This window comes from Lissotriton vulgaris, chromosome 12, assembly GCF_964263255.1.
Source record: "Lissotriton vulgaris chromosome 12, aLisVul1.2, whole genome shotgun sequence".
NCBI lineage: Eukaryota > Metazoa > Chordata > Amphibia > Caudata > Salamandridae > Lissotriton > Lissotriton vulgaris.
In genome coordinates this window covers 80,732,525-80,854,420 of record NC_141700.1, presented here as the reverse complement: position 1 = coordinate 80,854,420, position 121,896 = coordinate 80,732,525, and the positions used below count along the sequence as shown (strand labels likewise).

Genomic DNA, 121,896 nt, shown 5'->3' with positions numbered 1-121,896 from the left:
CAGGCTTCCCCAGAAGGTTTTCCCACGGTTGAATTAGACTTTGTTCTTCTTCTGCTTCTCATAAACACTTACCCACATTATGCTGACAGGAGAAAATACATTCTAGAGGCATACGTGTTGCAGCTCTTTATCTGGCAGATTTCTCCATAGTTTCTCAACCCTTTTTCACATTATGTTACACTGTAACTGTTATAATCAAAGCTTCTTGACGGAGATCTATCTCAGAGTGCACACGATTTTAGTGGGTTCTCTTGCGAATCCATGGAACAGGCGCATCAGAACTTCAGGTCTGAGCATTTCTAACAAAATTATACTATGCACAGAAAAGTACAACAAAATGTGACCCTGCAGTGGAAAAACCATCTACCTTTATTTTTCAGCATGGAAATATATTGCAGTTTATGTGAATTTCTCACGTGTGTTTGCCTTAGTTGGGTTCAGTTGGCATTAAAATCTTCTTTCTGTGCAGTAAAACACTATTCACAGTGAAGGTGAAAAAAATTTGAAAAACATCACAAGGTTTGTGAAAACTGAATAATTATCTAAATGTTATTGGAGAATAAAAACACTGATGTATTCCATAAAGTATACTGGCAACGCAGAAATTTTACATGTGTTGCAGAGTCTAGTTATCACCTCCCTCCTAGCTGTGCTGGTTCCCCATTCTATAAATATAAATTCTCTATTTGTCACAAAAAGTTGAAATGTGCTCCTTTATGTAACTTTTATGAAATTCTTTTTTTTTTAAATATCTTTATTATTCAACAAGTCAGCAAGTACAAGAAAAAAAATGTTTTTCAATCATAGGCAGGATTACATATATCTTATAACAAAAAAAAAGAAATATGAGAGAAAGGAAAAAAGGAAACACAGAGATTGTATAAAGCAGGAATAAGACAAAACAAGAGACAATAGATATTTAAGTAATTATGCCAAATTGCTAATCAAAAACATTCCAATATGAGTCCCCATATAGATTCAAGTTTATTCTGGGCTTGTAAACCCCTAGCATTCGCCAACATGTGTTCCATTGAGTATATCTCCTTCAGCACCATCCACCAGTCGCTGATACTTGGAGAGTATAAGCTACTACGAGCAAGATCAATAATAGCTGATTTTGTTGATGACTAAACATATCAGGTCCCAACATAATATCCGTCGCTGTAGGGGAGAAGTCAATCCCTAATTTCTGGCAGCAAATTTGACCTATCTGTTGCCAAAAATCTTTCAATTTAGGGCACTCCACAAACATATGTATCAAGTATCGCATTTGGGAGATTTTGTGCGTGTGCTAACTGTCCCAATATTGACCTGTGTAGCTATTCTCTCTGGTGTATAATACGGGGTACAGATAGTACGAAACTGCTGCATTTGTAGATTAGTGGCATGTACTGATTTCTTTACTGCACATGAACTTTGCTCTATATCGTTTTCCGAGACCTCCTCCCCAAGTATCGTGCTCCATTTATGGGCTAATTTATTGCCATCCCCCTTTCTAAAACTGGCAAGAATCTTATACATACGACTAATCTTGAATTTGGCGCTATCTTGATATAATAAGTCCCATAAATCTGACTCAGCTACATTGGTCAGTTTTAGATGCGTTACCAGAAAGCTCTTAATTTGCAGATATTTAAAAAACATATGACCTGGTAGATTAAACAAAATTTGCAGTTTCTCAAATAAGACAAACCCCCCGTGATCAAATAAATCCCCAAGTGAAAAAATCCCCAAATCCGCCCATTGTCGTAGTACAGCATTGTGCAAAATCTCAGGGAAAATTGGATTCCCCCACAGAGGGAGTTTGTCATGATAGTAAGATTGGTCGCGACTGGTGAGAATAGCTTTCCAGATGGAGATAGTGTTCAGTAGGGTTTTGAATTTTACCCGTTTAAAGTAGTTAGGATCAGTGGTTTTGTAAATATTCATCGTACTATTTTCTGCCAATAGAAGTTGATGAAAAAAGGTGGTACAAGAAGGATTTATTAGGCTCTGGAAGCGAGCTGTAAAAGCAGACCAAAAGTACATTTTAAAGTCTGGGAAGTCTATACCCCACTGTTCAAAAGGACACTTCAATAGATCCATCGCTCTGCGTGCCTTCATTTAGCCCCATAGGAAGCTACTGAAAAGGCCATCTAATCTTTTTTTAAAAACTATTGGGGACCCGTAGAGGAATAGATCTGAAGAGATACAAACGTTTTGGGAGTATTTTCATTTTGATTATGTTAGCGCAGCCGATAATACCAATTGGGAGTTTGTGCCATTCATTTTAGCTGGATAGCTGTTTCTTTAATCAATAGTTCATAGTTTAATTAAATTATTTCTCTGATCTGTGAAGATATTCTGACCCCCAGATACGCAGCAACAGTACACAACCCTCTTAGACAATCCCCGGTAGTGAAGTTTACCAACACCTGCGTTTTATGTGTATTAAGCTTGTAGCCGGCTACTACTCCAAATCTATCTGCTTCTTTTTCTATTTCTGCCATTGTACCAATTGGTTTGGGTGGGAATATAGCTAAATCATCTGCATAGGCCGTTACCTTTAATGAGTTTATACCCTGCCTTAATGGGATGATTTAAGGATTAGATTGTAATGAAAAAATAAATGGTTCAATAAAAAGGGCAAATAAAAGTGGAGAGAGTGGGCATCCTTGTTGAGTGCCACGGAAGATTGAAAATATTTCCGATTGTGCTCCTAAATTCATTAGTTTTGCTTGAGGATTACCATATAAAGCCTGAATCCACTGTTTAAATCTTTCCCCTATACCCACCTTCTCCAGTACAACCCATAAAAACTTCAAATCCACCCTTTCAAACGCCTTTTGTGCCTCCAAAAGCAACATACCCAGTTGAATCCCTCTTTTTTCCGCGAAATCAAAGGCAGTGATAGCAGTATTTATATAAGTCGTAGTCTCCCTACCTTAAATAAAACCATGTTGGTGGACTGAGACAAGCTCAGTCATTGCTGGTGCTAATCGAGTAGCCAAGATTTTAGCGAATATTTTGCCATCTGAATTGATAAGCGAGATGGGCCTATAAGAGCCACACTCAGTAGGGGGTTTATTTTTCTTTAAAAAGAAGACTATTCGTGTCAAATTCCAAGATTCTGGTACCACTCCATTGTAACCAATATATTGAGTTACCTCTCTAAATAGTTTGATTAAGTGCTCATTGATAACTTTATAAAATTCCAGAGGTATTGAATCTTCCCCTCTAGCTTTTCCCAAAGGGAGCACAGATATTGCTAATAATATTTCCTCATTGCTGATGTCATTACCCATAATTGCAGTATCTTCTTCTTTTAATTTTGGCAGGTGTATATTCTGAAAATAGTGTTGTATATCTAAATCATTAGGAGTAGTTTCAGAAGTATGTAGCTTCTGATAAAAAACAAAAAAATGTTCGAAAATCCCTTTTGGTTCTGTATATGTAGTCCCATTTGCTGATTTGATTGCTTTAATATGGGTTTTAGCCTGATCGTCGGCTACCTTATGAGCAAGGACTTTTCCCATATGCTCACCAAACTAATATTGTATAGCACAGTATTTATTAAGTCTATTGATCATTCTTTCCCTAAATACCTTTTTAGCTGCTACCCTTCGATCTATTAAATCTCGTAACAACTCCTGTTGGTTAGATGAAGCGGATGAACCTTTTCAGCCTGCCTCATAAGCAAAATACCCTGCTGTGCTTGGTCTTGCTTTTTTTTATTTAGTTGTAGTATGTATTGTAATGTCAGACCTCGAACCACTGCTTTCCAAGTATCCCATATTATAATAGGTGTAGATGTATCCTTATTTTCCTGAAAAAAGAGTTTGAGCTGCTTGCTAATAGTCTCTACATAAGTCTTGTCTGTAAGTAAATATTTTGGGAAAGTAAAAGTTTTGCAAATCATTTCTGCTGGTGCTGCTTGAAATTTTAACATAAGGGGATTGTAGTCAGAGGTTATACGTGGGCATATCGTCATCTCAGCTGTTGTAGCAATACAGTTGGAAACCCATACCATGTCGATTCTTGAATATGACTGATGCAGAGATGAATAATAAGTGTATCCTGCAGTGTTAGGGTGTAAGTATCTCCACAGATCCATCATCCGCCTGCCCCGACCCCCGCCTGCCCCGACATTGTCCCCCGGAGCCTTAGAAAGGCGACATGTGGTAGTCACAGCAGTGCACTATAATGTAAAACCGTCTCACGGTATTGCAGGGCAGCTATTACTCCAGCCTTCGCCTGGAAATTACCATTTCCATGTGTTTAGAGTGGGGATAAACCGAACCAGATTTCCTGGCTTTCCTTCGGGCTGCTTGCTTTCCCCGGCCCGCCCGCCCCGTCCGCCGCCTGCCCCGACCTCCGCCTGCACCGACATTGTCCCCCGGAGCCATAAAAAGACGACATTTGATAGTCACAGCAGTGCGCTTCAGGCTGTTTGCTTTCCCCGTCCACATGAAAAGTACCACGAAAAGAGGGCACATTTAAACACGGTTCCGAGGTTGACGGATCACTTTCGCCTGTGGGGTCTCTTTGAGCGGGGTTTACCCTTGACGGGGCTCGGCGTGCCGAGATTCCAACATGGTAACATAATGCCCGCGTGTCAACCTAATGACCCTTAAAGCTGAAACGCTGGCGCTCTGCAGTTCAACTTCCTGAGCTGTGTTTGAGGTAAAACTAATGAGCATGATCGTGGTAGTTTGGAGCCTTACATCACCCCATCCCCCGCCTGCCCCGACCCCCGCTGCCTTACCTCAGCTGCCGCTCCTCGCCGCGCCATGTCTGCCCCGTGCTCCTGACGTCAGCACGCAGGTCGCGGCCGGCGCTACTTCGAGGGGACTACTTTTTTTATAATGTACATTTTTGAACTAGAACGCATTTTTTTAACTGTTTAACTTTTAAATGGCCTATGTCCATCTGCACACCCTGAGGATTCCAACGATGTATCGGGTGTGTGGATTGGCGCTGTGGTTCCCGAGTTTACCTGCCTCAAAGCCTCTCCTTTATAATAAATGTACAGGAATTTATACAGCAGCCCAGCAGGAGTATAGATAGCTTGGGACCATAATTGTATGTTACAATATTGTCATGGCACTGTTTATAGAAGACATGCTGCCCATGATGGCAGACTTTGTGTCTTCTCTAGCAACGCGTAACGTTAGCAAATTGCAATAGCAAGCATCATGCAGATCTGGTGTGAAGCGTCAGTCGCACGTTGGCTGCGAAATTGTGGTTCTGTCTAACTTCCCTTTTGATACTTTGCGGAAGTCTCAGCCCTGGGACTACTTCATCCCAAGCCATAATCAATGCATTCTGTAGAGCTGGTTCCTCAGCCGTGCACGAACTATGCGCTTCGTTGCTTGCCACCTGCACTATGTGAAAATAGAGGGACTGACTTACCAGGGGGTACCGAGCTGCTGGCGAAGAGACCCACTCACCACGCTGATTTGTAAGTAAAGAATGATGAATGGTCACCAGTGCAGGCAACACTAAGGTCACCATGGCTTGCTTCAGTGGTGTAACACAAGATCATAGGGGGTCCCCTGCGGAATATGAAGCGGTGTCCGTTAGTCTCCTATTTCCTACCTCTATTCATTGGCCTGTTGCTGAAGGGTTGGGAGCTTCTGATTGGGGGACACCTTGCACCAGATGTGCTGCATGGGCTTGCGTACGCCTCTGGCTTGCCTCCGTACCGTACAAATGACGCGCAAGAGTAACTCTGCCCTCTTAGTGCAAATATACTGAGTCTAAGGGTAACAGATTTTAGTGTGAGGAGATAATTAGTGGAATAATCTTTCAATAGAGCTACTGTTTAAACATTAGAACATTCAAATTAAGAAAAAACAATCAGCATCCATGCTCACAACCTAGACAGAAAAAACAATCAGCATCCATGCTCACAACCTAGACAGAAAAAACAATCAGCATCCATGCTCACAACCTAGACAGCAGTGTAAATTTGCTTTCTATTTTTAATAACTTTTTTTCGGTAATTGTCTTTACTTATCTCTCCTCTTTTACTTGGTTCTCTTAAGATATTAGAATAATTTATATTTGTATATTTTGATTTCTTTTCAACTACTTCAAGGATTTCCGCAGGACACGTTTCAGCTAAGTTCTGTGTTTTTTTATATTTTAGAAAAAAAGTTTACAACTAGAAGAAAATCTCATTTTTGTTCTCTCAAAGTTTCATTGCTATCTAAAGAGCAAAGGAAACCTTATAGAAATGTATGACCGGCACTATATTTTCTATGTGTTCTTCTACGTCTTTCTCTCTAACCTCTGACCTCACGTTCTGGGTTTTTAAATACTTATTGTTCGTCCGGGTCTACATTTGGCCTCAGATTTGACACCGGAAGAAGAGAGAGAGATAAGGGCTCCTCTACATTCTCTTGGGGACCACTGTTTTTCCAGCTTTCAAACTTCAAAATAATGGAAGGACGTCCAGATTTTTAGGCTTGGAATTGTATAACTTCCACAGCTACAAATATATGCCCCCTCATTGTAGGCGACCAGGCTTCCATGCATGATTTATCGTTTTTTCAAATACATAAATAATTAAGAAAATAATACAATAAGAAGGCAGCTTACCACACCAGGTTGTGTCCATGGTACGAATCCATGCCAGATTTTCAGGATTACCATTGGCCATTTAAAAGAGTCCATTCATTGTATTTAAAATTATTTTCGTCTTTTATTCTAGCATGAGACCGTTTTCCTGGTCCTAATTTGGACACCCTGGTTTATATTCTCCGCCACCGCTAGCTTCCATTCCTTGTACTCCTGCCCTCAAGTTTCTTCCCTAATCCTCAATTTGTGTTTACGGACTCTGTGGACCCCCGCCCCCTTACCGTAACATACCTAATACCCATACCCAAATCTGCCCCTACAGTTCTCCCTCCTCCCCCCACAGCTGCCTTTCGTCGCCTCAGCAGTCTTCTTGGCACCAGAGGGTGGTTTCTTTTTGCCGCACGACACTCTCTGCACCCACTTCCTTCCTCTTTTACTAGTGTTAGAATTGTGGAAGTGACATTACTGACTCTACCCCAGCTCAGTTAACTTTTCAAATGTTCTTGGAGAATTCTTCCTGCCTTTCTATAGGCTGTCCACCTATGTGTACGACCCTTAGGTAACATGCCAACATTACATATGATACGCACACATGCTACATGCTGCATACATTTCAGATTTCAACAAAAAGAATTGTTTCAAGCACAGAGATCAAAAATGAATTTAAAAAACGCCACTATTGGTGCAGTGCAACGCCAATATAATTTAAAATGGTAAAATAGAAAAAGTATCCTGCCACAGTGTGTTACTAATCATGGTGCATAATTTGCCTTTACTTGGTGCATAATTTAGTAAACCCAGGTGCATAATTTGATCCTCCTTTGCTGAAAAATTACTCTGACTCCTTGTATATGTAGCCATTCTTATGGCCAGTTGTAGAGAACTCTATCTAGATGCTTAAGCAATAGGATTATAGTTGCAAAAATTGATGCTACTCTTTGCAGCATTCACAGAAGGATGGATGGCTAAGTTGGCCCTGCTCAGATTCATACCAGTTTTTTGGGCAAGCATTTAGGGTGTGAATTACTGAAGATTTTCAATGCCTTAACCGTTTCACTTTCAGGATTTCTAATATTTTCCTAAACATGTTATGACAATTTGTACAGTGTAAGGGTAGTACTTTATTGAAAATAGTCCAAGCATGCTTGTAGAATGTTTGCACTGTATAATAAAGGATTTAATTGAAATAAAAATTAATAAACCGCTCCATTTACCCGTGGATAGTAAGTATATGAGAGCCCTCGACTCTAACAACTTGAAAATGTCCCCCAAGGAAAGCAATGTACCTCAGCCAAAAATGTCAGTCGCCATGTTCTGATCGGGTAGAGCCTCCTATCCTGGTCTTAAAGAGACAGAAACAGGATTTTCATAATTGTTTTTGGGTCTCAAGTCAAAATATGATCCATGGCCCTTCTCTGGTTTTATCGCATCCCCAGTGAAGTATAAGGTTACCTGTCCTACCAGGTAGTGCTTTTGTGATATGTAAATTGATTTAGCAAGTGGCAGTGAGAGCCCTACAATAACCCTGACTGCTCCCCCTTGTGGATGTAGCCTGCCACATATTCAGGCTATCCATCAGAGAAAAAAGTTCATGCAATTTGTATAACGGAAATCATGTGTATGTATGTTAACCTGAAAAACTTCCACAATAGCAACTATTGAGGGCCGGTGTTGTGATTCCAACTTAGAACCTCCATCGTTCATCGGGTGAAACTGTTTATTTATTTGTTTTGTAACAGAACAGTCAATCTTCAAATGTGCCATTCTTGTCTCCTTCTTACTTCTCCAAAAGTATTTTTCTAGTATATGTTGTCTTTACCCTCTCTAGCATCTCTGAGAAGCTGGCAAAAATGAATCTCCACTAAACCGCACCGCGGCTGAGGAGGCGGAGTCTTACAAAAATGGAACCGGATGTTACCTATGCGGAGGTGAAATTTCGTGATGGAGCTAATAAAAAAGCAGTGATAAAAACAGGTATGATAGCTTGGTAGGTTTATCCAATGCGATTTAAGTAAATGAGTGAGCCCCTTTTACTGATACGCCGACAATGAGCCTAAGTCGCAAAGTTTTCTACCATGACCATGTATTTCTTATGCCTCAAAATTCAAGAGGTAGAACAAAATTCTCCAAACAACTGATAAAATGCCTCCAAGCGATAAATGGATGCATTCAGGTGAGGTAATCCATCCCCCCACTAACAGGATATATATTGGTGATGGAAGGCCTCCATGAATTTACTCAATTATCATGGCATACAGAAGTAAATAGTGCACAAGTCTGGGATTAGACTAACAATTACTGATAGGATATCACCAAATGTATATAATCATGTATAGATATAATTTTATGCATTAACAGTATGTATTATGGTGAGAAATTGCCATCCAGCATTAACCAGATATATCCTCATGAGCACATGCCTCTCAGCCATCTCTAGATCTGCTAATTATTATTATGTTTCTTATATAGCGCCAGAATCGACTCCCGAAGGGGTATCTCCGCGCTTGCCTTGGGAACCCGTCCTACCTTTTCCCTGTGAGATAGCCCCTACAGGTCATCCCCAAGGTGAAAGCCAGGCATCCCGCCGCGGGGGGCCGTTGTGGAGATTAAGCAAGCTTAATGCCCAGAGTTGCAGAGTGTGAACCCGTGATTAGAGTGGGCACCGAAGCGAGAATTATCGAGTCCGTGGACATTTGAGCTCAAGACCCTGCCGCGTCGGGAATCGAACCCTGGTCCCGGGTCTGACCTCTGCTTCAGGGTCTGCCTGCTCTAACCAGTGAGCCACACTTCTCCACAGTTCTAATGCCTTTCTGGATTAACTGGAAGATATTCGGGGGAGGAATGCCTGTCGGTATGAATTTGAGATTGTTTTTTTTTTTTTAACTCCATCAGAGATGATTAACACCGGATATGATCTAGATAGTTTCTGGTTAGAGACTGAGGACTTTCATTTTTTTTTTTTACGAAGCTTTATATAGCACGAACTTGACCCGAATCAGGTATCAGAGCGCTTTACGTAGCACCAGTTGCATTACACAAGGACACATAAATACATATATATATTTTTTTTGTTAGGCACAGGGAGATTAAGTGATTTGGCCAGAATCACAGGATGTTCAGAGTCGTTGCCGAGGCTCGAGCCCAGTTCCCCAGAATCGAGGAAAACCACCCCAGCCGTCAGGCCAACTCCTCTCCCCCATTTATTAACTGGATATATTCAGGCAACTGATTAACCACCAGCATTAACCAGATATATTCTAATGAAGAAATGCCTCTACAATATCCTGATATTTTCTGTTCAACAAATGCCCATGTGGGTTTGTTTACTTGAATATATTGGGCTGACGATTGCCTCTCTGCATCAACTGTACATTGTCTGGTGAGGGTCCCCCTCTATGCATAAACAGTATATGTTTTGGTGATTAACTCCTGCATGCGTGATCTAGATATTTTCTGGTTAGAAATGGACTACTGATTAGAGAATGCCTCCATGCATTAACTAAATATATTCTGATAAAGTTATGTATGTGAGTGTGTGTGCATTAACTTGATACATTTTGTTGAGTGAAGCCTTAGTTGGTCTTACTTGGTCAGAGATAGCTACACTCAATAATTGGATATATTCTGCTGAAAGAAAGCCACTATGAATGAACCAGAGGTATTATGGTAAATGACCACATAATAAATTAATTAATTAGATACATTTGAGGAAGGAACGTCTTCCGACATTAACTGGATCCACCCTGGTGATGTTCAGGAATTTCTAATGACTTGAGAAAAATAGTAAAGCTTCATGAAAGTAAATTAAAAAGATGTTCACCATTGTTTTACCTGTTGCTTTTAAAGTTAGCATATTTTACTATTAATCTTGATTAGTGACTTTACACTATTATCAATTGTATACCATTGATTTTTAATTTCCTGCTTTTTGCAATGAACTTTCATCATTGACATTTTTTTCACATTTTGTTTTTAATACATAACTGTTAAGATTTATTTTTGCGGGAGACAGCTTTAATAATTTGGGTTTATCATGGATTTTGAGACTGACCTCTCTCTCCACTGAATATTTATATGCAATGCTCTTCCTTTTCGCATAACTTTTGAACACCCTTTCTGTTTGTCTTAATTTTTGCATTATTCTTGGAAAAAAAAACATTTATTTTATTTAAACTTGGCTTAGGTATTGAAGTTCCTAATATCTTAATGTGTGTTGTATTGGATGGCTTATTAAGCACCACACGGACTGCACATTCAATGTCTCATTTCCTAATGTAAGCTTTTTGCCAACTCTATTGATTTTGAACCAAGGTTGCACTCAGTGAAACCCCTTTATCTGTGAGGACTGCCTATTTGACATACCCAAATAGATCAGTTTTTCAGAGTAACGAGTATATGGCTCAGTAAAACGTTTTACTGGGTGAAGGGTCCTCACATTTCTATTACAAATTGTGTTGAATCTACTTTTTGATTTGCAAAACAATTCATTGTCTAGACCCTGGCTACCCAATCCCTGCATGCCTTAGAATTTCAAATCAAGAGGAACAAGAAACCCAAGATTGCTTTTTCTTGTATTTTCCTGCATTTCAAGATAAGGGGAAAGGCATTAAAGAGACATGCCACCACTACTTTACCGCTCTTTGCTGCTCTATAGCATGAATAAAACATAGCATTTGACACAATACCTAACCACTACATCTCATAATAAGTTTTGATAAGCATATGTGGAGTATGAGTAGTAAATATATACCTCCCTTGTCCATGTAGTAGTAGGCAATTTGATTGATTTTGTAGGCCAATATTATAGTCCTTGATAGTGTGTCATACAACTGTTAAAAGGTGCCACAATTGTATATATTAACAAGCAAATTGGATACTGGTGAATAAAAGTGGGAATAGGAAAAGTAATCAAAAAATATGTATTTAGTGGTGAAATGAAGAGGGCTTTTCCACTTAGAAAAAAGGAGGAAGATGTGAAGGAAAAACATCCGCTTCTAAAATTGCATAAGAAAATATTAGTTTTCTTAATGGTTTTAACCTAGGTGCTTTTTCAAACATATGGTCAACATCCTCTTAACAATCAAATGAATGGTCTTTGTGTTTTTAGATGCCAAGACAGACTCCCAGGCTCAGGCCGAGAAAAAGACATCACCAAAGATCTTGATAGTGTTATTGCTGGTGATCCTCATTCTGCTAGCAGGAGTGTGTGTTCTGATAACTCTCTGTAAGTACCTTGTGTTTTATGATCATCCTAATCTAGAGGTCAGGCATTGTTTCTTGATTCTGACAAGGTCACCAGAAATGTATTTCTTCCAAATCATGGGTATACCAAGTCTTTTTTTAAACCTCTGTTTATTAGTATCATGGATAGGTAGAGAGTATACATCGCGATATACGACAGACAAAACTGTTCGTTTTGCATGTAGGAACGTATTAGAGTCGAGGTTCATTGTCTCCAAGTAACCAATTATAGTAGAGTAACAATAATAGACACATGGGTAGGTTCTCTTCTAAAGTGGCAGTATACAATGTGTGTAGTGGCGCATAGTGTTCATTGACATGCATATGGATAAAGATAATACATTTCTTTCTAGTGTCCTTTTGGGTCAGGGGTATTCCGATCTGCTCCATTGTGGCAGTTTCCATCAGCATTACCAGGTTCGTTTGTCTTGGTGTTGGGGGGTAAATCCTGGGCCCCGGCGAGTTTGCGTACTCTACAAAAATGTGGGTGAATTCCCTCCAAACATCTGAGATTGTTCTTCTTTGCGAGCAACAGGCTTCTTCCTGCAGTAGAGCTTCTTCTTCCGCCCTGGCCCTGCATTCGACCTCAATAACCCATTTAATAGTTTGGTGGCTGCATTTAGGATTATACAAAAAAACTAACGGCACTGTCCTATGGCCCTTTATTAAAGATCATATCAGCTAAATTATTACCAACCTTGACATATGGCTCTGAAGTTTTAAATGGTAAGTATGCGGAGATAATTAATAATGCAGTTGCTAAAACTTACAAGATTTTATTCCATCTACCATATAATGCCTCGCAAGCACAGGTGAGGTTGGAGTTTGGGATAAATAATCAGCAACACGCACGAAAAGGTCAAATCCTAAAAGTATGGAATCGTATAAAAAATGACCGTGACAATCAAATGTCCCGGATACTATGGCAAGAAGTGAAAGACAACCGGAAACTGCACGTTTGGGCATATTTAAAGGAAGCGAAGGAAGAATTCGGAGTAATATCAATTTGGGAGAATACAATTACCCAGGAAAGTTTCAAAAGAACAATTAATAAACTGACTAATCATCTTTCACTGATAAAAGACAAAGAGGTACTTGTAAAAAGAAGACACGCATGGCCAATTATAAATGGATTTAAAAACAAGCATTAGAAATGCAATTGGGCTCAGATTTATTTGAGTTTGAGCTAATGGCATTGTAAATGCCAATGTATTGTTGCTATGTGTTATGGAGTGTGTTCATGTGGTGTGTACTGCCAGTGATCTCCTTGTGAGTGTGAGAATATTGCACCGTTACTGCCTGTGATGTCCTTCTTGTGAGTGTGAGAAGCTTGCACCTCTGCTGCCTGTGGTCTCCTTGTGAGTGTAAGAAGCTTGCACTGCTGCTGCCTGTGATGTCGTTCTTGTGAGTGGGAGAAGATTGCACCTCAGCTGCCTGTGGTCTCCTTGTGAGTGTAAGAAGCTTGCACAGCTGCTGCCTGTGATGTCCTACTCACTACTCTACTCTACTCACTACTCTACTCACTACTCTGCACTCACTACTCTACTCACTACTCTACTCACTACTCTGCACTCACTACTCTGCACTCACTACTCAACTCACTACTCTACTCACTACTCACTACTCTGCACTCACTACTCACTACTCTACTCACTAGTCTACTCACTACTCTACTCACTACTCTACTCACTACTCTACTCACTACTCACTACTCTACTCACTACTCACTACTCTACTCACTACTCTACTCACTACTCTGCACTCACTACTCACTACTCTGCTCACTACTCACTACTCTACTCACTACTCTCCACTCACTACTCTACTCACTACTCACTACTCTACTCACTACTTTCTACTCACTACTCTACTCACTACTCACTACTCTACTCACTATGCTACTAACTACTCACTACTCACTTCTCTACTTACTACTCTGCACTCACTACTTTACTCACTACTCTACTCTACTCACCTCACTACTCTAATCACTACTCTACTCACTACTCTACTCACTGCTCACTACTCTGCACTCACTACTCACCTCACTACTCTACTCACTACTCACTACTCTACTCACTACTCTACTCACTACTCCACTCACTACTCACTCACTACTCACTACTCACTACTCTACTCACTACTCACTACTCTACTCACTACTCACTACTCTGCACTCACTACTCACTACTCTACTCACTACTCTACTCACTACTCACTACTCACTTCTCTACTCACTACTCTGCCCTCACTACTTTACTCACTACTCTACTCACTACTCACTACTCTCCACTCACTACTCTACTCACCTCACTACTTTCTACTCACTACTCTACTCACTACTCACTACTCTACTCACTACTCACTACTCTACTCACTACTCTACTCACTACTCACTACTCTACTCACTACTCTGCACTCACTACTCACTACTCTGCACTCACTACTCACTAATCTGCACTCACTACTCTACTCACTACTCTACTCACTACTCTACTCACTACTCTGCACTCACTACTCACTACTCTACTCACTACTCTGCACTCACTACTCACCACTCTGCACTCACTACTCTGCACTCACTACTCACTACTCTGCACTCACTACTCTGCACTCACTACTCACTACTCTACTCACTACTCTACTCACTACTCTACTCACTACTCACTCACTACTCTACTCACTACTCTACTCACTACTCACTACTCTACTCACTACTCACTACTCTTCTCACTACTCACTACTCTGCACTCACTACTCACTACTCTACTCACTACTCTACTCACTACTCCACTCACTACTCACTCACTACTCACTACTCCACTCACTACTCTACTCACTACTCACTACTCTACTCACTACTCACTACTCTACTCACTTCTCATTACTCTGCACTCACTACTCACTATTATGCTCACTACTCACTACTCTACTCACTACTCTCTACTCACTACTCTACTCACCTCACTACTTTCTACTCACTACTCTACTCACTACTCACTACTCTACTCACTACTCACTACTCTACTCACTACTCTACTCACTACTCTGCACTCACTACGCACTACTCACTACTCTGCACTCACTACTCACTACTCTACTCATTACTCACTACTCTACACTCACTACTCACTAATCTGTACTCACTACTCTACTCACTACTCTACTCACCACTCACTACTCTGCACTCATTACTCACTACTCTACTCACTACTCTGCACTCACTACTCACTCTGCACTCACTACTCACTACTCTACTCACTACTCTGCACTCACTACTCACTACTCTGCACACTCACTCTGCACTCACTACTCACTACTCTGCACACTCACTCTGCACTCACTACTCACTACTCTGCACACTCACTCTGCACTCACATTGTTGTGTGGTACCGAGTAACAGCGCTTTCCAACACAATGTCTTGACCCACGCAAGGCAAAATCCCAGGAACCTCTTTGTTCCCTGTCAATCTGAGAAAATCTATTTTTAAAATTGGATGCTTTCAGGGACCCACTGTGTTGGGGTGAAAACGGTGGGGAACTATTTCACACACAGCTGAAATTGAGGTTTCAGATGTGCAATCACTTCGGAATCAATCAGGTTCCCGACGAAATTGTGAATCAGGAGTTCAAAAGTTCAAGAGCGGCCCTCTTTCTGAGACACAATGGCAAAAGCACTGATTTCCGAACTACACGGGCAGAATACCAACAAGTAAATCATTTCTCTGTGAAATGTGTAAATCTCCAAAACACCTTCACCTGCGGCTCCTATCTCCACGAGACGACCACCGGGGTGTTCTGCCAGCGCCATGCTCGGCTGAGCCCATTCATGCAGACCAGAGAGCTGCTTACCGCGCACAAAGGGCCCCTTGGTGCTGGCAACCTCCAGCAGCCGCTCCATCGGTGGCAATTTGCTTCGTGCCAGGAAATCCCAAATCCCAAAGTGATGACTTTCGAGTTTCTTGGGATGCGTGCGAGCTCTGCTCACAAGCGCTGCTAATTAGGATGTGCAACGTTGCGTGCACGCATGGGGCGCGAGGAGCTGTGGTGTGCCAGGCGGGGAATCGAACCCGTTGCACAAAAACACGCTCCTGTGAAAGCCTCCTGCTGAGACGGCCCGGGGTGCACCTCTCGCGCCCGTCTCGCGCTCAGTGTTTCTCATCTTCGCGGATCTACCCTGCTCCTAGTCTGGAAGCACTTGCACCGCTTAGACCATCTGGATTGCATTACACGGGCACTCTGACAGCTCGTAATTAAGATTAATAAGTCTGCCGTGCGCGTAACCACACAGAAAATGCCATGAAAATGAAAAAAATGGCGGACGAAAAGTAAATATAGCCTATCACGTCAAGGCTACTAAATAGACAGCACAGTGAAGACGAATCACTAGGCAGATGACATAAAAAAAGCGCGCGCACTAAAGAATGTTGCAGCCCGGACCCCTAAAGAAACTTTTTTTTTTCCTAATACATAAGAGCTCGGAGCTCCGCCCCACTTCGTGTTGACGTACGCCGAGCCCTAAAAAGCAAGTCCAAGAATATCTTGAAACATCATGCTCACAGCAAAGTAAGCACATTTTTATAAAAGCACGTTTTGGACTTTGGCCAGGTTTGTGTCATCTGCCGTCATGGAAGATTAGTGAGGACAATACTATATGTAGGCTATGTAAATGTGGCCAAGAGGATATTATACACCTACTATGTCTTTGTCCTGCAATAGAAGCTGAAAGGAAAATTATCCTTAAGAGACTATTTAATGCTCGTGGAGTAAGGACATGTAGACAAGCGTTAATGGCATGCCTAAACCCGAATGACGTATTTATGAATTCTGCATTTAAAAAACTTTTATCTGTGATTGGCAAAAAACGTGAAGAAAATATTTTTTAATTTTACAAATTATGCGACATTAGAATAATTATGTACATGGTGTTTTAAACTTTTTATTCTCTGGTGATATTTTAAAAGCATTTTTGTAAGATTTTAATTAATCAAACAAATAAACTTGACTTTGACTTTGAATAACCCATTTAATATAGAGTGGCCCCTGATTTCGACTTGCAGGTCCTATCAACTTCCTGACCAATGCAAGCACGAGATCAACTAGTCTGTTACCCACTTACTTGGGTTCGAACAGGGGAACCCTCCCAACAGGCATGTTTGAGGCGACATATCACTTTCTCATTCAAAGGATTTGCTCAAGTGTTTGACAACCCGTGTCCAGTATCCCCGTATAATCAGGCACATCCATCCCATATGGATAAAGTCTGGTGATAAGGTTGAGCATCTAGGTCACAGTCCCCGGTCAACCCCACACATATCACCCACTTTCTTAGGCGAGAGATAGGTATATGTAGATAATTAAATTGAGTGAACTTCAGTCTATTGTTTCGGGATAACGATTGTACATAGGCCATATTTTATCCCTTTCTCTATCCAGTATATGGTGACCTAGGGTCATTTCCCAACTGTGTTTGAGTCCTCAGAGGTCTGTCTGGATCATATCATTTAGGAATTTACATGTCAAAGTTATTTGTTTGCTACTGCCCAGAGCCATAAGTGAATGTAGGTCTGTGTATTGGGCCGGCTCATTGTTCCCGAAGCCCAAGCCATGGAACTGTATAGAGTAGTGCCCCTTATGTCAGAAACTGTCCAGGTGGCAGGTCATAGTCTGCAATCAACTGTTCTAAGGATAGGACTTCTCCATTCTTGTAGCAATTCCCGACCGCAATGAGACCCACGTCCATTGTGTCATCTGGTGGGAAGTTAAGAAGGCTCGTTTAGATGCTCCACGATAGGTATTGCCGGGGAGTACAGTGGGCTTTGCGACTTCATTTTTGCACATGTCCTCCAATACCTCAAGGCCATCAATAATAGCCTGGGCGCCGCATGGGGTTTGGCTGTTTTATCTAGTAGAAGACATGTTAAGACACCTTGGTTGGGTACCTCACCCACGTTACCCGTCTCTTTGACCCCCTCACCATCTAGTTGAGTTATCCACTGCAATTGTGCAGCCAATGAGTATAATTCGAGATCTGGGACATCCAGGCCCCGGTAGTGATTGTATTTTTAAGAGAGTTAAGAGCCACCCTCTGCCTACCTCTGCCTCAAATCAAAGCTCAATTTATGACAATCCAATCAGTGAAAGTTACTTAGATCTATGTCATCTTTATTTGAATGTTGATCATATCATATTTCATCATATGATGGAATATTTAGTGATAAATGCAAAATCAGACGTCCGAATTATTCAAATGTATATAAAAACACCGGTACACTGAGACATCTGTCCCTGATGCATTTCGAGCCAGTGGCTCTTCTTCAGGGGCAATGTTCTAGAAAAAAAACATGTAAAGAGATACTACGGTCCTTGTCCATGGGCCAGACATGAAAATAAAGCAAGTGACTTATATTACAGTGTAAAATGGAAAACATGGAAGGAAATGCTCGAAATAAACCCAAGATGAATTTGTGATAAATTCGTGTGCATTGTGTCACCAAGTGTCAAAGGGCAAATAATAGAGGAGTGCCAAGTTAAAAAAGCCGCGCTCCAACTGAGTATCCAAAGATGCAGTGATGATTAATCAGCGATTTAGAACGTGCAATACGATGTGAACCAACTTCAAGTGCAAGACACAAATTCATCTTGGGTTTATTTCGAGCATTTCCTTCCATTTTACTCTGTAATATAAGTAACTTGCTTTATTTTCATGTCTGGCCCATGGACAAGGACCTTAGTATCTCTTTACATGTTTTTTTTCTAGAACATTACTCCTGAAGAAGAGCCACTGGCTCGAAATGCATCGGGGACAGATGCTTCAGTGTACTGCTGTTTTGATATACATTTGAATAATTTGGACGTCTGATTTTGCATTTATCACTAAATATTCTATCATATGATGAAATATGATATGATTAACATTCAAATAAATATGACATAGATCTAAGTAACTTTCACTGATTGGATTGTCATAAATTGAACTACTTATCTGGCGATTTTGCGCCGCAGGTGTGCTGTCGAATTTACCCTTACACGGAGTAAGGTCTTCTAGACATTATCTATAGCACCTCTAGGACCAGGAGGTGAACATTCCCAGCACCCTAAGAAACAAGAACATCTATAAACTGATTACACTAGGTTTACTTTGGAGTGCAGTGGTTTTCTTCCTCTTTTCAAATCAAAGCTCAACAGAGCGCAATGTTCATACCATCTCCAAGAAAACTGGCTCCTTCCACAAGTAAAAATCTGACCGCTGATATTCAAGTGGACAATCACACAACTTATAATGGTTTTAAATGGGTTAAAACTTGAAATTCCCAATCTTAAATTCTCTTTAGGTTCAAAAACCAATTCAGATGTGTACTTGTTATGGACATTTTGGAGTGGCTTTCGCTCCTTTGAAATGTTTTGGGAGTAGAAATTTTAATTTTCTTAGTTAGAATTAAATATTATTTAATGAGAATGGAGCAATTTGCTTGCTTATGAACTCATGGGTAAGTGACTTCACCAGCAGAAAGATATTGTAGAGGATGGACGGGCTTGGTGCTTGCAAAGTGGCTTCAAGGATCAGTCTAGAACTTTGCAAACTTTTCAAACTAGCTAAAGACCATGATATCTATTTGTACTATGCATGCTCAATAATCATTAATCCCTTTTTATATCACATTACGCCAATTCCGTCCCATCTCCAAACGTGTTAACAAAAGAGTACAATATTTTGTAGGTCAGTGATCCTTGGCTCAGAGGGCTACATAATAGCTTAATTGGTGGTCAGTAATAACACTTTTAAAACACAATTCAAGCTTTGTTTCAAATCCTTTTAAATCAATCTGTGTTTTCTTTCATGTATTTCTCAATTAGTAAAGTCCCTCCACAGTAACTTCCTCCATCTCATATTCCTATGGTTACCTCTGCAATTTAGAGCAGTTAATTGCTCAATTTTATCTTTTTGTTGCTATGTTATGTTGCACTGTTTGCAATCTAAGATTGGTAATTGTCCTATTCCCTTACATACATTACTCCATTTGTATTTCATATCCGTAGGACTTGGATTTCTTGCCCCCTATGTATATTAAGATCCTAGCCAGAATGTTATACTTTAAATGTCTTGTCTAATTATTGAAAACTACTTAATGTTTATTAAGGCCACAGATTTAAAGTCACTTTATGTCCTCTTTATTCTATTGGTTTGTGATATTCTCCTCCTCTCAGTTGGATATACCTCTCCTTTATTTTAATCTGAATCTCTGATTCAAGATGAAACCTAATTGTCCTCTGGAATTGTGATGACAAGCCTTTCCTCGGTCTTTATATTCATATCATAGAACCTATATAGTATTGTGGCAAACAGCAAAGTCAGTAGGTAGCTCTACTAAAAGTCTCTTCTACTTCGAAAGAGAAGTAATGATCTACATCATCTAGAATGTTGACACCCCCCTTCCACACATTCCAAACCCCAAGTTACTTCTTTCAGCAAGAGGCCTTTGACAGTTAAGTGCTGATCGGATGTTATCTGAACCAAGCCCAGTCTGACAGCAGGCCGGTAGCATTTTCTATGGTGTTCCTCATGCCTCCTATTTTCTCAGATTAAATTATTTTCTTTTCCTTTCAGTGGCTTGACAGTTTTACCCTCTGTGGATGATGCAACACTTTTACTGAAATTCTCACATTGTTGTTTTCCCATAGTTCCTTGCATACTGTTGAACTAATCTTTTTTAGGGATTTACTTGGTAACCCTAAAGTTATCTGAAATGTGGGTGATAACCTACCAATGTAGATCACAGGAGTATCTGTGGGACTTTTGAAACAGCTTCAGGACTCCCTGATTGACTTTGCACTAGACAGCACTATTGCACCCCAAACATTCAATGACTCCTGTGACCTGCTCTGCCAGTGGTGTTGCTGTTTGTATCTGTTTTTGGTCTGTTAATAAATAAAATGATTGTATGCCAAATTCTAAGCAGTGAACTGCAAGACACCTATATTGTTTTTTGCTGGTTAACAATTCACCTTTACAATAAGGGCCAATTATTAGTTTTTTAGTAATCAGAGATGCAGTAAGTAGCAGATTTATTTTTAGTATTTTTAAATAAATTCATATGAGATGAGTTTGTGAAGCCGCCAAAAGATGTATAGTTATTGGTCTTGTATGCCGGACAGCGAGCATTGGCTGCTTCACGACCAGTAGAGTGTGGTTTCTTTAAAATTCAACCAGCAATTGCAAAATAACCTAGCCGTGGCTATAAGCTGTGGGAGACAGCTGTGGTCACAAATACAAGTGCCATAGGCAACTCAGTTTCGGAGAAAAATTCTCCAAACTACACCATTTCATTTGAGCAATTCAGATACTTAATTCAGGTATCTCTTTTCGAGGAGTTTTAGCATATGCCCTATTAAGATGCGACACTAGCAGGTAAGATCCAGATTTTATTGATTAACAGCAGGACAACTGAACAGCCTCCGCCACTCGCCAAACTCCCGGTTCAACTGCAACTCCAACCTCCTGTTCCAGAATCCCCCCCCAACATTCCATTATCACATGACAGTCATGCCCCACTTTCAATGATCTAATCAGAGTAGGAGTGAGGAAGACTACTTTTCACAGTGAGGATACCTGTGGACATCTGTCCCACTTTTCTCTAGAGGATTTGTCTGAAATTTACAAAATGGGGTTGAATCACAATACAGATAGCCCATACCTTCCTCGTTACCTTTAGTCTTATTAGTTCATAGCTAAAAGTCTTTTATCCTATTAAACACATCTGGCTTCTGTATGATGTACATATTTGACTATTTGTTTTCAGAGATACCTAGAGTGACAATTATTCTCCAAAATTTGGTCCAATCCCATTCAATATTTACTTAGCATATCTCTTTGAGGGACTCTATTTTTCATAGTTGTCTCCATTTTGTGATGAAAAGACTTAATGTTACTTTTGAAATTTGCTATCATCACAAGTCATGTATATTTTTGGTGTTAATGCATTACTGAAAACATGTTGTACCTACTTCCCATTTTGCAAAATTGATACTAATATCTGCAGATACTTTGGAGCTCATGGAGCACAAAGTAAAACTACAGAATTCACCTACAAACATTAATGACCGTCACTTAGCTGCTAGGTTCTTGCTTCTTTTTGGGATTTACAGTGTAAACCCAGAATATTTTTAAGAGATTTGATTCGCAGAACCAACTTTCTTCTCTGAATGCAATATTGCTCAATACATGAGTTCTCATTCCGTCCATAATAAAGTGAAAATAAATATTCAAACTACCATAGTTATTAGAGTACTTAAATATTCTTTGTCAATGGAATACTTTTGATGGAATGTCCAGATATTCTGAATTCTCCCAACAGATGTGATTCAAGGATCATCCATAGATAACAGCATTACTTGCACTGTTTATAGATTTCCAGGCATATTCAAGGGTCCCTGAGTTGGAGAAGCAAATGGCACAACTGCGACAGAATCACACCAAAGTGCTTGAGTACATTGGATGCAAAAAAAGAACTGATCAGAACTGTAGTGGTGAGTGTTCTTCATAGTCATCCCCGGCTGTCACTTGCATTTATTACATTTTGCTGCAATATATCCCCATCAGTCTAATCTTTTTGAGTAGCATCAGAGGCACATCCTATTTCAGTGCGATAATTAAACTGATGCCTACTTAACTGTTAGGCCATGTGCCCAGGTACTAGGAGTTGTAATGAATTCATATGTTCCAAGTGAGTCTTTGACTAACGTAGTACACATAATCAGCATAGGAAACAAACAACATCCCACTCCATGCCTGAACAGATCAGTAAAAACAATACCAGTACAAATGTGCTTGGTTTTGCAGATTGAGCTGGAATTCCAATCCATTTGTTGAATGTTGCAATATCAAACCATAAAATATCAACCTACACAGATGTGGGAGCATAATATTGACTCTTGAAATATTGTCAATGTAAGTGTAGATTTTCTCTTATTAACTCTTATGTGATGATATGTTGGGTGTCGATATTATGATTCTGATACATGTGCAGATTGATGTTTTAACGCTATCCATACACTCATAAATGGTTTTAGCTGACTGCTTGTTTTTTTTGTAAAACATACTACTGGTATAGCAGCATGGGGTGGGATTAAGTTATTTCTGTGGCAGAAAATCATACACCATCTTACACACACACACAAACACATGTGCATACATACATACACACACACACACACACACACACACACACACGCACACACACACACACACAACTACCACACTATGATCCTACACAAAACAAACTTAGACAGACCATTTGTGGGGAACAACTAACAAACCATAAGGCCTATCTTTGTAATGGGCTAGACTGAACTTTAAGATACATGAGGGTGTTGCGGTAGATGGTGGCAGCAAATTCATTGAACTTTACTAGTATGTTTCTCCCAAAAAAATCCTTGGCATCCTGCACCTATTTTCCTTAGAAATAAAATACGGATAGCCAGCTGACCACGTGCGCTTTTTAGGTCTTTGAATGGTTCTTGTCCCTGTTATGTCACTTTTTACAAAAGAACACGATAGTAAGTTAAAACAAGTTACTTTGATGCAGAATGTTTGTTGTAGCTGTTCTCTCTGGAGTGCTCTATCTGCTTGTGAGACTTGATAACATGCTTTATCTACTATTTTCAATACTTATTTTCAGAAAATTAATCCCATGATGTAAGCGAAGAATAGAAGCGTGTTGATACCCTTGTATATTCATTCAAAGCCATCATGCTTTTCTCTAAATGTCATTCTACATGAATATATAACATTTGAGCTAGAAATACACTATCAAAGAATATTAAAGCATTGTTATAATGTACATGCAAATACATGAAATAGCAGTGATACATCATAAAATGTTTATGAAGTCTTAGGTAAGGCATAAGAAGCCAATAAACAACACATAAGACAAAACATACAACAGTCATGAACAGATATGTATGCATTGCTATATGGAATATTGGTCAATATAATGGTTGCTATGGAGTAGATTGCACCACCCTAGTGGGCTGAGGACGTCTGATGTTGCAGGTTCCTTTAAGATGTTACTAGTGAAATGCTAGACACAGATTATTTTCCTCTTTGAGTGATTTGTCTGTGGTCTTTGGTTGTGGTTCAATAGGTCAGTTGAAGCAGACTTCTCCCAGTTAAGCTTTTGCATATCTAAGACCTCTCCTCTCCACCCTATCAAACGCCTTTTGTGCCTCCAAAAACAACATACCCAGTTGAATCCCTCTTTTTTCCGCGGGATCAAAGGCAGTGATAGCAGTATTTATATAAGTCGTAGTCTCCCTACCTTGAATAAAACCATGTTGGTAGACTGAGACAAGCTCAGTCATTGCTAGTGCTAATCGAGTAGCCAAGATGTTAGCGAATATTTTGCCATCTGAATTGATAAGCGAGATGGGCCTATAAGAGCCACACTCAGTAGGGGGTTTATTTTTCTTTAAAAAGAAGACTATTCGTGTCAAATTCCAATGAGCCTAAGTCGCAAAGTTTTCTACCATGACCATGTATTTCTTATGCCTCAAAATTCAAGAGGTAGAACAAAATTCTCCAAACAACTGATAAAATGCCTCCAAGCGATAAATGGATGCATTCAGGTGAGGTAATCCATCCCCCCACTAACAGGATATATATTGGTGATGGAAGGCCTCCATGAATTTACTCAATTATCATGGCATACAGAAGTAAATAGTGCACAAGTCTGGGATTAGACTAACAATTACTGATAGGATATCACCAAATGTATATAATCATGTATAGATATAATTTTATGCATTAACAGTATGTATTATGGTGAGAAATTGCCATCCAGCATTAACCAGATATATCCTCATGAGCACATGCCTCTCAGCCATCTCTAGATCTGCTAATTATTGGATTGGGTGGTAAAATACCGATTCTGTAAGGCCTGTGGGACTCAGAAGAGTCCCACCTACATCTCAAATTTACCAAATCGGTAAAATAGGGCCCCTACATGCCAAATACTGAATACCGGTCGGTAACGGCCGAAATCGGCCGTTACCGACCAGTATTTTGGCTCCTACATCTGGCCCTTAATCTTGTTAAAAAACTATTGGGGACCCATAGAGGAATAGATCTTAAGAGATACAAACATTTTGGGAGTATTTTCATTTTGATTATGTTAGCGCGGCCGATAATACCAATTGGGAGTTTGTGCCATTTTTTTTAGCTGGATAGCTGTTTCTTTAATCAATAGTTCATAGTTAATGAAATTATTTGGCTGATCTGTGAAGATATTCTGACCCCCAGATACGCAGCAACAGTACATACCCCTCTTAGACAATCCCCGGTAGTGAAGTTTACCAACACCTGCGTTTTATGTGTATTAAGCTTGTAGCCTGCTACTACTCCAAATCTATCTGCTTCTTTTTCTATTTCTGCCATTGCACCAATTGGTTCGGGTGAGAATATAGCTAAATCATCTGCATAGGCCGTTACCTTTAATGAGTTTATACCCTGCCTTAATGGGATGATTGGAGGATTAGATTGTAATGAAAAAATAAATGGTTCAATAAAAAGGGCAAATAAAAGTGGAGAGAGTGGGCATCCTTGTTGAGTGCCACGGAATATTGAAAATATTTCCGATTGTGCTCCTAAATTTATTAGTTTTGCTTGAGGATTACCATATAAAGCCTGAATCCACTGTTTAAATCTTTCCCCTATACCCACCTTCTCCAGTACAACCCATAAAAACTTCCAATCCACCCTATCAAACGCCTTTTGTGCCTCCAAAAACAACATACCCAGTTGAATCCCTCTTTTTTCCGTGGGATCAAAGGCAGTGATAGCAGTATTTATATAAGTCGTAGTCTCCCTACCTTGAATAAAACCATGTTGGTAGACTGAGACAAGCTCAGTCATTGCTAGTGCTAATCGAGTAGCCAAGATGTTAGCGAATATTTTGCCATCTGAATTGATAAGCGAGATGGGCCTATAAGAGCCACACTCAGTAGGGGGTTTATTTTTCTTTAAAAAGAAGACTATTCGTGTCAAATTCCAAGATTCTGGTACCACTCCATTGTAACCAATATATTGAGTTACCTCTCTAAATAGTTTGATTAAGTGCTCATTGATAACTTTATAAAACTCCAGAGGTATTGAATCTTCCCCTCTAGCTTTTCCCAAAGGGAGCGCAGATATTGCTAATAATATTTCCTCATTGCTGATGTCATTACCCATAATAGCAGTATCTTCTTCTTTTAATTTTGGCAGGTGTATATTCTGAAAATAGTGTTGTATATCTAAATCATTAGGAGTAGTTTCAGAAGTATATAGCTTCTGATAAAAAACAAAAAAATGTTCTAAAATCCCTTTTGGTTCTGTATATGTAGTCCCATTTGCTGATTTGATTGCTTTAATATGGGTTTTAGCCTGATCGTCGGCTACCTTATGAGCAAGGACTTTTCCCATATGCTCACCAAACTAATATTGTATAGCACAGTATTTATTAAGTCTATTGATCATTCTTTCCCTAAATACCTTTTTAGCTGCTACCCTTCGATCTATTAAATCTCGTGACAACTCCTGTTGGTTAGATGAAGCGGATGAACCTTTTCAGCCTGTCTCATAAGCAAAATACCCTGCTGTGTTTGGTCTTGCTTTTTTTTATTTAGCTGTAGTATGTATTGTAATGTCAGACCTCGAACCACTGCTTTCCAAGTATCCCATATTATAATAGGTGTAGATGTATCCTTATTTTCCTGAAAAAAGAGTTTGAGCTGCTTGCTAATAGTCTCTACATAAGTCTTGTCTGTAAGTAAATATTTTGGGAAAGTAAAAGTTTTGCAAATCATTTCTGCTGGTGCTGCTTGAAATTTTAACATAAGGGGATTGTAGTCAGAGGTCATACGTGGGCATATCGTCATCTCAGCTGTTGTAGCAATACAGTTGGAAACCCATACCATGTCGATTCTTGAATATGACTGATGCAGAGATGAATAATAAGTGTATCCTGCAGTGTTAGGGTGTAAGTATCTCCACAGATCCATCATCCGCCTGCCCCGACCCCCGCCTGCCCCGACATTGTCCCCCGGAGCCTTAGAAAGGCGACATGTGGTAGTCACAGCAGTGCACTATAATGTAAAACCGTCTCACGGTATTGCAGGGCAGCTATTACTCCAGCCTTCGCCTGGAAATTACCATTTCCATGTGTTTAGAGTGGGGATAAACCGAACCAGATTTCCTGGCTTTCCTTCGGGCTGCTTGCTTTCCCCGGCCCCGCCCGCCCCGTCCGCCGCCTGCCCCGACCTCCGCCTGCACCGACATTGTCCCCGGAGCCATAAAAAGACGACATTTGATAGTCACAGCAGTGCGCTTCGGGCTGTTTGCTTTCCCCGTCCACATGAAAAGTACCACGAAAAGAGGGCACATTTAAACACGGTTCCGAGGTTGACGGATCACTTTCGCCTGTGGGGTCTCTTTGAGCGGGTTTTACCCTTGACGGGGCTCGGCGTGCCGAGATTCCAGCATGGTAACATAATGCCCGCGTGTCAACCTAATGACCCTTAAAGCTGAAACGCTGGCGCTCTGCAGTTCAACTTCCTGAGCTGTGTTTGAGGTAAAACTAATGAGCATGATCGTGGTAGTTTGGAGCCTTACATCACCCCGTCCCCCGCCTGCCCCGACCCCCGCTGCCTTACCTCAGCTGCCGCCCCTCGCCGCGCCATGTCCGCCCCGTGCTCCTGACGTCAGCACGCAGGTCGCGGCCGGCGCTACTTCGAGGGGACTACTTTTTTTATAATGTACATTTTTGAACTAGAACGCATTTTTTTAACTGTTTAACTTTTAAATGGCCTATGTCCATCTGCACACCCTGAGGATTCCAACGATGTATCGGGTGTGTGGATTGGCGCTGTGGTTCCCGAGTTTACCTGCCTTTATAATAAATGTACAGGAATTTATACAGCAGCCCAGCAGGAGTATAGATAGCTTGGGACCTTAATTGTATGTTACAATATTGTCATGGCACTGTTTATAGAAGACATGCTGCCCATGATGGCAGACTTTGTGTCTTCTCTAGCAACGCGTAACGTTAGCAAATTGCAATAGCAAGCATCATGCAGATCTGACGTGAAGCGCCAGTCGCACGTTGGCTGCGAAATTGTGGTTCTGTCTAACTTCCCTTTTGATACTTTGCGGAAGTCTCTGCCCTGGGACTACTTCATCCCAAGCCATAATCAATGCATTCTGTAGAGCTGGTTCCTCAACCGTGCACGAACTATGCGCTTCGTTGCTTGCCACCTGCACTATGTGAAAATAGAGGGACTGACTTACCAGGAGGTGCCGGGCTGCTGGCGAAGAGACCCACTCACCACGCTGATTTGTAAGTAAAGAATGATGAATGGTCACCAGTGCAGGCAACACTAAGGTCACCATGGCTTGCTTCAGTGGTGTAACACAAGATCATAGGGGCCCCCCTGCAGAATATGAAGCGTGTCCGTTAGTCTCCTATTTCTCACATCTATTCATTGGCCTGTTGCTGAAGGGTTGGGAGCTTCTGATTGGGGGACACCTTGCACCAGATGTGCTGCATGGGCTTGCGTACGCCTCTGGCTTGCCTCCGTACCGTACAAATGACGCGCAAGAGTAACTCTGCCCTCTTAGTGCAAATATACTGAGTCTAAGGGTAACAGATTTTAGTGTGAGGAGATAATTAGTGGAATAATCTTTCAATAGAGCTACTGTTTAAACATTAGAACATTCAAATTAAGAAAAAACAATCAGCATCCATGCTCACAACCTAGACAGAAAAAACAATCAGCATCCATGCTCACAACCTAGACAGAAAAAACAATCAGCATCCATGCTCACAACCTAGACAGAAAAAACAATCAGCATCCATGCTCACAACCTAGACAGAAAAAACAATCAGCATCCATGCTCACAACCTAGACAGAAAAAACAATCAGCATCCATGCTCACAACCTAGACAGCAGTGTAAATTTGCTTTCTATTTTTAATAACTTTTTTTCGGTAATTGTCTTTACTTATCTCTCCTCTTTTACTTGGTTCTCTTAAGATATTAGAATAATTTATATTTGTATATTTTGATTTCTTTTCAACTACTTCAAGGATTTCCGCAGGGCACGTTTCAGCTAAGTTCTGTGTTTTTTTTATATTTTAGAAAAAAAGTTTACAACTAGAAGAAAATCTCATTTTTGTTCTCTCAAAGTTTCATTGCTATCTAAAGAGCAAAGGAAACCTTATAGAAATGTATGACCGGCACTATATTTTCTATGTGTTCTTCTACGTCTTTCTCTCTAACCTCTGACCTCACGTTCTGGGTTTTTAAATACTTATTGTTCGTCCGGGTCTACGTTTGGCCTCAGATTTGACACCGGAAGAAGAGAGAGAGATAAGGGCTCCTCTACATTCTCTTGGGGACCACTGTTTTTCCAGCTTTCAAACTTCAAAATAATGGAAGGACGTCCAGATTTTTAGGCTTGGAATTGTATAACTTCCACAGCTACAAATATATGCCCCCTCATTGTAGGCGACCAGGCTTCCATGCATGATTTATCGTTTTTTCAAATACATAAATAATTAAGAAAATAATACAATAAGAAGGCAGCTTACCACACCAGGTTGTGTCCATGGTACGAATCCATGCCAGATTTTCAGGATTACCATTGGCCATTTAAAAGAGTCCATTCATTGTATTTAAAATTATTTTCGTCTTTTATTCTAGCATGAGACCGTTTTCCTGGTCCTAATTTGGACACCCTGGTTTATATTCTCCGCCACCGCTAGCTTCCATTCCTTGTACTCCTGCCCTCAAGTTTCTTCCCTAATCCTCAATTTGTGTTTACGGACTCTGTGGACCCCCGCCCCCTTACCGTAACATACCTAATACCCATACCCAAATCTGCCCCTACAGTTCTCCCTCCTCCCCCCACAGCTGCCTTTCGTCGCCTCAGCAGTCTTCTTGGCACCAGAGGGTGGTTTCTTTTTGTCGCACGACACTCTCTGCACCCACTTCCTTCCTCTTTCACTAGTGTTAGAATTGTGGAAGTGACATTACTGACTCTACCCCAGCTCAGTTAACTTTTCAAATGTTCTTGGAGAATTCTTCCTGCCTTTCTATAGGCTGTCCACCTATGTGTACGACCCTTAGGTAACATGCCAACATTACATATGATACGCACACATGCTACATGCTGCATACATTTCAGATTTCAACAAAAAGAATTGTTTCAAGCACAGAGATCAAAAATGAATTTAAAAAACGCCACTATTGGTGCAGTGCAACGCCAATATAATTTAAAATGGTAAAATAGAAAAAGTATCCTGCCACAGTGTGTTACTAATCATGGTGCATAATTTGCCTTTACTTGGTGCATAATTTAGTAAACCCAGGTGCATAATTTGATCCTCCTTTGCTGAAAAATTACTCTGACTCCTTGTATATGTAGCCATTCTTATGGCCAGTTGTAGAGAACTCTATCTAGATGCTTAAGCAATAGGATTATAGTTGCAAAAATTGATGCTACTCTTTGCAGCATTCACAGAAGGATGGATGGCTAAGTTGGCCCTGCTCAGATTCATACCAGTTCTTTGGGCAAGCATTTAGGGTGTGAATTACTGAAGATTTTCAATGCCTTAACCGTTTCACTTTCAGGATTTCTAATATTTTCCTAAACATGTTATGACAATTTGTACAGTGTAAGGGTAGTACTTTATTGAAAATAGTCCAAGCATGCTTGTAGAATGTTTGCACTGTATAATAAAGGATTTAATTGAAATAAAAATTAATAAACCGCTCCATTTACCCGTGGATAGTAAGTATATGAGAGCCCTCGACTCTAACAACTTGAAAATGTCCCCCAAGGAAAGCAATGTACCTCAGCCAAAAATGTCAGTCGCCATGTTCTGATCGGGTAGAGCCTCCTATCCTGGTCTTAAAGAGACAGAAACAGGATTTTCATAATTGTTTTTGGGTCTCAAGTCAAAATATGATCCATGGCCCTTCTCTGGTTTTATCGCAGCCCCAGTGAAGTATAAGGTTACCTGTCCTACCAGGTAGTGCTTTTGTGATATGTAAATTGATTTAGCAAGTGGCAGTGACAGCCCTACAATAACCCTGACTGCTCCCCCTTGTGGATGTAGCCTGCCACATATTCAGGCTATCCATCAGAGAAAAAAGTTCATGCAATTTGTATAACGGAAATCATGTGTATGTATGTTAACCTGAAAAACTTCCACAATAGCAACTATTGAGGGCCGGTGTTGTGATTCCAACTTAGAACCTCCATCGTTCATCGGGTGAAACTGTTTATTTATTTGTTTTGTAACAGAACAGTCAATCTTCAAATGTGCCATTCTTGTCTCCTTCTTACTTCTCCAAAAGTATTTTTCTAGTATATGTTGTCTTTACCCTCTCTAGCATCTCTGAGAAGCTGGCAAAAATGAATCTCCACTAAACCGCACCGCGGCTGAGGAGGCGGAGTCTTACAAAAATGGAACCGGATGTTACCTATGCGGAGGTGAAATTTCGTGATGGAGCTAATAAAAAAGCAGTGATAAAAACAGGTATGATAGCTTGGTAGGTTTATCCAATGCGATTTAAGTAAATGAGTGAGCCCCTTTTACTGATACGCCGACAATGAGCCTAAGTCGCAAAGTTTTCTACCATGACCATGTATTTCTTATGCCTCAAAATTCAAGAGGTAGAACAAAATTCTCCAAACAACTGATAAAATGCCTCCAAGCGATAAATGGATGCATTCAGGTGAGGTAATCCATCCCCCCACTAACAGGATATATATTGGTGATGGAAGGCCTCCATGAATTTACTCAATTATCATGGCATACAGAAGTAAATAGTGCACAAGTCTGGGATTAGACTAACAATTACTGATAGGATATCACCAAATGTATATAATCATGTATAGATATAATTTTATGCATTAACAGTATGTATTATGGTGAGAAATTGCCATCCAGCATTAACCAGATATATCCTCATGAGCACATGCCTCTCAGCCATCTCTAGATCTGCTAATTATTATTATGTTTCTTATATAGCGCCAGAATCGACTCCCGAAGGGGTATCTCCGCGCTTGCCTTGGGAACCCGTCCTACCTTTTCCCTGTGAGATAGCCCCTACAGGTCATCCCCAAGGTGAAAGCCAGGCATCCCGCCGCGGGGGGCCGTTGTGGAGATTAAGCAAGCTTAATGCCCAGAGTTGCAGAGTGTGAACCCGTGATTAGAGTGGGCACCGAAGCGAGAATTATCGAGTCCGTGGACATTTGAGCTCAAGACCCTGCCGCGTCGGGAATCGAACCCTGGTCCCGGGTCTGACCTCTGCTTCAGGGTCTGCCTGCTCTAACCAGTGAGCCACACTTCTCCACAGTTCTAATGCCTTTCTGGATTAACTGGAAGATATTCGGGGGAGGAATGCCTGTCGGTATGAATTTGAGATTGTTTTTTTTTTTTTAACTCCATCAGAGATGATTAACACCGGATATGATCTAGATAGTTTCTGGTTAGAGACTGAGGACTTTCATTTTTTTTTTTTACGAAGCTTTATATAGCACGAACTTGACCCGAATCAGGTATCAGAGCGCTTTACGTAGCACCAGTTGCATTACACAAGGACACATAAATACATATATATATTTTTTTTGTTAGGCACAGGGAGATTAAGTGATTTGGCCAGAATCACAGGATGTTCAGAGTCGTTGCCGAGGCTCGAGCCCAGTTCCCCAGAATCGAGGAAAACCACCCCAGCCGTCAGGCCAACTCCTCTCCCCCATTTATTAACTGGATATATTCAGGCAACTGATTAACCACCAGCATTAACCAGATATATTCTAATGAAGAAATGCCTCTACAATATCCTGATATTTTCTGTTCAACAAATGCCCATGTGGGTTTGTTTACTTGAATATATTGGGCTGACGATTGCCTCTCTGCATCAACTGTACATTGTCTGGTGAGGGTCCCCCTCTATGCATAAACAGTATATGTTTTGGTGATTAACTCCTGCATGCGTGATCTAGATATTTTCTGGTTAGAAATGGACTACTGATTAGAGAATGCCTCCATGCATTAACTAAATATATTCTGATAAAGTTATGTATGTGAGTGTGTGTGCATTAACTTGATACATTTTGTTGAGTGAAGCCTTAGTTGGTCTTACTTGGTCAGAGATAGCTACACTCAATAATTGGATATATTCTGCTGAAAGAAAGCCACTATGAATGAACCAGAGGTATTATGGTAAATGACCACATAATAAATTAATTAATTAGATACATTTGAGGAAGGAACGTCTTCCGACATTAACTGGATCCACCCTGGTGATGTTCAGGAATTTCTAATGACTTGAGAAAAATAGTAAAGCTTCATGAAAGTAAATTAAAAAGATGTTCACCATTGTTTTACCTGTTGCTTTTAAAGTTAGCATATTTTACTATTAATCTTGATTAGTGACTTTACACTATTATCAATTGTATACCATTGATTTTTAATTTCCTGCTTTTTGCAATGAACTTTCATCATTGACATTTTTTTCACATTTTGTTTTTAATACATAACTGTTAAGATTTATTTTTGCGGGAGACAGCTTTAATAATTTGGGTTTATCATGGATTTTGAGACTGACCTCTCTCTCCACTGAATATTTATATGCAATGCTCTTCCTTTTCGCATAACTTTTGAACACCCTTTCTGTTTGTCTTAATTTTTGCATTATTCTTGGAAAAAAAAACATTTATTTTATTTAAACTTGGCTTAGGTATTGAAGTTCCTAATATCTTAATGTGTGTTGTATTGGATGGCTTATTAAGCACCACACGGACTGCACATTCAATGTCTCATTTCCTAATGTAAGCTTTTTGCCAACTCTATTGATTTTGAACCAAGGTTGCACTCAGTGAAACCCCTTTATCTGTGAGGACTGCCTATTTGACATACCCAAATAGATCAGTTTTTCAGAGTAACGAGTATATGGCTCAGTAAAACGTTTTACTGGGTGAAGGGTCCTCACATTTCTATTACAAATTGTGTTGAATCTACTTTTTGATTTGCAAAACAATTCATTGTCTAGACCCTGGCTACCCAATCCCTGCATGCCTTAGAATTTCAAATCAAGAGGAACAAGAAACCCAAGATTGCTTTTTCTTGTATTTTCCTGCATTTCAAGATAAGGGGAAAGGCATTAAAGAGACATGCCACCACTACTTTACCGCTCTTTGCTGCTCTATAGCATGAATAAAACATAGCATTTGACACAATACCTAACCACTACATCTCATAATAAGTTTTGATAAGCATATGTGGAGTATGAGTAGTAAATATATACCTCCCTTGTCCATGTAGTAGTAGGCAATTTGATTGATTTTGTAGGCCAATATTATAGTCCTTGATAGTGTGTCATACAACTGTTAAAAGGTGCCACAATTGTATATATTAACAAGCAAATTGGATACTGGTGAATAAAAGTGGGAATAGGAAAAGTAATCAAAAAATATGTATTTAGTGGTGAAATGAAGAGGGCTTTTCCACTTAGAAAAAAGGAGGAAGATGTGAAGGAAAAACATCCGCTTCTAAAATTGCATAAGAAAATATTAGTTTTCTTAATGGTTTTAACCTAGGTGCTTTTTCAAACATATGGTCAACATCCTCTTAACAATCAAATGAATGGTCTTTGTGTTTTTAGATGCCAAGACAGACTCCCAGGCTCAGGCCGAGAAAAAGACATCACCAAAGATCTTGATAGTGTTATTGCTGGTGATCCTCATTCTGCTAGCAGGAGTGTGTGTTCTGATAACTCTCTGTAAGTACCTTGTGTTTTATGATCATCCTAATCTAGAGGTCAGGCATTGTTTCTTGATTCTGACAAGGTCACCAGAAATGTATTTCTTCCAAATCATGGGTATACCAAGTCTTTTTTTAAACCTCTGTTTATTAGTATCATGGATAGGTAGAGAGTATACATCGCGATATACGACAGACAAAACTGTTCGTTTTGCATGTAGGAACGTATTAGAGTCGAGGTTCATTGTCTCCAAGTAACCAATTATAGTAGAGTAACAATAATAGACACATGGGTAGGTTCTCTTCTAAAGTGGCAGTATACAATGTGTGTAGTGGCGCATAGTGTTCATTGACATGCATATGGATAAAGATAATACATTTCTTTCTAGTGTCCTTTTGGGTCAGGGGTATTCCGATCTGCTCCATTGTGGCAGTTTCCATCAGCATTACCAGGTTCGTTTGTCTTGGTGTTGGGGGGTAAATCCTGGGCCCCGGCGAGTTTGCGTACTCTACAAAAATGTGGGTGAATTCCCTCCAAACATCTGAGATTGTTCTTCTTTGCGAGCAACAGGCTTCTTCCTGCAGTAGAGCTTCTTCTTCCGCCCTGGCCCTGCATTCGACCTCAATAACCCATTTAATAGTTTGGTGGCTGCATTTAGGATTATACAAAAAAACTAACGGCACTGTCCTATGGCCCTTTATTAAAGATCATATCAGCTAAATTATTACCAACCTTGACATATGGCTCTGAAGTTTTAAATGGTAAGTATGCGGAGATAATTAATAATGCAGTTGCTAAAACTTACAAGATTTTATTCCATCTACCATATAATGCCTCGCAAGCACAGGTGAGGTTGGAGTTTGGGATAAATAATCAGCAACACGCACGAAAAGGTCAAATCCTAAAAGTATGGAATCGTATAAAAAATGACCGTGACAATCAAATGTCCCGGATACTATGGCAAGAAGTGAAAGACAACCGGAAACTGCACGTTTGGGCATATTTAAAGGAAGCGAAGGAAGAATTCGGAGTAATATCAATTTGGGAGAATACAATTACCCAGGAAAGTTTCAAAAGAACAATTAATAAACTGACTAATCATCTTTCACTGATAAAAGACAAAGAGGTACTTGTAAAAAGAAGACACGCATGGCCAATTATAAATGGATTTAAAAACAAGCATTAGAAATGCAATTGGGCTCAGATTTATTTGAGTTTGAGCTAATGGCATTGTAAATGCCAATGTATTGTTGCTATGTGTTATGGAGTGTGTTCATGTGGTGTGTACTGCCAGTGATCTCCTTGTGAGTGTGAGAATATTGCACCGTTACTGCCTGTGATGTCCTTCTTGTGAGTGTGAGAAGCTTGCACCTCTGCTGCCTGTGGTCTCCTTGTGAGTGTAAGAAGCTTGCACTGCTGCTGCCTGTGATGTCGTTCTTGTGAGTGGGAGAAGATTGCACCTCAGCTGCCTGTGGTCTCCTTGTGAGTGTAAGAAGCTTGCACAGCTGCTGCCTGTGATGTCCTACTCACTACTCTACTCTACTCACTACTCTACTCACTACTCTGCACTCACTACTCTACTCACTACTCTACTCACTACTCTACTCACTACTCTGCACTCACTACTCTGCACTCACTACTCAACTCACTACTCTACTCACTACTCACTACTCTGCACTCACTACTCACTACTCTACTCACTAGTCTACTCACTACTCTACTCACTACTCTACTCACTACTCTACTCACTACTCACTACTCTACTCACTACTCACTACTCTACTCACTACTCTACTCACTACTCTGCACTCACTACTCACTACTCTGCTCACTACTCACTACTCTACTCACTACTCTCCACTCACTACTCTACTCACTACTCACTACTCTACTCACTACTTTCTACTCACTACTCTACTCACTACTCACTACTCTACTCACTATGCTACTAACTACTCACTACTCACTTCTCTACTTACTACTCTGCACTCACTACTTTACTCACTACTCTACTCTACTCACCTCACTACTCTAATCACTACTCTACTCACTACTCTACTCACTGCTCACTACTCTGCACTCACTACTCACCTCACTACTCTACTCACTACTCACTACTCTACTCACTACTCTACTCACTACTCCACTCACTACTCACTCACTACTCACTACTCACTACTCTACTCACTACTCACTACTCTACTCACTACTCACTACTCTGCACTCACTACTCACTACTCTACTCACTACTCTACTCACTACTCACTACTCACTTCTCTACTCACTACTCTGCCCTCACTACTTTACTCACTACTCTACTCACTACTCACTACTCTCCACTCACTACTCTACTCACCTCACTACTTTCTACTCACTACTCTACTCACTACTCACTACTCTACTCACTACTCACTACTCTACTCACTACTCTACTCACTACTCACTACTCTACTCACTACTCTGCACTCACTACTCACTACTCTGCACTCACTACTCACTAATCTGCACTCACTACTCTACTCACTACTCTACTCACTACTCTACTCACTACTCTGCACTCACTACTCACTACTCTACTCACTACTCTGCACTCACTACTCACCACTCTGCACTCACTACTCTGCACTCACTACTCACTACTCTGCACTCACTACTCTGCACTCACTACTCACTACTCTACTCACTACTCTACTCACTACTCTACTCACTACTCACTCACTACTCTACTCACTACTCTACTCACTACTCACTACTCTACTCACTACTCACTACTCTTCTCACTACTCACTACTCTGCACTCACTACTCACTACTCTACTCACTACTCTACTCACTACTCCACTCACTACTCACTCACTACTCACTACTCCACTCACTACTCTACTCACTACTCACTACTCTACTCACTACTCACTACTCTACTCACTTCTCATTACTCTGCACTCACTACTCACTATTATGCTCACTACTCACTACTCTACTCACTACTCTCTACTCACTACTCTACTCACCTCACTACTTTCTACTCACTACTCTACTCACTACTCACTACTCTACTCACTACTCACTACTCTACTCACTACTCTACTCACTACTCTGCACTCACTACGCACTACTCACTACTCTGCACTCACTACTCACTACTCTACTCATTACTCACTACTCTACACTCACTACTCACTAATCTGTACTCACTACTCTACTCACTACTCTACTCACCACTCACTACTCTGCACTCATTACTCACTACTCTACTCACTACTCTGCACTCACTACTCACTCTGCACTCACTACTCACTACTCTACTCACTACTCTGCACTCACTACTCACTACTCTGCACACTCACTCTGCACTCACTACTCACTACTCTGCACACTCACTCTGCACTCACTACTCACTACTCTGCACACTCACTCTGCACTCACATTGTTGTGTGGTACCGAGTAACAGCGCTTTCCAACACAATGTCTTGACCCACGCAAGGCAAAATCCCAGGAACCTCTTTGTTCCCTGTCAATCTGAGAAAATCTATTTTTAAAATTGGATGCTTTCAGGGACCCACTGTGTTGGGGTGAAAACGGTGGGGAACTATTTCACACACAGCTGAAATTGAGGTTTCAGATGTGCAATCACTTCGGAATCAATCAGGTTCCCGACGAAATTGTGAATCAGGAGTTCAAAAGTTCAAGAGCGGCCCTCTTTCTGAGACACAATGGCAAAAGCACTGATTTCCGAACTACACGGGCAGAATACCAACAAGTAAATCATTTCTCTGTGAAATGTGTAAATCTCCAAAACACCTTCACCTGCGGCTCCTATCTCCACGAGACGACCACCGGGGTGTTCTGCCAGCGCCATGCTCGGCTGAGCCCATTCATGCAGACCAGAGAGCTGCTTACCGCGCACAAAGGGCCCCTTGGTGCTGGCAACCTCCAGCAGCCGCTCCATCGGTGGCAATTTGCTTCGTGCCAGGAAATCCCAAATCCCAAAGTGATGACTTTCGAGTTTCTTGGGATGCGTGCGAGCTCTGCTCACAAGCGCTGCTAATTAGGATGTGCAACGTTGCGTGCACGCATGGGGCGCGAGGAGCTGTGGTGTGCCAGGCGGGGAATCGAACCCGTTGCACAAAAACACGCTCCTGTGAAAGCCTCCTGCTGAGACGGCCCGGGGTGCACCTCTCGCGCCCGTCTCGCGCTCAGTGTTTCTCATCTTCGCGGATCTACCCTGCTCCTAGTCTGGAAGCACTTGCACCGCTTAGACCATCTGGATTGCATTACACGGGCACTCTGACAGCTCGTAATTAAGATTAATAAGTCTGCCGTGCGCGTAACCACACAGAAAATGCCATGAAAATGAAAAAAATGGCGGACGAAAAGTAAATATAGCCTATCACGTCAAGGCTACTAAATAGACAGCACAGTGAAGACGAATCACTAGGCAGATGACATAAAAAAAGCGCGCGCACTAAAGAATGTTGCAGCCCGGACCCCTAAAGAAACTTTTTTTTTTCCTAATACATAAGAGCTCGGAGCTCCGCCCCACTTCGTGTTGACGTACGCCGAGCCCTAAAAAGCAAGTCCAAGAATATCTTGAAACATCATGCTCACAGCAAAGTAAGCACATTTTTATAAAAGCACGTTTTGGACTTTGGCCAGGTTTGTGTCATCTGCCGTCATGGAAGATTAGTGAGGACAATACTATATGTAGGCTATGTAAATGTGGCCAAGAGGATATTATACACCTACTATGTCTTTGTCCTGCAATAGAAGCTGAAAGGAAAATTATCCTTAAGAGACTATTTAATGCTCGTGGAGTAAGGACATGTAGACAAGCGTTAATGGCATGCCTAAACCCGAATGACGTATTTATGAATTCTGCATTTAAAAAACTTTTATCTGTGATTGGCAAAAAACGTGAAGAAAATATTTTTTAATTTTACAAATTATGCGACATTAGAATAATTATGTACATGGTGTTTTAAACTTTTTATTCTCTGGTGATATTTTAAAAGCATTTTTGTAAGATTTTAATTAATCAAACAAATAAACTTGACTTTGACTTTGAATAACCCATTTAATATAGAGTGGCCCCTGATTTCGACTTGCAGGTCCTATCAACTTCCTGACCAATGCAAGCACGAGATCAACTAGTCTGTTACCCACTTACTTGGGTTCGAACAGGGGAACCCTCCCAACAGGCATGTTTGAGGCGACATATCACTTTCTCATTCAAAGGATTTGCTCAAGTGTTTGACAACCCGTGTCCAGTATCCCCGTATAATCAGGCACATCCATCCCATATGGATAAAGTCTGGTGATAAGGTTGAGCATCTAGGTCACAGTCCCCGGTCAACCCCACACATATCACCCACTTTCTTAGGCGAGAGATAGGTATATGTAGATAATTAAATTGAGTGAACTTCAGTCTATTGTTTCGGGATAACGATTGTACATAGGCCATATTTTATCCCTTTCTCTATCCAGTATATGGTGACCTAGGGTCATTTCCCAACTGTGTTTGAGTCCTCAGAGGTCTGTCTGGATCATATCATTTAGGAATTTACATGTCAAAGTTATTTGTTTGCTACTGCCCAGAGCCATAAGTGAATGTAGGTCTGTGTATTGGGCCGGCTCATTGTTCCCGAAGCCCAAGCCATGGAACTGTATAGAGTAGTGCCCCTTATGTCAGAAACTGTCCAGGTGGCAGGTCATAGTCTGCAATCAACTGTTCTAAGGATAGGACTTCTCCATTCTTGTAGCAATTCCCGACCGCAATGAGACCCACGTCCATTGTGTCATCTGGTGGGAAGTTAAGAAGGCTCGTTTAGATGCTCCACGATAGGTATTGCCGGGGAGTACAGTGGGCTTTGCGACTTCATTTTTGCACATGTCCTCCAATACCTCAAGGCCATCAATAATAGCCTGGGCGCCGCATGGGGTTTGGCTGTTTTATCTAGTAGAAGACATGTTAAGACACCTTGGTTGGGTACCTCACCCACGTTACCCGTCTCTTTGACCCCCTCACCATCTAGTTGAGTTATCCACTGCAATTGTGCAGCCAATGAGTATAATTCGAGATCTGGGACATCCAGGCCCCGGTAGTGATTGTATTTTTAAGAGAGTTAAGAGCCACCCTCTGCCTACCTCTGCCTCAAATCAAAGCTCAATTTATGACAATCCAATCAGTGAAAGTTACTTAGATCTATGTCATCTTTATTTGAATGTTGATCATATCATATTTCATCATATGATGGAATATTTAGTGATAAATGCAAAATCAGACGTCCGAATTATTCAAATGTATATAAAAACACCGGTACACTGAGACATCTGTCCCTGATGCATTTCGAGCCAGTGGCTCTTCTTCAGGGGCAATGTTCTAGAAAAAAAACATGTAAAGAGATACTACGGTCCTTGTCCATGGGCCAGACATGAAAATAAAGCAAGTGACTTATATTACAGTGTAAAATGGAAAACATGGAAGGAAATGCTCGAAATAAACCCAAGATGAATTTGTGATAAATTCGTGTGCATTGTGTCACCAAGTGTCAAAGGGCAAATAATAGAGGAGTGCCAAGTTAAAAAAGCCGCGCTCCAACTGAGTATCCAAAGATGCAGTGATGATTAATCAGCGATTTAGAACGTGCAATACGATGTGAACCAACTTCAAGTGCAAGACACAAATTCATCTTGGGTTTATTTCGAGCATTTCCTTCCATTTTACTCTGTAATATAAGTAACTTGCTTTATTTTCATGTCTGGCCCATGGACAAGGACCTTAGTATCTCTTTACATGTTTTTTTTCTAGAACATTACTCCTGAAGAAGAGCCACTGGCTCGAAATGCATCGGGGACAGATGCTTCAGTGTACTGCTGTTTTGATATACATTTGAATAATTTGGACGTCTGATTTTGCATTTATCACTAAATATTCTATCATATGATGAAATATGATATGATTAACATTCAAATAAATATGACATAGATCTAAGTAACTTTCACTGATTGGATTGTCATAAATTGAACTACTTATCTGGCGATTTTGCGCCGCAGGTGTGCTGTCGAATTTACCCTTACACGGAGTAAGGTCTTCTAGACATTATCTATAGCACCTCTAGGACCAGGAGGTGAACATTCCCAGCACCCTAAGAAACAAGAACATCTATAAACTGATTACACTAGGTTTACTTTGGAGTGCAGTGGTTTTCTTCCTCTTTTCAAATCAAAGCTCAACAGAGCGCAATGTTCATACCATCTCCAAGAAAACTGGCTCCTTCCACAAGTAAAAATCTGACCGCTGATATTCAAGTGGACAATCACACAACTTATAATGGTTTTAAATGGGTTAAAACTTGAAATTCCCAATCTTAAATTCTCTTTAGGTTCAAAAACCAATTCAGATGTGTACTTGTTATGGACATTTTGGAGTGGCTTTCGCTCCTTTGAAATGTTTTGGGAGTAGAAATTTTAATTTTCTTAGTTAGAATTAAATATTATTTAATGAGAATGGAGCAATTTGCTTGCTTATGAACTCATGGGTAAGTGACTTCACCAGCAGAAAGATATTGTAGAGGATGGACGGGCTTGGTGCTTGCAAAGTGGCTTCAAGGATCAGTCTAGAACTTTGCAAACTTTTCAAACTAGCTAAAGACCATGATATCTATTTGTACTATGCATGCTCAATAATCATTAATCCCTTTTTATATCACATTACGCCAATTCCGTCCCATCTCCAAACGTGTTAACAAAAGAGTACAATATTTTGTAGGTCAGTGATCCTTGGCTCAGAGGGCTACATAATAGCTTAATTGGTGGTCAGTAATAACACTTTTAAAACACAATTCAAGCTTTGTTTCAAATCCTTTTAAATCAATCTGTGTTTTCTTTCATGTATTTCTCAATTAGTAAAGTCCCTCCACAGTAACTTCCTCCATCTCATATTCCTATGGTTACCTCTGCAATTTAGAGCAGTTAATTGCTCAATTTTATCTTTTTGTTGCTATGTTATGTTGCACTGTTTGCAATCTAAGATTGGTAATTGTCCTATTCCCTTACATACATTACTCCATTTGTATTTCATATCCGTAGGACTTGGATTTCTTGCCCCCTATGTATATTAAGATCCTAGCCAGAATGTTATACTTTAAATGTCTTGTCTAATTATTGAAAACTACTTAATGTTTATTAAGGCCACAGATTTAAAGTCACTTTATGTCCTCTTTATTCTATTGGTTTGTGATATTCTCCTCCTCTCAGTTGGATATACCTCTCCTTTATTTTAATCTGAATCTCTGATTCAAGATGAAACCTAATTGTCCTCTGGAATTGTGATGACAAGCCTTTCCTCGGTCTTTATATTCATATCATAGAACCTATATAGTATTGTGGCAAACAGCAAAGTCAGTAGGTAGCTCTACTAAAAGTCTCTTCTACTTCGAAAGAGAAGTAATGATCTACATCATCTAGAATGTTGACACCCCCCTTCCACACATTCCAAACCCCAAGTTACTTCTTTCAGCAAGAGGCCTTTGACAGTTAAGTGCTGATCGGATGTTATCTGAACCAAGCCCAGTCTGACAGCAGGCCGGTAGCATTTTCTATGGTGTTCCTCATGCCTCCTATTTTCTCAGATTAAATTATTTTCTTTTCCTTTCAGTGGCTTGACAGTTTTACCCTCTGTGGATGATGCAACACTTTTACTGAAATTCTCACATTGTTGTTTTCCCATAGTTCCTTGCATACTGTTGAACTAATCTTTTTTAGGGATTTACTTGGTAACCCTAAAGTTATCTGAAATGTGGGTGATAACCTACCAATGTAGATCACAGGAGTATCTGTGGGACTTTTGAAACAGCTTCAGGACTCCCTGATTGACTTTGCACTAGACAGCACTATTGCACCCCAAACATTCAATGACTCCTGTGACCTGCTCTGCCAGTGGTGTTGCTGTTTGTATCTGTTTTTGGTCTGTTAATAAATAAAATGATTGTATGCCAAATTCTAAGCAGTGAACTGCAAGACACCTATATTGTTTTTTGCTGGTTAACAATTCACCTTTACAATAAGGGCCAATTATTAGTTTTTTAGTAATCAGAGATGCAGTAAGTAGCAGATTTATTTTTAGTATTTTTAAATAAATTCATATGAGATGAGTTTGTGAAGCCGCCAAAAGATGTATAGTTATTGGTCTTGTATGCCGGACAGCGAGCATTGGCTGCTTCACGACCAGTAGAGTGTGGTTTCTTTAAAATTCAACCAGCAATTGCAAAATAACCTAGCCGTGGCTATAAGCTGTGGGAGACAGCTGTGGTCACAAATACAAGTGCCATAGGCAACTCAGTTTCGGAGAAAAATTCTCCAAACTACACCATTTCATTTGAGCAATTCAGATACTTAATTCAGGTATCTCTTTTCGAGGAGTTTTAGCATATGCCCTATTAAGATGCGACACTAGCAGGTAAGATCCAGATTTTATTGATTAACAGCAGGACAACTGAACAGCCTCCGCCACTCGCCAAACTCCCGGTTCAACTGCAACTCCAACCTCCTGTTCCAGAATCCCCCCCCAACATTCCATTATCACATGACAGTCATGCCCCACTTTCAATGATCTAATCAGAGTAGGAGTGAGGAAGACTACTTTTCACAGTGAGGATACCTGTGGACATCTGTCCCACTTTTCTCTAGAGGATTTGTCTGAAATTTACAAAATGGGGTTGAATCACAATACAGATAGCCCATACCTTCCTCGTTACCTTTAGTCTTATTAGTTCATAGCTAAAAGTCTTTTATCCTATTAAACACATCTGGCTTCTGTATGATGTACATATTTGACTATTTGTTTTCAGAGATACCTAGAGTGACAATTATTCTCCAAAATTTGGTCCAATCCCATTCAATATTTACTTAGCATATCTCTTTGAGGGACTCTATTTTTCATAGTTGTCTCCATTTTGTGATGAAAAGACTTAATGTTACTTTTGAAATTTGCTATCATCACAAGTCATGTATATTTTTGGTGTTAATGCATTACTGAAAACATGTTGTACCTACTTCCCATTTTGCAAAATTGATACTAATATCTGCAGATACTTTGGAGCTCATGGAGCACAAAGTAAAACTACAGAATTCACCTACAAACATTAATGACCGTCACTTAGCTGCTAGGTTCTTGCTTCTTTTTGGGATTTACAGTGTAAACCCAGAATATTTTTAAGAGATTTGATTCGCAGAACCAACTTTCTTCTCTGAATGCAATATTGCTCAATACATGAGTTCTCATTCCGTCCATAATAAAGTGAAAATAAATATTCAAACTACCATAGTTATTAGAGTACTTAAATATTCTTTGTCAATGGAATACTTTTGATGGAATGTCCAGATATTCTGAATTCTCCCAACAGATGTGATTCAAGGATCATCCATAGATAACAGCATTACTTGCACTGTTTATAGATTTCCAGGCATATTCAAGGGTCCCTGAGTTGGAGAAGCAAATGGCACAACTGCGACAGAATCACACCAAAGTGCTTGAGTACATTGGATGCAAAAAAAGAACTGATCAGAACTGTAGTGGTGAGTGTTCTTCATAGTCATCCCCGGCTGTCACTTGCATTTATTACATTTTGCTGCAATATATCCCCATCAGTCTAATCTTTTTGAGTAGCATCAGAGGCACATCCTATTTCAGTGCGATAATTAAACTGATGCCTACTTAACTGTTAGGCCATGTGCCCAGGTACTAGGAGTTGTAATGAATTCATATGTTCCAAGTGAGTCTTTGACTAACGTAGTACACATAATCAGCATAGGAAACAAACAACATCCCACTCCATGCCTGAACAGATCAGTAAAAACAATACCAGTACAAATGTGCTTGGTTTTGCAGATTGAGCTGGAATTCCAATCCATTTGTTGAATGTTGCAATATCAAACCATAAAATATCAACCTACACAGATGTGGGAGCATAATATTGACTCTTGAAATATTGTCAATGTAAGTGTAGATTTTCTCTTATTAACTCTTATGTGATGATATGTTGGGTGTCGATATTATGATTCTGATACATGTGCAGATTGATGTTTTAACGCTATCCATACACTCATAAATGGTTTTAGCTGACTGCTTGTTTTTTTTGTAAAACATACTACTGGTATAGCAGCATGGGGTGGGATTAAGTTATTTCTGTGGCAGAAAATCATACACCATCTTACACACACACACAAACACATGTGCATACATACATACACACACACACACACACACACACACACACACGCACACACACACACACACAACTACCACACTATGATCCTACACAAAACAAACTTAGACAGACCATTTGTGGGGAACAACTAACAAACCATAAGGCCTATCTTTGTAATGGGCTAGACTGAACTTTAAGATACATGAGGGTGTTGCGGTAGATGGTGGCAGCAAATTCATTGAACTTTACTAGTATGTTTCTCCCAAAAAAATCCTTGGCATCCTGCACCTATTTTCCTTAGAAATAAAATACGGATAGCCAGCTGACCACGTGCGCTTTTTAGGTCTTTGAATGGTTCTTGTCCCTGTTATGTCACTTTTTACAAAAGAACACGATAGTAAGTTAAAACAAGTTACTTTGATGCAGAATGTTTGTTGTAGCTGTTCTCTCTGGAGTGCTCTATCTGCTTGTGAGACTTGATAACATGCTTTATCTACTATTTTCAATACTTATTTTCAGAAAATTAATCCCATGATGTAAGCGAAGAATAGAAGCGTGTTGATACCCTTGTATATTCATTCAAAGCCATCATGCTTTTCTCTAAATGTCATTCTACATGAATATATAACATTTGAGCTAGAAATACACTATCAAAGAATATTAAAGCATTGTTATAATGTACATGCAAATACATGAAATAGCAGTGATACATCATAAAATGTTTATGAAGTCTTAGGTAAGGCATAAGAAGCCAATAAACAACACATAAGACAAAACATACAACAGTCATGAACAGATATGTATGCATTGCTATATGGAATATTGGTCAATATAATGGTTGCTATGGAGTAGATTGCACCACCCTAGTGGGCTGAGGACGTCTGATGTTGCAGGTTCCTTTAAGATGTTACTAGTGAAATGCTAGACACAGATTATTTTCCTCTTTGAGTGATTTGTCTGTGGTCTTTGGTTGTGGTTCAATAGGTCAGTTGAAGCAGACTTCTCCCAGTTAAGCTTTTGCATATCTAAGACCTCTCCTCACCAGGTAGTTTGCTTCTTATATTAATGTCAGATCAAAGCAGCGTGTTGGCTAGAGCGGTAGAGGCATAGCAAAGGTGCCTAATGCAAAAATCGCAAATTGCCACCGTTAAACCTTTGTCGGTGTTAAAAAATAGTCTTAATTCGTGTGCAATGGGCCCCTCACGTTTTTGGATACTGATGCTATTGCAGCTGCAGCACTAATGATAGCTCTGCCCAGGGCCACAGGACTCTGAGCTCCTTACTCTACCTCTTTATTCTTTTTTCCCTTTCTCCATCCCTCTTTCATCTCCTGTGCTTTCGCTTTCCCACCTCATTATCCAACATATTGTAGAAATACATTATTTCTCAAGAAGAGTGACTGCAGGAACTAACAGTGAAAAGGAAAAATTGTGTTTTTGTGTTTTGTACAGCTTTCTATCAGACTATAATTACATCCCTGTCACATAGTAATGGCCACTTTTTGAATGCTACACATGATGTTGGTTGCCTGCCTCAGGTAATGCTCTCCACTGCTAGATTCCAGAGTTGGGTGATTAATGGAGGAGACTCTTCCCATTCCCCTCTTCCTTTCTAGTCCTTTGGTGAAACCCACTCTTCTCCTTTTGCTGTGTGTCTGGATGACGCCCAGAAACCAGTATTCTTCTGGCTGAAATCCACTTTTATATACAAAAAAGGGGGGAGGAGGTAGAAGTAGCGGCTAGGTTTACCCTCCTCCTTTTTTAGAATATATCACACAAACATTTGAATACTTTGAAAGAAAACCTGCCCAAGGTAAATGATAATCAGATACAAAGAGAATCCACTGCATTTGCTTACTAGAAAAAAGGCTTTTTTTGCTAGAGACCCCTCACCCATCAGGGTTGCCCCTAGGTTGAATGTTTCATCATTGGGGTTCATCCCAATCCTCTACGGATTGAAGCGTGCTGTTACTCGGCGATTACGCAGAAGCACTTACTTGTTGTATTTAAAAAAAATAGAAGGGAGTGGAAAAAGTGAAGTTAACAATGCCTAACCAGTGGGACCCAGTTTTATTCCTGTCCCTAGTTGGCAAGGTTAAAATCAGGGGTGAATACTGGAAAAAAGACCTTAATGAGTCTAGTTATCTCAGTAATGTAGGGTCAACATGTTTTGAGCCGTTCCCTTATTGGCTCTTCTTCAGGACCACAAGGGAACCAACTTTCTGTGGCCCCGTGGCAGAAAGTAGGTTCATTGAGCTAGGCGGCTTTGACAAACGTTTCACTACAGGCCCCTCGACCCTAATTTTGGCCATGACGCTATAGTAAATACAGGATAATCCTTTGTACCATATGTATTTGAAGTGCATGCACATTACGTATGTACGAGTGTGTCCTTATTAAAGATTCTGTTAGGAGTGGTACTAACCGGGCTGGTTCCCGTGTAGTCCAGGAGAGGATCTTAAATGACAATGTGCAGGATATGAATAGAAATGATGATTAGAGGGAAGTGGAAAAGAGAAAAAAAAGGGAAAGAAGAAGCAGAGTGGCTATTGTTTTGACTGTAGACTCATTTGACAAAGAAGTAATAAGTGATTGGATAAAAAACTCCAAAATACATCAGGCAATGCGGAATATGACCTTGTAGTGTCTGCTTTATAACTTCACATTATCTCCAAAGTAAATCAAGGTTACGAATGGTTTGTTCTTTGCCAATCGTAGCGACATGAAGGAGAATACATTGACGCTTTCTATGCCTTCGTTTGAATTGGTAGTTTGCAAAGGGTGTCGTGATTGTTAAGCGCATATTCAAGTTGAATCCATTATTTAGTTTAGTACCAAGGGTTTTTACCTTGGAAACTGTCTGGAACATGGTCCAGTTTCAATTATTTTGAACTGTAAGTTCTTTGCAATTACATTTCTTGACCCACAAGTGAGAAATACTAACACCGTCATAATCTGGTTTATCTTGAGTTGCCTTGTGGAAAAATTGTTTTTTATTTTAGATATAGTTATTATTGTTGTCAATAGATAAGTAATTGAATATTACACATATTATTGTATTATTAGCGTATTGTTGATATGACAGGCCAAGGGCGTTTTGGAAGTCCACTTAATGGCGCAGTTACAGTTCAGAAAGGTTGGGATCCAAAACTGAGCCCAGTGAGATAACAAAAGTTCTCAAAGTTTGTGAGAAAATGTTAATCCTCACAACCTGGATGTGTTCCTTTAATTACCATCAGAACCACCTTACATTTTTCCACCAATATTGGAGAGGGAGGATGAAGTGTTGAGAAGTAAAGCACTGCATCTACTATGGTTGGCCAGTCCAGGATTACATAAATCTTTACTACTGCCATGCATTGATGGGCATCATCAGTAATGATAAACACAGGAGTTTCTGCACAGGGCCTTGATTTGAAACCCACCTGAAATGTGTTCATTTTACCATTTCCATCAACATAGTGGGTTAATTATTTTGTTACACATTCTTCCATATTTTTTGGCAATGAAAGCTAGAGCCTTGATGGGACTATAGCTTTTATTGTGGCCTGGATCAACTTTAAGGTTTTACAGGCTGGGCCTTGTGGTGCCTTTATTTAAGGAGGTGTGAGTTAGGCTCGGCTTTGGAAGGGGTTAATGATGTTTTACCTGAGTACCGGGAGAAAGGAGCTGGTATTGTTGGCTATGGCAGAACGTATTTTGATCAGAACCAATCCTAAAAAGCCAAGCAAGTCAGGACAGAACAGGCAGCTGAGTTTGTGGGGCCATTTTAAAGAGTAACTGCACTAATATACATTCAGGGCAGTGGATGGTGAAGTTAGAAGCTCTCATGCTTTTAAGCTCAGGGTCCTAGAGCCACCTCCATAAAAACAGAATGTGGTTTGAGTTCCCCATTAGAGCACCCTGAGGCCTCACGTCTGACACAACAGAAGTATTGTTGTTGGTTGTTCTCACTGTACCTTTGTCTTTCAGAGTTCTTCTACTGGGCCTGCCCCACAGATTGGCTGCCATACAATGGAAAATGCTATTTCTTTTCTCAAACTACACTCTCATGGGAAGAAAGCAGATCAAAATGTCTGACAAGGCAGGCAGATCTGGTCATCATCAATGACGAGATGGAGCAGGTGAGCTAAGGATTTGTGTATAGCTGTGTTGTGATTGCTAAAAACATCAGAGCAACTCCAGTATTAAAGACGGAAAATATATCAGTTCTTATACAAGCAGTGCACACTACTGAATCGTTGACATTGTTGCACTTTGTAATAAAGTAGGCACTGTTTACATGGCTTCAGGGGTGCAACATGCTTTTGATAAGGTTAAAACCCTCATTTCTGTTTTTACGCAACAACTCCAATCATAAAGGAATTGCATTTAAGGCACATCCTAGTGAAAGCAGTTGCTGCAGCACAGGTCAAAAGCCCTGTTACTCCCAGCAAGATTTTGGCCTTAGAAAGATGATGGTCAATTGATTTGCAGAACCCCTCTCTGCACCCATCTCCTGCATATCTATTAGATGTCTGGCATGAAAACAGACTACATGAGTCTGAGACACGTCATAAAATCCCTACGCACTCAGATCTTTGTAATTTTGTACTGAACTGTTCTCTTTGATCTCCTACAGCACTTTATCACAAAGACGACTGAAAAAGATATCTACTGGATTGGCCTGACGGATAAGGATCAAGAGGGTACCTGGAAGTGGGTGGACGGTCTCAGTTTGCAAACAGAAAAGTAAGCCACCTTTCAAAGAAAAAGTTCAATATTTATGTTTCTGTATATTATAGTTTTCTTTTTTTTAACCTTATTTTACTTACCAAAGCACCAAATCTAGAACAGTGACGTGTTAACAAAAGATAACAACCATTGGCAAAGCCAGTAGGTCTTGCTAATAATGGGCCCCTTCAGTCCTTGGTGAGTTTGTGTAAGCATTAACGCTTATCTTATATGCTTTGGGATTTATCTTGAACTGATACATCCAATTATCTATCACATGACTCATTCTTGTATTGCTAAATTTGTTAAAACTGGTGTTTTCAGTACAGTTAGAGGGAAGGTAAAAAGGAATACTTCACATTAAAGAAATGTGTTCAACTTACAATCCAGAATTGATAGTTTTAGACAATTGGTGCAACAGAAAATGTGGGAAATTGCATCTAAATAGAGAAGGCTGCTCAAAAACAAGTGATCAGTGATATAATTTTATAGGCAAAACAGAAACAGAAACAAAGTCTAAGGACCATTGTTATATTCTTTGTACTTTGTTCTGCATGTGTTGGCACATTCTTTGTCTTCTCTTGTTGTGCATGTGACAAGTGTACTTTCAGTATAGGTTCCAAGTTCCATTCCTTTCCAATGTTGAAGCTATTGTTAATTCTCCAGCTCCAAATAATGAGGAGCAATTACTGTCATTTGCCAGAACGTGTGAATACTATAGCAAATTTGTAGGAAATGTTGCCACCAAAATGGAACCGTTAAGGAAATTATTGAGACACAATACACCCTATGAGTGGTTGGGGGAACAACAGAAGGTATTTGAGGCAATCAAGAATGAAATTGTTAGGGCCCCAACTTTAAAACCATTTTGGAATGAAGAAGGAGTGTATAATCACGGAGGATGCAAGTTTGTATGGTGTTGGGGGAGTGTTGTCTCAGTGGAGTGGCAAAGAGGAAAAGAATGCAAAGTTTTCCTCTCGTACTCTTAATAAGACCAAACGTAGGTATGTGGTGATTGAGAAAGAATTACTTGCATGTGTTTGGGCAATTGAACACTATCACAATTCTGTGTGGGGCAATAAATTCACCTTAAGGACTGATCATATACCGCTGGTGAACATTCTATCATCAGGAGGAGGTTGGAATTCCACAGCACGGATTGCCAGATTAACATCTAGCCTTCAGGAATATGAATATAGTTTTAAAACTGAATACGTACCTGGAAATCTTTTTTTACTGCTTAATTTCTATCATGTTAACCGTGCAAACAGAATGACTTGGGAATTAACCATGAATGCGAAATAGTGGCTAATATCAAAGATATAGTTGCTGGTGAATTTGAGGAAATTTCATAAAAAGTGTGGAAAGAAAGTGAAGGTGAAGATGATCTCTGGCAAACTGTAAAGAATTATATATGGCATGGTTGGCCAAGGAAGAGGGATATAAATCCAGAAATTTGGTCCATGTTAAATGTCACAGATGAGTTAGAAATGGAGGGTGTTATAATGTACAAAGGGAGCAAATGCATTCCTCCCAAGGGGAGAAAAGAATTGATTCTCAAACTAGTTCATAAAATCCGCCCAGGAATGTCTGCTATGAAACGTCTTGTGAGGAACTATCTCTGGTGGCCGGGCATGGATAAGAGTATTGATTGCACTGTTAAAGTGTCTGCTATGAAACGTCTTGTGAGGAACTATCTCTGGTGGCCGGGCATGGATAAGAGTATTGATTGCACTGTTAAAGAATGTGAGGTATGTTCTTCTAGTGAAAAGATGTTGAAAGTCAATATTCCTCCTTTAAAACGTGTTGAATGGCCAAAGAACCCTGGAAAAAAAATTGCTTTTGACATATCGGGGACATTTGGTTGTCTACCTATTGGTTCACGATTAAGTATGGGCGGAAAATCCGTTCCGCTCGCGGATTTTGCGGATTTTCGGGAAATTCGCAATCCGCGAGATTCGCGAATCTCCCGCAAAATCCGCAAAATCCGCGAGCAGCGGATTTTGCTCGCACTGCTCGCACTGTTCGCGTGAGTTCGCGCCCCGCGAATAAGTGCAAAATTGCAGAAATACGATCTTAGCAAAACTGAAAGTAACTACTTACCAGGTTCAAAAGTTCAGGCTCATCATTAGTAGCCATTTCCTGTAGTGCTTCCTGAGGGGCCCCTCCAGAGTTCAGTTGTAAGTTGAAACTATTATGTGACCCTGCTCTGAACCTCAGAATAGTTACACATATGCCACAAAGGTCCTGAATTACAGCTAAGGGAGACAAGCAGGAGCCAGGCTGGAAGTTAAAATCCATTAATCAGCCCCTAATTCATTATTGTCAGTTGGGGCAGGGCAGGTGTTGTAACTAATTTTGCAACAATGAAAGCACTTAGCAAGTGCAAAAGATCACTAATCAGGGCGCACTAAGGAAGCAGGTGCCAGCTAAAAAAATATTCTGTGACACATTAATCAGCCCCAAATTAATTCAGGTCACTTGAGGCAGGGAAGGTGTGCTTTGCTTTGCCGAAAATAATGTACACTGGACAACCAGAGGGTGTGGTAATGAAACAGGGGGTGGCATGGGTGGGCCAGAGGGTGGCATGAGTAGTCAGAGAGTGGCAGTGGTGACAGAGAGTGGCAGTGATGAAGAAGAGTGTCCCAAACAGGCTGGACACGTAGAAACAACAAGTTCGCAAAACTTGCGACCCGGCAGGTAAGTTCGCAAATTGCGAAATTGTAAAAACCCTCGCGAACTGGCAGAAACACGGGCGAACACAAAAAAAAAAAATCCGCAAATTCGCGGGAATTCGCGGATTTTGCGGATTGCGAATCCGCAAATCCGCAAAATTCGCGAACGCGAGATCCGCAAAATTCGCCCATGCTTATTCACGATAAGCCTTGGTGTGAGTTGACTATCACTCTCAATGGCCAGAGGTAACATTTGTTCCTCAAGCCACTACAAGTGCAGTGATAGAGTTTTTCAAAGACGTTTTTGCATGAGAAGGGTGTCTTTTAACATTGATTACAGACAAAGGTGTGCAACTCACGTTGACAGAAATTGAGCCTTTTCTTAGGCATTGTAGTACAAAACATGTGATGACCTCATTGTACGAACCACAGGAAAATGGTCAGGTTGAGAGCTTCAATCGTGTGTTAAAAGGGTATGTTACAGAAGCTACTAAACAAGAAAATGATTGGAAGAATTCCCTGAGGGAAAAGTTGTGGGCCTATCGTATTACACCGCACACAGTTACTGCGATTTGCCCTTTTAAATTACTAAAAGGAAGAGATCCAGCTTCTAAATTATGTCCTTGGTGGTTCAAGGAAAAGTGCAGAAATGTAGGAGGTGATGAAGGGATTGTCGAGAGAATTGCAGAAAAATTGAGGATGAAGCAATACAAGACTAAAATATGGTATGATGACAATTGGAAAGCGAAACCCATACATTCAAAGTGGGGGATTGTGTAAGGATATAAAGGCCAGGGTTCATTAGTAAGTGTTCTGGTAGGCTTAGAAAGGCAATGAAAATAATTAAAATTTTCACCAATAGTGTTATCACTTAAGATGGTAGAACATGGAACGTCAGGAGAGTAGCAAAGTGTCCTGGCGGAAGGCTACATATGGTGAATGAGGATGAAATACAAGGAGATTCCCTGGTAAGAATTACCAACCATGCTCACTGGGGTGTTCATAATTATAACTGCACTAATGGGTCAGATGTGGTGAGTAACAGTGAAGGCACCGTAGCTTCTAGAGTGTAAGGTGTCAGTCGTTTGAGACACCCTCCCAGAAGGTTGCTGGACTTTGTGAGTTAATGCATATCCTCTGATTATATTTTGTCCACTGGTTGGGTAATCCTAACTTTTATTTCTTGTTACTTTATTTGTGTGCCCTCTTGTGAAAAGTGGGGGATATGTAATGTTCTTTGCACATAGTTCTGCATGTGTTAGCACATTCCTTGTCTTCTCTTGTTGTGCATGTGACAAGTGTTCTTTCAGTATAGGTTCCAAATTCCAGCATGGAACCATCACATGTTATGACAAGACCTTCGGTTGCATCTGGATCTTTCTTGTGCTCAGATGTATTGCTGTGCTGCTGCATTAAAATTAACTTAAACATCTTGATTGATTGGATTTAGTTTCAAAATTCACCTACAATTGGGCTGCATTTTGTGCTTGTTCACAGATTCAGATCCTCCATGTAAACACACAGAGAATACTGACTGCGAATGGGTCATTAGTTACCTGATGTGCAATGAGGGGCTGTTTTCCATTGAAGCATGTTGGGATTGAGGATGACGCACTACTAGGGGAAGTGTTTTCCAATTCTGAGGTCACCAAAGAGCACATGTACCCTTTTTGGCCGCCCTAATTTCAACAGGTTGTACAAAACCCTGAAGAGCACACATTTTTCCCAGGTTGAAATCCTGAATTTGGCTGCATTGGGAGATTGTGCTCAAAACAGAATTGTGAATGGAATGAAAGCGTAAACAGTAAGTGGCAGACCATTAAGGGGAAGAGAAGGAGTGGAGCTTTGGATTTTTGTGAAAGACTTGTTAAAATACTCCAGCTCAGGAAAAAATGTGCTGTGGTAAATCGAGGAAGGATAAAAATAGGGGAAAGAAAATGGTCAATACCAGAGACGAGTGAATATGACTGAGAAGAAGAGAACTACATAGAGGAAACAAGTAGAGCAAAGTCATGAGACATCAGTGGGACTGGCAGACAGATAAATCAATGAGATAGGACAATTTTGTCCAGGCTTTATATAGCTTGACAAGACCGCAGGCAAAGAATCACTCAGAAGGAAGCCAAAATTGGGGAGATGTCCTTACGGACACAAGGCAAGAAAGAAATTGAATCAATGAAGTCCAGAGTTCTGGCCAGAAGGAGCAGAAGGTGTGTAGACAAAGTCATGCCAGGTTCAAGAACATGGACGAGGGAGGGCTGCAGGAAAAGAAGAACAAAAATTGGTGGTCTCTGAAATAAATCAAATTAGTGGAAAGGGAGAGAAGGGATAGAGCTCTGTGGTGATGGATATGGCTGTTCTGAACAATCTGTGAAGGAAGGTTTTCTGTGTAGTGTAAAAGTAACATTATGATGAAGATCACTCTATCAACCGGGCTCCTTTCTTGATTTCCTCCATCTTACCTCCTCATTCTCTCTCTCTATTGCTCAGTCCTTTTCATATTTAGCACTTTGAGACATCCTAGAGCTGTAGACAGTCGATGTAAAGCCCATTGCAGCTGAAATCATGCTCATATGCGGTCAAATCTGGTGGCTCTGTGGACAAATGCATTCACTGCAGAGATCTTTGTTTCTCCTTATAGCCGCAGGCTTGAATCCTGTTGGGTTCACTCAGCTCTTCATTCTTCTAAGATCGATGAAATGGGTTACCATTGGGCTGGGTAATATTAAGCACAGGTTACTCAGCCCCAAGTTTTACAAATACACATTATATTCTGAAGCTATCAGGCAGATACACAAACGTTTCTGTTAATTGAAACATTTTTCTTGATCCTTATCTTTTAGATTTTGGGACAATGGTCAGCCTGATGACCATAACACAGAGGATTGTGCCACAGTGGGCTCTGTGAGAGACAGTGGAGCTACAAGTCGCTGGAATGATGCCAGATGTGAAAGAAAGCATAAATCCATCTGCGAAAAGGGGATGGAGGACAGGAAGATGGATTTCACCCAGTGAAATGCCCTTTTATGTTAAAAAACAATAGGCCACATTTACCTAATGTAAATGACAGAACAATTCTCATGGGGCAACAGGGGTTAGTTTGTAAAAATCTGAATGTTAATAGTGAAACCTAACTCCCATGTCTATGAGGAAGATTTCTTTAACTATATTTCTAAAATGCTTTCAGATGATTTGTATGTTTTCACAAACTAATAAAAATGCAAATGGATGAAAAATGTTTTAAATGAAAAAAGAAAAGTATTTTGAAGTCTCGAACAGGTGATTGTGTAAACTATGAAGAAAAGGGGTGGGAGAAAACGAAAACAGGCCCACAGTAAGTTAAATTGTAAGTTAAATTGTTGGAAAATTCGTAATAGGAAAGTGTTCTTCACAATGAGATATTCAAAACAATACCATTCAAGAGAGGTTTTAAACCTTGGATTGGCATTCTCAATGGACATCAAAAAATGTTGTACTTGGACCCACATAAGAAATAATTTCACATTCAAATAACTAAAAATTACTTTGGTATTACTAACTTTTTCTCCTTTGTAATGGTGAAGGTTTGTGGGCGTTGACCTCTACATGTGTTTTCTGTGATAAATTCCAGGTTTTACCTCTTCTAGTATTAGAGCATGGAAAACCACTGCAATTCTTGTAACATCGATACAAGCAGAACTCCTGTTGTTACCCATATCGACCTTACAGTGAAACTTAGAACAAAGGCCTGAGTACTTGGCAGTGTGAATTAATTGTTTACATTGGTACATTTACGCATTGTCAGCAGTATGGCCGTATACCAGCCATCTTAGTTTGGCCTGTAACTGGGCTGCATTGCACGCAAAAAGATATAGGTTATAAACTGGAATAGATTTATATAGTCATTTGTAGATACTAAACACCTCTGACAATTTCTAAGTAACTGTTATCCAAAACAAAAACAAATACACTTACATACTTATAATATTCTCGCTCTAAGATAGCACCTTTGGAAAAGAGAAGAACTTCATAGGTTCGAAAGTCTCTATGGCAGCAATGAGAACATTCGCAAAAACATGCCCGACTATTTCATCAACTGGTTATTCAGCAATCAAATATATCATATTTTTGCTGAAGGGACATTGCTTCCATGTCTCTCAAGCGATAAGGACAGAACACGCTAGGTATGTCTTCCCTTTCAGTAATACTAAGGTGTGGGAACTTAGTACTACGGGGGACTGAGGGAATAGAGCCAGATTATAGTGTTGCGGGGTAACCAAATGGTAGGGTATAAGAGGTAAAATGTAAATAAATCAATGTGCAATTGTTAGATCAAATATTGGACCTAATGGAAGCACCCCACTGCTTCTTGCAGCCCCATGTGGCAATTGGAGAGGACTCTGGCTACTTTGATGGGCCAAATGAGGAGCCACTATTTTTAAATCTTAGAAGAGCAGCCCTGGCCCAGATACTTACTCACCCTAGACAATAGAAACTGCAGCCACATTGGTATCCCTGTAGTCCACCAAATAGCTGTGCTCAGAAAGGACTGATGCAGTCTGTGTAGCTAACAAAGTTTTTATGGAATTTATAAAGTTAGCCCTGTCTACATCCTAGCCGCTCCGGTGTATGGGTCTCCATTCTTCAGGCACAGGAATGCGGGTAAAATACTTCCACTGTCTGCTGAAGCTATCCTCACCCATATCAGGTGCCATCCAAAATGGAGCCCATTTTACCTTTGTAACTAATACTGTGAGCCAAACTTTAAGAGTGAACATCAGAAACCAATTACTCCAGCATTTGAAGAATCTTCTTTTTGACATTTCCTTTATTTACCCTGAACAGTCGCTTACGTTGCTATGATATTGAAGTCACTGCTTCCTTTGAGTGACGCCTAAAGCTCTCAATATTTCCCTCTGTGAGCCCAGCCTTCAGCCTAGATTTCAACCCCTGACTTGATTGCCTGTACTTGCTGAAACGGTGGTCTAGCAGGAGCTTAGCAATGGATGGACTGCCAGGCAGATTCTGGTACTTATTAAAAGTCCAAAATATAGCACTATCTCACAGCAATTCATTTTGTTTCTATATACAGGATTGAATCGTCAGATCTCATGTAATCTCAAAACACCTCCTCTGTATTCTTAAAACTCTGCAAACTAACATTGACTATGACTTCAGATTGTTGCCTCACGTAGGAAATAAGTCAGTTCTGATGAGTCACCTGACCTTTGTGTCAATTATTCAATTCCCATTTCCTTCTGTATATTTTTAATCATGTCTAAAAAACACCAAAGGCAATAAAATATGGACATTTCCAAGGCAATTTCATCTCCAATGACACAGTTATTTCAGTTTCTTAATGCAAAATTGTAAGTGCTATCATAGGAATGGTTGAACCCATCCCAACAAAAACATTGTTCAGATTTAGAGCTCGACGACGACACATGCCACTATGTGTGGTGAGGATTGGTATTTTTAACAACCAATGCTTCATGCCTCATAAAAATGTCAATTATACCGAAGCTTACATTTATATTTAACAGCATTCCATTAGCTTTTGACTCAAAACAAATCATGAAGTGTCAACAGGACATCAATTCGTTTGTGTGGAATTATAAGGCAACTCGGATAGCATGGAAGAAACTGAGGAGGAGGAGGGAAAAGGGTGGGCTCTCCCTTCCAGACATACAATACTACGCCTGGGCCTTTCAGTTATCATTCTCAAGAATGCTACTGAAGACCCCAACAGACTCAACAGTAGGGAGAATGTTTAAGGCCATATTAACTGGAACGGGCCTGCCAATGGACGGGTTTTTATTCAAATTTGGAGAACAGAAATTTTTCAAGAAGGTGAGGTTGAAGGTCTTGCAATCGTTAGCCAGAGCCTGGACAAGGATTAAGAGGTCAACAAGGCTGGCCTACTATTCAAATTGGGCTCCAATGTGGGGTTCCCCGGGGCTCCCATCGTGTTTGGGTGACAACCTCTCGACGCCATTAAGAGAAGGGGGGATCACGAGATGGGGAGACTTGTTAGCTGGTGGGGCATTAATATCATGGGGTAATCTGCTTGAAAAGGTAGGCCCAGGGCTATCAAGGTTTAAATACATGCAACTAGTAAGCTGGTCTAGAGAGCTCTTCAAAAAGAACGCCTTGGTGGGGAGGTGTAGCATGTTAGAACAACAACTGGTGGAGAAACCACAGGGAAGCAAAGAAGTGGCACATTGGTACTGGGCAATTGCGGAGGAGGTGGACGGAGACTTTGACCTTCCTGACGAAATATGGGCGGAGGATATGCTCCTTCAAGGAGAAGATTGGTGGATAAAATCATTCACTCTTTTATATAAAACTGTCAAACCGGCATGGTTGAGGCGAAACCACCTCTTCACACTACACCGAGCCTATTGGTCACCACAAAAGCTGGCAAAGTTTCAAGCTGGTAAATGTTGTAATAAGTGCAGTCTTCAGGGCGCATCAGACGTTCACATGTTTATGGTCTGCCCACTAATCAAGACTTTCTGGGCGGAAGTCCTGGATACACTGGGCTCGATACTTAAAGTATCCTTAACCTGTTCATTAACACTGATAATTTCTGGAATGGCTGATAATGTGACTGGTACAGCAAGGCAGTTACTGTTTTATGCAATTTTACTCGCCAGACGTCAGATATGTAAATTTTGGGCTGACTCAAAGGCGCCAACACATGCCAGCTGGCTATCATCTTTAATTGAAACATCAAAGGTAGACCTGGCTAGATCTTGCAGCAGACAAAACCTCTCTTTTTGGAATCTGTTATCTTCTTGGTGTTAGAGTACCGGGGTTTTTTTTTTTTTTTTTTTTCCCGGTCCTATGATTATGCCTTCAAACTTCAGAGTCCACTGTGGCGGTTCCGTTAGACAAGAAAAGGACTTCGTGGTAGTCCCTACCTTGATGGAGTCTGTGTCGGGTATGGCTGGTCGTCACTCGTCACAAAATACCTCAGTAAACCCAGATTTGGTCTCCCGCCAGAATGTTCCCCAAAGAGGTGGAGATTGTGAGTGCGTTCTATCCCGAGTCGCACGAACAGGTGGTTGGCTATATAGTCTGCGGGCAAGAGGTACAGGCAAATGAGGACAAAAAAAAAAAAAAAAAAAACAACCAATGGTTGTGTTCTAAAGAAACACTCATAACAAGCCTTACCATGGAGCTGTGGAAGCTTAGTTATACTGGTGTGTGGTGATTGTTTTGTAGGGAGGAAGTATTAGCAATCTGGTGTTTTGCCATACATTAGACAGACCAGTTTTCTCTCCAGTTCGCTATTTGAGATTGTAGACACAGACACTGGCTTGCAAAATGCGTCTCTCGCAAGTGACTGACTACAATTCTAGCACTCCCCTCAGCAGGAAATTACAGGAAACACCATGACCGCTGTTTGAGACATGCCTTAGGTGAGAGTTGAGAAGTAGATGGTGAAAGATTTCAGACGTAGTTGGCATGGGGTAGTTGAGAAATAGGGAGTTGGCTGGTTCAGAAGCCATGAGACAATTACATTTGAAAATTTCAGAATGTGCAAGTACACATGTACACGTACAAAATGCTAACACTTTTTAAACTTTGCCCCAATGTAAACTAAAGTACATAAAAAAGAATGAGCCAGGTCCTTCCTGAACCGGAATACAAGCAACCTGAGGTCCGTTTCACGCTAGGTTTGGGTCTTTGTCTGCTTGTGTTCTGGTTGGAAAGGACCTGCCGTGGCCGTTCGGGCTGGGCTGTTCCTATTGGAGTAGGATCAAGGCTGATTTGAATATGGCTGGGTCTCATCTGATCTGGCATGGTGAGCAAAATAATGATGGACTGCGATGCCACCCAGAGTAATTTCCAATGGCTGAGAATATTTCATGCATTCTAATCATCACTTTTTTGTATTTTCATTGTGACCTCTTCAGTTTGATGAGTCTGCCCAGACATGAGTCCCTTGCCCCTTATTCCACTGGAATCCCACTGAAGATGCCAAATTATGTATATCCAGGCATGAGTCCCGTGCTCACTATCTGACTTTAATAGATCTTAACCCCACTGAAGGATCCAATTTAGATTTGGATTTGAAAAAGGGAGTGATTTTATTATCAATTCCTGGAGCAATAAAGAATACTGATGAACAATTCGAAGTGAGTTGTACATTTTATTCCTCTGGGTACAGTGGCCAAATGGTAACTGTTCTTTCTAACAGAATGACCAACTGCATAAGATGTTTCTTTTGTGTTTATTGTCATGATGGGAATGGTCTTTCTTGACTGTTCGCTTCACATATGAACCAGGCATTTGATGGAGCACGTGGGCCTTCTTCTTCTTATCAGCCAGCACGGTCTACTTTTATATGTCTGTCATTATCATTTCAAGTCAATTAAAAAAATGTTGGGTTGACATTATTTAGTTAAGATACAAAAAGCTATTTTTTCACTAGTTAAAAATACTAGCAGTGAGTAACACTATCTTAATAAAATTAAAACTCCTAATAGTGGGTAAGGAACCCATATTCATAACTCATATCTATTAACAAGTATGCCATGTAGTGAAATATAAATGTGTCCTGGAAATCACAATTTTCAGCCAGTCTTGTAATAATTGTATGTTCACCCATTTATTACTACAGTGAGATATCAGACCATAATACAGTACAAGCAATGAGAGAAAACATGCTTATGGAATAACAGATTGTATGAATGAATGACTTCACAGAGAAAACAACTCTACTATCACCAACAAAGTATTTTATTGTGATTTTACTACTACATTTAATTTTTTTAACCACCTGAATTCTGCTTCTGAATAAATACCTGTATTTATAACTGATACACGTGATAAATAATGCGGTCTAAACCTTGCATGCAGATCCACTGCGGGTAACATGCTATTGATCACTGTTGCTGGCAGAAAAGAGGGGCTCCTGGATCCAATGGAGGATTTACTTTACCTGAGTCAGTGCCCCTCCCCCACACTCAACAAAGGCCAGTCATATCACATTAGACTTTACAAAGAAAACTTAGCAGGCAAACAGTGAAAGGGCACCCGATGTAAGTGTAAGGAAGAGTTCTGAATTGGATGCAAGGAAACAAATGCAAAGTATCTTTTTTGGGTATTTGACGTATAGTGACCAACTAATAGACACATAGTTTTGTTTTCTAGCCATGGCAAAGACCTAGCAGACAGAGGACAAGAAAATGCTGTCAACAAAGAATGTGGTAGACGTAGGGCTGGGGATCGGCCTACTGCTGCTCGCAACATTGATTGCCCGTGTAATACTCTGTAAGTAAGATTTACTATCTTTAAACTCTTTCAAAGAGATGTAATGAATGACCAGGAAATTAGTCTTTCCCAAAGTCTCCTCTGATTCTACGATTGGACAAAATTGTGATCAAACTAACATCCTCAAATGGCATTTTCTGTCCATTTTGTCACTGCACTCACTGGACTATTTTCAATGCCATTCCATGTGTAAGAGAACAACGTGGAACTTTTTTTGAAAAATACTATTTTCACCCCTTTCCCAAGTCAATAAATGAGACAGTGTGTGCCTGTACTTCCTTTTTATGTACCAGAGGCTATTTGACATGAAGTAATTTCCCTTTAAATAAAATTTAGTTCAAGTCACTCATACTCCTTTCTCCAATCTTCTTAGATTCAACAGTTACTGCCAGAGCTCAGCTTACCAAGGAAACATTGGCACAACTGGAGAGCAATCTCAGCCTGGCAAGGAAGTACATCGGGTGCAAAGAGAGAACTTCTGGCACTGATTGTAGGCGTAAGTACTCTAGCGTGGACCAGTGTTGGTACTGTGCTACTGGCAGACGAGAGTCACAAGCAGGCCTGGAAAAGTCTAATGCCAGATCCATATTGAATGAGCAAGAGAGCATCATGGGGACTCTCTGATAAAGAATCTTCTTTATAAAATGGGCCACTTGTTATTTTTTTATATCACATATTCCATAAATATTGAACAACATACCAAAGTTTTTTTTAGGTAGGTTTGAAAAGGAATTCATGAAATACCCAATGTTGTTTCCCAAAAGCTTTAAAAATGTCTCCAAATTAATGTTTGTCAGGGGTAATAGTCTGATTGTTATGCATCCTATAGATCCAAGATACCTTTAGGTGAATGTGGTTCTCTGTAAATCCCATTACAAATAACAAGCATTTACAATGCAACGGTTTCGCCTTTCCAAAAGTTAGAGCTATTGGCATTGTAAATGACAACATTTTTATTTATGTGTTGGTTTTGAAAACAGATAAATAAATGGCATTGTCATTTACATTGCCAACAGCTAAATCTCTCGCAAATGTAAGACCTATTGTACCCTACTGGACGAGCTCATCAGACAGCAATTACTACCACACACACACACCCAGAGCCAGCCACACACACACACCCAGAGCCACACACACACACACACACACACACACACACCCAGAGCCACACACACCCCCACACACCCAGAGCCCCCCCCTCCACACACCCAGAGCCACACACACACACCCACACACTCAGAGCCACACACACACACCCACACACCGAGCCAAAAACACACCCACACACCCAGAGCCACACACACACCCACAAACCCAGAGCCACACACACACCCACACACCCACAGCCACACATACCCACACACCCAGAGGCACACACACCCACAACCACACACCCAGAGCCACACACACACCCACACACCCACAGCCACACACACAGAGCCACACACACCCACACACCCAGAGCCACACACCCAGAGCCACACACACCCAGAGCCACACACACCCAGAGCCACACACACACACACACACACACAGAGCCACACACTCGCACACACCCAGAGCCACACACACACACAGTAAAATTGAATCATTCGTATGCGAGGTAGTAAGGTAGCGATGGCAGGTGTCAGGCTTTGGGAAACGATGCAGGGTTACCCTTTGTGTCCCATTTTGAAGTAAATCGGTTTTGATTTTAGGCCCACTTCTGTATCCTAAGCTTAGAGTCCGCTACCATCGACAACTGCCTTTCACCACGCCTCCCACCAACCAGGGAGCGCCCTGCGTCTGACGAGTCCCCTTCCTTCCTTAAAGCCAATCTGACTTCCTGCTCATTACATTGTACATCTCGAAAAGAGCTACAGAGGGATACAAATATAGTACTTAAGGGAATGTAATACCCACAAACCAGGAGGGACACAAAGTCGGCCTGGTTACAATGCCTGGGTTTTTTAATGATAATAATAATAATAATAATCGGGGTTTAAGAACTGGCATGATGGCTGCAGCACAGGGAATGTTTATTAAGGTAATGAAACATTAAATCGTAATAAACTCAAGACTACTTCGGATTAAAACAAAAGAATACAATTCAGATTTAAATTGACCGAGTGCGTTCGGGTGCCTTGCATCTCTGTAAACATAAGGTAGCCCTTTTCTAAATGTAATAGGGGCTGTAAAGGGCCTACTTTTTATCTAGAGAGGTCTGAGGGCAAAAAGGCGTGTTCTGTTTAGTCGACCACCAATATACATATACATCCAGTAAGGGTACACCACATAGTGCATCGAGGAGCACAGCAAGTCTAGAAGCAGCTAAACTACCCATGCAGAAATCTATGGGCGTTGTTGAAATTGGTTCCTTGCTGGAAGAAAAAAAGTATATAAAATTCACTTCACAAGACTACAACTGAATATTAATATCAACAATAGCAGTGGAGACGAGAGAAAACGATAAATCTAACAGATGGCTTTTACATGACAGAAACTGACTGACGGATAAAGTCTGTAGAGCTACAAGAGGCTACGAATGAAGTTGTTTACTTGTATGGGAGGTACATTTTGCCCACAAGACGACAACTGGGAAGAGTGGCATCACTCGGTTGTACACGAGTAAAGACCAAGCTCTTTTCCCAGATGGCAAAGCACTGGGAGGGCGAGAACATACAAGAAGTTGCAGATTTCTGGGCTTCTTTGAAGGCTTCGTGGGCTGAGGTGTAAAAGACAGCTGGAGCTCACACATGGCTGTCGAGCGCCCCTTAGTGTCCAGCTCAAGCTCAGAGAAAGTGTAGCAGGCGCTCTCAGGAGCAGCATTTTTTTCCACATTCCATAAAGTTTTGTGTCTCCCCAGAGCCCCGCACAGCTCCAAGAGAAACAGGAGGCAGAGAGGGGCAGGCAGCAGCTGAGGCCTAGGAGGGGCGGGGGAACTTTCCCTGCACCGACAAGGTTTCCAGAATGTGTCAGGGGTCATTATGATGGGACACCGGTCACAAGTGGGCAAACAGACATTTAGAGAGAGAAGCAATTAAATGCAGGACACTGAATAATGTAGAGAGTCTAGACATGCTGAGAACCATTTCTTAGAGGGGTTGCAGGTCGCGCCGCCTGTCCTGTGGAAAGACAGCCTAACTTGCTCGTCAGTGGCCAGTGACTGACAAAATGGTTCCTCTTTCGCACTCAGAGTACAGCACCATCAATGAGTGCGTAGGGTTCCGGTCCCCACCCAGGCATTCCACTGACCCCCTGTTTACCGACAGCCTTTGGTGCATGTTTACTTTTAGCCTTTCTGTTCTCGGGAATGCCTCCGCTTTCCTCTAGACGAGCTTAGTAGCCCCTGATCCCTGCAAGAGGAAGGGTGCCTTATTTGGAAAACAAAAATGGCCATTTTCGATGGCATCGCTTCCCTGCGCAGCCGGCGGCCGTATACACAGCAGGTCCGGAGGGGGTGAGAGGTTTTGGGGTCCGCACTTCTATAGAGAATGAAAACACTGCACCCTAAAATTCCACAGCTCCAGACAACAAGGCAGAGGGAGGAAATGAGAGTAGCCAACGTGTTATCTCCTGATTTCCGTGTTAAAGAATAAGGCTGATGCCTTGGCAGCATTGTTTTGAGGCACTGTCCGTTAACGCACTTGGCTGGGTTGTTTTTTTGTGGGGGGATTCGCCATTACCAAGAGCATATCACCCATAACCAGAATGAGGACGCTGTATGGATGTTGGAAAAGTGTAAACAAAGGAGGCGATGATGCACACAGGAGAACACAGTTTGTAAATCTTCTGGGGAGGAGGGGGGGGTGGTGATCGTTCTTTACTTTCCTCGGCCTCCGTTCACTCAAAAGATTTTAAAGTCCCACGTCGGTACATCAAAGAAAGCATACCCAGCTCCCCAATACCACGCTATGGAGTAGGAGCGAGCTGCTAGTGTCGTGAAATAAAATAACATAACCAACAAGGGAGAAGATTAAAAGTCAGCGGTAGTTAGCGACTGTGAAAGCAGGAAAGGAGTGAAACTGGACATGGTAGAGTACCATGTGGGATCATGAGGTCGTTACAAATAATAAAGAAAAGGAAAACAAGCTCTTAAAATTAAATAAAATAAAAGTGGAGGCAAAGTAAACAAGTCAGGTCCCGGGCCGGCAGCCAATCACAGCGCGGCCCGGGGAATGACGTCATGGGGGTGTCCCGGGCCAGCAGCCAATCACAGCGCGGCCCGGGACACACAGCAACAAGGGGCGAGACTTAAAAAAAGAGTCAGAAACGCCCACGATTCGCGTTCTGAACTGGAAAAAGTGATTGACAACGATGTCTTCCAATGGCTAGCCTCCATTTATGGAGCTAGCCAATGGAAGAAGGGGCGGGTTCAAGTCCCCCATACTGTTCTAACATTAGATTTCACCTGCGTGAAATGCTGCTTGCGCAGCTTTCGACAGGCGAAACATAAACAAACTCGGGCACCAACGACACCCCAAGATGAAGGCTACGCCCCACCTTTGGGCCCCCGCTACTAATTATGCAAGTAACCTGCAGGCACCGAGTTGAAAACATGACATTTCATGGCTGGCTCAGCCTTTCATCTTTACTAAGTCAATAAAAGGAGTACCACGGAGCTGGGTAACAGTAACACTTATTATTAAAGCACCAGCAGACGTTCTGGGGGCCTTGTTATCTGCTGCGTTTTCCTTTCCACATTCTGGAACACCACCTACCAAACAATGGAAAAAAGTTGAGCAACAAAGGTCAAATGTATTATGCCAACGGCAGACTAACTCCATGGTGGCTCATTCTTGACACGGATGACTAGCCTACTATGATTCTGCACGAAAGAGTGAATATATTAGAGTTCAGTTCACTTTCTGCAAGTAGGACAGCAGTCAGTGGGTTAAAAGCATGCTGCAGATATGTGGGAATGAAAGGTCACCCACTGCAAGTGAGCACCAGTTGAAGTAGCGGCCATTCATTGCTTTATAGCGCCTCAAAACTGCAAGCCTGTGACAGGAGGCACCAGACACAGCCCACATAACTGTCCTCTGTGGTTGCAGAGCAGTGACACGTCCAACACAACAACAAACAAGACGAGTGACCCGCCGCAGTCCTTAATCAAGAACATCTGCGAAACAACTTGCTGGCTTCTTCCGAGAAGTGTTTCGAGCACTTCCTAGTCGCCTGTCAGCGGCGGCGCGTGCAGCCCCGATTCCAGCGCTGACACACGCACGCACACAGCCTGCAGACACCGCCACCTATGCGTGCCCGCCCTCCCTCTCACGGGGGCGGCAGCCTTACCCCAGGGTGCTGATGAAGCCGTTTACCGAGCCCTCCGTGTAGAGGGAGACAATGTCTCCTATGTACAGAAAGCTGGACATTTTGTTAATCATGGTGGCTCATGTTCCCGGTGCTGTTTGCGCGCAGGCTCCTCTCGGCGGGGGTCGGCTACCCTGGGGCGGCACTGCTCACGGACGTCTCCCTCAGCAGCCGCGATGCATGCCCCCTCCTCTCCAGCTCTCGCCTTTCCTGGCTGCGCCGAACTCAACACTCTCCTCCCCCGGGGACAGAGGAGGAACTCGGAGCGGCTCAGCCTGCCACAACAACTTTCAACCTGCTGCAGACTTCCCTCCGGCTGCGGGCTACCCTCCTCCCAGCGTCTCCGCCCGTTCCCACGGCCGCACTGGCAGGTTGCACTTTGCTGCCCCCAGCACTTCTCACTTTACACCTGCACGCATTTTGTGTCCTAAGGTTGAAGTTTTGCCAAGGCAGGCTTCGCCTTGAACAATGGGGTGGGACGGTGACTGCTCACCTCCCACCAAGAGAGCAGCCAATGCGGAGGGCGGCAGGAAACTGAGGGAATGTACCTAGGTATGCCTTCCAGCCAATGCCTTACACAACCCTCTGTGTTAACTTAAAGCTGCAGTCCTGCAAAGAATGTTTACTAAATGCAGCCAGCTTGTTTTCAGCCTTCTCTGAGTTATGCATACTCAGAAGGAACATCTGTTCACGTTCTTTGTTTTGGATTCCTATCTCGTCTTTAATTTGTGGGAATATAAACAAGTCAGGTCCCGGGCCGGCAGCCAAACACAGCGCGGCCCGGGGAATGACATCACGGGTGTGTCCGGGCCGGCAGCCAATCACAGCGCGGCCCGAGGAATGACGTCACGGGGGTGTCCCGGGCCCGCAGCCAATCACAGCGCGGCCCGGAACACACAGCAACAAGGGGCGGGACATAAAAAAAGAGTCAGAAACGCCCCCGAATCGCATTTTCACGGGGAAAGCGTGATTGACAGCCAATCTCTTCCAATGGCTAGCCTCCATTTATGGAGCTAGCAAATGGAAGACAGAGGCGGGTCTAAGCCCCATAGTGTAGGATCATAAGATTTTACCCTGGGCGGAGCACCTGCTTCGCAGGTGCTACGGCCAGGTCGAAACCTAAAAATACTAAAAAAGGCTTCAATACACGGCACACTAACCAAGTGAATTTTTTTGCTGCATGGCAAATTACGTAATTGTCTACAAGAAAATTGTGCCCCATTCTACAGAGCTACAATTGAGGCTAAATGGTCTGAGATGGAGTGGGGAAGGCTCATGGATTGAGAAAAGAAACACTGTCTGGACAGAAGTATTTGGAGCAAAGCATACAGCCGCCAGATAACTGTGTACCTTCCAAAGACCTCCATTCGATAGTCCTGGTGGATGCTGGGATCACTACAGATCCTAGGTGCCGGTATGAAATTGGCCCTTGCTCTGATTTTCAGTTTTGGACTTTAAACTCCAGGCTGCTATGCTTAAACTCAGGGCCCTAGAAACACCTCCAACTAAAACAGAATGTGGGTTGAGCACCCTGAGGCTTCACGTCTGACACAACAGAAGTATGGTTGTTGGTTGTTCTCACTGTACTTTTGTCTCTCAGAGTTCTTCTACTGGGCCTGCCCCACAGATTGGCTGCCATACAATGGAAAATGCTATTTCTTTTCTCAAATCAGACTCTCTTGGAACAGAAGCAGATCAAAATATTTGACAAGTCAGGCAGACCTGGTTATCATCAATGACGAGATGGAGCAGGTGAGCTAAGATTTGGGTAATGCTTTGCTGTGATGGCTTAAAAGCATCTTCCATTGTATACTTCTGCTTCGCAAGTGTTGTAGTCTGCAGCATTGTAACCTTAATTGTCTTTCAAAATGAATATCTATAGATCAATTGCCAATCTATATGTCTCTCTACCAGCCTCTTTGTCTATCTTTGTAGCTATATACATACACATACACACCCGCACACACACACACTGTAAAATAGAAGACCTTGCTCGAGTCTATTAGCAGTCAGAGCTGATTGAGGCAAATTTTTGGGTGAGAAAATATGTAAAAGAGCCATTGCCTGAGCCAATGGTACCGGCTTTATGTAGTGAAGACATGATCTCCACTAGCAAACACTGAACAAGTACAGTCAGGGCAGCAGCAGAACAAAGGTTTTTCAGTAGCAGTGAAAGGTTCTTTAAAGAGACACAACTACATGAAAGCACAGAACAGTGACAGTGTAAGCTTTCCTCACACTCAAAAATCAAGTACTGCATCAACAGCTCAATCTTCTCTCACATAAAAAAACAGCAGCAGTGGAAGCTGCTCTGACAGAAACGCAGAGTAGATCCAACCTCTAACAACAGTGCAGGCTTCCATCGCACAGTACAGGTGAGGCAGAGATGGCTGCAGGGCACGTTTCACTCAAACAAAACACATGAAAGCAGGATTGTAAAGTTGACACACACAGACACCCGCACACACACAGCCGCTGTTAATGCTTCATTCACACACAGAATAGTTTCAGCACAAGCGACTGTAGAAGAAGCTTTCCTCGAAGTAACAGAATAGGTACCTTACTGGAGTCAGCCATGTTACACACAAAAGGTACAATAGCAGCCCCCAGACTTCCATGTTTATATACATCACATACACCACCAGCAACAGAGAGCGGACACGCTCCTCCCACACAGAACAGGTACAGCATTGGCAGAACAATGGAGCATAAAACTCACACATGCATTGCTCAGCACAACATGTAGAGTAAAATAAGTTGCTGGAAATGATGTCAGACATGCACACACACATGCACAGAAGCACACACAACAGGTTCGTTAGAGGCAGGCAGCGGCCATGCAAGTTTACAGCCTCAATATTAAGAGCAGTAGGGACAGCTCCCCCGCACAAACAGAGCAGGTGCCAGTGGCGTAACAAAACTTCAGGGGGCTCCCCTGCAAACTACATGGAGGGCCCCCCACCCCACATTCTCCGTGCCATTCTAGAGCTCTCAGGCCAGCGACCCGCCATACTGCAGGGGATGCGGGCGATTATTACGCCACTGTCACCAATACAGCCGTTATAAGTAACACTGGATGGTGGAGTTAAAGGTTGGTCTTAGTCTGCCAGCAGGCTATCATACGTGGTGGTCCATTCATTACAGGGTCCCTGCCATTGGTAGACCGGGGAAGTTTGCTCAATGTTAGGTGAGTTTTCTGATGATATACAACATCAGGCCCACTCATCGTTTAGTTTTGACAAAAGTGCATCCACTGCTCCTTCTCGTTTCTGTTTTAAAACATTAGACAATGTGACAATGCAGTATTTCAAAAGCAGATGTAACTACAAAGAGCACATTTTGATAATACATTTTTATTAGTAGACATTAGCAATCTTAAGAGGCATTGCATAGCTTCATACACACTTTGACCCCAATTCCATCACAGTCTCTCTCTCTCTCTCTCTCTCTCTCTCTCTCTCTCTCTCTCTCTCTCTCTCTCTCTCAGTCAGTCAGTCTCTCTCAGTCAGTCAGTCTTTCTCTCTCTGTCATTCAGTCTCTCTAAGTCAGTCAGTCTCTCAGTCAGTCAGTCTGTCAGTCAGTGTCTCTCTCTGTCAGTCAGTCGGTCTCTCTCTCTCTGTCAGTCAGTCAGTTTCTCTCTGTCAGTCAGTCTCTCTCTCTCAGTCAGTCAGTCTATCTCTCTGTCATTCAGTCTCTCTCAGTCATTCAGTCTCTCTCAGTCAGTCAGTCTCTCTCAGTCAGTCTGTCAGTCAGTCGGTCTCTCTCTCTGTCAGTCTCTCTCAGTCAGTCCCTCTCTCTGTCAGTCTCTCTCTCAGTCTCTCAGTCAGTCAGTCTATCTCTCTCTGTCATTCAGTCTCTCTCAGTAAGTCAGTCTCTCTCAGTCAGTCAGTCTGTCAGCCAGTCAGTCTCTCTCTCTCTCTGTCAGTCAGTCGGTCTCTCTCTCTCTCTGTCATTCAGTCGGTCTCTGTCTCTGTGAGCCTCTCTCTCTCAGTCAGTCAGTCTATCTCTCTCTGTCATTCAGTCTCTCAGTCATTCAGTCTCTCTCAGTCAGTCAGTCAGTCTCTCTCTCTGTCTGTCAGTCAGTCGGTCTCTCTCTCTCTGTCAGTCAGTCGGTCTCTCTCTCTCTCTGTCAGTCAGTCTCTCTCTCTCTGTCAGTCAGTCTCTCGCTCTCAGTCAGTCAGTCTATCTCAGTCAGTCAGTCTCTCTCAGTCATTCAGTCTCTCTCAGTCAGTCAGTCTCTCTCTCTCTCACTGTCAGTCAGTCGGTCTCTCTCTCTCTGTCAGTCAGTCGGTCTCTCTCTCTCTGTCAGTCAGTCGGTCTCTCTCTCTCTGTCAGTCAGTCTCTCTCAGTCAGTCAGTCTATCTCTCTCTGTCATTCAGTCTCTCTCATTCAGTCTCTCTTAGTCATTCAGTCTCTCTCAGTCAGTCCCTCTCTCTGTCAGTCTCTCTCTCAGTCTCTCTCTCTCTCAGTCAGTCTCTCTCACTGTCAGTCCCTCTGTCTGTCAGTCCATCTGTCTGTCAGTCTCTCTATCAGTCCTTCTCTCTGTCAGTCTCTCTATCTCTCTCTTCCTGTCAGTCTCTCTCAGTCACTCAGTCTCTCTCTTTCTATCAGTCAGTCTCTCCCTTTCTGTCAGGCAGTCTCTCACAGTCTCTCTCTGTCAGTTTCTCTCAGTCAGTCAGTCTCTTTCTTTCAGTCAGCCAGTCTCTATCAGTCAGTCTCTCTCTCTCTGTCAGTCAGTCTCTCTCTGTCAGTCTCTCTATCTCTGTCAGAGTCTCAGTCTCTCTCTCTGTGTCTCTCTCTATCAGTCAGTCCCTCTCTCTGTCAGTCTCTCTCTCTCTCAATCAGTCTCTCTCAGTCAGTCAGTCTCTCTCTCTTAGTCTGTCAGTCCCTCTCTCTGTCAGTCTCTCTCTCAGTCTCTCTCTCTCTCAGTCAGTCCCTCTCCCTGTCAGTCCCTCTCTCTGTCAGTCTCTCTGTCAGGCTCTCTCTCTCAGCCTCTCTCTCTCAGTCTCTCTCTCTCAGTCTCTCTCTCTCAGTCAGTCAGTCAGTCTTCCAGACAGTCTCTCTCCCTCTGTCAGTCTCTCTCAGTCAGTCATTTTCTCTCTCTCGCAGTCAGCCAGTCTCTCTCAGTCAGTCTCTCTCTCTCAGTCAGTGACTCTCTCCGTCAGTCAGTCTCTCTCTCTGTCAGTCAGTCTCTCTGTCAGTCAGTCTCTCTCTGTGAGTCTCTCTCTCTCTCAGTCAGACTCTCTGTCAGTCAGTCTCTATATCTGTTGGTCAGTCTCTCTTTCTCTGTCAGTCTCTCAGTCAGTCTCTCTTTCTCTGTCAGTCCCTCTGTCGGTCAGTCAATCTGTCTGTCAGTCTCTCTATCAGTCCTTCTATCTGTCAGTCTCTCTATCTCTCCCTTCCTGTCAGTCTCTCTCAGTCACTCAGTCTCTCTCTTTCTATCAGTCAGTCTCTTCCTTTCTGTCAGGCAGTCTCTCACAGTCTCCCTCTGTCAGTTTCTCTCAGTCAGCCAGTCTCTCTCTTTCAGTCAGCCAGTCTCTCTCTATCAGTCAGTCTCTCTCTCTCTGTCAGTCAGTCTCTCTCTGTCAGTCTCTCTCTCTCTGTCAGAGTCTCAGTCTCTCTCTCTCTCTGTCTCTCTCTATCAGTCAGTCTCTCTCTCAGTCAATCTCTCTCTCAGTCAGTCTCTCTCTCTCTCTCTCTCTCTCAATCAGTCTCTCTAAGTCAGTCAGTCTCTCTCTCTTAGTCTGTCAGTCCCTCTCTCTGTCAGTCTCTCTCTCAGTCTCTCTCTCTCTCAGTCAGTCCCTCTCCCTGTCAGTCCCTCTCTCTGTCAGTCTCTCTGTCAGGCTCTCTCTCTCAGCCTCTCTCTCTCAGTCTCTCTCTCTCAGTCTCTCTCTCTCAGTCAGTCAGTCTTCCAGACAGTCTCTCTCTCCCTCTGTCAGCCTCTCTCAGTCAGTCATTTTCTCTCTCTCGCAGTCAGCAGTCTCTCTCAGTCAGTCTCTCTCTCTCAGTCAGTGACTCTCTCTGTCAGTCAGTCTCTCTCTCTGTCAGTAAGTCTTCTGTCAGTCAGTCTCTCTCTGTGAGTCTCTCTCTCTCTCAGTCAGTCTCTCTCTGTCAGTCAGTCTCTATATCTGTCGGTCAGTCTCTCTTTCTCTGTCAGTCTCTCAGTCAGTCTCTCTTTTCTCTGTCAGTCTCTCAGTCTCTCTCTCTCTGTCAGTCTCTGTCAGCCAGTCTCTCTCTCTCAGTCTGTCTCTTTCTCTCTCTTAGTCTCTCTCTCTGTCAGTCAGTCAGTCTCTCTCTCCCAGTCAGTCTCTCTCTCTCCCAGCCAGTCAGTCTCTCTCAGTCAGTAATTCTCTCTCTACCTCAGTCAGTCAGTCTCTCTCTCTGCCAGTCAGTCTCTGTCAGTCAGCATTTCTCAGTCAGTCAGTCTCTCTCTCTGTCAGTCTCTCTCAGTGTCTCGCTCTCAGTCAGTCTCTCTCACAGTCAATCAGTCTATCTCTCTGTCAGTCAGTCTCTGCCTCTCACTCCCAGTCTCTCTCTCTCTCTGCCAATCAGTATATCTCTACCTCAGTCAGTCAGTCTCTCTCTCTCTGTCAGTCAGTCTCACTCTCAATCAGTCTCTCTCTCTCTGTCAGTCAGTCAGTCAGTCAGTCAGTCACACTCTCAATTAGCTAGTCTCTCTCAGTCAGTTTCTCGGTCAGTCAGTCTCTCGGTCAGTCAGTATTCAGTCTCTGAGTCAGCCAGCCAGTCTCTACTCTCTCTCCACTCTATCCACTCTCTCCATGCTCTCTCTCAACTCTGTCCACTCTATCTCTACTGTCTCTCTCTCCACTGTCTCTCTCTCCACTTCCTCTCTCTCTACTCTCTCTCACTATCTCTCTCTCTCTCTCTCCAATCTCTCTCCACTCTCTCTCCACTGTCTCCCTCCACTCTCTCCTCTGTCTCCACTCTCTCGCTCCACCCTCTCTCCCTTCTCTCTCTCTCTCTCTACTCTCTCCACCCTCTCTCTCTCTCCACTCTGTCTCTACTCTCTCTTCACTTTCTCTCTCTCCACTCTCTCTCCCCCCCTCTCTCTCCACTGTCTCTCTCCACTCTCTCTCTACTCTCTCTCCACTCTCTCTCTCTCTCCACTCTTTCTCTCTGCTCTCTCTACACTCTCTCTCTCTCTCCAATCTCTCCACTCTCTCCACTCTCTCTCTCCACTCTCTCTCTCCACTCTCTCTCGCTCACTCTCTACACTGTCTCTCCACGCTCTCTCCACTCTCTCTCTCTCTACTCTCTCTCCACTGTCTCTCTCCACTCTCTCTCCACTCTCTCTCTCTCTCCACTCGCTCTCCACTCTCTCTCTCTCTCCACTCTCTCCCAAAGTAGTGTGCATTCCATGAGCGTCCGCAGAAATGTTTCCAGGCGGGAGCACATTTTTAACTTCATCCCCCTTGCACCCTTCTCCCCTCTGCCTTGCACCCTTCTCCCCCTCCCCCTTGTACCCTACTCTACCTCCGCCTTGCACCCTTTTCTACCTTGCACCATTCTCCCCTCTGCCTTGCACCCTTCTCCCCTCTGCCTTGCACCCTTCTCTTCTCCGCCTTGCACCCTACTCCACCTCCGCCTTGCACCCTTTTCTACCTTGCACCATTCTCCCCTCTGCCTGGTACCATTCTCCCCTCTGCCTTGCACCCTTCTCTCCTCTGCCTTGCACCCTTCTCCCCTCTGCCTTGCACCCTTCTCCTCTCTGCCTTGCACCCATCTCCTCTCTGCCTTGCACCCTACTCCACCTCCACCCTTTTCTACCTTGCACCATTCTCCCCTCTGCCTTACACCCTTCTCCTCTCTGCCTTGCACCCATCTCCTCTCTGCCTTGCACCCTACTCCACCTCCACCCTTTTCTACCTTGCACCATTCTCCCCTCTGCCTTACACCCTTCTCCCCTCTGCCTTGCACCCTTCTCCCCCCTGCCTTGCACCCTTCTCCTCTCTGCCTTGCACCCTTCTCCCCCCTGCCTTGCACCCTTCTCCTCTCTGCCTTGCACCCTTCTCCCCTCTACCTTGCACCCTTCTCCCCTCTGCTTTGCACCCTCTCGGCCCCCCACCCCTCTCCCTGCGGACCCCCATGGTGTGTTCTAACAAGAGTGCTTACCTTAGGGCACCATTTTGCTTCCTCATCCCTTCTCATATGAGGTTTGCCCTGGAAAATGCGCTCTCTGGGGGCCCCCACTACCACCCTTGTCAGGGTCCTGAGCAGTGCTCTGTGCTGTCTCCTGCTCTTGCTCGCTGGGGCCTCACCCCATCCTTGTCCCTGTCTCTTCTCTTCTCTTGTGTGGTGGGCTTTGCTTATGGAGAGGAGAGAGTGGGGCAGAGGGAGGGGGGCGAGGGGCTGCCCCTGCTTCAGACCAGAGGGAGAGAGGCTTTAGCGCCTCTCTCACAGTTCTCAGAAGAGCTGAGGGGCCTGGGGCCCCCTTCATTAACTGTAGAGAGTGGGGCCCCCGCACCGCATTGTGACGCCCCCTGGCAGGTGCAGCTCATGCAGCAGTAGGAGGGGCTTCCATAGACAGCAGAAGAAATGTCTTATCCCTGTACAGAGATATGCACTGCACATGAAGCATCAGTGAAAGCTCCCCTCTCACAGAGAACTAGCAAGCATTTGCAATGCAATAGGGCTCGCATTAGGAAAGTTTGAGCTATTGATATTGTAAATGACAACATTTTTATTCATGTTTTGTTTTTGAAAATAGCAAAATTAATAGCTTTGTCATTTACAATGTCAATAGTTATAACTTTCGCAAATGTGTTACCTATAGCATTTGTAATGCAGTATGTTTTGTATTTGCGTGACATATGTATTAATATTACAAATAACAATGGCTTTTACATTTTTTTTCAATTATTAATACTTAAATAAAAGTTATTGTAATGTATAATGGTAATAGCTTAAAGTTTTGTAAATAATCTTCACAAATGTTATGTTCAGTGTATTTTATTGTGACGAAAATCCAAGAACAGAAGTGAAATATTAACATCTTTTTGTTACTTTTGTAATAAAGCTTGAAACATTGAGAGAACATATTTGAACCAGGTGTTGTTGAATGGTTGCACAGGTTGATGCTGTGGTGGCGCTGAGTGATGTAATGGCGAATGAGTGATGCTGTAGCGCTCAGTGATGCTGTAGTAGCGCATAGTGAAGTTGTGGTGCCCCTGAGTGATGCTGTGGTAGTGCGGAGTGATGCTGTATGCTATGCTATGTTTTGTTTTGCTATCCTATATTTGTTTTGTTATGCTATGCTATGTTTTGCTGTCCTATGCTTGGATTTGTTATGCTGTCCTATGCTTGGATTTGTTATGCTATGCTATGCTGTGTTTGGTTATGCTATGCTGTGTTTTGTTATGCTATGCTATGCTTTGCTATGCTATGTTTTGTTGTGCTATGCTATGTTTTGTTATGCTATGCTATGCTTTGTTGTATTTTATTATCCTATGCTATGTTTTGTTATGCTATGCATCTGTTTTGTTGTGTTTGGTATGCTATATTTTGCTATGCTATTATTATTTTTTTTTGCTATGCTATGTTTTGTTAAGCTATGCTATGTTTTGTTGTGTTTTGCTATGTTTTGTTATACTATGTGTTGTGTTTTGTTATGCTATGTTTTGTTCTGTTATGCTATGTTTTGTTATGCCATGCTTTGTTTTGCTATCCTATGTTTTGTTCTGTTATGCTATGCCATGTTTAGTTTTGCTATCCTATGCTTTGTTTTGTTATGCTATGCCATGTTTAGTTTTGCTATGCCATGTTTAGTTTTGCTATCCTATGCTTTGTTTTGTTATGCTATGCAGTGTTTAGTTTTGCTATCCTATGCTTTGTTTGCTTATGCTATGCTATGTTTTCTCGTGTTTTGCTATGCTATGCTATGTTTTGTTATGCTATGTTTTGTTGTGTTTTATTATGCCATGCTATGCTTTGCTATGCTATGTTTTGTTATGCTATGTTTTGTTTTGCTATCCTATGCTTTGTTTTGTTATGCTATGCTATGTTTTGATATCCTATGCTTTGTTTTGGTATGCTATGCTATGCTGTGTTTTGTTATGCTATGCTATGTTTTGTTATGCTATGCTGGTGAGGGTGTGTGAGTGTGGGTGAGGGTGAGGGGGTGTGAGAGTGTGTGAGGGTGAGAGGGTGTGTGCGGGTGAGAGGGTGTGTGAGGATGAGAGGGTGTGTGAGTGAGTGAGGGTATGTGAGTGAGTGAGGGTACGTGAGGGTGAGGGTGTGTGAGGGTGAGGGTGTGTGAGGGTGAGTGAGGGTGAGAGGAGGTGTGAGGGGGTGTGAGGGTGAGGCGGTGTGGAAAATTGGTGATGACAGCCCTGGGATCAACTGCTGGCTGACTCAGCAGGTACACCATATCTGCACTTGCCACTCATCAGTTACATAAGCAGTTCACCATGTTTTTAAATACATTCACAAAGAGGGCAATAAATCCATTTTACGAACTCAACTGGTATGCACTAAATAAATATCCCTCACAATTCCACTATCTTTCAATGAAAGACTGCAAAAGCATGGGATCGCCACAAAGCAGCAGGTGGTGAGTCACAAAAAGGTTTTAAAAATAAAACCTGGGCTACAAAAAACAATAACTAAAGACCTCACACTAGTTAACTAACCACACCAAACAACTGGCCACCACTACCTGATGTCCCGCTCTTGTCCTTGATTTGAATTTATCCGGACTTTATAGATGGTACATCTGTTTTACATCGCCGAAGCACAATTGTCCTACAGGGCGGAATATGATCTTTCAAGCATCCAGAAACCCATATTTACAATACTTATTATGTATTTTGAATAATATAGTCATGCAATACAACAGCTCAATTCAGCTGATGTTAGATAAGACTACAACTTCCAGAAAGCATCTTTAAACTGGATGTGAAGCCTGGAATGGAAGCATATGTCGTTAATGGGAAAGGAATACACAGGTAAGTTAAAAGAAAACATTAAGTCGGGCCATATTAGATGCAATAATGCTGCACCTACACTCTTACCTGCCCTGTGATGCCGGTGATGAGTGCTACTTTCCTGGGCTTTCCGTTGCCCCCTGGGGAACCGCTGACTGCAGTGCCGGAGTGCTGGATTTGGGCCATGATGGGTGGGTTGTCGGAGCTGTTAAAGGAGGGCACAGGTAGGAGCACTGCGAAAAGGCTGGCAGGTACAGGTGTGATGCGTGCAGGAGAGAAAGCCGGCGTGCAGGCTGGTGTGTAATGCAATATTTCCACATAACGGGGGGTTGGACTGATGGAGGCCAGGTGTCCTAGTGAAGCACCAGTAGCAGGACGGGCATGGGCGGTGCCACTCCGGGCTGCAGGTGCGCCAGGGGTGGGGCAGGCAGGAGAGCTGTGGAGCCGTGCACCCAGCACAGGCTCCGCTGCTCACAGATTGAAAAGAGCCGCTCCGTGGCATAGATCCTAGAATACTCATTTTAGCACCCACAACAATACCATCTGCGCCCCAGGGTACTGTACACCACACCCCCTCAACATCGGAGTATTGGGATAGAATAAAAGCAGCAGATGGCACCGGAAGTTAACTGTGACACTGCTGCTTCTACAGCCAAGTAGTGGGGGCGGGGTCAGGGGGTGTTATCGGAGTCCGGTGACGCACCAGTGCTGGAAGGCACACAGCGCTTCTGATACAAAGAAAGGCGCTCTCGCTCGTAAAAGCGTGGTGGAGCGCAAGAAGAGATGAGCACGTTCACAACGCGAGACAGACCTCACTCTAGTTAACTAACCACACCAAACAACTGGCCACTATCTGTTGTCCCGCTCTTGTCCTCGATTTGAATTTATCATGACTTTACATCGCCGAACCACAATTGTCCTAGAGGGTGGAATATGATCTTTCAAGCATCCAGAAACCCAAATGTACAATACTTATTATGTATTTTGAATAATATAATCATGCAATACAACAGCTCAATTCAGCTGATGTTAAATAAGACTACAGCTTCCAGAAAGCATCTTTAAACTGAATGTGAACCCTGGAACGGAAGCATATGTCGTTAATGGGAAAGGAATGCACAGGTAAGTTAAAAGAAAACATTAAGTCGGGCCATATTAGATGCAATAATGCTGCACCTACACTCTTACCTGCCCTGTGATGCCGGTGATGAGTGCTACTTTCCTGGGCTTTCCGTTGCCCCCTGGGGAACCGCTGACTGCAGTGCCAGAGTGCTGGTTTTGGGCCATGATGGGTGGGCTGTCGGAGCTGTTAGAGGAGGGCACAGGTCAGAGCTCTGCGAAAAGGCTGGCAGGTACAGGTGTGGTGCGTGAAGGAGAGAAAGCCGGCGTGCAGGCTGGTACTATTTCCGCATTACGGGGGAGGGACTGGTGGAGGGCAGGTGTCCTAGTGAAGCACCAGTAGCAGGACGGGCATGGGCGGTGCCACTCCGGGCTGCAGGTGCGCCAGGGGTGGGGCTGGCAGGAGAGCTGTGGAGCCGCGCACCCAGCACAGGCTCCGCTGCTCACAGATGTAAAAGAGCCGCTCCACGGCATAGATCCTAGAATACTCATTTTAGCATCCACAACAATGCAATCTGCGCCCCAGGGTACTGTACCCCACACCCCCTCAAAATCGGTGCGTTGGGATAGAGTAAAAGCTGCAAATGGCACCGGAAGTTAACTGTGACACTGCTGCTTCTACCGCTGAGTAGTGGGGGCGGGGTCAGGGGGTGTTATCGGAGTCCGGTGACGCATCAGTGCTGGAAGGCACACAGTGCTTCTGATACAAAGAAAGGCGCTCTCGCTCGTGAAAGCGTGGTGGAGCTCGTGAAGAGACGCGCGCTTTCACAGCGTGAGACATGTCACAGCGCGTGTCTCCTAAAGCGCGCCACGTAGCAGCCCAGCAGGAGCAGGACGACCATGAGGAGGGTCTGGAGTTCGAAGCGCTGCCCGAGGGATCCACCGTCACCACCCACATGCTGGCCGGCTCGTGGCCGGCATCATGGAGCATTGCCTCATGTACCCCGTGGACTGCGTGAAGGTGCAGCTGGTGAGTGGGGGGGAGTGGGGGTATGTGCGCGTGTGTGGGTGTAGCTGTGTGTGTGCGTGTGTATATGTGTGGCTGTGTGTCTGTTAGCTGTGCGTGTGTATATGTGTGGCTGTGTGTGTGCGCGTGCGTGATCCATGGTGACTGAAGAGCATGCCAGAATCGGAGCTCATGTTCACGCGCGCGACCTGATCCGATTCCGGCATGCTTCACAAGGCGCGCGTCGTAATCTGATTCTGCAATGCTGTCTACCGTAGAAGCTCACGCGTGCGACCAAATCCCATTCTACAATGCTGCGCGTGCGCATCTCTTGTCTCCACTTTGGCTCGTTGTAAGCTGAGCCGACGACTATAGTTCTCGCAGCGAGAACGCGCTTCGCGCGCTTTCGCCAGGGCGAGACCTAATAAAACTGTAGTAACAGTGCAGGCTTCTTCCACACATTGGCCCAGCACTGGATGCTGCAACTGAGCAAGCTTCTGATCCATACACTGAACTATTCCCACACAGACTGCAGCAGTGTACTTACACATGTTTTAAACATGTACATCACAGGAAGGACAATGTAAATTTCTCTTACACACAGGAAAAGTACATCAAAGGCAGCATAAGTGCAAGCTACCTACAAACACAGCAGATGTAGCACAAGGAGTAACAAACATTTACCACAACAACATTTCTACAGCACAAGTTGTAATGGTCCAGGCAACCCTCACCGAGTACACAGGTAAATTACAGCTGACAGCTGTTCAAACCTCTTCTCATAAAATGATATATGGCAATGTATGGAGATGGTGTAAGGAGAGAGGGGACGATGTTATCAAATCCAGGATTAAAGACAAGAAAACAGGAAGCACAAAATATGCTTGCACTGAAACAAGCAGTGCTCACCACTCTGCTTTGACATTGTGGCACATTCTAATAAAGCTGGCGGTGGTTGCAGGCCTGCAGGAGTGCAACAGTGTTTTGATAGATCTCAAATCATACATAAATTTAATTTAAATTTAATTTAATTTTTGAAGGCACATTTTAGTGCGAGTGGTTGCTACACCACAAGTCAAAAGACCTGTTACTCCCAGCAGGCATTTTTCCATCCAAAGGGTTTTGGTCAGTACATTTTCAGCATCCTTGCATGCACTCAGCTCCGTTGAATCTATGGGTTGTCTGGCATCAAAGGTGGCACCCAGTGACAGGTCACAAATACCCCAAGTACTCTGAGATTTGTGATCTTTCACAGAACCTGTTCCCTTTGCTCTCCTACAGCACTTTATCACAAACAAGACTAAGACGGTTGTCCACTGGATTGGCCTGACGGACAGGGATCAAGAAGGTGCCTGGAAGTGGGTGAATGGCCGCAGTTTACAATCCGAAGCGTAAGTCGCCTTCCAAGCAAAACCTACATAATTTATATTTCTGTATATTATAGTTTTCTTGTTTTACCTTATTTTATTTACCAAACCACCGAATCTAGAACAGCGACATGTTAACTAATGATAATAAGCATAGGCAAAGCCAGTAGGTTTCGCTTATTTGTAAAAGGGCATCTTCAGTCCTTGGTGAGTTTGTGCAAGCAATAACTCATGTAATCTGCTCAGTCATTTATACTTGAACTCATTTATCCAATCAGCTATCACATGGCTCATTACTGTATCATTACATTTGTCAAAATTGATGTTGTCAAGAAAGGTTGTATGAAAGGAACCAAGGAATAGATCAGATTAAATAAATGTGTTCAACTCAGAATCTAGAATTGATAGTATTAAACTATTTGCAACCAAATAGGAGATGGCTGACAAAAACGAGATCAGAGATGTAATTTCACAGGTGGAAGTAGAGAAATAGAAAGAAAGTCCAAGGATCACATACCATTGAGCCGCAGTTTGGGCTTGTCTTCATATTCAGACTGTACTCTATAAACACCCAGGCTGCAAATAGGGTGGCATTTACCTGATGTACAGTTAGGGGCCCATTTTGATTGAAGCGTATTGGAATTGAGGATGATGTACTAGTAGGGGAAGGTATTTACCATACTGAGGTCACCAAAGAGCACATGTGATTTCAACAGCTTGTACTAAAAGCCTGGAGTGCACAATTTGCTCCCAGGTTGAAATCCTGAGTTTGGCTGCATTCGGGAGATTGTACCCAAATCAGAATTGTCAATGGAATGAAGGCGTGAGCTGTAAGTGGCAGACGATGAAGGGGAAGAGAAGGAGTGGAGCTTTGTATCCTTCTGAAAGACTTTTCACACAAACCCCAACTTCAGGAAAAAAATGTGCAGGAGTAAATTGAGGAATGATAATGAGAGGGGAAAGGAGACAGTCAGTAGCAGAGAAGAGTGGGTACGGCTGAGAGGAAGAGAGCATATAGAGGACACAAGTAGAGCAGAGTCATAATAAAACAGGGGCCTGGCAGACAGATAAATCAATGAGATAGGGCAATCTCTTCCAGGCGATTTGAGTCAAAACTTTATTCAGCACAATCTCAATGGACCATAAAAGAACAAACAGTATAAAATTTCTACAACAACAGAAGTTAAAAATGAGTTTAAAAATACTGGGTAGTGATCATGCAATAGTAGTAGACAGCTCAGCTAAAAAACATTAGCTACAATTAGCACCTAAGTGACTTCCCCAGCATAGAACTACTAAAGCTACACAAATGTAAAGTTTAAAAAGACAGGGGAGTGATCAAACAATAATGATAAACAGCTTAGCTAAGAAACATCATCCGCAAATGTAAATGTAAATGTAAATGTGCTGGACTTGGAAAGCGCACAGCTGCCCGTAAGCGTCCCAGCGCTTGCTTAGGGAACCCGTCCTGGTATTCCCCTGTGAGAAACCACGGCAGGGTGTCCACAAGGTGAAAGCCAGGCATCCCGCCGCGAGGGGCCGTAGTGGAGATTAAGCAAGCTATTGCCCAGAGTCACAGAGTGTGACCCCGTGAGTTGAGTAGGCACCAGAGCGAGAATTGTCGAGTCCGTGGAATTTTGAGCCCGAGACCCGCCGAGGCGGGGAATCGAACCCTGGTCCACAGTCGATCTCAGCTTCCGGGTCTGCCGCCTCTAACCACTGAGCCACGCTTCAGCAACCGCAATATGAAAACAAACTATGCACAGCATTAATGGGAGAACCATCTAAAATAGGCAAAAACTACGTGTAACTAGATATGCTTTTTCTAGTTTGAATCACACACCATATGTAACAGGCTATTCAAAAGCACATAGTGTGATCCTCCAATGTGCACAGGTACTGTGGAGCAACATTACAATCATTGATACTATATTCAACCAAGGTCGGTATCAAGAAAAATCTCCTTGGACAGTCATAGAAACAAGAGAATAATGTACAGTGCTGAGTACTTTGCTTAAAAAGGCCATCACATGGGCACGGTACTGGGCCCCTCTGCCAATGATTCATGATGGGAAAGGTAACAAGGTGGTATTCGATGCCAAGCCGCCGCCTTGTAAGGACAAAGGGGTGTTGAGTGTTGTTCATTTAGAAAAGATACAATTGGAGGCCCTCGGGTAAGGTGCCCGACAAATTAGAGACAATTGTTGATTTTTGGACTCAAGAAGAGCCCTCTTTTCTTTCCTAGCACATAGAAATGAGGCCTTAACCTCACGTTTGTGTAAAGCAGGGTTTCTGTTGGGGACTTGGAGCATGGAGGTATCAAACAATGATTTAGAGACCTTGTTAATCTAGGAGAGCCGCTGTATTTTAAAGACATGGTCTAACACTAGACAATCCAGATTGATGAATTTTGCAAAAGGTGTTTCGGTTTTAGCCCGAAGTGAGTGCTAAGGTAAGTTTGGTTTAAGAGGGAGCAAGTCCCCAGGGGGCTTAGCCCCCACTTCCTTATGCACAATAGTGGATAGTGTAGAGGCAGGGGTAAACAAAAGGCCCCTAAGAAAAACATTATCTTCCACTTGAAGAGGACAACAAGACGAATAACCTCCCAGACACCCTCATACATAGCAGCAGAAAGGGCTCTTGCTTTGTAAATGTTGACTATTTCCCTAATGGATCGACTGCTAAGTTTACGGGGGAACCTAAAATTTCCCTTGCACACTGTACTCATTTTCAATTGCTCTTTTTAAATATGTTAAGCCCATAAACCATTGTTAGTGAAAAGGATATCTAAGTAGCAAAATGAATTGAGCTTTACGATGGGAGATCCCACTTTTGGATGTTTCTACCACAGGTCATCGTAAATGTTTTAGCTATAGTGATCCTTAATTTCCTAGCCTCCATAAAGTCTGCAAAAGTGTTCATCAGTCTCTGCAGACCGACAGCACCCCTACATCTTAGGACCATGTCATCTCCATTCAAAAGTCCTGGGGCCGAACGTCCACGAGCCATAGACGAATTGGCCTGCAGACCCTGCAGGGCACCAACCACTGCATTGATAAAAAGGAATGGATTAGGACGCAGACCTGCCTGAATCCCCTCTTGATGTTAAACGAGGGAGACCATTCTCCATTCCAATCCAATCAGCATTTATAAAGCGTGGCTAATCACCAAATAGGGTATCCAGGCGCTTGCAGGCCCCTGAGTCTTATTCGAACAGCCAGGTCTAGAGGGCCATTCAGAATTCTAGAAGTGAGGTGATGGTTCGGAGGTGTGTGGGGAGGCTGTGCCAGGTCTTTGCTGTGATGTAAGAGATGGAGCGTCCGCCACTTCTGCATCGGTAGATGTGGGGAGTATGGGCAATTCAAAGGGAGGCGGAGCATAGTCCTCTCGACGGTTAGTGAAAGTTCAGGCGGTGGTTAATGTAGGCAAGTCCTTGGTTTTGTAGAGCCAATTGGCATCTCTTCTGTACGGGGAGCCAGTGGAGGTTCCTGACGTGGGGTGTAATGTGGGTTCGTCGGAAAGGCCAAGGATGAGTCTGGCTGCAGCGTTCTGTGTGGTCTGAAGTTTCTGTAGGAGGGGTGCTGTGAATCCTACATAGAGGGCACTGCCGTAGTCTGGTCGGCTGGTGATGAGGGCTTGTTTTATGGTGCATATTGTGTGTAGGGGAAGCCTCTTGAAGATCTTACGTAGCATGTGCAAAGTGAGGAAACAGGCAGAGGAGACGGCATTGATCTGTGATTTCACCCTGAGCTTGTTGTCTATGATGATTCTGAGGTTTCTGGCATGGTTGGAGGGAGTGGGTGCTGGTCCTAGGTGTGATGGACACCAGGAGTTTGGAATATTAAAATCGCCAGCCCATAAAATGGGACAGTTAGAGTGAGTTAGATAAAAAAAGCATTTAAATCCACAGATGGAGAAGATATCGCAGTGGGTGGAATCAAACATGATATTATAAAAAATAATTAACATTAGATCCGACCCGCCTCTGAAAGATAAAAACAAAAACTGGTAATATGGGAAGGCAGTGACAGACCTTCTAATAATAACAGCCAACAAATTAGAAATTAAAACCTGCAGACTGCCGCAGGCCCGACCTGATGGAGACGGTGTAGCAGCAGTGAATATGGAGGAGAAACCTTCAGCATGGGTTGGTTCAGCACGCCAGGTTTCCTGGAGGCTTGAGAGGTTTCAGTAATACTGAGCCAGTCTGGGACCTTTCATTTGTTTAAGAGTCCAGAAATATTCCATTAAGTGATATTACGTACCCCATCCTAACCGGAGGGCATTGGTGGAATGCCTCTGTCGGGGGGACCAGGCAGCATTGACTGAAACCCCTAACAGCCTGAGAGTGATTTAAGAGGGTAGGAGCAGTAGGTTAAACTACAGGCTCATGAATATGACAGAGAGAGGGACGGATGTTATCAGTAAGGCCAGCCAGAGAGATTGGCTGAGGTGTACCCCACCTGTCAAATTGTCACTCAACCACCTGCAGGTCGCTCAAGGCTGCAAACCTATTAAAGAGAGGAAGTTGAAAAAGACGATTACCAGTGGAGGACTGACCAGGAAATAGATTGTCAGGGGCAAGATGCGCATGGTGCAGGTGGCTTTAGAAAACGTCAAGTGGGAGAAGCTTAATGTTTACGGAATTAAAGAGGCGAGATTAGGACATCTAGCCCGCAGACCTAGAGTACTTAAAATTAATAATAACCCAATCTCCCTTAAAGGACTTCTTAGATGGGCCAATCCACCCAGTCCTTCTTCCCAACAGAATGTGACCAGCTTTAGAGACCGTAAAGATAAACGTGGAGGACTTTGTTCTTTAAATGGTCTGGGGACTCGCTGATATGCAGAGACCGGGGAGGGACGTTCGTCATTATCACAAAATAAGGACAGCAGCCAGGTGGTAAATTAATGATGACATCATTCTAATACCCCTCCTCTAGCCCTCCTGTTCCCCGATCCTCGAATTGAATGACCCAGTCGGCCATAAAATGGCGTGGTGCTGCTGGTAATGCTAGCTAGGTTCTTACGTCAGCACTAAGGGGTTGGGTGGATAGTCCTAGAGGACTTACCCAAAAGTCAATTCCCCTCCAGAGTGTAAGGCCCTCCCATATCACTCAGCCCAATATCTACTTGAGACTGTTCTAAAGGGTAGTGGTGCTAAATGGGGTGGGGAGTGTCTGTCCACAGAACAATTGGGTGGGAAATAGTGTTTGTTTGGAGGCAACTCAGGGCAAGAGTGCAGAGGCCTGAGCATGAGGAAGTTGAGCAGTTATACTATTAGGGGAGGTAGGGAGACTTGATGTAACGTTGCACAAATGAGTTTTGACAGCCGCCAACCGCACAAGCACTGGAGTAAGCAGAGATCCCACCTCCCCTCACAGAATCTGGTAGTTTCCTCTGGAAGAGCTCCAAGTCCACGGCAACAGACTTAGTAGTCCTCGCTGGGCTGGTATCAAAAGCACGAGTTAAGGGTTTTAATATAGAGGGCATCGTTCTTGAACCCTGGCATCTTTTTAATGTAGCGGGCGCCCATGTTATGTGGAGACGTTCTATCCACTCCAACATTCCACCCAGGGACCGAAATTAAAGATGAATTAGGTTTGGACTTAGTTGGAATTGGGGCTTTATGTTTCACCCTCCTGGGTGCTGGGGCAGATTAAACAAACAATAGCAGATCAATAAAGCAATAGTCCAGCCTCAGATATGCCCTGTGCCCGGGCACAACCCGGTTGCTTCCTACACTGTGGAATTCAAAGCACCACCCTGGCTTTGCTGGACCCTGGGTCCTAATCTTTAGTGGGACAGACATTCCCTGTGGCACAATGCTGCAAAGCGTCCCATGCTGCAGGATGAAGCCAGCGCTTAAAAGCGCTCCCCCGGTGTTGCTGGATCCTCCTGGATCCTCCTCCTAAGTGGCCCAAGGCATTATGGGACAGGTAGTCCCTGGCTACGCAGCGGTGAAAAACATCCAGCTCAGCGGGATGAAGGCTGCGAGTAAAAGTGCTCCCCCAGCACTGCTGGACCCTGGGCTCTTCTTCTCAATGGCCTAGGGCAGTATGGGACAGGTAGTCCTTGGCTACTTGGTGGTGCAATGCGCCCCGCTCAGCGGGATGAAGACTGCACTTAAAACTGCTCTCCTGGTGTTGCTGGTCCACCCCTGGCCTGGGCACAGCCCTGCTGCATCCGATGCAGTTGCTGGACCCTGGGCCCTCCTCCTCAATGGCGCAGGGCAGTATGGGCAGGTAGTCCCTGGGGGTACAGTACAGCTGCAAACATCTTCCTGGCTTTATATAGCTTGACAAGACCATGGGAGAAGATTCACGCAGAAGGAAGCCAAACTTGAGGAGATTTGCTTCCAGGCAGAAGGCAAGGAGAAAAAAAGAATACGTCAACCATAGAGTTCTGGTCAGAAGGAGCAGGAGGAGGGCAGTCAAAGTCAAGGCTGGTATGAGTAGAGGAGGGAGGGCTGCAGGAAGAGAAGAACAAGAAGAGGGGGGTTGGGAAAATAAGTCAAATGAGAGGAACGGGGGAGATAGAGTTCTGTGGTGATGGATATGGCTGAGCCGCACAATTTCTTCAGGCTTTCCTCAGTGCTCTGTGTAGTGTGATAGTAACATTGTGAGGAAGATCACTCTATCAACAGGGCTCCTTTCCTGATTCTCTCTCTCTCTCTCTCCCCCCCCCCCCGCCCCCCTCTCCTGGTCAGTCTTTTCCAAATTAATCCCTTTGAGACTTCCCAGAGCTGCCTGAACCCTAACATGACATCCTGAGCAGGATTGAAACGTAAAACGCAATGCAACACACAAGAACACAACACATAAGAGAGAACAGCAAAACCCAATACACGAATCACACAGCAGTTGCCGCATAGCATAACATGGTGGGCTTATGCGGGTGCAGGTGTTGCCTCCATTAGGTTGACCTATGGCAATACTGTGGGGTGGAAAAACCTCTTAAACATGAGGTAACAGAAAGAATGAGACAGTCAGAGATATCTAAATCAGGAGAGTACATCTCGGGGAAAAAAACATCTTTTGTACTCAGTAGATGTAATGCACACTGCATCTCAAGCCCTGGTCAGAGGTGGTCAAGTCTGGGAGTCAGTGGACGTTTAATGCATTCCCTTCAGACATTTTCGTAAACTGAAACATGTCTTGCTCCTTATGTTTTTTTTAGATTTTGGGACTTTGCACAACCTGATGACTTTGGAAACGCAGAGGATTGCGCCACAGTGGGCTTTAAAAGACTGTCCGGAGGAGCTTCGAGTCTCTGGAATGATGACCGTTGTCAAAATGGATACAAATCCATCTGCGAAAAAGAGGTGGAGGACAGTAAGATGGATTTCACCCCGTGAAATACAGAGCGCCAGACAATGGATCGCCTTTAGTTCAGCCCTTTTATATTGAAAAAATAATAGGCCACATTACCTATAGCGACTGAAAGCACTTGGGGCAACAGGGGTTAGCTTGTCAATATTTGAATAATAGTGGCGCCTAATTCCCATGTATAAGAGAAAGAGAAATATTTTGCTTAAATAGATTTCTGGAATGTTTTCATTTTAATTTTGCGTTTTTAGAAACAGTGAATGCAATGTATTGTAAATAGATGAAAAATGTTTTAAAAGAAAAGTCTTCTAAAGGCCAGAACCAGTGATAGTGTAAACTATGAAGAACAAGCATTTACAATGCAACGGTTCACGCTTTTGCCAAAGTTAGAGCTATCGGCATTGTAAATGACAACATTTTTATTTATGTGTTGGTTTTGAAAACAGATAAATAAATGGCATTGTCATTTACAATGCCAATAGCTTAATCTCTCGCAAATGCGAGACCTATTGCATTTGCACCCACACACACACCCACAAAGACTCACACACACATAGACTCACACACAGAGACTCACACACAGAGCCCCCCACACAGAGCCACACACACACACAGAGCCACACACACACACAGAGCCACACACACACATAGAGCCCCCCCCACACACAGAGCCCCCCACACACACAGAGTCCACACACACACAGAGCCCCCCCCACAAACAGAGCCCCCCACACACACAGAGAGCCCCGCACACACACAGAGAGCCCCCCCCACACACACACACACTGAGACTACTCCATCACACGAATAAAATTCAATTCAAAGCATTATGCATTCACGCTATCTACACTGCTGTTATGCAGTAGAAGGCGTTTCAACATGGTAATGCTCTTCATTCCTCTGTGGGAAACAACAAACACAGGATGTAAACAATGGCCATGTTCAAATAAACCCATTTCAGGTTCCTGTGTCCTATAAAATATGGTTTTGCTAAGGTTCTTTCCAGGAACTTGGATGTGAGAGATCTCCACAGCACCCCTCAAGACATTAGTATTTAAGAGATCTGCCAATCTTCCTTTCATGTTCTCAAGCCCCTCCAACCCTGTGGTCTCCACAACTCCTCTGCATGGACCTCTGTACTCTGGATCTACAAAGTTCTGGTCCGGTCATCGAGCAGAACTCTGGCCAACACAATTCAACTCCAGACTGCAATGCTTCAACACCCCCAGCACTAACTAGTTCCTGCACAGTTTCCAACCAGGCCTCTGCACAATCCAATGTCTGCTCACAAATTCCTCATTCAACCCCAGAAGTTTATACTTTTGCATTCAGCCTTCCATGACGCACCAGAGCCTATACTTAGGTCACTTACTCGAGAAGATATGTGGAGGAGAATGAGCTCCAGCGGTGTACGGTGTACCCCAGTACTCTACTCTCTGACACCGCCGCCATCTTACCAGCAGCAGCACCCCTGCCAGACTATCGAGGCAGAGAAAGGACTAAGGTCCAACGCGCAACGCAGCGCTACGGGTGAAAAATGTTTCATAAGCGGCCATCTTGAAAATAAGACATTAATCAGCCTGTGACCAACATCTGTAATACAACAGCAACCGATTCAGAATCTATGTTTTTCTCGATTGAGTAATTTATTGAGTTTTTACTTATTGATATAAAAATGTATTGTTTTATCAACAATGTAACTATGGAGAAAATGTTTCCTCTTACTAATAAGTTACTTTTAAGTGTGTTTAAAATATATAGAAATGCATCGAATTTCAAAAACATCAAATGTTCGCTTATGTAGTGGAAAACAAATCAACGCGTTCGTGTGTGCTTTACTAAAAGATGGCTGTTTCCGGAATTAAGTGGTACAAATACCCACACCCACGATTTACTCTTTGAATACCAATTGACACCTTTTCCTGTATTCGTCTCAAAAACTATAGAGCGGATTATCAGCAAACAAAAAAAGATCTGTTCATAGCAAATTTCTAACTTCATACCAAGCTTAGTGTAAACCTGTTCAATGCTCTACTTACGTATCGAAGAATTAAAATCCATATTAGGCTTAAAAAATGGGCAGTGCTTAATTTTGGGGACCGGCACTTATTTCTCTGTATCAGATATTTCCCTGGAGTAACAGAGCGAACAGTATGCAAAGGAGAAATAAACAGGAAGAGCAAAACAGAAAAACAGTCACCAAATGAAACAGCTGGCTTCAACCTGCAAGAGTGAGGTAACGGGCTGGGAGTGTCTGGCAACGGAAAAAATGCGGAGGTGGATTCCGGACTTCGCAGCTTTGCTATTCGTCACTGGCACATTTTATAACGACGACAACGGATGTGAGAGCAGAGTTTTGGGCACGAGCACTTATTATTTTACAAAGAAAGCACTGGTATTGGGAAACATTTGGATCGATCACATGTGTCCTAACGGCTAGAGTGAGGGGAAACCAGGTTCGAGTCCGGCAGAGAAGCTTAACGTCTTGTGATTCTGGGCAAATCACGTAATATCCCCGCACCTAACTAAAAGGAGCGTGTCTGCCTGTAATGCAACTGGTGCTCATGTAAAGCGCTCTTCTACCCTCGGGTCATGTTCGCACTGTAAATTAAATCTCCTAAAAGTACCTATACTTTAACCAAGTACATGACATTTAATCGAAACAGTTGGAGGTGGACGGGATAAACATTTACTGAATTGTATGCGGATTCTTTGTATGCAGGGCCCCGAAGCGGCGACTGTGGTGATCCGCGAGGGGGGGCGGGAAACGAGGGGGGGCGGGAACAAAGACACCTCTTGCCCAAGCGGCGACTGTAGTGATCTTCGAGGTGGGGCGGGAACAAAGACAAGGACAGCGGGAGGGGGGACGAACAGCGGGAAGGTGGTCAGGATAAAACCACGCGGGACAGGGACGAGGTTAACAATGAAGAAAAACACGGTGTAAAAAAAAAAAAAAAGTAAATGCCCACAACTTCATGACGGAAAAAAGGGATGGGGCTTTAAAAAAAGACAGGAACGCCCTCGAATCTGCTCCGAGAATGATTGCCACATCTCTCTTCCAATGGCTAGCCTCCATTTATGGAGCTAGCCAATGGAAGAGAGAGGCGGGTTAAAGCCCCATACTGGAGATCAAAAGATTTTGCCTGTGGGACACTGCTGCGCAGTGAACGCCAGGCGAAACCTAAAAAGGGTGACAGTTGAAAGAAAAGGCCCACTTCAGTAAGTTAAATAATTTCTGACATTTATGGTAAGAAGGAGTGCTTCAGGAATTATTATTCAAAACAGTACAGTACAAGAAAGGGTGTTATCTGTGGAGTGGTATTCTCAATGGACATCTGTAGTGTGTATACTTGGGCCTCCTAAGCAATAATTTCACAGTCCTCAATACAACGTCTCCTGCTGGGGTGATCTTTACCTGCAGGGGAAATTCCGGACGTTGGCGCAACTAATTGCTAAGTCACCGCCCTCCCCCATGGATATCTTTATGTACGTCGGACTACGACAAGGCCTCAAAGACTACACCCCCATGTACCTGCAGGAACCTCCTGACATCTTACCATTATGCCACGTTCTGCGCACTGACAGCGCCTCACATTTAGTGTGTACCCTCTACCACAGCATATCTACTGACATCACTTACTCCCCCTTCTCGGATAGGGACAAATGGTCTCTTGAGCTGGGACAAGCCCCTACTGATCAGCAGTGGACATACTGCTGCACACAGACTACTCTAATTTCCTCCAGCAGAAGGCTACGTATCATTCATTATAAATTTCTACATCGCTTATATTATACCCCAGTCTGGATCCACAAGTATGGACTACGTGACAGTGATAAATGTTACAGATGTGGCTCAGACGCGGCTGACTTTCTACATCTGGCCTGGGAATGTAGCTCTGTGCTGGCATACTGGCAGCAGGTGATCACAGCCCTAGAACTCATGATCTCCTCCACATTGTCCCCCACTCCCCTTTTCCCCCTTCTTGGCTACACGGAAACACTTGCTGCAAAACACTGCAAAATTTGTCGCCTTTAGCCTGTTGTTGGCCAGGAGGCGCGTGGCGTACAGATGGGGCAGCGGCAGAGCACCTAAATTTAAGGAATGGCTTGGTGACATGATTTTTTGGCAGGACCAGACATTTACTTATTCAGAACTCCTGCCGCTCTCTGCCCGCCCCAGAGATATTTGGGATCCACTTATAGCCTATCTCCTTGAACACCCCTTCGCGAAGGACTGTGACACTCCCCCCCCCCTCAGCGTCCCGCCCCATACCTTGACATTTGATCGTTATCATGTTGCATAGATGTGGAGGCCTGTTCTTGATTGTCCTCTCTTTGCGTTCCACTCAGGGAATTTGATACGAAGGTGATGCCAAAATACTCTCATTTGATGTATTGCTTATGTACTTGTTGCATATTTATTACAATATGGGTCACATTCTAATGCTCCTATTCCATTCTGCTGGACCTTGTCTTATGTTGTCATACTACTGTTCAGTCGCTACCATGCTTGTGCCTATCTGTAAACCACGTATATCACGTTTGTTGTACTTGTTGGAAACTAATAAAAAGAAAATAATATTAATTTCAGTCCTTGAGATTGAAAATTTAATGTGCTTTTGCTACTTTTGAGGTCGAGCCTGGGCAGCGCATGCGCTGTTCTGCGAGGCATGCTGTATTGAAGTATGGAATAGAAGCCCCGCCCAATCTCCGCCCATATTTGTCATTGGCTTGTGTCATTGTGCATCGTAAATGCTGGCTTCTGATTCGTTATTAGGCTGGTTAGTCCGCCTTTTCTTCATTTGTAACCTCCCATGACGACTGGCCCTTTAAGGTCGGTTTTTACACAGTACACCTTATTTAGTCTGAAAGCACTAGAGGACGTCAATGGTACCTCGTCGATCTCCATGTGTAAATTCTGAATTCAGGATTATTTTCTGTGGCAAATTCAAGGTTTGACCTCTTCTTCTATTAGAGCATAGAAGACTACTATATTTCATGTAATATGGAGTCAAGCAGAATTCCTGTTGTGACCCAAATCGCATAACAGTGAATATTAGAACAAAGGCCTTAGTACTTGGCAGTGTGAATTAACTGTTTACTTTGGTACAATTGGACATTGTCAGCAGTATGGCCATATACCAGCCATCTTAGTTTGGTCTGTAACTGGGCTGCGTCTCACGCAAATAGATATAGGTTATAAACTGAGATATATTTATATAGCTGTTTGTCGATACTAAACATCTTTGACAATTTCTAAGTAACTGTTATCAAAAATAAAAACAAACACAGAATATGCTTTTAATATTCTCACTTCAAGGCAGAAACTATGGAAGAGAGAAGAACTTCATAAATTAGATAGTCTCTGTGGTGCAGTGAGAATATTCTCAAAAACAGGCCTGACTAAATCACCAACTGGCTATACAACAATTTGAAATATATGTCTCTTTGCTGCAGGGACATTGCATCCATGCCTCTTAAGAATGGGTTACACCTGAAAGTTACTCCCAACAGTTGTCCTTTGATGCTTATTAAGTGCACACTGACCCTCTGATGCTTGGGAAGCGTGGCCAACCCATCTATGGCAATGATTACTATCAGTTAGTACAAAAAGAGAACTGGAATACAAAATGTGTGATAAAGCTGGGAAAGCTGGGATATTTTATGAAGCCAGTGGTCCATAGAAGCAACTGAGGAGAGGGTTTGACCAATTGAGAACAACCTGCGTGAAAAGTGCAGCACGTACTCGGTTTTCTCTCTTGTAAGGAAAAGAAGGAAAACTGAAGTGTAATATTGTGCTTTGCATATGTACAGGAAGGAAGGGGTGTAGCGTGTGCTGAGGCATGACATCTGGGAAAATAGGTCAGAGGTGGACATCATTCTGTTTGACAAAAAGACAATGTATTGCACTGAAGCACAAGAAAGAAATGAAGAAAGTGAAGTAGAACAAAAGGAGGAAAGAGAGAGTGAGAAGTAGGAGGAAAAGAATTAAAATAAGGAGTGCGAGGGCTAGTAAGAGACGGAGGTGAAGAAAATGGAGGAGAGGAAGATATAGAGACAGAGAGAGAGAAGAGGAAAAAGAAAATAGGGAAGCTGGAGAAGGAGGAAATGGAGATGGGGAGTGGAAGCAGGGGGAGGAATAGATTGAGAGTCAGGAGGAGAAGTCTGAATGTGAGAATGAGGATGGGCTGGAGAAGAATACAGAGTATAGGGCAAAAGTAGTCCGGTGGGAAACAAAGGAGAAGGAGGAAAGTGAAAACAGCAGGGGGTGGTAGGAAGGAATAATGAATTGGAGGGGGAGAAAGAGGAAAGAAAGAAAGAGAGATACATTAAGAAGGACATGGCAAGGGAGAAGAAGGCACAGAATACTAAGAAAAAGAGAGGAAGAAAAGAGTGGGGGGAGGCACATATTGAAGAAAGGATGAGAAATGGAGAAGGAATAGAAGGAGGAGGGAAAGGAGAATGGGAAGTAAAAGAATAGAAGGCATAAACGTACAAGAAGCAAAAGGAGAAAGTGGAGATGGAGGAAATATAGAAATGGGAGTATGCAGAGTAGAAGAAGGGAAGGAAGGAGTCAGTGTGAGGGAAGCAGGAGATGGGTGGAACAATAAGGGAATGGAGCAAAAGGAAGGATGAAGACAGAAGATGCTTTCACTAGATCCCAGAAAGAGCCAATATGCTTGGTTTAGTTCATCAACTTACATGATTGTAATGAGCTGAATAGTAAAGATGGTTTGACCATGGCCACCTATTGCAGCACTGTTGAAAAGACAGTGTCTGTGAATTATCAAGAAGATATTGAGAGTTAAACTACAGATGAAATCCTAAATATGTATTTACATTTGATACATTTTGTGGTGTGACATGTCATGGTCAAATTATGGTACTGTTTATTTTTTTACTTTAAGAAAGCATCAAATTGCGCTTAAACATGTGTCATCAGGTTAAGAATGAATTTCACTCTAAAAAGGTAGTAACTATTTTATTTTGGAAGCGGCTGGTCACGGAAGAGATCTCATTTATAACATTAACCCGGTATTTGTAAAGCGCGAACTAATCACACCCCTAAGGGTCTCAAGGCGCTGGGGCCGTCGGGAAGATTAAGCGAGCTATTGCCAGAGTCACATGGTGCTGACCTGCGTTCAGACCGTGAGCCCCGTGCTCCAGAGTCAGCCGCCCTGGCTGCTGCGCCACACCTCTCCCCAAATTTAAGAGCAAATCCTCTTGCATTGCAAAGTTTACTTTGATGGTAGATCTATAATGGGGGTGTAACCCCCTCATGTAAATCAAATAATGTAACTCTCATGAATGTAAATCACTTCATCCTCATATTCAGTTATATAATGTATATGAGACAGAACTGAAATGGAAATTTGCTAATTCAAATCTAATACAATCGAAACATATTTCTCAACCCCTACGGACCTGTGGATATCGCTGTTTTAGTGTTGTAATAAAAATAATAAAAATGATAAATGACTAAAAAAAGACACCGCCTCCAGTTTTCATCTCTCTCCAATTCTTCAGAGTATGAAGGACTCTATGTTACAGAGGGGCCCCCTTGAAGCCTGTGACTCAGAAATAACCTGATTTGTCTTGAAGGTAAACTCTGACTTGGACGTATATTGAATATGGATCAACCTTTCTAAACCTGCTGCACACACCACTGAGCTCACAACTCTTCTTTTTAGGTTTAAAGCATTTTATTAAGACAAAAGAACATGGGGAGAGGGAGCAGGAGGTTAGGGCTACATACAGTAAAGCAAGGAAATAAGCATGGCATTAGGAGTGTGATCGTGGAATAGTCCGCTAGGAAAAAAGGAAGCAACAGCAAATGAAAAGGCGAAATACATGCTATATCTCCATTCTGAGCATAGTCAACACCCCAAGTCTAACCAAAGAAAGTAATAAGAAATGACACAAAGAAGCCCAGCCCACCAACCCCTAGGGCCCCCCCCAAAAAAATACACCAACTCCCCCCACCACTCCCGTCCAATGTTCCACCAACAACACTACCTGCCCCCCAGCCGCATCCCCCCCTCCAAAACCAGCCCCCCCGCCCCTCCTAGTCTGCCGGAGTCACCGGTGGTGTCAGCCTTAGAAGCCTAAGGTATCTCGGACAGGTGAGTTCCCTAAATTCGGTAGTTAACAGCGCACGAAAGGGTTGCCACAGCTCATCAAACTGGTCTATCTCCCCCGCCACCATGAGTGACAGTTTTTCCATTCCCAGCACGTGCCAGAGCCTGTGCAGCCAACCCGTGATGGAGGGGATCGTGGTAGTGCGCCAGTGGATAAGGATGTTCTGAACCGCTGAGCCCAGCGCAATCACGATTTGCCTGCCCCTACGGGACTTCAGCGGACACATCAGGCCATTAGGAAGGCCCAGCAATACATACGCCGGAAAGCGCGGCAGTTCAATTTCAAAATGCCTGTCCACCTCATCAAGAACTTCCTTCCAATAAGCGGCCAACAAGGGACAATCCCAAAGAATATGTGAAAGGGTCCCCACCTGACCACAACCTCTCCAACACCCCTTATCAATGTGCCTATTCATCTCGTGCAGTCTCTCTGGGGTGTAGTACCAGTACGTGGACACTTTGGTGAATGTTTCGGTGAGGCCAGTATGATACGCAGAGTGTCTCGCCCGGTGTGCAATCTGCTCCCACTCTTTGTGACTAAGTGTCCTGCCCAGTTCCCTGTGCCATCGTTCCCTACCCGGGTTATAATAGTGAAACGGAGGGGACTGTAAGAGCTTATAAAGATCAGTGATCAATTTAGCATCAGAAGCTCGGGTCACCAGCCACCGCTCGTACGGTGTTATCCGACGGTCAGCGGTGTCCCGCACCTGGGGCTGAAGCGCCCAGTGTCGGACCTGCATATATCGCAGTCTGTCCAACTCCGTCAGGCCGAACTCCTGCTGAAGCTGCTGAAAGGGAACCACTCCCTCAGGCCCATAGATCTGAAAGGATTTAGAAAAGGGGGTGGTGATGAACAGAGTGTCTGAGTTAAACAGACCACTCTTACCCAGTCCAAAGATCAGGGCTTGATCCATCACCGTTATTTATCTCACTGCCCCATCCCAGCTCAGAACCTGGCTATATGCAAATCAGTCTGTCCCTGGCCCAGTGCATCATGGGAACAGGGCAGACTAAACGACCAAGCCAATTCTTCACCAGAAAGGAGACAAGCTACCGGGGACCGGTTTCTGGCATTTCAGCCTTCTTCGGCCCGGCTTGCTTGAATCCTGATGGAGCAGTGAGAAAGGGACTCATGTCTGAGTATACCCTGCCACACCTATAGTGGCCAAAAACGATTTAGAAAAGGGGGTGGTGATGAACAGAGTGTCTGAGTTAAACAGACCACTCTTACCCAGTCCAAAGATCAGGGCTTGATCCATCACCGTTATTTATCTCACTGCCCCATCCCAGCTCAGAACCTGGCTATATGCAAATCAGTCTGTCCCTGGCCCAGTGCATCATGGGAACAGGGCAGACTAAACTACCAAGCCAATTCTTCACCAGAAAGGAGACAAGCTACCGGGGACCGGTTTCTGGCATTTCAGCCTTCTTCGGCCCGGCTTGCTTGAATCCTGATGGAGCAGTGAGAAAGGGACTCATGTCTGAGTATACCCTGCCACACCTATAGTGGCCAAAAACGATTTAGAAAAGGGGGTGGTGATGAACAGAGTGTCTGAGTTAAACAGACCACTCTTACCCAGTCCAAAGATCAGGGCTTGATCCATCACCGTTATTTATCTCACTGCCCCATCCCAGCTCAGAACCTGGCTATATGCAAATCAGTCTGTCCCTGGCCAAGTGCATCATGGGAACAGGGCAGACTAAACTACCAAGCCAATTCTTCACCAGAAAGGAGACAAGCTACCGGGGACCGGTTTCTGGCATTTCAGCCTTCTTCGGCCCGGCTTGCTTGAATCCTGATGGAGCAGTGAGAAAGGGACTCATGTCTGAGTATACCCTGCCACACCTATAGTGGCCAAAAACGATTTAGAAAAGGGGGTGGTGATGAACAGAGTGTCTGAGTTAAACAGACCACTCTTACCCAGTCCAAAGATCAGGGCTTGATCCATCACCGTTATTTATCTCACTGCCCCATCCCAGCTCAGAACCTGGCTATATGCAAACCAGTCTGTCCCTGGCCCAGTGCATCATGGGAACAGGGCAGACTAAACTACCAAGCCAATTCTTCACCAGAAAGGAGACAAGCTACCGGGGACCGGTTTCTGGCATTTCAGCCTTCTTCGGCCCGGCTTGCTTGAATCCTGATGGAGCAGTGAGAAAGGGACTCATGTCTGAGTATACCCTGCCACACCTATAGTGGCCAAAAACGATTTAGAAAAGGGGGTGGTGATGAACAGAGTGTCTGAGTTAAACAGACCACTCTTACCCAGTCCAAAGATCAGGGCTTGATCCATCACCGTTATTTATCTCACTGCCCCATCCCAGCTCAGAACCTGGCTATATGCAAATCAGTCTGTCCCTGGCCCAGTGCATCATGGGAACAGGGCAGACTAAACTACCAAGCCAATTCTTCACCAGAAAGGAGACAAGCTACCGGGGACCGGTTTCTGGCATTTCATCCTTCTTCGGCCCGGCTTGCTTGAATCCTGATGGAGCAGTGAGAAAGGGACTCATGTCTGAGTATACCCTGCCACACCTATAGTGGCAAAAAACGATTTAGAAAAGGGGGTGGTGATGAACAGAGTGTCTGAGTTAAACAGACCACTCTTACCCAGTCCAAAGATCAGGGCTTGATCCATCACCGTTATTTATCTCACTGCCCCATCCCAGCTCAGAACCTGGCTATATGCAAATCAGTCTGTCCCTGGCTGTGAGAAGTTGGCCTGGTATATAATGATCACTAGTTCTAGTGATCACTTTGTACCATGCCAAGCAACCCTTATGATGATGGTTGTAATTCAACCTTGTAGACCAGTTATCCTAGTGGTAACGTGGACAAAGCAGTCTTAGGCTAAACTCTGAAAGGCATGTGAAGCCAGCTGTTATACCATACACAACCCCCTTGAATACCAAATGAAAGGGACACCACACAGATATATATTGAAAATATATATTGATTTATTAACTATTAAAATCCCCTGGACTCTTTATGAGCACAGAAGCACAAGCGTTAAATCACAAGACAGTTTAAAATACACAAAAGTTGCACAATATGGATGAGCCCTAGGGGCCACCTAAACCATATACTACGAAAGTGGTATAAGAGATACCAGGAGGAAAGTGAAGAGGCCTAGGGCCTTGGGAATCGCTGGAGCTATTCGAGACTGGAGTTAACTAAGTCGGGAGAGGCCCACGGGACTCGGGTGCAGTGTTCAAAGTGCACGCACTTTCCAATACAAAGTCTATGGTGCGTAAAAAGTACAAAGTTAGAAAGTTAGGAACCTTCCGAGTGACCTACGGAGCTGAAACTTAAAACACAGGCCCTTGGGATGTGTACCAGTGCAGGAGCACCGGCGGAGCTGAGTTACCTCACCCACAGGAAGCGGGTGCACAGGGTCGAAGTTGTGTCGGGTTTCGTCACGCTGGTCGATGGTGCTTGGAGCTGAAGATGCTGCAGGCGGCTCGATGAGAAGAGTTCCGGTGGATCCAAGGGTGGATCTGAAGATGTGAAGACCTGAAAGCAGAGGGGACAGTGTTCAAAGTCACTAGCCAGTGACTACCGTGGAACCAGATTGGAACCAGGCGATGTCGGGTGCAAACAGGCGTTGTCGGGTAGCTTCTTTCTGCAGCCACGTGGATACCCGGGGTCGAGGACGTCCAGGAGTCGGTCACGAGCTGTCCCACGTAGGTTTCTCGCTGTTGGCGGTGTCGGCGACCTGATCGGAGCAAACAGGCCTTGGCAAATACAAGCCACGCAGAAGTTGAAAGATGCTGTTCACTCGGACCAGCAAGGTCAGAGCGGGTGCTCCTTTTCACAGGAGCTTGGGTAGGTCTGGAGCAACCAGACCTGCTGTTTAAATCTTCGGGTTCGTCGCCAAGATGGCCGCTGACCACGTGGCTAGTGGCCGGGATGGCGCGTCGAGTGGCACAATGCAAAAGGGCCCCACGCAGATCGTGGAGATGCTGGAGGGCTGATCTTTGGTGCAAGGGCTGCTCGGTGGTGGGGGTTCTCAATCCCCAAAGCACAACGTCGAGGATGCCTCAGAAGCTGCGCAGTCAGCTTTTCGGGTGTCTTCCAAGAGGTCCGGTCCCACGTCACTCGGTGCGTCCACGGGTCCCTTCTTCGCAGGGACTGTGGATCGGGCTCTGAGAGGTCTGGGAGTCTGGTTCTTGTCGGGCTCTGGGCTCGGGCTCCGGCGGGAGGCGGCGGCAAAGCAGACGTCGAGTTGCTGGTTGGTACCTGTGTTCACAGGGTGGTCACTCCTTGGCCACAAGGGAGATTCTTCTTCAGTCTTCTGTGCAGCAGAATGTCGAAGTCCAGTCTTCTTCTTAGTTTTAAGTTGATTTCGGGATGATCTGCTGTGCAATGGCACTGCTCCCCCTCTTATTCCAATCTAGGGGGTGGATCACCTACTAGGTCCCTCCTCTGGGAGGAACCAGGAAGGGGGGCGGTTACACCCCCTTTCCTTTGTCCAGCTCCGCGCCAGGACTGGGGCTGGAAGGCCCCAGAACCGGTTTGGGCTGGCCTATGCACGGGGACACCTTGTGTGCCCCGGGCATGTCTGATTCTATTCAGCCCTGTCCTACCCAATACACAAAATCCTGTCTGGGGTGGTGCTCGCACCTCCCAAGGCAGGAAACCCTTTGTCCAGGCCACCATCTGCCGAGTTTCGGTCAGCAACAGGAGGCCAGACTTGTGTCTGTGGTGGCAGCGTCCATTTTGTGAAGCTGAGGCTCTGTTTAACTTTAACCGGGGTTAAGGCTACATACATGTCGTGTCCCTCTAGATGGGTGGAATGCTATCCCCGTCGCCAGAATTGGCGAGGGGATAGTATTCCAATTCGTATGACACCTTACTCGACATGTTTTGATAAAGCCAAACCAAAGATAGCATTTAACCGCGAGGATTATAATGCACTTAAGAGTATATGGTATGGCAATATCCCGGAACAGCTTAGGGAGTGGTTCCCGACAGCTGCAGACAGGCTCAGCTCATGCCAGAGCACTATCTCACATATTTCCAAGCACTCTGCCTCCAGGATTGATGAGGCCTTCCATAGGAGTGGCTGATAGGAGCATATGTGTCCAGTTTAGGGTTAGGCACAGACATACTGTACCTAAGTAAGAGGTGGTTACACCGACTTACCCCAGCTGAGTGATCAGCCAGTTGTGTCAAATATGGAGGCCAGGCCAGGGGTGGCATAATACATGCTGCAGCCCCTGGTAGGCCTTGGCTACACCTATGCCCTGGGTACCTATGGTACACTGTTACAGGGGCCTATAAGGTGAACCAATTCCAATTGTGTTATGCACCTAAGGTACATGGAGTCCATTTTAAGGAGAGAGCAATCAGCCTGGGGCCCTGAATAGCAGGATCCCAGGCCAACTAAGTCCAAAAACCAGCTAAACACCAGGCAAAAAGTTTGGGGGTAACCATAGTCAGATATCCACCTTCCTACATAACCCCCCCCCCAAACGAAAGGAGATAAGGCTATCCTTGACCAGGTAAGCCTATATTGCCTAAGTGGCCATATAAGGAAGTACCAGCTCTGGCTTGGTAACCCCCTGTCTCATGGTCCACTAAGCAATCCCTCACCCTAAGGGTATCTGAGGGTCTCCACCATAGGGAATCTCTACCTGTGGTGTGTCTTTGCAAAGTCAAAGGCTGGTGTTGAGATGGAGTACTGAAGTGAGTTTCCTCTGTAGGGCTCAGCTTCCTCCAATCACTCTCCACCATGTGTGCCTTTCTTTCTCTGACTGAGTTGCACTGTGCTCTCAGGGTCAACCTCTGGCTACCTAAAGCTGGAGGCTGAGTCCCTCTGTTTGGCTTACTGGAGGGACAGTTCAGGTTTGGGCCCTTAGGGTCCCAGGTTTGGCTGTGCCCAACAATATCCATCTGGGGGAGGTCCCTAACTACTTTTAAGGGGGATCCCTCAGGAGTTTTTAAAGTTTGCACCTCACTAGGGCTACTAGTTTTGGTGCCCCTAATCTGTTGATGGGGGTGCTTTATTTGACAGGGGGCCCTTTGGGTCTCACTGTCCTTCTTGTCCTCTGCAGCCCTGGGCTGAGTAAGGCAAGTTAGAGAGGGGCAGGTTACCTGCTCCAGACTGGGTCCCTCCTGAGAAGGGTCCACTGCCCTCAGAGGCTCTGTCAGGCCAGGCCTAACAACCTCTGGGACAGTTCCTTCATCAGGGGTAAGATCAGTTCCCTGAGGAGGCTGATCCTTTCCTAAAGTCTGGTGGGAGGGAGATTTCTCTTCCTCCTCAATGCTCTCTGTTTGGGTGGAGTGATCCATCATTTCAGGCTTCACTACCCATGTATCAGTTTGAGTTTGGGCTGTGGCCATCACAGCCCCACCAACCTTTTCAGGAAGGACCTCTTGAATTGGGGCTGTAGCCATTACAGCCCCACTAACCTTTCCATGGAGATTTACCATTCTAGAATGGGTTTGCTGTTCAACCTCAGCCCAGGCTGAGATTTCCAAATCATTACCCAGTAGGCAATCTACAGGCAAGTTTGCTGACACTGCCACTCTCTTTGGGCCAGTGACACCTCCCCAGCTAAGATTGACTACTGCCATGGGATGATTGGATTCTATGCCATCAATGTTTGTCACCTGATATCTGGCATCAGGTAAAAGTTGCCTTGAGGGGACTAGACATTCAGCCACCATGGTGATGCTAGCCCCTGTGTCTCTGAAGGCCTCAACTTTCAAGCCATTGATGAGGGGCTCCTGTCTATACTTGCTCAAAGTGTTTGGGCAAGCAGTGAAATTGGCAAACCCCATGCCAGTCTCATAGACAAGAGTATCTGAGTTAGGGGACCTGGATAGGCCAGAGTCCACCTGTCCTCCAAAAGTAAACCCACCCAAATTCTTGGGGGTGCTCCCACCACCTGGGGGACCACTGATAACAGTGACAGGAGGTGTTGGAGCCTTACCTGGAGGTATATTCTCCTTATTGCCATTCTTGGGACAACAGCTATCTGTTTTGTAATGCCCCACCTGTTTACAGGTATGACAATAAGGCTTTTTCTGGGTTGTAGAAGTGTCTTGGGACCCACCCCCATTCTTGGAGTTTTGGGGCCCTGGGGAAGTCTTTTCCTTACTTTTATCCCCACCCTTCTCTTGAGGCTTGGTAGTCTCTTTCTTTTGGTCACCACCCTGGTTCTTAGGCCTGATCCTGGTTCTGACCCATTTGTCTGCCCTCCTACCCAATTCTTGTGGGGAGGTCAGATCAGAGTCAACCAAGTGCTGATGTAGAAGCTGATTTTGACAATTACTTAAGATTTGCTCTCTCATAATTAAATTATACAATCCTGTATAGTCAGTAACCTTACTTCCCAGCAACCAGCCCTCCAGAGCCTTAGTGGCACATTCAACAAATTCAGACCAGTCCTGAGTCTGTGTCTTCTGGGTGTCTCTGAACATTAACCTGTACTGTTCAGTGGTTAAGCCCAACCCATCAATCAGAGCACTCTTCAGGACCATGTAGTTTCTAGAATCCTCATCACTAACTGTGAGGAGTCTGTCTCTGCCTCTACCTTCAAAGGAGAGCCACAAGATTGCTGCCCACTGCTCCTGAGGGATCTGTTGTACCATGCAGGCTCTCTCAAGTGCAGTCATCCATTTGTGGATATCATCCCCAGCTTTGTAGGGGGGCACAATCTTACTCAGGTTTCTTGTGTCAAAGGACCTGTCTTTATCCTTCTGGATAGTGCTGCCACCAGTGGATCCTAATCCACTCTCTCTAGGCTGTCTTGCTCTAGCAAGTTTCTCTTGGGCCAGGGCAACCTCTAGTTCTTGCCTCTGAATCCTAAGCTCAGCCTCTCTCATCTTGGCCTCATGTTCCCTTCTCTGAGGGCTAGTCATCTCTCTTCTAGAGTGACCATGAGAGCCTCTAGAAGCAGGGGAGTTGTCAGAGTCACCTGAGTGAGTCCTTCTCCTCCTAGGCCTCTGGTTAAGTCCACCTGGGGGTCTGAATGGGTTGTTACCTGATTCATTCCCAAGTAAGCTTAAGTTAGCCTGGTTCAGTCTACTGACCAGCACCTGACTATTTCTGTCATCATCTGACTCACTGCTTTCCACCTCCTCCTCCTCTTCTTCTTCCTCTTCCTCTACATCTACTTGAGGAGCTCCAGTGGTGGAGGCTTCCTCATCTACTAGGATGATAGGGGCAGGGGTGTCTACAGTGTCATCCTCTGAAGGATGGCCTCCTTCAGCATTCCCTGTGGGGTTTGCTTTAGAGGTCTTTAGAGCCTCAGACTGATCCAAGAGCTCTCTTAGGTGGTCTGTAGTAGGGGAAGGCCCTGTCTTCAGACCCCTTAAGACACAAAGCTGTCTTAATTCCTTAAAAGGAAAAATAGCAAACTGGGATGGTGCCCTTGGAGGGTCACTCTCAACAGGAGTAAGTCCACTGGACCCCTCTGTTCCAGACATTGCTCTAGTGTGGGTGGATGTGTTGCAATCTACCTACACTGGTGTTTACCTACTAAACCTATCTAGTAGTTGTAGCTAGGGTGTGCTACTCCCTTTGCTCTACAACAACTAAGTTCAGTAGAACTTAAGTATACTAGTCTTGTTTTATATGTACCTAGCAGGTACCTGTGTGATCTTTCAGATGATAATCTCAAAGATTGTAATGGTAAAACAACAGCAAGCTCAGATCCCAATCCGCTGCTCACCAATGTGAGAAGTTGGCCTGGTATATAATGATCACTAGTTCTAGTGATCACTTTGTACCATGCCAAGCAACCCTTATGATGATGGTTGTAATTCAACCTTGTAGACCAGTTATCCTAGTGGTAACGTGGACAAAGCAGTCTTAGGCTAAACTCTGAAAGGCATGTGAAGCCAGCTGTTATACCATACACAACCCCCTTGAATACCAAATGAAAGGGACACCACACAGATATATATTGAAAATATATATTGATTTATTAACTATTAAAATCCCCTGGACTCTTTATGAGCACAGAAGCACAAGCGTTAAATCACAAGACAGTTTAAAATACACAAAAGTTGCACAATATGGATGAGCCCTAGGGGCCACCTAAACCATATACTACGAAAGTGGTATAAGAGATACCAGGAGGAAAGTGAAGAGGCCTAGGGCCTTGGGAATCGCTGGAGCTATTCGAGACTGGAGTTAACTAAGTCGGGAGAGGCCCACGGGACTCGGGTGCAGTGTTCAAAGTGCACGCACTTTCCAATACAAAGTCTATGGTGCGTAAAAAGTACAAAGTTAGAAAGTTAGGAACCTTCCGAGTGACCTACGGAGCTGAAACTTAAAACACAGGCCCTTGGGATGTGTACCAGTGCAGGAGCACCGGCGGAGCTGAGTTACCTCACCCACAGGAAGCGGGTGCACAGGGTCGAAGTTGTGTCGGGTTTCGTCACGCTGGTCGATGGTGCTTGGAGCTGAAGATGCTGCAGGCGGCTCGATGAGAAGAGTTCCGGTGGATCCAAGGGTGGATCTGAAGATGTGAAGACCTGAAAGCAGAGGGGACAGTGTTCAAAGTCACTAGCCAGTGACTACCGTGGAACCAGATTGGAACCAGGCGATGTCGGGTGCAAACAGGCGTTGTCGGGTAGCTTCTTTCTGCAGCCACGTGGATACCCGGGGTCGAGGACGTCCAGGAGTCGGTCACGAGCTGTCCCACGTAGGCTTCTCGCTGTTGGCGGTGTCGGAGACCTGATCGGAGCAAACAGGCCTTGGCAAATACAAGCCACGCAGAAGTTGAAAGATGCTGTTCACTCGGACCAGCAAGGTCAGAGCGGGTGCTCCTTTTCACAGGAGCTTGGGTAGGTCTGGAGCAACCAGACCTGCTGTTTAAATCTTCGGGTTCGTCGCCAAGATGGCCGCTGACCACGTGGCTAGTGGCCGGGATGGCGCGTCGAGTGGCACAATGCAAAAGGGCCCCACGCAGATCGTGGAGATGCTGGAGGGCTGATCTTTGGTGCAAGGGCTGCTCGGTGGTGGGGGTTCTCAATCCCCAAAGCACAACGTCGAGGATGCCTCAGAAGCTGCGCAGTCAGCTTTTCGGGTGTCTTCCAAGAGGTCCGGTCCCACGTCACTCGGTGCCTCCACGGGTCCCTTCTTCGCAGGGACTGTGGATCGGGCTCTGAGAGGTCTGGGAGTCTGGTTCTTGTCGGGCTCTGGGCTCGGGCTCCGGCGGGAGGCGGCGGCAAAGCAGACGTCGAGTTGCTGGTTGGTACCTGTGTTCACAGGGTGGTCACTCCTTGGCCACAAGGGAGATTCTTCTTCAGTCTTCTGTGCAGCAGAATGTCGAAGTCCAGTCTTCTTCTTTGTTTTAAGTTGATTTCGGGATGATCTGCTGTGCAATGGCACTGCTCCCCCTCTTATTCCAATCTAGGGGGTGGATCACCTACTAGGTCCCTCCTCTGGGAGGAACCAGGAAGGGGGGCGGTTACACCCCCTTTCCTTTGTCCAGCTCCACGCCAGGACTGGGGCTGGAAGGCCCCAGAACCGGTTTGGGCTGGCCTATGCACGGGGACACCTTGTGTGCCCCGGGCATGTCTGATTCTATTCAGCCCTGTCCTACCCAATACACAAAATCCTGTCTGGGGTGGTGCTCGCACCTCCCAAGGCAGGAAACCCTTTGTCCAGGCCACCATCTGCCGAGTTTCGGTCAGCAACAGGAGGCCAGACTTGTGTCTGTGGTGGCAGCGTCCATTTTGTGAAGCTGAGGCTCTGTTTAACTTTAACCGGGGTTAAGGCTACATACATGTCGTGTCCCTCTAGAAGGGTGGAATGCTATCCCCGTCGCCAGAATTGGCGAGGGGATAGTATTCCAATTCGTATGACACCTTACTCGACATGTTTTGATAAAGCCAAACCAAAGATAGCATTTAACCGCGAGGATTATAATGCACTTAAGAGTATATGGTATGGCAATATCCCGGAACAGCTTAGGGAGTGGTTCCCGACAGCTGCAGACAGGCTCAGCTCATGCCAGAGCACTATCTCACATATTTCCAAGCACTCTGCCTCCAGGATTGATGAGGCCTTCCATAGGAGTGGCTGATAGGAGCATATGTGTCCAGTTTAGGGTTAGGCACAGACATACTGTACCTAAGTAAGAGGTGGTTACACCGACTTACCCCAGCTGAGTGATCAGCCAGTTGTGTCAAATATGGAGGCCAGGCCAGGGGTGGCATAATACATGCTGCAGCCCCTGGTAGGCCTTGGCTACACCTATGCCCTGGGTACCTATGGTACACTGTTACAGGGGCCTATAAGGTGAACCAATTCCAATTGTGTTATGCACCTAAGGTACATGGAGTCCATTTTAAGGAGAGAGCAATCAGCCTGGGGCCCTGAATAGCAGGATCCCAGGCCAACTAAGTCCAAAAACCAGCTAAACACCAGGCAAAAAGTTTGGGGGTAACCATAGTCAGATATCCACCTTCCTACACTGGCCCAGTGCATCATGGGAACAGGGCAGACTAAACTACCAAGCCAATTCTTCACCAGAAAGGAGACAAGCTACCGGGGACCGGTTTCTGGCATTTCAGCCTTCTTCGGCCCGGCTTGCTTGAATCCTGATGGAGCAGTGAGAAAGGGACTCATGTCTGAGTATACCCTGCCACACCTATAGTGGCCAAAAACGATTTAGAAAAGGGGGTGGTGATGAACAGAGTGTCTGAGTTAAACAGACCACTCTTACCCAGTCCAAAGATCAGGGCTTGATCCATCACCGTTATTTTTGTAGTTTGGTTTGCCCTGTTCCCATCATGCACTGGGACAGGAACAGACTAATTTGCATACAGCCAGGTTCTGAAACTGGGATGGTGCAGTGAGCTAAAAAACGGTGTTGGATCTAGCCCTGATCTCTTGACTGGGTGAGGGCTTTCTGCTTAATTCAGAGACTCTGTCCCTCACCACCCCTTGTTGTAAATATTTTTGTCCACCCTAAGCGTGGAAGGGTATTCTCAGATGTGAGACCCTTGCTCATTGCACCATCAGGATTCAAGCAAACCGGGCCGAAGACGGCAGTAATGCCAGAAACCGGTCCCCGGGAGCTTGTTTCCTTCCCAGTGTAAGAATTGGCTTTTGTAGTTTGGTTTGCCCTGTTCCCATCATGCACTGGGACAGGAACAGACTAATTTGCATACAGCCAGGTTCTGAAACTGGGATGGTGCAGTGAGCTAAAAAACGGTGTTGGATCTAGCCCTGATCTCTTGACTGGGTGAGAGCTTTCTGCTTAATTCAGAGACTCTGTCCCTCACCACCCCTTGTTGTAAATATTTTTGTCCACCCTAAGCGTGGAAGGGTATTCTCAGATGTGAGACCCTTGCTCATTGCACCATCAGGATTCAAGCAAACCGGGCCGAAGACGGCTGTAATGCCAGAAACCGGTCCCCGGGAGCTTGTTTCCTTCCCAGTGTAAGAATTGGCTTTTGTAGTTTGGTTTGCCCTGTTCCCATCATGCACTGGGACAGGAACAGACTAATTTGCATACAGCCAGGTTCTGAAACTGGGATGGTGCAGTGAGCTAAAAAACGGTGTTGGATCTAGCCCTGATCTCTTGACTGGGTGAGAGCTTTCTGCTTAATTCAGAGACTCTGTCCCTCACCACCCCTTGTTGTAAATATTTTTGTCCACCCTAAGCGTGGAAGGGTATTCTCAGATGTGAGACCCTTGCTCATTGCACCATCAGGATTCAAGCAAACCGGGCCGAAGACGGCTGTAATGCCAGAAACCGGTCCCCGGGAGCTTGTTTCCTTCCCAGTGTAAGAATTGGCTTTTGTAGTTTGGTTTGCCCTGTTCCCATCATGCACTGGGACAGGAACAGACTAATTTGCATACAGCCAGGTTCTGAAACTGGGATGGTGCAGTGAGCTAAAAAACGGTGTTGGATCTAGCCCTGATCTCTTGACTGGGTGAGAGCTTTCTGCTTAATTCAGAGACTCTGTCCCTCACCACCCCTTGTTGTAAATATTTTTGTCCACCCTAAGCGTGGAAGGGTATTCTCAGATGTGAGACCCTTGCTCATTGCACCATCAGGATTCAAGCAAACCGGGCCGAAGACGGCTGTAATGCCAGAAACCGGTCCCCGGGAGCTTGTTTCCTTCCCAGTGTAAGAATTGGCTTTTGTAGTTTGGTTTGCCCTGTTCCCATCATGCACTGGGACAGGAACAGACTAATTTGCATACAGCCAGGTTCTGAAACTGGGATGGTGCAGTGAGCTAAAAAACGGTGTTGGATCTAGCCCTGATCTCTTGACTGGGTGAGAGCTTTCTGCTTAATTCAGAGACTCTGTCCCTCACCACCCCTTGTTGTAAATTTTTTTGTCCACCCTAAGCGTGGAAGGGTATTCTCAGATGTGAGACCCTTGCTCATTGCACCATCAGGATTCAAGCAAACCGGGCCGAAGACGGCTGTAATGCCAGAAACCGGTCCCCGGGAGCTTGTTTCCTTCCCAGTGTAAGAATTGGCTTTTGTAGTTTGGTTTGCCCTGTTCCCATCATGCACTGGGACAGGAACAGACTAATTTGCATACAGCCAGGTTCTGAAACTGGGATGGTGCAGTGAGCTAAAAAACGGTGTTGGATCTAGCCCTGATCTCTTGACTGGGTGAGAGCTTTCTGCTTAATTCAGAGACTCTGTCCCTCACCACCCCTTGTTGTAAACATAGATCTGAAAGAGCGCTCGACAGCCCGCCGTTCTCCAATGGGAGAAAGCGCCCGGCTCCATCCCCGGGGAGAAGTCAGGATTATCCACGATGGGCGTGAATGGCGAAGGGAACGTGGTGAGATCCCGGACCTCACAAACCGCGTCCCACACCCTCAAGGGAACCCTCGTAACAAAGGAAGCATAGAGGTTGGGGGGGCGGTGAGCGCGGCGCAAGAATGGGACTTCCTGGAGGGTACGCCCTGCAACCGCTTGGTCCTGAAAAAGCCAGTGCTTATCGGATTCCCACCTGCTCCACTCCACAAGGTATCGTAGCTGTGCCGCCTGAAAGTATTTACAGAGGTCCGAAATTCCCAGGCCCCCGGCTTCCGGGGCAATTGTGGAGAGAACCCTCTTCATCCGGGGCTTGCGACCTTGCCAGACAAAGCGCGAGATGTCAGCCTGCGTCTGTCTGATCCAACCCACTGGAGGCTGGAGCGGTAAGGCTCGGAAAAGATATAGGATCTGGGGCAGCACCGTCATCTTAACCGCTGCGATCCTGCCAAGCCAAGACAACAGGCCCTTACTCCAGCGGCCGAGCTCCTCCTTAATCTTCTTACTGAGAGAAGCGTAATTAGCTGTCACCATCGCTGGTAACGTCGGCGCCAACAGAATACCCAAGTATGGTACCAGGAACGACGACCACTGCATGGGGAAGAGCCGCTGAAGGTCTCGCCTAGTGTCCGTAGCCAAGGACACATCTAAAGCCACCGACTTGCTCATATTCATTTTGAAGCCGGCCACACGTGAGAAAGCATCCAACTCGTGGATGCAGGCTGGCAGGGACCTCCTGGGGTCATCCAGGGTCAGCAGGATATCATCTGCATAGAGGCTGACCGTGTGAACATACTGCCCCATCTTGATCCCAATGGCATCCGGGTTGTGGCGGATCCTTTGGGCGAAAGGCTCCATGTAAAGAGCAAAGAGGAGTGGGGAAAGGGGGCACCCCTGCCTCGTGCCGCGCTCGATTGCAAAACTGCGGGAGCTGCACCCATTGACCCTCACCGTCGCTGAAGGGTACCTATAGCAGTTGAAAACCATCGAGGAGAATTTATCACCGACACCCAGTTTCCTGAGCACCAGCTCGAGGTACGGCCAATGAACCCTGTCGAAGGCCTTCTCAGCGTCCACCGCTAGCAGCATCCGCTCACCCGGGATCCGCGAAGCCTTCTCCAAAATGTGCATCACTCGCTTAGTGTTGTCGACAGTTTGCCTGCCGGGTACAAAGCCAGCCTGGTCAGCTTCAACCAGACCGGGGAGGTGCAGGGCCAGCCTGGACGCCAGAATCCCCGTGTACAGCTTGAGGTCGACGTTCAGGAGCGAGATGGGTCTATACGAGCCACATAAGGCCCGATCCTTCCCAGGCTTCGGGATCACCGAAACCGTCGCACTTAGGAGATCCGGTGGGATGGCTCCCGGGTCGGAGAAGGAGTTAAACAGCCGAGCGAGTATAGGGGCCACGACCGGGCAAAAGGTTTTGTAAAACAGGGACGTGTAACCGTCCGGGCCAGGGGCTTTCCCGTGCTTAAGTCTGGCTATAGCGGAAATTACCTCCTCAACGTGGATATCGCGCTCAAGATATTCCGCCTGAGCGGGGTCTATCGCCGGAAGGGGCACAGACTCTAGATATTCCATGGCTTCCCGCGGTGAGGAGTGCTCCTCGGTGTACAGCGCCTCGTAGAAACTGCAGAAGGTTTCCGCCACCTCAGCATCCCCAGAAACGGCCACCCCATCCGCACCTAAGAGTTCCTTCACTACGTTACGCTGTTGCGCGACTCGGAGTCTATGCGCCAGGAGCTTGCCGCACCTATCTCCCCCGGTATAAAATGCATGCTTCAGACGTAACGCTGCGTATTCCGCCCTATCCATGTCCAGCGCCGACAGGAGCTTCCTAGCAGCCTTCAACTGCCTCCAAACCCTTGGAGCGCCCGTGCGGCGGTGGACCTGTTCAAGCTCCCGGACCTGGGTAGTCAGCTCCTCCCTCTTCCGCTGCCGCTCCCTGTTTTCTGCTGAGGAGACGGAAATAAATTCCCCCCTAAGAACCGCCTTCAAGGCAGCCCACTGTGTCGCTAGTGAAGTGTCGGAGTTGCTATTATGTGCCTGGTAGTCCCGTATGACCCCCTCAATGTGTTTCTCCACTGTTTTCTTGTGCAGAAGGGTGTCCCTAAGGCGTCGCACCCCCCGAGAGGGGGAGGTCGCCGGCCACGCAAATGCACCTACAACCGGCGCATGATCAGACAAAGTCAGGACCCCAATGTCCGCCGCCGTGGCAGCGGTGCGCATCGGTCCACTAACCAAAAGATAGTCCAACCGTGCGTAGGTTCGGTGCGCATGCGAATAATAGGAGTAGTCCCTGTCCGTAGGGTGAAGTGAGCGCCAGAGGTCGTGCAGATCCATGTCCGCGATTCGGGCCTTCTCGGCCTGGGAAAGTTCCGCAGTCTGCGGGAACCGCTGCGCCGACCTATCCAATGCTGAATCAAAGACGATATTAAGGTCACCCCCTAGAATAACATGACGATCGGGGGAGGCCGTGACATCTACCAGTACTGAGTCCAAGAAGCGTTCCTGATGGTCATTCGGGCTATATAAGGAGCCAACAGTGAACAATATGTCCCCCAGGCGGAGGCGGTACGCCAAAAGCCTCCCCTTCTGTTCAGCATATTTATACAACACTTCCCCCTTGAAGGAGCTCGCTATGAGAATGGCCACCCCCGCGGTTTTGGACGCCGCAGAGGAGAAAAACTGGGTGGGAAACCTAGCAGAGCGCAGTCTATGGCAGTCACGGGACAATAAGTGGGTCTCTTGCAAAAGGCAGATGTCAGCCTGCGTCCCCTCAAGCAGAGACAAAATCGCCCTGCGCTTAACAGGATTATTCAGGCCCTTAACATTAAGGGTCACCACTTTCAGGGACGACATGTCTCCCAAAGACCGGGAACGCTATGTCGCGGGCAGGGAACCGGAGGGGGGGGGCGCAGGGCAGCAGCGCGGGACAGGTGAAAGCAGGCCAAGCGCGAACACAGGCAACATCGGACGGTTCTTTCCCAACCCCTGAACAACTCCCAACCCCACCCCAAACAAACCAATGGCAACCGGCCAAATACCAACTCGAACAACCCATTGTCCCAGTCAAGTCCCAAGACGGACAAGTCTGTAGATAGTAGTGAAAGTGGACGTCCGGCCACTCACTTCCCCCCGCCCCCCCCTGACCCCCTTCCAGCCCCCGAACCTGGCATCGAAGAAGCTGAGTCCATCTCCCCCCGGAGTGAGTCTAGGCCGTCAAGTCCACACCGTTGGAGGCGGCCGAGTCCCTGGCCGCTTCTCTTAAGGCACTGGCCATGTCCGCTCTGATGGTGGGCGAATCAGGACGCCCAGCGCTCGCCGCCGATCGTCTTCTCGCTGACCTCCGCCGACCCCCTCTATCTGAGCGCCTCCAAGTCGGCGTTGCTCCATCCTCCTCCGTAGCCGTGAGCCCCAAAACACCGCAAATATCCTGCAAGGAGCGCAGCTGGTGAAGCACCCCGTTCCAACGAAATATCAAACGGAAGGGATGCCCCCAGGAGTACGGCGTCTCATGTTCACGCAGGAAATCGGTTGCAATCTTGAAGGACCTGCACCTCTGCAAGGTGATGGCGGACAGGTCCTGATATAGCGCCACGGGCCGCTCTCGGAAAGTCAGTGGTTGTTTCCTGCGGGCTTCGGACATGATGCGCTCCTTCAGCGGGAAGTCAGGCAGGAAGGCCAAGATGTCTGGCGGGGGCGCCGCCGACTGACGCTGTCGGCCAACTCTGTGGGCCCTATCAATGCGGATGGGAAAGTCCGCGGCCTCTCCTAGAATCTCCCGGAACAAGTCTTGCAAATAGCCCACCAGGTCCGTCCCTTCGTCGGCAGACGGTACACCCCGTACCCGTATATTATTCCGCCTCGACCTGTTCTCTAGGTCTTCAGTGTGGGCCTGGAGTTCAACACATTGCTCCCGGAGACGGAGAACGTCCTGTTGCAAGTGGACGATCTCGTCATCCCGGCGTTGGGCCGCTGTCTCCACCGTCTCTATCCGTTCACCAAGGCCCTCCACCTCTCTGCGGACCTCGCGCACTTCACTGGCCACCTCCTGCTTCAGCGTCTGGAAGTCTTCCTTAAGCGAGCTGAACAGTTCCTCCATGAAAGATCTCGTGACAGGGGGTTCTCCCCCAGTCGCGTCCGCTGTGGCTCGGGAAGATCCCGGCGACGGTTGCGCCCTGTCCCGCTGTTGCTGGGCCCTGCTAAGCATGTCCGGCAGAGTACGGTCTCGCTTCCTCGAACCTCCACTTCCAGACATCCTTGTCGCACTCAACTGAAGGGGCACGGGCCCCAGTCACCTCGGGGAATTTCCAACAACCAGCAGGGTCCCGCAATGTGGAGCTCTCGGCCAGATAGGGAACCTGCGCCACAGATGACAAAATGGCGGGCCAGTCTAGTCACAGCAAGCCGTGGGCGCCCGGCCAAGATAGCAACTGGCATCCTCACCGGGGGAACCCCGGCTGGCGCGTCCCACAGAAGGGGAGAGCTGTATGGAGGCAGAGGTGCAGGAAATGGTTTCAAGCGACTCTGAGGGAGGTCTGCGACTCTGTCCCCGCGAAGACAAAATAGCGGTTGGGTGGGGCCAAGCAGATCGTCCAAGCCCGGCGATGCCACCAGGGCCACCCCAGAAGCCAGGCAAGTGGGAGAGTTCTCCAACCGGGGTCATCCGGTTAGAAAGGAGAGACAGTAGATCTGGCTCCGGTCCCAAATTGATCGTCATCTGACCCCGGGGCCGGGGTTCTCGCCATAGGAGAGGCCACCACCGCAAGTTCAAGCGCCACGACACTCACTCAGAAGGTCCCCCGTGTAGTGGATCACACAGCCGACAGCCCTCCTTCGATCTCCGTCGAGCACCGGGGCGGTCTCCACACCAGGTCGCTAGCCATCAGCACCAGGCCCCGCCGAGGCGTCTGGACAGCACTCCGATCTGCTCCGCCTCTAGAGCGCTCCGTCGTCTTGCGATCGGTCTTTTAAGGTGCTTCCACCGGGGCAATCAGGGCCAAAGTAGCATCAATGCGTGCTCCAGGTCCTCCGCCACACGCCTCTCTGCCGCTGAGCGTCAGCGGGGGGAGAGAGGCTGATGAAAAAGGGCTCGAGCCTAGTCGGGCCGGAGGAGCTGCGGGAAGAAGCGTCCGCTCACCCCGCCATCTTGGCCACGCCCCCACAACTCTTCTTTTTAACCAGCTTATGGCCAGGAAACTAGAATTAAAATAGGCACATTATTTTTCCTCTTTTTAGCACTTGACCGCTTAGAAAGTGGGGGGATGATGGTACTTAATTGATCCATGTTTCCTCCATCATGACGTATATTCCTATGATGTATGTACTGTGATGAAGAAGGCATGTCAGGTGTATGAGAGGTAATTGAAGGACAGCGTACATTTTGGTCAAGTGCTAATCTGCAGAAGTATTTGCAACTATTTGTATACACTGTTATTTTTGTGAAGCATCTGTCCTTGATGCATAATGTTTGATTGTGCGAATGTTGAGGGTGTGATGAGATAGAACTCAGCTTGGTCCTCATTCCTAGAGGGAAGTGCTGTATTCTCCACCAGGTTCCGCTGCATACAGTGACGGTTGGTGCCCGGCAAAAATGGTGAGGCGGCATGCATAGAATACAATAAAAATACATACCAATAAACAAACACTTAAAAATTAAAAAAAAAAAGTAACTTACTTTATCCGGCAGCCGGTCCAGTCCCCGGCTCCAGACGCCTCGAGCGCGAGGTCTCGCAGCTTCCCCAGGTCCTTATCCAATCCAGACGCTACTCTCATGCTGTTGAGCAGCATGAGAGAAGCATCTGAATTTGCTGGAGCGGCTGCCTCAGTGCTCTTAAGGGCACTGGAGGCCTGTATCTTGGAGAGTTTGAATTTTGCATGTCGGTTTGGCCGTAGCAAGGTAGCCGGCCAAAGCACATGCACACTCTAGACTGAAAGGGCCACTTTTCATTGCTGCCAATCAGCAGCAATGAATTAAACAACAGAGGGTGGTGAAGGACAGAGTTTCTGAATTAAGCAGAATACTCTCACCCAGTCATATGCCCGTCACCCCCTCCCAACACAATCCCCAAGGATGGGAAGTCGGACACAGGCTTGAACTTTTGGAAGGCGGGAGGGAGTCACCCTCCCGGCCGTATTTATTAAAATATGAAACAAAATTTAAAACATTAAATAAAAGTTTCATAATCATGTACAATTTTACATTTATTACATTTCAATGAAGACATGTTCTTTGGCTAACCTTAACAGATCTCTAATACAAAGGTTTCCTAGCCGAGTCTAACATCCTGCAAATGCAACCATTCTAAATTAAAATTGTACATCCTAGCATTAAGGGCCAACGGCAAGGTCTTAACCGGTGTCAGATCCCTACTACCAAAACTCTCGCCCTCACAGTGTGAGTGGCGCATGCGCAGAGGACTCTACCCTCATTGCCAACTATAACTTCCCTTGTCGTGGTGGGGGCCCCCTTTCCACTCGACACCATCTTAAAGGTCGTCCGAGTTCCCGTGTGAGGTATCTGTAGGAAGGACAGCGTGGACTCCCCCCCCATCCCCACACTCTCTATCTGCCGTCGCGGATATCCGGCCCCCGGGAAATTAGTAGGAGGGGCATATAGCCGCCTCCTCCCCTGGGAGGGGCCTATGGCCGTCTCCCCATAGGCGACCCATCCTTAGTGGGTGCCGCCTCCCCGTGGGAGGGGCCAATGGCCGCCTCCCCCCGGGCGCTCCCATCCATTCTGGGTGGCGCCCCCCTCTAGGGACCTTGAAATTACTGCTCACCGATCATGACCTTACCGCCACAGGCCGGATAGTTGACCGACTATCCGGCCCCCCCTACTCCTCCTAAAGGTCATGCTTCCTCAAACCCCTTAGCCATGCTATGAAGTCTCCTATGAGTAAATCATTCCCCTCCCTGGACAGGTGAACCCCATCATTCAGATACATGTGATCACCCCGAATACACCCATGAGGAATGCTATGCAACTGCGAAGAGCGAAACAATCTACCAATTTTATTGTTAACCCTCTTTACCGAATGGTTCAGTGCTGACACCGAAAGGCCCCCCCGCCATACCTTCCTGGGAATCATGTGGGACCAGGCAATCGTGCACCCCGGGATTCTTTTTGCCAACCAGTTAACAGCAGACAAAACTTGTTCAAACAACACTCGTCTACCCAGTGTCACCAAGTCATTGCCCCCCAGGTGTACTATGACTACAGATGGCGGTGACCTTTGCCGCCCTAAGAGACCCTCCAAAAATGACTCGAATTGGGCAAAACAGAGCCCGCCCTTCCCATGGAAGGCCACTCTGTACTCGTATTCCCCAGCTGCGTGAGTCGCGTCACCTGCTTTGAATACGTCCCCGGCGCGCCTCACATATGAGTGGCCCACGACCCATACCACTCTCTCCCCAGACGGTGATCCTCGACCGCCGGTCTCCTGGTGCTGGGTCGACTGCAAATTCCGCCCCGCGTCACAGGCTCGTGAAACTGTAATTCAAACAAAAGACAAGAAGCGTGAGTGCATGTCAATTGATCTTTACAACATGTGCAATCGCACATACCTTTTGAAGCAATTCGAGGACCATCGTCCCAACTGTTTCACTTCCTCCGCACTCTGACCCCTGGCTGTAGCCTCAGTAGCAGCCCCTATCCTAAAGGAGTGGGTCCCAAAATCGCACGGGTCCATGCCCGCGGCAGCGATTGTCAGTGCTAGCACCCTCTGGAACTGAAACCTCGTCAGTGGGGTGCCATCCTTGTGCCTCACCAAACTCCCTCCCCATGTAGCCACCCTTAGTGCCAAGTACTCCTCTATACACTTTATCGGGCATGTGGGGGACCCTTGCGCGCGCTGCATGACAACACTATTTCCCATAGCCCCCTGGTCGGTCTTGGACCTGGCTATCGAGACCGACATCGAATCACCCCTAATTTGGACGTGATCCCTGCACAAGCCTCCCTCAACGTCTTTCTTATTCCTTGCGACCAGTTCGCTCACCTGCATAGCCCCATGGAACGCTAATGCGAAAGCCGCTCGGAACAGAACTGCTTCGAAATGGGAGGAGCATGTCTCGTCTAGCTTCGCTACGAGTAGAGACAACCTATGTAAGCCAATCGGGCGCCTCGCATCTTGCTTGCGACCCTCAAGGCGCTGCCAGCCGCGAAGGGCTTTCTTCACCAAAAAGGAACCCGTCGGGTCTTCTATGCCATGCACCTGCGCCATGAATGAAATGGCCGCCCTATGCCTACTGGCCGTTGCCGCTGATCGGCCTTCTCTGTGCAGTGCTACCAGGAACCCCAGGAAGGATTCCTCCTGACCCCAGTTCTGACTCCCTGTCGGACCCAAAAATGTGCAATAGGAACGAAACGCTCCTTTGTATGCCTTCCTTGTCCTGGGGGCTAAGCTTGCTGCCACGAGGTCCTGTAATCCGGGCACGATTAGCCAAAGTGCTTCGGGGAATGGTGCCACCACTAGGTCCGCTGTAGGTAGATAACCCCTGAATGCCTGCATATGTGAACGAGAGAGTGCATCAGCCGCATGATTCAGTACACCCGGCACATGTTTCGCCCTCAACTGTACATTCAGTCTCATGCAAAGCAGCACAATTTCTTTCAACAATCTCAAGATCCATTTGCAGCGTGCTGCCTGTTGGTTAATGCATTCGACAACAGTCATATTATCTGACCAAAACACCACAGAGCGGTCCCTGAAATCGTCTGGCCATGCCATCAGAGCAACCCAAATGGGGAATAACTCCAGGAACCCAATGTTACCTGTGAGACCGCTGGAGTGCCACCACGTCGGCCATGTTTGCGCCGACCATCGATTACCAAAGATGGCGCCAAATCCCACGCTCCCCGCTGAGTCAGTCAAGTTCAAGTTCAAGTTTCAAAGCTTTATTCGACATTTGTCATAAAAGTATTCACCTAACCCTAATACAATAAATACTACAGATAAAATACTTTCTAAAATACATATTAAACATAGATAGTCGAATAAAATACATATTAAAATACAAGACATTTCCACAATTCATATAAAATATTATTCTAAAAAATATAGTAATTCATATGACGAAATGGAGAAATAGTAATAGACATAATTCATTATGATGTGATTGACATTAGCGAACGAGTACGGATTGTCCATGCCCAAGCCAGAAATTTTGCTACACCAACCACAAACACAGTGGAACAATCGGATTCAAGTATCCTAAGGGCTACCGATTGGCTACGAGTGCCCATATTTAGGCACACTGGCTTTAGCCATTTGCGTCTTGGACTCGAATACAGTGGACAACAGAACAACAAATGGGAAATGTGCTCGGTTTGTTCTTTACAATGGTGACAGTGTTCATCCCAAGCTGGGGACCAGTGTTTCTTAAAAGCATTCACTGGTAGTGTGCCTATGCGAAATTGGAAATATAATTTTCTATCATACGGTCGTTCGATAACGTCCCAAAATAGTTCGCATGAGGGGTACATTTTTTTATCCAGAAAACAAGTTGTTAGTTTTGATCTGGAACCATTACAAAACATTGTAAGATACACCATTTCCCAATATAGTTCTTTCAACTTTACTTTCGAGGGGAAACTAGCCACATCTTTAGTATCCCATAGATGTTCCAATTTCAGCTTTACCAGAAGTCCCCGGAGTTCCTTTAGCCATGGGATACAATGAAAACAATCGAACTTAACAACATCCCTCAAGGCTGCGGCATAGTGGCTTAGTTCTGGAGTCACCATAAGTCGTCTCCAGTATAAAAGAGGCCGTAGCCTAGCTATGTCCTCTATACTTTTCCTACCAAGATCCAATTTTAATGGAGTTATGGGTGTGCTTTGTGGAACCATTACAAGCCCTCGCAGAAATCTATTTTCTGCACGTCCCAGTTCTCCCAGGTTTGAAAACCCCCATAGTTCGGATCCGTATAAACAGGCCCCCAATACTTTCATGTTGTAAATTTCGAGTGCACAATTTACCGGCTTAGTTAGCGAGGCTCGATGTTTTAAAGCAATTGCGCCTGCTAGCTGTCTAAACTTCAGTACTGTTGTATTAATGTGCGATTTCCAATTCATATTTTCCTGTAGGATGATGCCTAAGTAGGAAAAAGAATCCACCCTTTCTAGGGGAGTACCTTTGTATTTTATTACACCTTTGAAGGTGGACTGCTGGTTAAGGCACATGAATTTGGTGTTGGTAGTATTCAATTCAAGGCCCCTACCATCACAAAATTCACCAAAGGCATCAACCACTTTTTGGAGACCGCTGGGGGTGCGAGAAAGTAAGAGCGTGTCGTCCGCGAACATCAGGACGGGTACGTGGGAACCTGCTATAATTGGGGCGTCGCTAGGGGTTTTCTGTAGGTATTCGACAATGCCGTTTATATAAATTGAAAATAGTGTCGGCGCTAGGACGCACCCTTGTCTCACCCCACGCTCTATTGGAAAGGGATCTGTTACTTCTCCTTGCTTGCCCCACCTGATTTTGGCAAAATTATTTTCGTGGAGACGAACAAGGAGAGTAAGGAGTTCCTGGCTTAGGCCTG

General features: G+C 44.5%; 2 protein-coding genes across 4 annotated transcripts; both read left to right on the top strand.

The window, feature by feature from the left end:
- Positions 1-5,296: 5,296 nt before the first annotated feature.
- LOC147673383 (C-type lectin domain family 4 member A-like) lies at positions 5,297-56,439 on the top strand. 3 transcript variants are annotated; one of them, XM_086947239.1, is made up of 10 exons: positions 5,297-5,440; positions 8,390-8,535; positions 11,669-11,785; positions 22,210-22,329; positions 31,233-31,378; positions 34,512-34,628; positions 45,065-45,184; positions 49,788-49,939; positions 50,437-50,546; positions 56,047-56,439. In XM_086947239.1, exons 5-10 carry the CDS (start codon positions 31,306-31,308, stop codon positions 56,216-56,218), a joined length of 744 nt encoding a protein of 247 aa, XP_086803365.1. In that variant the 5' UTR covers positions 5,297-5,440; positions 8,390-8,535; positions 11,669-11,785; positions 22,210-22,329; positions 31,233-31,305; the 3' UTR covers positions 56,219-56,439. The 3 variants fall into 3 exon arrangements, with proteins under 3 accessions (XP_086803365.1, XP_086803366.1, XP_086803367.1); XM_086947240.1 differs by lacking the exons at positions 5,297-5,440; positions 22,210-22,329 and having other exon boundaries at positions 8,397-8,535; XM_086947241.1 differs by lacking the exons at positions 5,297-5,440; positions 8,390-8,535; positions 11,669-11,785; positions 22,210-22,329 and adding an exon at positions 28,032-28,172.
- A 3,920-nt stretch (positions 56,440-60,359) lies between these two features.
- LOC147673382 (hepatic lectin-like) lies at positions 60,360-93,981 on the top strand. The gene is made up of 5 exons (XM_086947238.1): positions 60,360-62,464; positions 62,838-62,960; positions 69,357-69,508; positions 82,046-82,155; positions 89,311-93,981. The coding sequence occupies exons 1-5, from the start codon at positions 62,380-62,382 to the stop codon at positions 89,486-89,488; spliced, it is 648 nt and encodes a 215-aa protein (XP_086803364.1). The 5' UTR covers positions 60,360-62,379; the 3' UTR covers positions 89,489-93,981.
- Positions 93,982-121,896: the final 27,915 nt, after the last annotated feature.

Bases quoted from the DNA above. Each gene is read 5' to 3' on its own strand.
- LOC147673383 (XM_086947239.1), top strand. From the start codon at position 31,306: ATGGAACCGGATGTTACCTATGCGGAGGTGAAATTTCGTGATGGAGCT. The intron at 34,629-45,064 runs GTAAGTACCTTG...CACTGTTTATAG, and splicing joins GTGTGTTCTGATAACTCTCT to ATTTCCAGGCATATTCAAGG. The intron at 45,185-49,787 runs GTGAGTGTTCTT...TTTGTCTTTCAG, and splicing joins AACTGATCAGAACTGTAGTG to AGTTCTTCTACTGGGCCTGC.
- LOC147673382 (XM_086947238.1), top strand. From the start codon at position 62,380: ATGCTGTCAACAAAGAATGTGGTAGACGTAGGGCTGGGGATCGGCCTA. The intron at 62,961-69,356 runs GTAAGTACTCTA...TTTGTCTCTCAG, and splicing joins TTCTGGCACTGATTGTAGGC to AGTTCTTCTACTGGGCCTGC. The intron at 82,156-89,310 runs GTAAGTCGCCTT...TGTTTTTTTTAG, and splicing joins CGCAGTTTACAATCCGAAGC to ATTTTGGGACTTTGCACAAC.